The sequence below is a fragment of the Aquila chrysaetos genome, chromosome 16 (genome assembly GCF_900496995.4).
Source record: "Aquila chrysaetos chrysaetos chromosome 16, bAquChr1.4, whole genome shotgun sequence".
NCBI lineage: Eukaryota > Metazoa > Chordata > Aves > Accipitriformes > Accipitridae > Aquila > Aquila chrysaetos.
In genome coordinates, this window is record NC_044019.1 from 23,449,411 (window position 1) to 23,568,619 (window position 119,209).

Consider the following 119,209-nt stretch of genomic DNA (forward strand, 5'->3'; position numbering starts at 1 on the left):
GCAGCCTTTTCAAAAACATTCCTGTCCCATTCAAGGTGAAATTAAACATCCCATGTTTCTTCTGAAATTCACCAATTAACACAATTTCCTTCCCTGAATTATTTCAGTTGTGTACCAAGGGAAATGCGCTTATAGGTGAGAACTGTGCCAGCTTAATTATTGCATTATGACCACTTGCATATGGGAAGTGGTAAATTCTGTCAAATTAGTGTTGGAAAGGAGGTTTTGGTTCTGTATAGAAAACCACACTGTATAATAACACTGTTAATATATAATAATATATTAATATATTACTATGAATATATAATACTACTATACTCTTTTGTAAACAGAGGTTTGCTGTCCTTCAAAACTTAATGATGAAGAGGTTCCTGCAGAGCTGCACTACAGAGCGTATGCTTACTGAATCATACAGTAAGGTGAGTCCGTCCCATCCGTATGAGGCCTTTTATAGATATTGTACATTTTATTAAAAAGAAGCATTTGCAAGATCAAGTATTTTCCTCTGGGAAAAAAAAAAAAAAGCTGATGCATTTAAATATTTCTGAGTATTACTTGTAATTAGCATTTAGATGCATCACTGACTTTCCAGTTCGACTTTGCTTCCTCTGTCAGCCTTGTCATCAGTATTTTCATCTGTAGAAAAGGCTGGGGGTGGGGAGGATAATGACAAGATTTCAAAAAAAAATTAGTTAACAGGCAGGGTTTTCTATATGTCTGCTACGTGCTCCCACATTTGCCAGGAGTGGCTAGAAAAATTCAGAGGCAAATCACATAGTCAAATTTTATGTGGAAAAAAATAATTGGCATGGAGGTTAGGTGGCATATACCAAAACGCTGGATTCTTTCTACATGTTAATCAACCAGTGTGTGAGAGATTAATCAAAATGCATGTTCTGTAACATGTCACAAAGCAAAAATCTCTTGTCATATGAAGACAGAAAAAATTGCTAGTATGTGCATGACCAAAAAGGTACCAAAGTACCTCTTCAATAGGTATAAAATCCTGAACTTTGACAGGGACAATAGCAATCAGTCACAGTGTGTGGCAGACCATGAAACTCACTGTGGACTAGGCCAATGAATCAAAGTATTGCTGAAATTGCAAAAACTAATGCAACTGTCAAAGATTTAAAGTGATTAAATTCAGAGGTATTACAGCAATAAAATTCTACCACATGGTAGTCCTGAGGCAAAGGGATGTCTTAATAATCTAAAAATTGAATTTGCACTCTGCATCATAAATAAAACTCCTATCATGGTTAATTTGGCCTTTCAGGTTTCCCATGCAGACATTATCCTTTGTGGACAGCAGAGATTCTTCTGCAATTTTTATAAGCATACATTGTGTCCTAATACTCACTACTAGCCAAATTTTTTTTTTCTTCACGTTGGTGTACTGTGTTACATGATTGCCATTTCCTCCTTAAACATAACTGGATGCATAGATACCTTCTACAGCAATTAGCCAGGTAATTATTTAAGTAAAAATTCCTTTCAGTTTGGACTGAATATTTGCCTAATAATGTTAAAAGCACTTCGACATCATTCTTGACCATATGCATGTGAAAACACATACATAAATAAATGCTGTGGGTCTGTGATTTGTACTATCTGTGCATTAAAATAATGCACTAATTAGCACTGTTAAACTTCTAATGATGTTATTGGGACGATGAAATTTTAGAAAACTGTGCTCCAATGTTTTCTATAGCATCTAAAGAATCTTATAGTCCCTCCTTGTGGCTAAATTCACGTCAGCTGGATGTGAAGGAAAACACTACCTAGCTACAAGACCACTATGGACTGGTCCTGTTAACAAAAGAACACCTATACACATGTATAGGTCCATACACAGGGAAAGTAACTAAGACATAAGTTTACACACTGATAGAATTGTGCGGAGACAAAGCTAGCCACAATCCATGTGCATTTTCTTATTCTTCTGATGGCTTTTTGGGTTTAGCATGTCCATTCACAAAGTATTTAAGCTAAACCAAATCAAGCTATTCTTGTAAAAAAAAAAAAAAGTAATTCCACCTGAGAGAGGTTCACGAGAATGACTGCTTGCATAGTTGTAAACAGTGTCTCTCTCTCATGAGAAGCTTGAGCCCAAAACTTGCACCTGAGCAGAAGCCCGAAGGAAAGCGAACAAAGTTTCTTGGACCACTCTTCTTCCTGCATTTTGCCTAGCTAATCATAGAGTATATCCTGTCGTATTTGCATTCCCTCCACCTGTGTCTAATGTCTAGAATTAAAGGGCCCCATGTTTGGCTGCCTGGTAAGACACTATCATAAAAATATTAAGATCTTATTAATTAATTTCTAAAGAAAGCTCATCCTCTTACTCAGTTACGGATTAACTTCTCACACCCTAAGACCTCTCACCTAAAACAAACTGCTTGCTTACACTAGAGACCAATTTCCATTTTTTCTTGGACTGGTAATGCAACTATTTTCCAATGAAGACATAGGCTGTATCACTTCATTATTGACAATCCTTCAACAGTAATGCCAGAGTGGCACCGCATACAAAAAAACCTGCAGGACGCGCTTGCTCCCAGAGGTCCTACTGACGTACATATACTACAGCACACAGCACTGATATTTCATGTGGCATTGAAATGCAGCTGGTAACACCTAGGCTAATTCATCAATGAAGATATAAGTAAAGTAACTGTGGTAAAAATGTCACAAGCTTGAGTGACACAGACAAATGGGTCTAAATAAATTAATAATTTCATTATAGCTAGCAAAATACATCAATTGAAGTTTAATGCTTAGATCTTTCATGCTTCTCAACCACTACTGTGCAAATGCATTTACCAAGTCATTCAAAAGGAGCATCTCCCAGGCTTTGGGAATCGCTTCTGGGACCTGTTTTTCCTCCAAATGCTTACCAGGATAGGGATTTCCTGACTAGGATGGCACAGTTTGTCATGTTAATACTGAATCTGTCATATCCACCTATGCTTTGAATTTTTCTTGAGAAAAATATAGCATGCTACAGACTCAGCAGTTCATTCCCATCTAGTGGGACAGGATTAGACTTCTGACTTACTGTGCTGGTTTTGGCTGGGACAGAGTTAATTGTCTTCAAAGTAGCTGGTATGGGGCTATGTTTTGGACTTGTGCTGAAAACAGCGGTGGTAACACAGGGATGTTTTCGTTACTGCTGAGCAGTGCTTGCACAGGGTCGAGGCCTTTTCTGCCTCTCACCCCACCCCACCAGCGAGCAGGCTGGGGGGGCACAAGGAGTTGGGAGGGGACACAGCTGGGACAGCTGACCCCAACTGACCCAAGGGATATTCCAGACCATAGGACGTCATGCTCAGCACATAAAGGGGGGGAAGAAGGAGGAATGGGGGGATGTTCGGAGTGGTGGCGTTTGTCTTCCCAAGTCACCGTTACGCGCGATGGAGCCCTGCTTTCCTGGAGATGGCTGAACACCAGCCTGTCGATGGGAAGTGGTGAATGAATTCCTTGTTTTGCTTTGCTTGCGTGCCCGGCTTTTGCTTTACCTGTTAAACTGTCTTTATCTCAACCCATGAGTTTTCTCGCTTTTACTCTTCCCATTCTCTCCCCCATCCCATCGGGGGGGAGTGAGCAAGCGGCTGCGTGGTGCTTAGTTGCTGGCTGGAGTTAAACCATGACACACAGTGGCTATTTCTTTAATTCAAATACATTTTCTTATTTTTGAAGACAAAAAAATGCACTAAAATACCTCTGCCATAGCAATGCCTGGCTTTGTAACTTAAGACACCACTGCAAAAATCTGGCAGTCCTGCAAAAATACAGCAGTGCACTTAAATGTTACCTCAGAATGGAAAAAGCAAATGCGTACGCGTGCTTTTTCTATATAACCTGTAGCCTTATTTTCCTTCCCTCTGTTGTGGTCCTGCACTGGCATTCCACTTCTTCTTCCACTGGAATATGAAGCCTGTCATTCTTTGGTCCTCCTGGAGGTCACAGAAAAGGTGTATGTGTCACCTTTTAGCTTTTTTATTAAAACAGACAGCAATGTCAAATTTTATACCAAAGTTTTCTTTCTCTCAGATATTTTTCAGCTGGTTGAGTTCCATAGGTGTTAACAAAAAAGCAAACCCCAAACAAAGCAAGTGGTCACTTCGACTGCTTCGTTTCCATTCTGTTGTAAGGTTATAACCCTACTAGTTTGCCTGCTATCCACAGAAATTCTGGTATAAAAAGACCTAGCTTTCTCAAGTCAAAGATAATCAGAGAAAGTAAGTTCCCCTTTGGAAACAAAGAACAAACAAAACGAAGTAACTATTACATTACCAACATTCTTCACAGACCACAAATTAGAAACCCAAACTTTGTTGTCTTTTCTGCAGGTATAAATCAGCACAAATTCTGGGAGCGATATGGTTTAAGCTGGACAGTGCTATGAAGTAGACAGTGGAAGCACTACATAAAATTTGCTCTTTGGATTTTCTTATTCTCATAACGTCGTTGTCCAGGTCACTGGGTCCACAGGAAAGTTAAAGCACCTGCTTTAACTTCTGAATCTTTAGTCTTTACTGAAGTCAGAATAAAGCTACTTTAAAGATAGGTTTAAACATATATTCTTACCACACATCTTTTGGAAAAATCTTAAGATTTATGACATATCGCTAAACACTCATTTTTCTCCATAGGCTCATCTGTCCAAAGTCAGAGCACGCTATTTAAAATTTCAATCACTTGTAACAGAATGGTAGTTCCTGCACCACTGTGATAGAAACATCTGGATTTTATTCCAGAAACATTCTACGGTTCCAGCTGCTAAAACACTTTTTCTCGCTGGAAACTAGTCTGTGAGGATTTAATTTTGTTCACCTGCGAAATTCCATTCCTATGACCTTTGCACTGAAACGCACATGCAGCATCCTTCAAACTGAGAGGAACTGGCATTAAAATGAATCACAGAGAAGAGAGAGTACATCACTGTCACATTAGCAGACACTTTGAGACTTGTTTTGAACTATTGTCTTTCAAAGCAAAAAATACAAAATGCAGACAAAATCAAAGCCAAACATGAAGAGTTCAACCCTTAGAATAAATTAAGAGTATATAAATACATGTCCTGAAGTAATCTCCTCCTCTTTTCCAGAAAAAGCTGACAAAGCATGTCATGCTTAGTACATACTGACATCAATTTAATACAGAAGGCAAATGCACTACATTAGCCCCACACATAGATTAAATTGATGCCTAACAAGAAACGTAAAGCACACGCTTCACGTTTCACACAGGCAGAACAACATTTTCGTATCTATACTCCACCTCCAGGGGCACTCGGGCTGCACAGAAAGATACGCACTCCCTGTGGGGTGTTTTTAGCGTGTGAAGAGTCTTCGGTCACGTTAAGGGGTGGGAAAAAGAAAAAGAGTGGACATTTTCTAGTGAACTTGCCACAGTTCTGGCTGGCAGCTGGGAAGCACACAGCCAGGAGGAACCGCGGCCCTTTGCAGTGAGGGGCGGGCAGGCAGCTGCCAGCCTCCGCAGGGACCCGCTGCTGCTCTGCGCGGCCCACGCTCCTTTGCGCACCCGAGGGGAACACTGCAATGGCTCCTACGCCGCTCGCAAGGCAGCCGCACGCTTCTACCGTGATTAAAGCCGCTGTCGCGACCGCGGCCGCCATGTCGGCCCCGGCACCGCCCGCCCCCACCCCGCGGCCCTTCCGGCAGCGCTGCGTCACTTCCCGTGCGGGCCGCAGCGAGGAGAAGATGGCGGCGCTGGGCGAGCCGGTGCGGCTGGAGCGAGGTGAGGCGCGGCTGCGGCCGAGGGACCGGCGCTCCTCGCCGCTTTCCGCTGCGGGCGAGCTGGGGCGGTGGAGCTGCCGCCCGGGCCCGGCCCTGGGGCGCGTTGCCGGGGGTCTGGCCCGAGCCCTTGGGACGGCTCGTCGTCGTCGTCGTCCCCTCCTCCCCGCCGCCGCCTCCTCCGCGGCCCGAGGCCTCGGGGAGCGGCGGACCGCCGTGGCGCGGCCGCGGAGGGGGCGAGGGCGGGCAGCGATGGCGGTACTGCCCTCTCCGGGCCGCCGCGGGGCACCGGGCGGCTCCTCTCCCCCGGGGACAGCCGGAGAGCAGCCGGGCGGTAGCTGCTTTGAAAGCGTTCTCCGCCGCTTCCGATTCTTTCAGTGCGTGGGTGGGACTCGCTTCTTCGGCTTTCCTTGATGCGAGATTTGTCACGCGTTTCGGTTTGTGGCTGGGTTTCCGTGGATGCGCTCCTTCTGTGGATGCGCCCGCTGTGCCTTTGCTAGGGCCAACGCTTCTGCCAGCTCTTTACTCCACCTGCTAACTCCTTGTTTCTGTTTCTCTCCTGGGAAAACTTGCTCTTGAACACAGCTGAATTCTTAGCTTTAAGTGCAGTCTCTTAGGCTGTGTCTTAGCAATAATAATTTACTTGTTTTTATAGAAGACAACTGACACGTGCAGGGGTCCCTCTGCGCTTGTTTGTGGTTCTGCTCAACTCTATTACCCTCTCACATTTGTGTTTTCGTCCTGATTTTCCAGTTACTGTCTTAATTTATGTTGTTAATACTGTGCAGTGTTACTAGAATTAGTAGGGAAACAGAGAAAATACAAAACCTAGTTGGGTATTTTTTCTGTAGTACATTTGTGTCTTTTATCCAGGGATTTTAAGAAACAATGATATACTTCCTTCAGGATGGTTCTTCAGAACTGTGCAAGGTCCACAGTAGCTCAGTGAACACATGCTTGTATAACAATACATATGATTGGTTTATTATTGCGTATTTAGGAAAATACGGATCAGAAAATGGAATTTAAATGGGAAAAGAATACTGAGAATGAGAAATCCTATTTTTTAAAAAGGAAAGCAATTTAGTGGAGTGTAGGTGACTGGATGAACTGACTGTTTTCACGCTGCTGTTCCCATTGGGACCACCGCCTTTGCTCACAGTGCTAGGTGCTTTTTTGTAGATGTATAATACGCTGTATATACCCACTTTATTGTGTTTGGTACTATCACGTGTTGCCTACCACAGAATTCAGTTTTTTCTATTTGCCTAAGCCTCCTTCCCATTCCACAAGTGAACCACTTGTGTGAGAGAAGGCCTGTAAATAGCAACTTATGTAAGGACTTTGCTTCCCACTCCACAGCTCATCTACCCTCCCTGCTCCAAAGCTTGTTAATTAGGGCAGCTGCTTTGGCAGTGGATTAGTTGCTCTTGGTAGGCCTGCGGAGTTAAACCTTAGGCAGCGTCCTTCTCCACCTCATTACCTTGCCACTATGCTGTATCCATGAAAACAAACAAATCTGCAGAGTTAGTTAGGGTTCAGTGGAACAAAGGAGCTATTTAGTCTTCTGGCATATTGGTCTTTTCAAGAAAAGAAGAAAAAGGGAGCACAGTATAATGGACTTCCAAAAGCAGGAGCTTTATTTACAGAAATAAATAACTTCTGTTAATTGTATGAGGTCGACTGCAGATAACCTGATGATGAATCATCATCACCTTGAAAGTGAACATCACTAATGTTGTCGGCATATAGCATAAGAAAAGAGAGAATAGTGTAGAAAACGAGCTGATGTAAAATGGTTACCATATGCTTACCATCAGGGCAATTGAAAATTCTCCCCGTCTGTTCTCTTCTCCAAGCTGCATTGCAAACACCACCACCCAAATTTGCTGGAGGGCAGGGATGAAACTACATTTAACATTTCGAAGTTGTTATGGTTTGGTGGTGATGTGTGATAACTCTATGTACACCTTAGGAATCCAGACTATTTGAACATAAGCAGTGGAGGTGGTTAATCAGGAGTATCTATGAGGACGCTGCATTTTTCCTCTTTCTGTGTTTTGTTCACACATATGCTTGGAGTGGTGGCATCTTTCTGGCTTTTTTTCCACATTCTTTTAGTTTACATATATCTTTTTTTTCAGGAGTTCGGTCTAGTATCCTGTGATCACAAAAAATGATTTGTGAAGAACAGGCAACTGATGTTAAAAGGATGAAAAGGTTAAAAAAAAATCCCATTTTTTAGTTATGTGTAGATTCCCTTTTACAATGAGTTTTGTGGGTGGTTTTTTTTTTTTTTAATCGCTTCCCTCTGGAGTTATTTCTACATCAATCCTTGTTGAAATCCATCACTGAAACAATTCTGTAGTGTTCACTTCGGTCTCTGGTCCTGAACAGTTGGCTAAACTGTAGTGTTAATATTGTGAGGAAGACAGCTTTCAGCTGATCATGTCCTGAGCAGTGGTTCAGGAGGAAGCAAACTGCAGCAGCAGAGCAGTCAACAATCTTCTCTTGAAAATGAAAGAAGGTGTGTTCTGCCACTTGCTTCTAGCCAAACTAGTTCCTTTCCAGAGCAGTATTGCTGGGTCAGGTTGAATCTTCAGCTTTTGACTAATAGTGCCTAATGCAGTTCTGTAGGAGAAAGTTATGCTCATTTCACTTTCAGACTGGTATAATGGGTTCCTGTCAACAGGGTAAACCAAAACAACTGCTGGGGAAAAAGGGTCCTGGTAATGGGATCCATTGCCTGTATCTGCCTGAGCAAGAGGTGCGGTGTGAGAAACGGAGATCTGTAGAGTGCTGAGGACCCAACTTTCATGCTGTGTGTGTCTGCTTTGGGTTTTTACTTTACAGCAGCAGCTTGGTCCTTTGATCTCAAAGCCCTTTTTTATTAAAGTACATATTCTGCTTTAGTTTCATCTAAAAGGAATCCAGTTCCGTGTATCCCAGTCGCTTTTTGACAAGCTGATTCTGTGCTCTTAGTCTACGCTTTATGAAAGACACAGCTGGTTCCCAAGCTAGCCAATTTTACCTTAGGGTATAAAATGCTACGTAGTTAAACATTTTGTCTGTTAGGAGATCCAGGTAGGAAATATATCTAGTTTATTGATTAAACGTGGAGATCAAAAGAAGAAGAGAAATTAACAAATGGAGTTCTGGAGTCTTCATTTCTGCAGCTACTCTTTGGATCAGTAGATTGCTATCACCCTTTAAAATTTCCTGCAGTGTCCTAGTCAAGCTGTTGGATAACAAGTTCATGCACCTTACAGCTTAACGTGGTTCATGGACCACAGACTCGAGAATGGCTGCGTAGAACTGTACTTTCTATGCGCATGAAATACTTGCAGATGTTTGCAGACAAATGACTGTTTAAATGATAGCTGTATTGTAATTTACATACTTACTAGACTTTTTCATGAATATATGGAGTGTTGCAGGATTGGAAGTGCTGCTATTGCTGTGGTTGATCATTCTACTTCAAGCTGTTCAGTGCGAGACTTCATGAAATTAAGACAATTTGTACTGTTGTTGCTGAACACAATGATTACTAAGAATGTTGGTGATTTTGCATCCTAAAAAGATTGAAAGATTAATAAACAATCACATCTAGAATATCTTTAATTTCACCAACTATTTTGTACGTTAAATACAAAATGCGTGTTAGAAAATTAAAAGCTTTAGAACCATTTTTTTCATGTTGTAATTGTACAAATAGCAAATATGCATGCTGTGGAATGAGGTCTCTGTAGACTTGGAATTAGCGATAGCTAAAATCTAGGTTTTGATATTTCTTTGCTTTAGATAACTGATGCTTGTAAAGCTTGGAAATGCTTGCCAAAAAATGCCAAGTTCTCATGGCACATAGAAACCTTAACTTTCATCTGAGATAATGTGTATCTTGTGGCTGTATTGATAATACTTGGATGTTCTTCCATGAAGGATTTTTTTCCAGTCCATGGGTGACCAGTCTGTGAGGTTAATTTGTACCTTGTTTAATTGATCTCAGTGTAGTAGTTGGTAAGATGTGTCTGACTGATAATTCACTGTGGGTTGTCTCTTGCCAGTGCACTTCACCTTAATTTCAGAACATATACCCCACTGTCTTTTCATCCTGTTAGGTAAATTCTCTCTTCTCACACTTGGCATTTAGGGGAAGTTTGTGGCTGTTGCACATTTTCTGTGCTGACGTGATGCCATTGAGTGGACGTGCGTTCACATGGAAAATGATTGCCTAAAGGTTAATTACAGAAAAAAGGAAGCAACGCATTTGGGATATAGCAGTGTCCCAGGCTTCATCCTTTTCTAAAATAATCTGTTTGTTATTTATATAGTAGATTAATCACTGCTTCTTTGCCTTTGTGATAACGAAGGTAATCCTTTCTATCTCTTTTTCTGAGAGACTGTTCTACTTCTGTTCAAGGACTTCAGTGATTCAGAATCATTACTAATGTAACACTTTGGAAATACAAGTGAGGGATATGAATGTATTCTACTCTTGTAGAGCTGCCAGAAGCATGTCACGTAGCATTTGATGTCACGTTTGATGCCTGTCTTGAGTCGTCTTGTCTGGAATCAAATCCTTCACAGGGAGTTCAGTTTCACAAAGCAGCACCTGCATTTATGAGAATATGGACAACGTGAATTCTTAGGAAAAAAATTCTGGGAACTGGAACAAAGAAGTTTGGGGTTGAGGATTCTAGACTACAGAGATATTCTCTCTCAGCTGAGAATATCAAAAGGAGTTTGGTTGTTTTTCTGAGCACTTTGGGAAAAAAAATAGGCCAGATAGTTCTCAGCCCTGCTGTAGGGAAAGCATTGAGTGTCCTCTTGCTGAACTAATTTTTTCCAATACGAAAGGAATATTAGCATATTTGACAATATTCTACCTGGTTTTAACAAAATGTTATCTGTACAGTAGATAAATTATGAAGTTATGCATATGAAATGTTGATAGTGTATATATCAATGAATATTTCAGCAAGATTTAAATTTCAGGGGAAAATCAGATTGTATTTAAAATACACATATGGCAGTGATACCTCCAGATATGTTACAGGGTTGGATTGCTGTGATTAACTTAAAAATAGTGGGAAAACAAGATGTTTTATTGTAACATTTTGTAGATATGTAGTTTTATAGGAGAAATAAAACTAATATGTAGTTTTAAGGTGTATACAAGTGTGCGCGCACACGCACGCTGCTCCTTTAACTTAATTTAAACCAAAAAAACCCCTAAAACACAAAACAAAAAATAAAAACTGTTGAATTTCCTCAGGCATTCCTCATTACTAGTGCTTTATTTTTCTGTAGACATCTGCAGAGCAATTGAGTTGCTGGAAAAATTACAGAGAAGTGGAGAAGTGCCACCACAAAAGCTACAGGCTTTGCAAAGGGTCCTTCAAAGCGAATTCTGTAATGCTGTAAGGGAGGTAAGTTAACTTGACGTAAGCAGTTACTTTGAGTTAAAAAACGGTATGCTTTACTCTTTCCTTTTTGTATTCAGTGCAAAAATCTGATTTTGTTCTTTCTAAAAGCTGAATTGACTTAACAGAGCTTCATAGAACAAGACTTATTTTTAAAAGTTCAAAAGAAAATAATTTGGGATAGCATAGGTGTATTAAGTAATGGCTCAGGAGCAAGTCACTTTTTAGAGGTTATTTTGAGAGTCTATCCTTTACTGGCAGCTGGCAGGCTGTTATCCTCTTGGAGTGTAAGAACGGACAAAGTACCAATTGCTTCTGTTTCTTTTAAGCCAAATCCATGTCAGCTTGTGCATCACCTTGAGGTGGGGTCTTGCGCCACCTCGTCTTCATTCTAGATGCTCTTTTGGAGATTTTTAGGTGATCAAGTGTGCCCTGCTATTGCTGTTGGTGCTACCACTGACAATAACACCTGGAGTGTTTCAAAAGATCTGTTTGTAGACATAGGTGTCATCTTAATGTTTTCATCCCATCGAGGACAGTGTGTTTATTGCTTAGCAAGTCCAAATGATTGGCAGGTAGATGTGGGGATGTGGGTTAGCTCTCGGTGTAAGCACTTCCTTAGTGTTAGTATTCTTACTGCCTCTGTGTTTTCGATACCCTTTTTTTTTCTTAGGATACTCGGTCAGTTGCATCATTTGAAGGAAAATACGGGGTTTTGCGAGGAGGGCTGGGTTGTTGGGAGAGCTTTGAATAGCTGTCCTGAAGTGATTTTGCATGCATCCTTATTGAAGGGTTCCAGCTTTAATCAAACAAGAGAAGGTAGTTATCCATGTCTCCCGTCAGGTGTGTTGGACTAGCCATAAGCATTTCTAAATTCATGATGAGGTCTTGAAGGTTGGGGAAGGAGGGAAGATTTGAGATGAGACCTAGATATGCGTGGACTAACTAAACAATAAAGATGCTGAGAGAGTTGTTTTTTCATAGTATGGTAGTGTCACTTGACACCTTGTAGTGAATCAGGGAGTAACTTCTTATTCAAGGTGTGTACTTTTTAATTTATACATTTTTGAGTTGCACCTGATATTTTGTTACATTATCTAAGCAGATAAATATCTGTTTTCCCCATACTTAAACTGTTTTGTCTCTAAAGGTATATGAACATGTATACGAAACTGTGGATATCAGCAGTAGCCCAGAAGTTAGAGCTAATGCAACAGCGAAGGTAAAAGCCAAACTATAACTTGTGTAAAGTACAGTAGTTTGTTACTTTGGAAGCAGAAGAAGATTATTTAAAATTCAGAAGGATATTATCTAGATGTCTGATAAAATGGATAAGCTTAATGGGTTATTAAAAGGTATAACACAAGAGTCATTATTTTTAAGTTTCTTCCATCTTAATTTTATTCTTGGAGTTCTAAATTTTTCATGCTAGTGTTGGTATCTAGGGAATTAATCTCATTTGTCTTAATATTTTAAGTACTTTGAGATAAAAATACTTTTTCAGCCTGCTCATTGTGTCTAGCTAAGGGGTCTATATTTAATTTCTTATAAATAGGAAAATCTTGTTTCTTACAGGCCACTGTGGCTGCATTTGCTGCTAGTGAAGGTCATTCCCATCCCAGAGTGGTTGAACTACCCAAAACCGAGGAAGGTCTTGGATTCAACATTATGGGAGGCAAAGAACAAAATTCTCCAATCTATATCTCTCGAATTATCCCTGGCGGTATAGCTGATAGACATGGAGGCCTGAAACGTGGAGACCAGCTGCTTTCCGTAAACGGAGTGGTAGGAATTGGTTTTCACTTTATGTAGCAGTAACTGCTTGTTTCCACGTGGGGGCATACAGAGAATATACATGGCACAAGCTCAATATCATCTTTTAATCTTGGCAAAATAGTTTCTTTTTGTCCTTGCAAGAACAACTTGCTTAGGTTTCTATAGAGTTGTGTGCATTGCAAGTTCTAGGATTATGCTTTGGTTATCTATCTCAACTGGGAACTATTTATGTCAGTATTTCAGATTCTGAGGGGTTGTATAAATTCAGTGAAAGTGTTGTTTTGTGAAATGGTAACTGCCGTTATGGCTTCCTCTTTCATCCAAGTTTCATGATGCAGATTTTAATTAATATAATTTTGTGCACTTTCTAAGGTAAGTAGTAAATTATGCTATGTTGCGTTAGACTGACCAGAACCTCATTATCCCAATAAAAATGCTACTGCGTAATGAAAGCTGTAATAAGATGGAACTACAAGGTGGTGTTATCTTCAGTTACGTGGGGGTTTTTTTTCCTTCCACTTAAGTGTACTGAGCTTCAAAAACTGAGCCTTTTTAGCGTATTTTAAAGGAGTATATGTCTAAAGTGCTGTTGTGGATATTTATTTTTAATAAGTATCCTTCTCTGAAGAGTTACAATACAAAAAGCAAAACACAGGGTGGCTGGAAAGAGGTGGCTATGGACAGGCTTTGACTTAAGGCAGCTGCTAGTCAAATGCATGCGAATATCTCTCAAAACCTTGCTTTTATTCACAGAGAAGCTGTATGCTAGCTTAAAATTAATGTTGTCATCATTACATCTGCAAATGCAATTTTATTTTAAGACTGAGGGTCAAACTAAATCCTGTGCTCTTTAACCCGAGTGGGTTTTTTTGACACATGAAAGGAATAGAGACTTACTGGGTGTCTGTGCTCCTGGAAGTCCCTGCTAGCACAGATCTCTGACATACTTGGCTCCTGACTATTACCTGGGAGTCCAACTGTCCTTTTCAGGAGGTGTAAGAGAAATCATGGCTGTAGTGACACAATTGTCCTCGGCCTAGCCTTCCTGTTATTTTGAAGCGTTGAGGGACAGGTGTAGAACTGTCTTCAGATGAGGCCTTCCTCACCCACAGACCCTCCTAAAGAAAACAAAACCACCACTCCACCCAAAACTGAACCTGATCATCAGATAGTTCGTACAGCTAACAATGACTGCATGTGTGCGCGTGCACATGTATAACTCTATATAGCCATTGTAAGAATACAGCGAGTGCATAAAATACTGCTGAGAATGCTAACATGGTCTCAGAAGAATCGTCATCTTCTGATGTTTACAGATGGAATCCTGTCATCTTAATACATACAACAGGCATTTTCTTGTAACTGTAATTTCTAATTTAATAATTTAAAAAAAAAAAAAATTGCCACTTCCAAGACTGCAGTGAATGTGCCTTAAAACAAGTTTATATTTTTCAGCTGGGAGATTTTGAGTGTACTCCAGAATTTTAGGTGTTTTGATATAATTAAACGTAGAATTTTACAAACCTTTTATTAAAACAGAACAGCCTACACATCCACTTGAATAACAAAAATGAAAACATTCAAATGTATGTGTTGTCTAAGTCTGATAGAAGAGAAATAACTTGGGTTTTTTTAACTGTTGTCTTTCTTTCTGTAAGTAACTTTATAGTAACGGGGAAACCCTCCAATCAACAGGTACATCACCTGCCTTCTAGCTTCTAATAGCACCAGTGGGAGGTAGGCTTGGGGTAGTCCCATCATTGTGTTTAATAAGTTTGGGAGAAATAAGTTTTGCTGATTAAAATGTTTGCTGTCCAGGAATGTATATTTGGATTCAGTTGTTGAGAACTGTTGCTTGACATTTGTAATTAGATGAATCTAATATAACCCTAATAAATTGAGAGTTGTTTTAGGAAAGTATTTTTATTCTGTTCTTACTGAGTTGGATTAGGCTATTCTTAATCGATTTAGCGGAAATTAACTTGAATACCTTGCATTTACTGAGAGACATGTGGAGCACTAAGATAAGCAACACACTGCATGTTAGCTGCTCTATTGCAGGTGCCCAGTATGCACCGTTTTGCCTTGTCGTAACGCAGGGTAACATCAAGAAGGCAGCTATCTTGCAGTTGTCTGTGGCAATTTATTAGGCAAATTGAGGGTGACTACTGAATTTAAAATGCATGCCAAAAGAAGAAAAACGATCTTGAATTTTAAATAAGTATCCTCCTGAAGTTGTTGATTTTGAAGTGTAATTTCCTAATTGCCTAATGTTATCTTTATTTCACTTACCGTATGTAAATACAGAATTTAATTGTTCAGCATAAACCTAACCAAAAGTTTTGCACTAGTCTTTTGTTAATACTAATTAGTATATTTATCATCACCTCTTACTCATTTGCTGAAGAATAAATCCTGAACTTGGGTGACGTTTTCCTTGTGCAGTCTTCAAACTAGAATACTTCAATATTTGATTATATAGAAGTTGTACAAAAAAATGAAAAAAAGTCTGTTTTCAGTGTGTGTCTTTACTAATACTATACTTAATGGTTTATGCTTTGCAGAGTGTCGAAGGTGAACACCATGAAAAAGCAGTAGAACTGCTGAAGGCAGCTCAAGGGAAGGTTAAATTAGTTGTGCGATACACGCCAAAGGTCCTGGAAGAAATGGAGTCGAGATTTGAAAAAATGAGATCGGCAAAACGCAGGCAGCAAAATTAACGTTGTATGCAATAACTTAGAGAAAATATATTTCATTTACATTTTATAGTTTGCTTTGTGACTCAGTTGATCCAATGCCTGGGCTACAAAAGCCCTGTCCTTTTCATAGAATCAGAGAATGATTGAGGTTAGAGGGACTCCTGGAGATCATGTAGTCCAACCCCCCTGCTCAGAGGAGGGTTAGCTAGAGCAGGTTGCTCAGGACTGTGACAGGCTGAGTTTTTAAGCATCTCCAAGGATGGAGACTCCAGAAGGTCCATGGGCAACCTGTTCTAGTATTTTGATCTCCATCACGCTACTAAGGTCTGTTCCTATGTTTAAGTGGAGCTTCCTGTATTTCCATTTGTGCCCGTTGCCTCTTGTCCAGTCACTGGATGCTACTGAGAAGAGTCTGGCTCTTTTTTTTTTTTTTTTACTCTTCCCCATCGGGCATTTAGATGTTGGTAAGATCACCCCTGAGCCTTCTCTTCTCCAGGCTAGACAATCCCAGTTCTGTCAGCTTCTCCGTGTCTGTCAGACGCTCCAATCACCTAATCACCTTTGTGGCCCTTCACTGGACTCACTTTTGTATGCCCGTGTCTGTATTGAACTGGGGAGCCCAAAACTGGACCCAGCACTTGAGTTGTGTCTCGCCAGGGCTGAGCAGAGGGGAAGAAGCACCTCCCTCAGCTTGCTGGCAGTGCTCTTCCTGACGCAGACCAGGAGACTGCTGGGCTGCTTTGCCGCGAGGGCACACGGTGGCTCGCGGTCAGCTTGGTATCGTTCTCTGCAAGGCTGCTTTGCAGTTGGTCAGCCCCCCAGCCTGTACTGGTGCGTGGGGTTATTCCTCCCCAGGTGTAGGACTTTGCACTTTCCTTTGCTGAACTTTGAGATTCTTGTTTGCCTGTTTCTCCAGCCTGCCGAGGTCCCTTTGAATGGCTCGCTGAGACGCTGCTCTGTCCTGTCACCTGGGTCGTTAATTAAAATGTTAAACAGTATAGACCCCAGTACAGACCCCTGGGGTGCATCACTAGCGACTGGCATCCAGCAGGACTTTGTGCCACTGATCACAGCAACCCTCGGCAGTTCAGCCATTTTTAGAATGTTTTCAGTCTCCATGTGTTTCACAGTTTAAGATGAATGTGTACTTTTAAAATGGCCTAAGATACCCTGAAAAAGCGTGTATATTGATATTTCTATTGATTTTTTTTTAATACGTCTTTCATGTCAGACCTTTAAGCATTAAAGTGAATTTACACATTTTTCAAAGGCATTTAATAAGACAGACTCGTACAATTGGCATCCCTTTTTCCCTGTTTTTTTTGGCTTTACTTAACTTAGAATCTGCAGGTTTTTTTGCTGAATGATTTTGGAAAAAAAGATTCTTATGTAGCAGTATTTTGGCACTTTTCTTAAGAATATGTTGTATATCAACTACAAAACCTAATCATGATCTACTGTGTACCTTATAACGATACCAGATTTTGTAATGTTTTGGTGAGTACGTTATTTTTACACTTCTGCTAAATTGTAATTCGTTACTCTGGAAATTGTATTACCTCGCCTGTAAATAATTTACGGTTGGTGTTCTCATGCAATGATTTTGTAATAGCCAACATCTACAAATTTGCAGCAATCATTCTTGTAACTTATATTGTTTTGTACTAATTTTAAAGCAGTTAAGGGGAAACATGTAATTGTGTATGCAGTTCTGGATTGACTCTCTAGATGTATTTTTATATTCAGAAACAGAAGATATATTAATGCAGTGCAAAAGAATTCCAGATGTTTCCCTGACTTTCTGCTGTTTAAAAGAAATACTCATCTTAATTGTCATACCTCTCTTGTGTTTTTAATATGTTCTATTGTAGTCTTATCTACAGACTGACTGTACTGGTCTTGGAATAGTTATTACCTAAATTATTGATTATTACGTTTATAAGAGTAAAATATTCTGAGGCTTATATGCCAGGTTACCGTGACGTGAACTTGTCTGGGGTTTTATTACTGACTGCTTCTGACTTGGAGGATTCTTGTTTATACTACAGAAGTACTACATCACGATTGCTATAAAACTTTGTGGAATGGTGCTGTGGTGGTAATAAGGAAATCTCCAGCTACAAGCGATTAATGTCTTATCTCAAGCATGGTTGATGGTGGCACGGTTTTTGTGTGCCTTTTTGCAGAAAATTTCTGGACAGAGGTCCACTTCTTGGGATCTACCAGGTTTGAGGCTGTACTTGTGTAGTTTAGGTTTTGGGGTTTGTTTTGTTTTGTTTTTAAGCTTCACCTTTTGGTATATATCTAGAATTAACTTGTTTGTCTACTGGGTGTCTGTTCACTTGTATGGCAGCTATGAGTGCATCCTAATTGACTGTTAGTAATTTGATTCTTAGAAGCTTAAACTGAAAAGTGCAGTTCTTACTATGTAGCTAATCCCTGGTCTTCACATGGAGCAGTATGATCCATTGTGAAATAATTCAGTACGTGAAAGAAAGGAAAAGGTTAGCGACCTAAAAATGACAGCACGAAGTTTGTGCTTTGTCAGTTGATCTATTGGAAAAGAAAAAATGTGATTGCTACAGGCAAGTGAGAAATGTGATTGCTTTCTGCATGTTTGTAAGCATGGTAAGCCTGCAAAGAGAAATTTGGATTTTAAAGATACTGATAGTTTGAAAATGCAGTATAAATATTTATCAGTTAGATGACATTGAGCACTGAATTGCATGGTTGATTATGTGTCATAGGCCTCTTTCAAAAGGCCTCGTGTTACTGATACAACCATGTTGAATTGTATATTTTTATGGAACAACTAATGTTTAAAGTATTGAGACCAAAATCACTAGTTAGACCAATTGTGGATGTGTTTTAATTTAATTGTAAAATAGTAGAGATTTGTTTTAGAGCTATATAAAAAAATATATATATTAAAGAAAGGTATGGATACAAGATAGAAATGTGCGTTTTAAAACCTGTATCCCTTGTGTTACTGAACAAAGAGGTGTGTTTTGGTACTCTATGGAAATATTTACTCTAGTGCAGCTAGAGCTGCTAAATGCAGTAGCGTTTTCATTCTGAATTGTAGCATTTGGATACAGTTTGTCCACTACAACAAAATGTGGGGAGGTGTATTTGGGCATATGAACTGTACGTGTAGAATTTAATAAAAAGTTTTTAAATTGCAACAACAACAAAAAAATCCAATAAACAGACAACTCATTAACAGTCATCTTTAATACTATGAAAACCCTATAATATTAAGGAAAGGATGGATTAAAGTATGCCAAGAAACTTGATCTCTGTTACTACTGAGCAGTGCCTGTACTGTGTTAATATGCAGTCCCTACACACTTGGCATACTTGGATATGCAAACAGATTAAGAAGAGGTATCACTTCTGCAGATAACTTCTGCATCTATTGCTGCTGTGAGGGATCTTTGGGTTTTATCAACAGAAAAATAAAAGTTAAATTTCATGTGTGTTGTGTTTGCGCGTTTTCCTTCTGACTCTCCATTCTGAGTGCTGTTTTCAGACTGCTGTAATTGGGTGTTTATAATCTCTAGGACATGACATAAACAACCTGCATGTGTGTGGGCATCCAAGGAGAAAAGCTTTAAATCTATTATTAGTTTGTTCTCCCGATTGCTTACGGATCTTTCTTTCTCTACCCAATGTTTTGTGATTTGTTGGCAAAGAAAATCAGAATCCTGTGAAGTATCTGTAACACCTTGGACCTGCTGCATTTTTGAGACCTCCTTAGTCTCAGCTGCATGAACTCAAATGATGCATATTATTCTGAGTCAGATATTATCTTTTAATTGTTTGAAGCACGTATCTCAAGTAATGAGATGTTGAATTTCTGTAATTCTGTGTTTAAAGACCTTGTAAGGTTGTTAGCTCTTCAGAAAAATGTGCCTGGAGTTAAGAACTGAGATAAAGGTAGGAGAAAATGCCTCAATTCTGAATGTAAAAAGACTTGTTTAGTGTAGGTAGGCTGGACTGTGAATTGAAAATAGATGCGAAAATGTTTATGTGAATATTTTTACTTGATGTAGAGGATTGATAACACATGAACTGGAAACAAAAACACATTTTCAATTTTATTTTAAAATCAAATAAATTCCATGCTCTGGCTTACCGTGGCTATCTCTGTTCTGCTAAATATGGTTCAAATTTATGGAGATCAACTGTGAATTTCAACATAAGGCTTCTAACACTGAACCAAAGACTGATGGAAGTTAATGTAATTTCATAACTTAAAAAGCGCTAGTTTATCTACCTCATGTTTTTCATTGCAATTACAGGCTTAACTGATCTTAAAACAACTGAAAAAGTTCGTGGAACATGCTTTATTTCTGAGTTCTGATTTCAACTGTGATCTAGCAGTCAGTATCCAGACAAGCTGGAAAAGTATTTTGTCCGAGCCAGTATCCCACCATAAACATGCATGGACTGAGCAGAACCAAACTTAAACTAAATAAAAGAAGCAACTTCAGTGTTTTGCAGTAAAAGTAATTTGTTCTCTTCTGATCATTTCTTCTGGAGGCTGGTGCTGGATGCAAAAACATGTTTTCATCTGAATTTAAAACCAAAAATGCTAATTTGAAAAAGCAAACCTTCTATGTATCTGAGGCTGCCTACATATTGGCATAAAGTGATGAAACTTGGGGCTCCTGTCACCCTCTTGTCCTCAACTGTGAGTACTTGCTTGTACTGGCAGTTGCTGGTTTTTGACCGCGTACAGAGCCGTTTCAGTTCAGTGAGCTAGCAGAAAGCAATGAATTGTGTTGTCGGGTTTTTTGAGTCTGTTTCCATTGACGTAAGTGAACTCAAAAAGCAAAGTGCATGGTCAGAGGAATCGCATTGGTGCAAGGAAAGGGCGAGACCATGGTAGGTAGACAAACTGACTGGAATTACAGGGAAGCCCAAGATGCAGCGCAGTCTGGGTTTCTGTGATTCTTTGTCTTGCAAAATCCTGATTAGAAGCTGGTTTTAGAGAACAGCCTGGGTTGCAGTGCTCACTTTATAGGGAAGTTGTCCTTTGCCTGGAGAGTCTGAGGTTAAGACGGCACGCTCAGCAAAAGACATCTGAAATTCAGAAGTGTGCCTCGGGATAAAATTGCTAGCTAGTTCTAATCATAAAAAACCCAAGAAAACTGCAAAAAATGTTCCAGGGAAGTCTTTTTAAATAAGTTAGCATTGAATTTGAAGTCTTGCTGTGCTACTATTTCTTGTTGGTTTAGAGACCCATCTTGGGTCTAGAGTGGCAAAACATGAAAAGTGAAACAAGCACTTTGTATCCCTCACCTTTGTTTGTTGGGGTTTTTGGTTGTTTGGTTTTCTTAAGTAAATTGGGTATTTTGTTGGTAACAAGGGCTTAAAAGGCTTAAAATAGTCTTCTGCTCAGACACATGCTAATCATTTCTTCCCCACTTCTCAAAGAAAAATGAAGGAGCCGTGTCGCACATTGCAAGACTTGGGAAACTGGATCGATTAATTCCAAACTGAACAATCCTCAGATGCCTATATGACCTTTGTATCTGTTTAATTGTATAGTTTGATGTATTGCTAAATCTTGCCTATATAGAAAGGCTTGTGTTAATACAAAAGCTGGAGTGAGATGGATACGTTCCAATATTGCTGGGCATCCACGTTCCGTCTTACAAAACCTTACACTGAAATGATGTGTCCTGTTGAGAAATGGTGATACTTAAACAGTCGTTTTCTCCCTCTAGCGTAAATTTCCAGCCCCCCACTCCCCCCACCCAGCTTTTCACCAGTTTTTTTTAAATAGTATATTTTCCTGGCTGGTTAATCTGATTTGATAGCATAGAAGGCAAACGTGGCTATCTAAGAGTTCCCCAGTATTTTGTATGAAGTTACTGGATTTTTTTTCCATCGTATCATCTGTTCTAGGCACTCAGACGTACGTTCTTCCATGTTTCTTTCTGATTTCTCCTTGACTATCTAGAAAATAGATCTGCAGAGGGGAAAAAAAACCACCCCAAAACACACCACCACCACGAAGTCGTCCTGGACAGCCCAAGACTTCGAGTTGTATACTTCGAAAGGTAAGTAAAACCACCTGTACCTGGTTCTTATCTAATCGCAGCTCCGCTTCTCTGCCGGAGCAGTGCGGTAGCATTGTCTGAATAAAATCTAATCTGTGTTGGAGACTGGATGGCTAACAGCAGGGAAATAAGTCATCAGGCCTTTCACCTACTTCAAGTGGCTGTAAGTAAAAGGCAAAAGTTAGTGATTTATTGTAGCGCTGGCATTGCAGTAGCGCCTAGAAGTCCCGGGTTTGAATCGGGATCCTATTGTGTTTTGCAGCGTACAAACACAGAACAAATAGTTTGGCTCCAGAGAGCCTCAATCTCTTGCTAAGAAATTGCAGGTTTTGTGGCTGGTATTGTAAGATAAATGTTTCTGAGAAGTGGGGGAAAAAAATACAGTAGAAAATGAAATATTACTTTTTTGCAGTTTCCTCTGTAATTTCATTTGGGGCAATTTTTTAATTTTTTTTTTTTTTCTCCTTCTGAGGAGTACAACAGTGAGCCTCCTCAACACGAGCAGATAGCTTGAGATGCAAATACCTACTCTGGTATATGTATTAAAACTTGCTATTTTTTTGGCAGGCTCCTGACTGTCATCTTACTGAAGCCGAGAGCCTGCAGTAGCCATGCTTTTTTTCAGTCATCTCCGTGATAAATGTGGAGTGCCTGAGAAATGTATTTGTTTTGCTGTTTTGTGAAAGTATTAAATGTATATAATGTGTGTGTCTGAGCTGCTGCTGGCGTTAGATGTGGGTCACACTGCAATTTAGCCACGTACAACAGCTGTAGATAAATGTGAGGACATATTCAAATGAAATAGCAAGAGTAATTTGAATTAGAGAAGCAGAATGCAGCTAGGTAAGTAAAAAAAAGTTGGACCATGATGATAATGGATTGCAGTTACTTAGGAAAAGTGATGCTGTGTCTTTGAAGTTTCTGTCATCTGTTAAGCATTGCCAAATAGGTTTGTTGCTTTATCCTAGGTGCCCCCCAAAGTTTTCACGTTAATTTTCATGTCCTGTCTGGCTTGCTAGGCATTAATACCGTGGTGTTAGGCCATTCTTGGTATGGTGGCCGGTGGATGTATGTCCTAAGCAGTGATTCATCAGTGGCTGGTACGTTTGGTCCTCTCCACCAAATGTATCTCTGAAAAGCACCTGGCTCCCTTGGAGAGCATCAGCGTTAGCGCGTGTCAGGTCTTGAATCGGTACCAGCTCCTCCCCGGTGGAAATGCATACTGTCACCTTTAGCCTTGGTTGTGATTTCAAAACTTGAAGAATTTTTCAGCTTTTATATACCCTTCTCAGTATCTAATGACAGAGAAGACATCATAAAAATAGTTCCAAAAATGAGTTGGCTGCCTCCAAACAAACCCATCCCCACGGTGGAGAAACGCTCATGGCTTCTAAAGGATTTATTTGTCTGGATTTTGTTCTGTGGCATACGCCCCATCTGCAAATACCGAAGGCAAGCTTTGGGTTAAGCCCGGCTTGGCGAGGGGTGCAGCCTGGCAGAAGAACCGTAACAACCCGTCTCCTGCGAGTTAAAAGCAGGACCGTTCTCTGGGCGAACCAGCGTGCTCGGGCGTTTGCAGCTTTTCGGTTTGTTTCGCAGGTACAGCCGTTTTCGCATTCACCTCGTGCGTCAGAACAAAACTTGAACCTCTCCGCGTGGCAAGCCAGACAGAAATTACGGGAAGTGACTGAGCAGTGAGCAAAAAAGACAAGGATAAAAAAATTGGCAGGCAGGATAAAATAGCATAACATAGGCCCAAAATGACTAGTGTGGTTATGCCCCAAATTTTGAAGATAGCTTGGCATCTGATAGCTCAACTTGATGATAAATCTTAATTACTTAGCAGTTTGCTTCCCTTCCTCCCCCCGAGATACAAACTACTTAAAATAAGGCTGGGATTCCTCAGTTACTCTGGTAACAAGGACTCTGCCAAAGCCTGTTAAGTCAGTTGCCTTGTAACTCTAAGAGCTTTTCAAAAGGACAATCTAAACTCAGTCCTACAGAAACTAAGGCACCGACAGATTAGTAATGCTTATACTGCTTCAGAACATGAATAAAAATAAAATTTTTGTTCCACTGCAGCGTTTGAGTGAGAGACAAAGAACGATACAGATAAAGCGTTAGATAGCGATGAGGAATCGCATGCTATGACAAAACAAACCCAACGCTTCTATTCACCTTCAAGGCTCCAGGTACAGGAGGAAATCAGTCTTGTGCAGTGACCTAGTCGTTTTAGAGGACATGCCAAAATAAGGTATCCGGCACGTGCGCAACGTGATTTAAATCGATACGTTGCATCCGGGAATGTTATTGGGTTAATTTATACTAATAGAAAATTCAGCTCGAAACCTATGGGGAGTGTATCCCCTTGGTCTTCAGCAGGGATATTCTTGTATCTGTGACTTAAAAAGAAATCATTTGTTAGCACTGCACTGAAAATCCTTCATTACCAAACAATTACGTTATGATTAATTGTTCCCTTATACGATCCCATGTATTTCTCCATGTGTATTTTTTTTTTTCCCCCCAGAGAGTTTGGGTTATTCTGTGGTGATGATAGGTAATGTATCAAACTGAGTTTTTTTTAATAAAGAACTTAAACAAAAGGACTTTATTCAGTCTAACAGAGGAGCTTTAATAATATTTTGCGAAACAGCTTAGGATCGTGGGCATGTTCTGGGAATAATTTATCATCGAAGTTAAGTTTACTCCTTTACATTACTTGGGCTCCACTATAATTCTTCAAAATAGGGTTTAAGTAGGATTTAAAGCTACATAATCCTTAAGCTGGTCCTCTGCAAAGGCAGATTTCACCCTTAAAGCACTGCTTTGTTTAGTTTTTTTAATTCCTAGTATAATGTCTTGCCTTCAATTTTATACCGGTCAGCGCTTCAGTGGCTTATAAAAAAAGTTAAAAATCGGCTGCGTGACTTGAAAAATAAGGTTCTTGTTGTTTCCTCCGGAGGATCGCGGGGAAAGGGCCACCAGGAGGGCAGTAGCTGTTGCCCACGCGGTGGGGCGGGCTGGGCAAGCGCTTGCCCCTGCTAGATGGTGCCGGAGAACGGCGCCGGGGCTCCCTGCCCCTGCCCGCCTTCTCACCTAAAGTGCTCCTCTTGCTACTCCTCGGCTGGCCGCGTGTTGTCAAATACGCCAAAATGCATAAAATAACCTATCGGCGGATATGGACGTTGCCTTTTCAGCAAGTGAATTGGCGGCTACGCTCGGCTTTGAGCTGTCGGGCTTTGTTCTTGCAGGTCGGTTCCCTATTCAGCTCTTAATAACAGCGGCTCTGTCGTCACTGAATTACGTGTGCTTCTCTGCAACCCCTTCCCTGCAAAGTATTCGCTCGTCATATATAAACCATCTGGTCGTGAGCTGATTTCGCTTTGGCTATCATTTGATTTGACTTAAAGTGAAAAGTATTTCGTGCTAGAACGTCTGTAGAAAATCTTGATCGCGCCGTGCTTGTAATGAACATTTTACAGGCGAAAACTAACCTTTAAAATCAGAACCACCTGCATTTTAGCACTAATCCTTCCCATTTCTTTAAAATGAGTGAGGGTCCGTTAGCTCAGTCTAACTCAGGAACTTGCTAATTACCCCGAAGGGCATACAAAGTTAAGCGATGCCCAAATCTAAACCAGCGTATCGGGGAGGAGGCAAGCGGTCCGGCAGAGGAGAGGTGCGCGGCGTCCGCCCCGTCGGCGTGTTCTGCCAAAGGCCTGCGGTTTTGGGGGGGATTCATCCGAAAGCGGGAGAAGCTGGGATCCTGACGGGGAGGTCAGGCTGCCCGCGGAGACGCCAGGTTGGGGAGCGGGCGGGAGGGGAAGGTGCCCGAGGGACGGGTGCTCGAGGCTTCGCGCCCGGCGCCTGCGTTCGTGCGGTAAGGCAGAGACGCGCTGTGCTCTCCGCTTACAGCGGAACACCGTGCCGCCTTCGAAAGAAGATGCACAATATGAATTAAAGCCTGGTCTAGCACCTTCTATTACAAGAACTTTCTAGATGGAATACAGGTTGACGTGAATGCTGGGCTAAACCCTAACCTTACTTCATGGTTATTTTGCCCTAAATTGCTTTTCCGTTCCTGTAGAGTTACCTGTTTTCAGCTGATCGTTGGGTTAGAGCGCTAAGGTAAAATTAATTTGTTATTTTATTATGCTATTACATTACAGTGGGAACTGTTCTCCCTTTTCTTTCAAGGGGAATCCATAGCGCTGGAGAATCTCCAGAGCTACTTCTAGACAGCAGAGGAGCTGGCACTTCTAGGCTAAAAAAGCCCAACCAAACAAAAAAAACCAACAAAACCCCCCACTTCTGTGGGCTGTCCTCTCTTTTGGTTTTGCTCTATCCGATTTACTGAAGGTGTTGGAATAAACTGCCTGGTGTTATTCTCTTGTATTTATGGTGTAACATCCCTTTTCTATGCACAGCCCAGCTCGCTGCATTCTGGAGGCAGCTTTTGGGATAACTGAGCAAGGATAGATTCACCAGGCCAGACTGCAAAATACATTACGCTCTGGACCATCTGGGCAATCCATATACACAAATAAAGTTAGTTGGAGGCACAGTACCACTGGAAGTTATGTATTGTTTACATATAAAGGTAATATTTAATTGTGAGCATTTTTAAAATTAATTTGCTCTCCTGTTTTTATTCAATATTTAAGTTGTATATTTCTTTTCTTTACTCTCCATGTGCTGTTTTTAAACTATGGATCTTAGTGGTCTTGCTTGTCTTCATTAGTTTTTCTTGTGTTACAGAGGTGTAAAGTAGGTATTGATTCTGGGCAAGCTTTTGGCCCTACCAAAATAATTCTCAGTTTTTTTCAATCCAGTCATTTTTCTGAAGGCTTAAATTCTTTCTGTGTTTCTGCTATACCAAGGTTTGGATCTCTACCTTCATTTTCTTAACAAAACTCTGAACTTGGTTTAGCCTCTCTCTTTCGTTTGACACTTGTTTCCTGAAGCGATTTTCAGTTCTACTTCAACTGAGTAAAATTTCAGCCTATTTTCTGGGAAGCAGGATACTTTAATTTTTAAGAGAACCCCTTTGTCAGTGCAGATATGCCAGACTTTGTTCTTTTTCTACTCACAGCAGCTCTATGCGATGTTCTCCAGCATACTGTTAATTTCCTTGCAGCTGGAAGCGTTAATTGAATTTCCTGGCAGCATGGGGCTCAAACAGCATCATCAGCAGGTTTTGCTGATGACACTTGGGTACAGTAGGCTTTGGATAAATCCTTCAGATCCATCTCTAGCCTGTTGGAGGGTAAACCTTACTTTTATCACCAGACAGAGATAAATTAAAATTTAAAGCTGTTCTAAACTGTTTGTGTGTTTACGTATGCACGCTGCACCGGGCCTGGGCAGCCCTCAGGGGGGGGGAAGAGCCCTTCGAGCCCATCCCTCCACATTCGCCTTTCTGAGCGAGGATAATTCGGGCTGCGCGAAACCAGCGGTGATAGCGGGGACGGAGAAGCTCACGATGCAGGACCGACGCACCGACAGCACTTTACCCCAGCGTATAAATGGAAATTTCCACGCAAAGCCCGTTGGTTGGCTTCTCAGGTTAGCTTTGACAGTCAGCATCGGTGCCGACGGTGAGAAAGCTGGTGCTGGTTTTGCCTGCGTCAGGGCACGGACAGGATCGTTTATCCCAAGGGTCGGTGTCAGTCCTTGCCTCTCTCTGCCGGACCTCTCACCCCCTTCAGACCCATAGGAGCATTAACCATTTGCACAATTCCTTCTTAAATCAGCGCTGCTTTCGTGGCATCAATTGGCAACAGCAACGTTGGAGAAGAAAAATCTGGGGGTGATGTTGCTGGTCCAATACTGGTGAGCTACCTGTTTTATAAAGTCTAATCATTTCTTAAAGCAAACCAAAGTTTTTATCGTGACGATGAGCTTTACGTTCTCATTCACTTGCCATCCTCCCATGGCACAGCTCCAGCCACCGGTTCTGCTGCTCCAGTCAAACTTCCAATTGTATTATTTTTGTGTCTGTGCTTCGGGTCTTAATCTGCATGCTCCTTCACATCAAACTCCCATTGAATCCAACTGAATCCGTGTCTTTGATGCAGGATTTTTGTCAGACTTTTGCCAGAAGTGGTTGTGTTGCTAGACGGTTTCGTGGCAATAGCAGAAAAATCTAACGTTCAGACTTTTTGTAATTTTTCCCTATGTCTTTCAAGCTTTCCTAATGCCTTTTCAGCAAATGCCTGACAAAAGTTTCACGAACACCTGCCTATATATCAGGCTCTAAATCCTGAAGATCTTATGCAGCAATAGACCGGTTTATGGTGCTTTCCAGTTTCCCTGAAGAAGAGCAGAGCGTAGTTTCCCCACAGCTCAACCGAAGTGAATCTTTCATTTATTTTTTTGAATTGACGTGGTTGTTGGCTCCTCATCTCCTTCACCTGGTTTAAAGCACACGTTGGGATTTTTCTCTCCTCCGCAGTTTTTTTTTTTAATTAAACAAGCTGATTCCTGCCTTATGCTGTATTTTGGAGGATGCTCCTTGGAATTTGTGGCATTGAGGATTGTTTCAGACTAGATTTTTAAACTATGACAATTTCAAAATCCATGGGTACAATTTTTAGTTAAATAGGTCGTATAATAAAAAGTACCCATTACCTTTTTTCAGCTTGAAATACCTTAGCATGTAGATCTTCATACAAATAAACCAGCTTTGCAATAAACATTAGGGGTTTCCTCATAAAGGAAAATAAAACCAATAAATGCCTGCAAACAGGTGGTTGCATAAGAAGAAAGAGAGAGAGGCGTGGGCTGTTGATGGAGAGCAGAGAGCAGTGCTCTAACAGTGCTGGCAAGGGAGAGGCAGAGGTTGAAAAAATAAGGGAAGTATTGAAGTTAATTTGCCACAACAAGTTATGGGCTAACTGGAAGCAGCAAAGCAGTATCATCTGATTGGAAAGGACAAGTGGATTGCTCCTAGGACAGGAGTTTGGAAGATGGAGACTTGAGATAGATCCACTAAGGAAAGAACGCCTGAAGCGAGGCTGGGAAAAGAACTCGAAAGACTGAAACCAGGCAAGGATTGAGAGGAAAAGCTAAATTATTCCAGCGTTTCAAAGGATGAAAAAAAGTGCTTTGTTATTCTGCTTTTACTGGAAATCTTTTGTCCTTTTTTTCCAGAAGAGAAGTTTTGCGGGTGTTGCAGGTCGCCACTGCTGCAGTACAACGTATGCGCTGTGCTACTATTCGTCTTCCGAACGCCGGGCAGGCACCGAGGGCCATTTCTGCTCCCATTATCTTTGCTTAGTGAAGTGAGACTATTTGCAGAGTGAGTATAAGCACTTTGCTATTTTTCTTTGCCAGTTGGGGGAAAAAAGGTCACTTTTTCTTATCTGCATTGGTTTGGGTCTCTTTGGTAGAGGGTTGTCTAGAAAAGAATTCCTTTTTAATTTTTTTCCCCTGCTATTCTGGTTGCTACTCCTCCATCGCTGCCCCTGAGCGCAGGCACAGAGACCGTGACATGAACGTGCAGTGTCTTTGGACCCGACAGTTGTTAGAACAAGATGGGTTTGACTTGACACGTTTCCCCTGCCAAGATCAACCAGGGAGAAGGACAAGAGATAACCATATGTGTCTATGTATTTACGGCAAAGCTTTATCATACCTCGGTAAATTCAGCTTCGGTGAGAATTTTGTACTGCTCACACGGTATAGGACAAGCACGCAGTGAGTTATTAAAATAACCTTATTTTTGCAGTGATGAATGATGATGTTCGTACAAAATCAGTGCATCAGGAGCAGGATTCCCGATATGGAAGAGAATAATATATTAGGTAAAATAGCGTTAACATTTTTAGAAGGGAATAAACAGTTGAAAAAACGATGAGAAGAAAGGTAGGAGGCAGGCGTGGTGGCTGGAAGATCTGTATTTTTAGGGTCCTCAGTGCGTACTCTACCTTCTTGAGCACAGGTGATTTAAAATCTTCAGGTCTCCACTGTTTTACATGCCTGATTTTTAAATTTCACCAAACGACCGCTTTTAAGCCGACGCTTTTCTTCTTTTCCCCCACCTCAGTCAGCACGAGGAAGGCACGACTGGCCCAGACCTCAGCCCGGTGCGGAGAGCGTCCTCGGCGATGTCCGTGTCGGCGAGGGCAGCCCTCGGTACGGTGAGGTGTAAGGTACGGAATTGTGTAAAGGAGTGAGGTGTAAGGTACGGAATTGTGTAAAGGAGTGAGGTGTAAGGTACGGAATTGTGTAAGGAGTGAGGTGTAAGGTACCCTCGACTCCTCACCCCGCTGCGTGTGCATCGGAGCGTGGGCCAGGGCTGCTGCGAACGCCGCCTCTTCACCGACGGTCTGCTGGCAGCGAGATGCCACGTCCCCGACGCGTTGGACTCGCCGTGCGCGTATTTGGGATTTTTTCGGACGCGCCTGCGGCAACTTGACGTGAAACCCTCGCGTGGTCGCTCCCGCTTTGGACCGAGGGTTCCGTCCCCGTTGCAAATCCGCTCCCAGCTTCGGGGAAGTCGGCGGAGCTCGGTGGCGGGTGGCGTTCGTCCCATTTCGCTGCTACGGCGGAGGCAGCTTGTCAGTCGCTTCCCTGTCTCTGCGCTCCTCCATCGCCTATCCAGGAAAGGAACGGAAGGATACCTGCCTACTTCTGTAGCTGCAGAAGGGCTTAGGAAAGCTTCAGCTCTTCAGCGGGCTCTGTGGATATCTGTGCAGTTTAGGTTGGGCCGTGCAGACACCTGCCCAGGTGTGATCCAGCGTGTTTGGGCAGCGGAGCCGGGCCGGCAGCTCCCCAAGGGGGTTCGGAGCATCCAAACGAGACCCGTAAAATAGATGGTGTTTCCCACCGGGGCAGGCTCGGGTGCCTTCGCAGCGCTCGCTTCAGCCAGGTCTGTGGGCTCGGAGCCCGTTGCGAGGTCCGGACCAGAGGGAGCTCAACGGCGAGAGGTCCCAACTGGTGTCACCCCAGCGCTGCTGGGACATCCCCAGTAAGGTACGGCCATTGCGTGGAGCGTGGGTGAGCTGAGCCGAACTTGCAGCAGGCTCATTCCTGGCGGCGGCTGAGGGTTAGGAGCGTCCAAACGAAAGCATTTAAAAAAGAAAAAAAAAAAAAAAAAAGAAAAATTGGTGGAAGAGCAAAGCAGCACCCCCACGGTGACGGAGCACCCCGCCGGTCCCGCGCTCCCGTCCCGCTAACCGGGTCCCCGGGCGGGAGGGGGCGTGGCGGGAGCGCGGGGCGGTGACGCCCCCCGCCGGCGGGCAGCCCCGCCCCCCGCGCCCCGTTGGCCGCGGCCGAGCTCCGCTTTGCATATTCAGCGGCCCCGCGCCCGCTCCGCGCCAATAGGGGCGCGGGGGCGGACGTTCATTAGCATATGCACCTCGGCGCTGGGCGCAGAGCAGCCGCCGCCGCCGCCGCGGCTCGCAGCGACCGAGGGCCGGCAGCCGAGGGCAGCCCCGCCGCAGGCAGCCGCAGGGGCCGGGGCGCTCCCCGGGGACCGCCACCCGCCGGCAGCGGGGCGGGCGAGCCGGCCATGGCCGCCCCCGCGCGGTACCTGCTGGGCTGAGATGAGCGGCGGCGGCGACGACGACGACGGGCGCTGCGGGCGTTGGATGGGGCGGGCGGGCGGCGGAGGGCTGGCTTCCCGGGCGCGCCGCTGAGGCAGCCCCCAGGGCCGCGCCGCGCCGGCCGGAGGCGCCTTTTTATTTTTGGTGTGGTGGTTTTTTATTTTTCTTCTTTTTTTTTTTTTTTTTTTTTGGGGGGGGGGGGGGGGGGGGGGAAGTGTTGTTGCTGTTATTTTTTTTTTTCGATCTATTTTTCCGCCAGCCGGTGGGGGGGGCTCGGGGCGCGGAGGGCGCCGGCGGAGAGCGGCAGGCCGAGCCGAGCCGAGCCGGGCCGGGCCGGGGGAGGCTGGCCGGCGGTCGGCGGTGGCCGGCGATGCGGTGCCTCGCTCTGCTCGGCCTCGTCGCCTGGGGCCTGGGGAGCTGGGCCGGGCCCAGCGGCGGAGCGTCCCCCCCGCCCTGCCCGGCCTCCTGCAGCTGCGACGGCGACCGCGGCGTGGACTGCTCCGGGCGGGGGCTGGCCGCCGTGCCCCCGGGACTCAGCGCCTTCACGCACGCCCTGTGAGTCGGGGCGGGGGCCGGGAGCGGGGCCGGGGCGGGCAGGCAGGTAGCGGCGGTGGGGCCGGGTGCTTTGTCCCCCCCTCTTATTTCAGGAAAACCCCAATAATCGCCTGTTGATGTATTTGTTGTCGTCGCCGTTGCCCGGTGGGAGGCGGTCGGCCCGGCCCGGCCCGGCCCGCGGGGGGGGCGGCCTGTGGGGCAGCGGCGGGACCGGCCGGGCCGCACCGCACCGCACGCAGGGCCCGGCCCCGCCGGGGCAGGTGAGGGCGGCGGGGGCCTGAGGCGGCACCTGGCCCCGGCCGCCGCCCCGCTCCTCCGAGCGCCGCGCCGGGGGGGCCCGGGCCCCTGGGCTCCGGCAGAGCCCTCCGAAAAAGCCCGAAGGGATCGGCCTCGGGAGATTGAAAAGGCCGGGAGGGTCGGCGGGGGGGGGGGGGGGGGAGCCGCTCGGGGGCTGTGGGGACGAGGGGGGAGGATGGCGGGGGGGGGGTTTGGTGGGGTCCGGCTCAGTCCTGGTGCCGTCCCGAGGCGGGGGGGGGCAACCGCAGCCCGCACATGTGCGTGCCTCTGCGCGATGTCCTCGCACTGAAGGCGCCTTTCTCCTCGGTTCTCTCCAGAAAACAGTCCCCAGGCTAGCCGATGCTCTCCCAAAGTCGAGGCACGTTCAGTCCGCAGCAGGCGTAAATCCGGTTAAATTAGGATGCCTTGGCTTTTACGGAACCTCTCGGTGTGGGACGCGCAGCTGAACCCTGAAAAAAAAACCCCAACGTAAACAAGCCTCGGGAGCTTTGTCGAGTTTTGCTTGCGGACGGAGGAAAAATACAAACTCTTAAAACGCTTTCTCCGGTATCCTGTGGTGATATCGCAAAGCAGGCGCAAACTGGTGGATCTTGCGCTGAGTTTTGGTAACGTTAATAATAAAATTTTAATTGAGGAATGAACACTCCGTTCTGTAGAGACATGACCGAAGAGGGATTTGCAGCTTTCAATATGGTAGTTCTGCTAATCCACAAACCTGTTAAGTTTCACAATAAAACCTGTCAGTCTTGCCCCACTTCTCAGCAAAGATTTCACAGGCTGGAGCGAGGTCTTGTATGGGCCAGTGGTCAGGTCTGCTATTACTAAAGCTTCGCTGCGTTTACAGCATACAATACAGAGCGCGCTACAGCAAATTACGGCGCGTGGTTTCAGATTGGAACTGAACTGCTGCGTTGTCAAAATACAGTAGTGGTGCGTGCCTTCGAAAATGTCACCTTTTTTTCCCCTCTTTGCCTGCGCTTACTTAATATGCAAAGAGAGTCTGATTCTTAGTTACTGGAGGTTTTGTTCACTGAGCAGGTTTCCAATTTCTGCTACCTGTTTGGATTATTTTTTTCTTTCAATTGTTCGAGCTGGGTGGAGAAAGGTTACTGGGCCTTTTGCTTGTGTAGTACTTGATGAATGGCAAAAGTTACAGTTTTCAGTTGTTACCTGCGCTTAAATGTTTTGTTCCTTCTCGTGCTGGTACGGTGTTAGTGGGAGCCGACTTCACGATGGGTTTTCTGTGGCAGAAACGGTGTTTTGTGAGTGTTTCGGGTAGGGAGCCAGGAGCTGCCGTTGTGAAGCCTGGGACTCGCTGGTAAACTGTCTTCTCTTTCCTCCACAGATAAAACAGGGATGTTACCCAATCTCATAGTACTTGAAGCCTGTCTGGTAAAAGCTGCACTTAAGCGCGAGGTTTTATGGCTACCACGTTGTCTGGCTGTCTTGTAAAATGGGCTCGGTACATCCCTGCGTGTCTGCAACATGGCATTCATTGTCTAATGGGTACGAGTCGTCATAGCCAACACCCATTAGAGATAAGGTTGCCAAAGAGTTTCAGTTTGTAAGTTCTTCCTTACTGTGCAGGTAAATTTCCAGAAGCTGACTTAACACTTAGGGCAAAAGCGAGAGGAGATCTGCACGCACTTCAGCGTGTTTTGGGATGACTTTGTGTCGCTGTTGGTTTTGTTTCTTTAAACTCAAGCAGAAACTTTTAGCTCCCTCGTTCTGCAGCAGCGAAGGATACTCTTGGTCCCTGTTTGTGTTTAGCTCCTGTTTCCTTATTTACTGAAGGAAAAAAATGGGTGACTTCTTGGCACTTCTGAGCTTGAATAGTCTCTTGTTGTAGCAAGGCCGCTGGAAGTTTAGGGTATGTAGAAAAGAGTTTCATAGGCAATAGAAGACTCGTTTCTGACCTGCTTGGGCTGGGCAATGTATAGTTTTGCCAGAGAAGCTGAGTTGGCTTGTGTGGAGGAAAAAAAAAGAAAATAAAATCACACCCCGTAGCTGACATGTTTGTGTCATGGCAAAGCATCTTAGCTACGTGAAGAGGAGAAAGGTTTTCTATGCTTCGTGTCAGGCAGCATAACGATGCCAGGAAATCCCCTTAGCATTGCTAGAGGGCTTTTTTTTTTTTTTTTTTTTTTTTTTTGTTTTTTATTATAGCTATAGCAGCAGAGAGTCCGTAGCGTAGAGGTAGCTGAAAGAGCGTTACAAGTGATGTTCTGCAATACTAAAGCAAAGTTGTGCCCACGTTTTGGCTTTGGCCAGGAGAGAGCAACCGAGGAAAAGTTGCTCACCACCCAAGTTGGCAGTGAATGAGTTTCAAGGCAGTTGAGAACCATGGAAGCGGGTTGATATTTAATTTTCATGACTTCTGTTTTCCTGCAGTCTTAACTTCTTTGCATTAATTTTAATAATTTAACTAAACTTCCAAGGTGTATTTTTAAACTACAGCCGTGTTTCTTGGGCTGTCACGAATGGTCAGGCAGCGATTTCTGTAGAGCCTCAAAAGCATATCCTTTCAGATTCCCCTTCTCTTTCCTTATTCCTCTTTCTTCAGCTCTTGACTGATCTGCTGCTCCTTCCTTGCTTGCTGTGGTGGTTAGAAAGCTCCTCCAAACACAGCAGATTATTTTTTTTTTTTCTGTGGAACATGCATTGCGTAGACACTCCGCTGCATTCATACCTGGCTAAATGTATTATAACCGTAGCGCTGGGGTGCAGGGAGGGAAGGACAGGGGTCACACCGGGGGGGTTGTACGGTTACCGAAGTACAGCGTGGTCACGTGAGGGCGGTTGCATCAGACCGAGCAGCTTGGAAAGACAGAGTATCTGCTCATTACTTTTGAGTCATCACTGTGCTTTGAGAGATGGAATTTGAATAAAGAAAGGTGAGTACGTCGTCCCAACCGCAGTCATCTTGGTGAAGAGATTTTGGGGAGATATACAAGTGGTTGGAAAAGAGAGAGGTGGCAGCGCTAGATCCAGGCTCTCTGAGGGGCGGGAGGGGAGGGGATGGGACGGATGGGAAGGAGCGCAGAGGGAGTCAGGAGGACATGACCAGGGATAATTACTTGATACTTTTACTGTAGGCGGCCATTTGTTCTGTATAATTTAGGTAGGTGTTTATGTAACTCTTAATTACCAGCTGCCTGTTTTTCTGTTTATGAAGGTTGTGATTTTGCTTTGTTGCAAAATAACTGTCGTCTAGCAAGTTGAGATGCCTATGCAAGAATGTGAAAATGTTGTTTGTTTGGGTTTTTTGAATCAATGCAGTACACTCCTGATCTTTGCTATGATATTTCACGTGCCATGTGCTAGAAAACATCCATGTTAGTGGAAGAAGGTTTTGGTTTGGGCATACTTGTACTTGCGTTTCTTGTGGTTGTCAGTTTGAGAAGTCAAGTTCCAGTTTCGGGGGTTTAATACTTGTGTGTGAGTCTTGTGCAGGAGACAAAAAGCAGATAATTCTAGATAATGACTTTGGAGCCATCTTACATGGGCCTGGCTGTTTCAGGGGCTTGCCTGACAACCACGAAGAATGTAGTCCCTTCTCAGTGCCTGCAGTTATATTTTGGGCACTTGAAATATGAAAACAGTACAGATAATTTTCCTTCTGGTGCTTCTTGTTTGTATTTTCAGGGAACGGCAGAGTCCTTTGCTTTAATTTTACTTTCTTTGAGTTGTGAAGGGAGGGCTTGTGAGTCCTGGCTGCCCTAGAGGATAGAACTTCAGGATGAAATGATCATCTTGATGTTTTGTTTTTTATTGCGCATTTAACCTAATACTGACTGTCTTTGTGTGCTGTGTAACGCACTAGCTTTGTAAGATCAAGATGTGGTAGTTGAGAGAGATCCTTTTTTTACTTGTTTCATACCACAGGTTGCTTCAGCAATTGCGGAGAGTTGACTGTCTTCTTTTCAGCATGCAGGTTTGTCTGGAAATACCTATACTGTCTCACGCTTGAGTTTGAGTCAGATGTCCTGCTCCGTTTATGTGTAAATGGCAAAATGATACGGTTCTCTTTGGATTCAGCAGAGCTTGCACGTTTTTTTGTCTTTTCATCTGGCGCTTTTATTTTTTGTAGAGTGGCGATGAAACGCACTAGGTAGATGTGAAATGTCATCTTCTAATATGTCCGGTACGAACACGCAGGTATTTAGCATCCCACTATGGTCAGATAAGCACAGTAAGGACCTGGCTGAGGTTTTGTGAATGCTGTCTAGCAGAGTTATTACGGTGAAAAGTAAAGATGTCCAGACATGACCTTGAGTCTGGAAAATGTAGCGTAATTGCAGTCCTCCTGAGATAGAAAGGCCTTATCTAATTAGAGGTTTGAAGGTTTTACAGTTACACCATTTAGTTTTTCATTTGCCTATGCCACATGCTGGTGATGTGATGGCAAGTAATAAAAGGCTTATTCTGTCTTTTTAAAAGCATGCTTTCCATACGTCTTTTGGAAAGACAAGGTCATGTCATTTTAATATGAATATTCCTGTTAGTTGGCAGAAATGCGTTAGATTTGTACAGGCCTGAGAAATCCCATGGGCAGGAAGGCGACTTGAGTTTGCTGGTGCAGCATCCAGTGCCTGGCGACTGGACCAGAGCCCAGGGTCTCCAGTGGCAGTCTCTCCAGCAGATTTTGCCCAAGGATTGGAGTCTTTATGATTCATTTTAAACTGGCTGATTTGTCCGTTGGTCTTGTAAAAAAAAAAAAAAAAAAAAAAAAAAGTAGACACTCTTAGGTAGTGCACAGAAAAGTGAAGTTGTTGTATCAAAGTTTGTTAAATATTTTTACCCTTTTTATGTTCTCTATTGGCAGCAAATTTGGTGTTTTCCTCTTTTGCTTTTATTCCTCCCCCCAAAAACCCCAGTGCCCTGCCATAGCATGTAATTTGTCAGGTATTTGGCAATTATTTTGTACGTTGAGCCCTTTTGTATCAGCAATATGTCATTTCTTGTTTGATGCTTACTGGCAGAGGCTCGTAAAGTGTGATTTTGGGGAATAAATACTCAGATAAGTCTGCAGCATGGAGAAAAGTTGGACTTTAGTGTAAGCAAGTTTATGCTAGTAAATAATTACCTTTTCAGTTCTTGAGAGGAATTTACTAGTAACTATCTGCTTGAGATGGAAAATATGGAAGCTGTAATATAAGGACTGAAAAACAAAACAAAACCCAAAGAAACCTCCTCCGCAAGGATCTTTATTTGTTTTGTATTCTACATCTAAGCCAGCAATTTTTGCAGAACACAAGCTCTTATTTACCCAGAGAAAATTACTGGCCTAGATTTCAGAAGGGCTGAGCACCCATATGTCATTTTAGAGAGCATGGGAGCTGCGGGGCTCCGGGAGCGCCTCTGGATGTCAGAGACCCTCCTCTCTCTTCCCTCCTCTTGGCCACCCTTGTGCTTTTCCTGAAAGCTTGTTCCTAAAGATGGTCCTCTTTTTGGGAATGGGGCAGGAGCTGATGTTGTGTTTATGTTCTGGAGGATTTGCCAACAGCTCAGGTTTGCCTGCTCCTTGTTTTGCAAACAAGCGAGGGAGTGAAATGGATGGGGCTGGTTAGCTTCAGCACGGCCACATGGGACTTCATGGCCAGCAGTTATTCTATTAAGGGATGAATGTGTTTCAGGCAGCAGCTCTGTGCTGCCAAGTTGTGGTTTTGGGGTTCTTTACGGAAGAAGCAGAAAGTCAAAAATAGCTTGGGGAAGAATTAGAGAGATTTGTGTGATCCTAGAAATAGGAGACAAAGGTGGGAGAAGGTGCATAAGAGAGGAGAAGAGGAGAAGAAACCATCCCTATTTGAAGAAACCTGTAAATTGACGCAACAGTGATTTAAAAGTTACAGGGGCTTTGCTAACGGAGGTATGAACAGCATTTCATGGTTTAGAGGTCCCTGGCCATCCTCCCCAGACGGTGGTAGACTCACCATCTGCTGTAGCGGTGACCTAGGATTTTGCTACAGGGAAGTACTCTTCTGCAGTTTTTCATACCTGCCTTTCAGGTACTGCTGCAGTTTTCTGATAAGATGTTCTCAAACGTTGGTCTGAAAAGAGATTTCTGGTCATGTGATGTTGGTTCTTAATGCTTTCCCACCGCCAGCTTGCCCTGCACAACGCATTTGGAAACGTGGAGGTAGCCGTTGGTATTTCCTTTGCTGATAGATGGGCAACCGGTTCGGTTGATGTGGAATTGCATGCAGCGATGGCTGTTACAGCGGCTCAGGGGAGAGGAGCATCTTGGCGTTACTCTATAGATAGCTGTCCTCGCTGTAAACATGTTTGAAAGCCTTTGGTTTTGAATCAGGCCCAGATTTATTCAATTTTGTGTTCCAAATAGAGCTGGTATGTCCAAATCGGAAACATCTAGCACTAGATGCATGAGCGCCTGGAAAGCGTAATTAAATCATGCAGAAACGGCATGTGATCTACCTGGCAAAGCAGTTGACCTTTTTGCTTTTTTTTTTTCTTTAAAGTGCTGAGTTACTGCAGCTGTCAGTGAGTTTCACTGAAGTTGAAAGTTTCCAATAGTTTCAAATCATATGTCATTTATTTTAAAATACATAGTTGAAATAGCAGAATGCATTTTATTGTACTGCTGAATGATTTAACTGTTAGAGGATTGTGACAAGGTCAGAACTTTCCACTTCCCAGAAACACATTACTGTCGCTGAAGGCTTAGGGGAAATCTGTATTTGAGCTTTACCCTGAATTTGAAAGCACATTCTGCATACAGCCAGTCAACTTACATTATTAATGATATACATCTTTTACAAAACAACAGAGAGGACTGTAATGATCTCAAAAATAACAGTTTAAAGTAGGTGTCTGTAAGCTATTGTTGAATTAGAATATATAACAGCTAACTGATGGCATTATGCATAATGTCAGTCAATGTGATAACACGTTTTAAAAAATGTAGATAGCTATTTTTGAACAGGTGATACCGATATATATTCCCTGGTGGACTGGGGTCTGACACCTGCGAGGGATGTGTTTGGTTTTGGGAAGTAAGAATACCCCTTAATGAGTTTTTGTCAGCCTCATTTTCCTGGTGTGGTTTTTTATATTTGCTGTTTATACTTACTGAGTTGTAGGGAAGTCGTATTTTTCTTAGGTGGCCTGTTTCAGTCATACAGTGTGTTTTGGAGTTAGTAAAACTTTGTTGGCTAAGCTTTGGGCATTAATTTTTTTATACCTATTAAAAAGCATATTATTCAATATATCTTGTTTAATCGATGTCTTCTCAAAGGAAGAATGATCTTCATAGCGTGGCAGAAATAAAAATGAATTCCTTAGGCTTCTCCTGTGTGCTTTTTGCATTCTATTTGACGAATACAATTCAGTAAGGAAACCTGTAAAGTAAGGAGCATGTGGAAGATAAGAGCAATATGTTTTTTCACTACTGAAGAAAGTTTCTCGTGTTTCTCAAGTGATAGCAGTTTTAAATGTAGCCGGTTGTTTGTTGGTATAACGTGATAAGTCTAAAACATGTAAGGTCTGTTGCTGAAATTTGATGCTCGGTGTGCATCAGTGTTAGGTTGTTTTGTTGATGTTGTTCAAATCTAATATTGATAAATACACAGGTAATTAAAAAATCTTGTTTTATAACTTTCTTACCTGTAGGTAATTCAGACAATGCTTGGTGATTTTTGACAACTCGATCTCAAGACTTTGGCACAGTGAAGATGTAATTGAAGTAATCTTTGAGTCTGAATTTTTTTTTGGTGTTTTTTGATCTGAAGTTAAGAAAATATTAAAGTTAATTCTTTCCTTTGGGGTAACAAAACTATTACAAAGCGTAAGAACTCTATCACTTTTTAAAAAATACAGTAACTAACTCCTGTAAGCTTTGCATGAAAAATGCAGGAGGAGCCTCAAACCATCAACATGGTCTGGAAGAAGGGATAGAAGTTAAGCAGAAGATGCTGTCTTTGGGGCAGAAAAAAAGACTTTTTTTTTTTTTTTCTCTCTCTCTCCAAGAGAGCAAGTGCTAATTCTTTATCCTGAGGAAAAGATGAAGAAAACTCTGAAGTCAAGTCAAGTTGTTGAGAGCGCTCCTAAGAGCACCCTGAGAAGTCAGGCCCTCAGAGAGTAAACAGCCGTCTTTGCAGCTTTCAGTTGAGCATTTTCTTACTAAAGTATAAAGACTTTTTTTTTTTTTTTAAAGTGGTGTTCCTCCTCCTTTTTTCTCCCCAACCAATCCTGGAGGAATGCTAGGTCTTGCAAGGACTTTCTTTGCCCTAAAATTTTTGAGCAAATGTGTTTGGACTTTTAAATGGTACACAATTAGCAATGAATCATAAATGGATGTGCAATTTCAGAGGTATGCAGGGAAGGCCTAAACCTGTTTAATTTAGCTTAATAATGCTGCAAATGCAGTTGTGTATTTTATAACCTTGTTCTGTGAAAACGTGTTTTTGTTTGGGAGTTTTCCCATTACCTTCTTGACATCTGCATGGTTACAGATGAATAGCCTGACCCAGTGCCCCAGCGGGGAGAGCGGCGTGGCTGTACTTTCAATAGGCATGTCACGGACAAAGGAAACATATGGAATATTTCACTCCCCTCTTTGCAAGCGGTGTACGGGGCTGTAAGGGCAGAGGGCTGGGGGCTTCAGGCTTCATGGTAGATCGGTAAGCTAGCCACAAGGTTTGCTGTGAGCCATCCAAACGCTCTTGCCGAAGACATCGTACTTGGCGTGGTGCCGTGTTTTGCCATGGGACCAGAAACGCAGGTGTAGAGCAAAGCCATTTTGGCATTGCAGTTTTAATAATGCGACCACGCAGTAGAGTTCACCGTGGTCGCATTTCATTCTTCCCAGTACGTGATACTAAGCAATGTTTTTTCTCAACCGTTTGGGCACTGTGGTGGTGGTTGGTATTTGGTGTTCAGGAGGTGCGGAAGATGCGAGCGCAGATGCGAGGGTCCCGTTGGAACGTGCCTTGGGGTCTATCTCCCGCCGTGCCCATTGCTTCCCCTTCCAGAGCACAAAATGGGACCAACTGTTCCCTGTCATCCAAACAGGACACCGCAGTGTGTTAGCTTGTCAAGTGAGAGTTTGTTTTTCCTGCAGGCAGGGCTTTGGGGTTGCGTCAGGAAAGCAGGGGCAGTTTGCTCCTGTTGCAGCACCACCTTGGAGGAGAAGATGGTGCGAGTCAGGAGAAGATGTTTGGGGAAGCTTGCTGCTCTGTGTTTGTCAAAAGGATTTGGTGGTATCCAGCTTCAATCCTTCCTTTGTTGCTAAAATTTCATGTAAGGAGTGTCCTGGCTGTCTTTTTTAAAATTCCTTTTCATAACTCTTGCTTCAGAAGTTTCCTTACTGTTTTTCTAAATGTTGATCTGGAACAGTAGCAGATAGAGTTGGTTCATCTGGAAAAGCGAAGGGACTCTGAAACCTGTGACTTTGGTGTGCAGGCCTCTATTTATGGCAGAGGTTCTTTCTGTGTGGAAACCTGCCTGGTGTTCTTCACTTGGCAGAACTGGTGGATCTGGCCCTCACTCAATTCTTGTACATAAAAGCTGTGAAGAGGCCATCTTCTTTTTCAGGTGCTATGGTTGGAAGCCCTAAAAATGTGTTGGTTTTTTAAATAGGGGAAACCTTGCCCAAACTGAGAAACATGCTTGTGGCTCTCTCAGCAGTTCTCTGAGCTGCTCCTGCAAATTGGGAGCCCTTGAACCTACTGAAGGGAGCCCGTGCTGTTTGGAAGATTGATGCGTTTAGGCCAAGACTTACACGTTCTTTAAGGGAATTTTGCAAAGCTGCCACCAGCAGCAATCTACAACTCCTTGTTCATCTCTTTTAGTTGCAGTTTCACTCAAGTGGCTACCTTCTTGGGGCACTAAATGCTCACCCTGCTCTGTTTCCTCTGGGTGTCTCCTTGGGGTCTTTGTGGTCTTCATGGAATTAGAGGGAGAAAGCTGAGCTGGGGAGAGAGAAGGATATGATCTTTCGTAAGGGGCCCTACTTTGAGAACATAGTTGCTGGTGGTTTGGACTGGGACAGGCCTTTTGGTACTCTTTTACTGCTGTTGGTTTTAACACGTGGGTTTAAAGGAAAAAAAAAAAAAAAGAAAAAAATGTATGTGCTAATATTGACCAAACTGTTAATATTTTACAGAACTAGTGTGAGTCTTGCTAGGTGTAGAAAATCCATGTCTTTTCCAAGGGCAAATCTGCTGGCTCTGTGCTAAGTGTTTAGTGGAGGCATTAAATCTCTTCAATATCCAGGTCAATTAATCATTTATTTAGAATTGACTTGCTCTTGCTTGACATCTCATTTTCAAAAATTTCAACTAGTTTGTTTACATGTTGTTTTTTTTTAAACCTGCTTCCTGCAAAGACAGGTCTCTAGTTTCCAGACCAAAAATGTACAGTATCTTGATGTTTAGGAGTTTTAAGCAGGTTTTGATTTGTTTTGAGGACAATAAATGGCAGTCGTTTATTGCTTCAGCAGAAGCCTCTGCAACTGTGCAGCAAGGCCAATTTTTCCTCCTCACAAGAAAATCTTTTTCAACTCTCCTAAGTGATTGTGCCAGTGAAATAAATCTACAATGTGTTCAAAAGAGAAGGCTATTGTTTAAACAATAACATATCAGAAATCCTGCTTAAGTGTAGGACTGCTTGCAGTGTCATTGTCTCTCCACTCACCTAAGATAATTTTTTTTTGCCGTAATAACTAACTGCATTGATGGGAGAAGTTCTGTAACATACATCAGATAGATGCTTATTTCCAAATACCCTGGATGTTTATCTCGCTAAATATATTCCCCATTTCCTTCAGGCAAAGAGCATCACCTGGGCCCAGTTGATTCAGTGCCATCAGGAATAGAGAATAGTGGAATAATAACATAAAAAAAAATTCATTCTTAATGCCATTTTTCAGTGAGTTGGGCCCAGCGAATTTGGTGTCTGGTCTGATTTATTTTACTGTAAAAGGGCCAGGTTGATTTTGTAGGCCATTTTGCTGTGCAGATTGCTCTGCCCACCAGTTTGTCCTTCAGCATCTTCAATGGGAATAGACATCTTCTTTTTCATCTCTGTCCTGCGAGTGCCTGGCAGGAGACACGGCTTGGGGCTTGCTCCTCGCTCGAGTTTGTATGGAGCTACTGAGGCCCTTTGGGCTTTTCTGTGTAAGGTATTTGGGAGGGCTGGGGGAGCTTTGTACAGTTTGATCCTTGACTGCTTGCTGTCTTAATGTCCGTGCCAGACTAGTACTTTTTGCCTGTGTAAGCTTTGTTACCATAATAAATATAATAGAAACAAATGCTTCAAACCATAAGGAATGTAACGTGCAAGTAATCACCAAGTTGAGAATTTCTGCCGTGCCATGGCAATATGAAATCTTCCTCCATGAACTTCACTTGTGCCAGCGGAGAATACATAGCTATAAACGTGCCACAATATGGAAGGGCAATATTTAGTTCACATGCTTTGTTTCTTGGTGACTGTGGGATGCGTACTTGACCGCTTGGGCCATGCCTGTGCTGTCCGATAGCCTGCTTGGCCAGAATACACATACTGCCATAGGTTCCCGTTGTCCTTCTGGTTTGGGGCTGTTTTTTAGAATACCGTGCAAACTGGCAGACATTTGTGGCTGTCTCTGTTTTGCTATGTCTGCTAAAACCATGTTATGCTCACTGGAGTCCCCCCCATTTGTTGAGAGTACAGCTGGAATTTGATCTTTTTTTCTGCAATATTGGAGTAGTAAATACTTGCCGTGGCAAAAATGGGTGTGGAGCCACCTACGTGGAGCTGGATCTGTTGAGTGGCTAAACAAGCAACAGGTATTCTATTCTGAACTTTAGCTGGCTTTTTAAAATAAGAGCTTCTGCCTTTTTTTCCTGCCCTGTTTGGTACTGCAGCATTCAGGACTGACAGCATCACTGAGGAGTTATCCCTGTTCGAGTACTTTTCTTCAACAGCCACTAGTTGAACACAGGAGTTTCACTGATAGCTCCTGCGCGACCGGTCCCTGCTTGGTTTTTCACATCTTAGAGGTACTGGGGAAACTGAGGGTTCTGTGTGGTGTTTGATATACGTATATTTAAAAAAAACAAAAACAAACCAAACAACCCGCTTCTTTTAAAAGACGATACATTAGTTGCATTGTGCTGTTGCAGAGAAAAAGGACAAGAAGTATGTAGTGCCTACAATCACTCATCCCACGTGCTAAGTAAGTTTTAATTGTTGGTGGCCTTCTTCGACTACTATGTCAAATTGAAAAGTAGCTTCTGATTTTAAGAGAACAGGTGAATCACAGTGTGAATCAACAGTGAAAATGTAGAGGTATTTTTTCGTATGACCATTTTCAGTATTACAAAAGTCCTTTGCATCTCTGATTTAAAGAAGGAAAATCCACTGAGTAGTAGCACCCTGATTCAGGATTTGAGCCCTGCCTGTATGTTTGCAGTGCAGTGCAAGCCTTGTGTATGATAGTGGTTAGGTTCCCTGCCCAGACACCATTCTTTTTAGCTCTGTTGTACATCAATGGAAATCTGATGGTGTGTAGAGATATCCAGCTTTGAAAGTTAATCCAAGGACTTTGCGAAAAGGGTTAAGTGACAAGTTACAAAGTCTTAAAAGTTTGGTAAAGGAAGCAGAACAGTGATAGCAGATGCTTCATTTGAGGCTGATAGCAGATCTCTTAACGATTCATACCTGCAAAATTATTGGGAAAGCCTTAAGGTCTGGCTACGTTACGCATTTTGCTTCTCTCCTTTTGGAGCTCAAACACACAAGCATGGCCTTAAATGAGATTGCTTCTTAACCTGTCATTATGAAGTAGTCTCTTTTTGGTTTAGATCTCCCTGAAGTGCATAGGATGTTAGAAATACGGAGTGTTGTTCCGTAGTTGCTTTATACTTTAAAAGCAGTTAGCATATAGTATATTTTCAGAGAATATATGCAGATCATCCAAGGAGCTTCAGGAAATAACAACCAAGAGTGTGTGCGATTAAAAACACCCATCTTGTCAGCAGCAACAGTGCATTGCTGATGTCTTAGAAAGGCTCTTTTCCCCGGATATGCAACTCAGAAGCTCAGAAGGAGGAGATTCTGTTACAGCTTTTCTTCACCAGCTTTTCAGGGTTGTGCAAATGACTTTCATTAAGTTTTCACACAATAGCCCAAGGCTTTTGAGGAAGGACTAGACTAGAAACTCATCGCACTTATTGCCATATGTTGCATTCATTTAGACAAGGCAGTTTCCAAAACACCGTGGTGGTCGAAGCACAAGAGGCATCTTAAACATTGAAAATCTTGCTCATATTTTAAGCATTTTTAACTGTTGAAAAGATATTATCTGCGGAGAGATTAATGAGCAATAAGTGAACTGTGTTGGATCCAGGCTTGCAGAATGCAGTTTAACTGCTGTAGGTTTCAGCACACTCATTTAATTACTGGGTTACTGAACGTTTTCTCCACTGTGGGGGGGTACGTGTGCGTGTGTGTAGGGGAAACATGTACATTTATACAAAGAACCGTGAATGAAGTTTGGGGATACTGCCTTCATGCTGCCTAAACAATCCCGCTTTAGGTTACCCCCTGCCTTAATTTCTTTTCAAGAAGATTGTAGATAGGTCTTGCTATCGCTTACACTCGATTACTTCAGTGTTCACTTCCCCTATGTGATTTAACATGCACAAGCTTAATTATTCTTTTCTGGCCTAGGGAGAGATTTCCTTCCAATAATTACCTTCACTGCCCTTTACCCTTCTGCACATTAGTTTGTTTGGAGAAACGTAGTTGCTCGGTAAGCAACTCCAAACAAGGCAGTGCCTGGAGCTGTCTTGGAAAGATAATTTATGCCTTTTACATAGCATGATGTTAAGCTTCAGTTTGCTGAAACTCGACTACTAGATGTACCGAATTAGCAAGGTCTAAATGTTTCTCCCTTAACTAAAGGTGGTACGAGTTCAGCAGAAAAGCACCAGTTTACACTGCACTTCGATTCTGTAGTGGGGCGATACAGGTAGAAAGGAAAGGACGTTTAAGTTAGCAAATAACATCCATTAATTCAACCATTTCTTTCTACTAGCATCTCTTGTTTAGTCATACACTATTTAAATGTCAAAAGAGAATGACTCCTTATGAGATGAGTGTGATGCAATGCTGCCAGACTGATTGCTCCTGTGATAGCAAAGAAATACATATTTAATCTTGTGGAAATTTCTCAGGATTATATCCTTAGGATTGCTCTTCATGCTGTCCTTCCTAATACGTGGTATGGAGAAAAGAAAAGAAAACACGAATAGTTAAAGACCAACATGAATAAAGTGCATAAATTCTTTGTTAAAATGTTTTTAATTTTAAGTCAAAAGTAGTTAGAGGAGGTACGACTGATCATTTCGTGGAATGGGTGGTACAGAATTAGTTCTAAAAGCTTTGTCTTCTGCAACTTGTATTAATCTGTATGCTATACAAAATACAATCTGATATGTCAAAGGGATAGGGATGCTTCATTCTCTACCATGTTTACTGTAAATAGTCCTTACATTATTATAACTATTTTGTGGTAAATATAATGAAAAGTAGCAAAAGGTTCCATTTGTCTTGGACCTCTGAATATTTAGTGCTGCTATTAAGATGGAATAATTATTTAACTCTACTATTAATTACACAGTAATAGTATGTAGTAGTAATAGTCTTCATGTATGTATGTGGAAAAAATAAACTTTTGAACATGACAAAGCTATGTATGTTTTTAAATTACACTGCCACCTTCATTATATCCTGATGTTTGCTTGAACACAGGCAAAAAGTGATCATGTTTTGAATGTTTTCTCACTTTTTCTTTTAAGGTAGTCTCTTAAAGCTCTAATCTCTGATCTGTTGCGGGATTACTTGTCCCTCAACTAAAAGTTAAAATAAGTTACTACATCTGCTTTATACTTTCCAGATTTGGTAGCAAATATAAGATGTGTTGGTATTTATTGTGGGATGTGACACCATAATTGCAGAGCATTACTTCATTTCTGGTAGCTTAAATATTGTTGTTAATAGGTGTACTGTTATTAAAAATGAAAAGAGGATATGGTTTGCCAGTTTCAGTAAAAACCTTTTCACCCTCTCAACTTTGTGGGGGTTAATTTTTTTTAATAGTATCTTCACAATTCTGCTGGTGATAGATTGGAAAAATTGATGTGTTGATGGTAGTAAATGATGAAATTGGTAATGGGGAAAACAGGGTGTCAGTAGCACTAAGGTGTCCATATTAGGGGCAGGTTTTGAGCTGCATGGCAAGTTTTACTGGCCCCAGTTTACTGATTCAGTAAAACCCATAGTCTTTCAAGGCAGAAGAAACCGGACTTCTTTGAAACAAGTGAGAACAAGAAAAACCAGATCTTTTTATTAATGGAGCTTGGGAGGGGTATTCTTTGTCCATCTTGCATCCATTAGAGTTGTCTTCACTGCAACATAGGTTTATACATCAAAAAGGAATTTACATTGACTGGTGGCCTTTAGCTAAGAGCTAGAGTGTTTCCTTGCCTATAGGGTAGCTCTGATGAAGTAAAACTATGCCGATGTTTGTGGTGTGGAGATAGCCAAGGAGACAAGGGTTCACGAGCCCAGTTTGCTTCTTGGAGTTTGTCTGTAAAATCCATATTGCCGGAAAGATACATGTGCTATTTCTGTCTACCAGCAGGCTAGAAATATGGGCGGATTACTTGATTGCCTTTTGTGGGTCTCTTGCTTTTCCATCACACATGCATTAGACGTGTTTATGTGTAAAATTGATCCTATGTACATGATTAAACTTGACAAGCCTTAATCTCTGTTGCTGAGAGTGTGGGTTGGATAGTTAATGTGGTAGGTCTTTGTTTTTCATGTAAATACTTGTAATGTTCTGTTTGCATTAAGTATGCTGGTTTTTTCTTGACAGTTTAGTGATTAAAATCTATTCAGTTTTAAATAGGTGTAGTCATGTAAATCCTGAGAACAGAGTTAAACTGAAGAGAGAACTTAACCTTTTCAAGAAAATTACTAGTAAAAAGCGCTTCTTTGACCTCTTATTTATAATGGCGAGCGATGGCTATCATTTTTTTTTTGGCTGAGGGTTTCTGTGAAAGATTTCATTTGCTTGTATACATTTTCCTTAAAAATTAGAAAATATGCTAATTTTTTATTGGTTTATATTCTTGGGTCAGCAATGGTGAGTAGTATTATTTTTATTCATGTGAGGGCAGAATCCAGAAGTCCAGAGCTGTACGACAAAATTTGGTTAGCACAACTATCCAGTTTGGGATGCGATTCCTAACCAGCGAAGTCATGCTGGCTAGCGCCTCTGATGTCTGGACTGTTTTTTGAGGGGGTTGTTTGGTTTTTTTGGTGGTGTTTTTTTTTTGTTTGTTTGTTTGAAGACCATAGCAGTTTAGGTACTGAGATACCCCTGTCCTGGACGCTGAGCCATACAACTAGTAAGAGGCAAGCCTTACCCTTTGTGTGTGCTACTGGGAGCTGTGTCTCGGGCTTTGGGGGCATGGGAGGGGCTAGGTCTTGTTTTTCTTTTTCTCATTATATTGCTGTGGCATATTCTCACGTTATATTGCAGTTTCATCAGATACTCGGAATATGAATTTGGATTGTAGCTGATGCACTTAAGATGACATTTCATGCTCGTTTTCAGAATTCAAATTACTTTTCTTGCTCTTTGCTGCTGGAGAGGAGTCCCTCCTGAACTGCTGTGGTAAATAATCACAGAAATTGTCAATAGTATAACAGAACTTGAGAGCAAACTCCTGCTTGATCGATGTTGAAGCTCTGTCAAGGTCAGAGATACAGCACGTTCTGATAAAGGCTTGTGAACAGGCTTTCCAAAAATGTGTGCTTGGGGTTAGGCCTTCAAAGCCATGTCATGCAGACATTGTCTTTTTGTTTTCTTATCTTTTACTACAGTTACATCGTATTTTCTTGTAGTAGGAGGAAACAGGAACACTGTATAGGGCAGGTGATAGTCATGTATTATTTGCTGGGGCCTTAATTCAGTGGTCTAAGGTAAGACTAGAAGAGATTTTGGTGTATAATACCTAAATAGGGAGTCTGATTTTTGAAAAGCAAAATCACTGTGTACTGCTGCTAGATTACCATTCCTGAAAGGCAAGTTACTTCCTTGACTATGTGAATACAGATACAAGCAGCTAACTCTTTGGTATATTTTTTAAAAAATTAATGAAAAAAGGTCTAAGCAGATTTATACCCAGTTGCATCTTGCCTAGATGCATGCAGTCTTTATAGCAAGCGGTGCTTGTTAGAGAATGCCTGCTGGATACGGAGGTAGCGTGGAGAGGAGGATTTTAAACCATCGCTTTTTGTGTTGGTTCAGATTGGTGGTAGCGATAAAAACGTCTTTGTTCTATTCTTTCTCTTCGTGTTGTGTGGGGTTTCTGTCAGTCATAAAAAGGCCATGCCCGTTTTCTTGCAGGGGGGAGAGCGTTTTGGAGACTACCAGAGCCTCAGCCTGTGGTTCTTTGACGTGAAAAATACCCTCTGCTAATGATTTTGGTAGTTTTGGGCTGCACCTTCTATTGCGGGGCCGGTCTCCTGCGAGGAACCATATGCCGCCTTTCACAGGACAAGGACATTTACAAGACAATGGAGAGAGACAGCAGCACACTGGAGGGGCTGGACCGTCCCTGGCCGGGTGATGGCTTTTTTAGGTGGTGGTCCTACCTGGTGCTCCCCACACACCCCTGCACCCATCGCCCCACGCGCTGGGTGCCCCACAAAAAACCAGCGGCCACGTTAGCCTGCCGCTCAGGCTGGTTTGCGGCGGGAAAGGAGCAGGCGACTAGGTTTCCCCAAACTAGCCTGCACCTCCGAGGGTGATATTTCAATGGTGCTTTCTTAAAACTCTTTTATTTCCTCTTCGTGGCTGGGTCCTTCAAGAAAGGAGCTGCTCAAATGTTGTTTGCTCAAATGGTGCAAGTTTCTATACCGTTTCTGTTAAGCAGAGACCGCCTGTGCTGCTGAAAAGCAGAGGTAGTCCTCAAATGTCCCGTTTAATATACAAGCATCGATATTGCATCAGTTTGGCCGTAAATAACGGAGTGCAGGTTACCTTCACATATATTAAATGCAAGCAGATATTTACTTGTACGCGAGGCCACTAAACCGGCAGGGTCTATACCTTAGCCTTCCCAAGCTCTGATTTTCAGACAATGCCAGTGCGTCATGTGCAGTCTCAACAAATTAGTTCCCTGCGTTACCCGGTCCTTTCTCAGCTGTCTGCTTCGGGATGCCCAGGGATGTTTCATCAACATGCGCTGTTCCGCTTGCCTTCGTTTGGGAGCTGCTGGCTTGCGATGGATTTGGGCGAGCTGTTGTAGTTATGCCAGGTTTACGACCGCCTGTATTTATTTTTTTTCTTGACTTAGCAAGGGATGTACAGCAATGCGCGGGCACAGTAAGCTTGAACTTCCTTTTATTGATGATAATATTTAAAAGCTAAAATGTAACAGTATTTCAGTTGTGAATACATGGAAATTGTGTGTAGTGCTTAATGTGTTTCAGAAATCCCTGTTACTTTTCTTCCTTAAATACAAGAAAACAGGCGTGTAATGCCTCATTGAAAGCAGCCTGTAGGGGTGCTTTGTGAGGGTCTTAATTAAGGGCTTTGAAAGACTAAACAAAAGGAAAAAGAAAATGCTACAGGGTTATTGTTATTCCAGCCCATTGGCTCAGGGAGCTGACCATCCATTGGTGCCTTCTGTCCATTTGGGAGCTGAATGACACTTTTGTTCGTGGTTAACAGAGGTGAAAGAAGCCAATTATTGGCTGTCTTTTCCACAGGGCAGCTGCAGACGGATTTCACTGCAGGCAAATATGGACTTTTCTGCCACAAGGATGGTTGTGATGACAGTTATTTTTGTAGAATTGTATGAAAGAAAACAGATTTTTTTTTATTTTTTTTTTTCCCCCCCCCCCCTCCAGTGACTCGTGTAGATGTTTATTGAAAACTAGTGTGAATATGCTGGCGTGCAATGGGAACGTGTAAAGGGCTGGATTCCCCACACTAACAGCGTACTTGGCTTTTTCTCTGGGCATGTGAGAGAGTGAGGGTTTTGGGGTTTCTTTTTCTCCTCTTATATTCTTTTTCTCTTTGCAGTTGCAGTTAATTTTAACTATAGGGTTTTTCTAATTGGTGTGCAGTGTGCATTAACCCTCTTATGGCTGCCAGCTCAGACTGTGCTGGCTGCTTTGTGTGCTGTAGTGACGGAGGGACAACCTCCACAGGTTAGCAGGGAGCCCTGCAACAGCGAAATAAACGTCTGCATGCCATTAGGGACCTCAGAAAGTGTCTCTGTGCCTGAAACTTGCCACCCCTTCTCCCGCATCTCTATCAGTTGATCCAGTACATTATAAAACCTTTTCCCACAACTCTCGCTTTTATAATTCAACGTTTATTCCTTTCTCCCCAAATTGTCTTTGTTTGAGTCTCTAGTTGTGGTTTAAATCTGTGAAAAGATTCGGTTGATGGAGAACCAGGTTCTCCGACTGTTTTGATTCTGCAGAAGTCTCCTCCAGTTTGGGGCAAATTTTGAGAAAGGCCCCACGTTTCAGCCAGAGTTGTTCCATCTTAGTTTGTTACACTGAAAGACTTCTCGTCTGCTTTTGTGGTGGCCTCTCTGCGTAGCCATCTGAAATCTGCATTTCGGCATAGTTCATAATAGTATTAAAAAAAAAAAAAAAAGGTGGCGTTCCTCATCTTATGTGGCTTTCTGCTGCAGGTGAAAGGACAGTCTGCCTTTTCTCCTCTGACCTTCAGAGGTGGAAGCGCTATGAGGACACTCCTCCTTCATCTCTTGGTGCATAAAGAGGCGGTTTTTGTGCTTTCAGTTGGTTTCTCTGCATCCAGACTGCTCATTTTCCTTTACAGATTTTCTTACTGGATGGCTTGTTACCTGCAGATGTGACTGCCCCTGCCGGTGTCCGCTCTGTTGCCAACCCACATTGACTGAAGTTAGTTGTGCCCCTCGTGAGCTTAGCGTGGGGCAGGCAGCCGTGCCTGAGGCTCTCGATCGGTGGGAGGATGCGGCTCTGCGGGCACGTGTCGCCTGTCACCTCGGCCGGTGCCGGCGGTGGGGCCGTACCTCCGCCAAGTTCCCGGGAACGCGAGATGCGTTCCGCGCGCGGACGCGTCGGCAGGGACGAGGGCGACCGTCTCCGGGGCGCGGGGGCCTGGACCGCCCGCCCGAGGGAGGCGGCAAGCCGCCCGGCTCTCGGGGAAGCGGCGTCCCGCAGTCTGATGTTCCGGCAAAGGGAGGTCTGCAGGTGCGAGACCCTGCTCTCTCTGGTGGGAGGCTGGGGGAGAAGGCTTTGTCTGAGGGTTACTTGCAGAAGTAGAGTTAGTCTGCCCATCTTCCCGAGAGAGGACCAGTTGGTGGCCAAATGTGAAAAGCAATGGAATAATCACTTGTCCTTTTTTTTTTTTTTTTTTTTCCTCCCCCTTCCCCAAATGCTCATAACACTAGCTAGTTTTTTACCGCAGACACTGGGGGAGAAAACCCACCGTTATGTGTATGCACGCATGCTGCTGTCACTGTAGATCCTGACCTTGGAAGCATATTGTGTTGCTTTAAGATGACAGCAAAGGCAGGTTGGGCGGGGGGAGGAATAAAAGCTACGGCGGGGGGAGGAATAAAAGCTACGCAACTTTGACTGCCAAGGAAAGAGTTGTGTTTTTTCACAAGGCAAAGCATACATGAAGTTTTGCTTCTTGAAGTGAAATAATTAGCTCTGTGATAAGTCAGATAAGAACGAGATAATTCCTGACGCTTTCATTATAGAAAAAGAAATAAAATTGGTTTTGAATACTTCCTTGATGCCCCTTGTTCAGTCCTGTACTACTGAAGTAGAAGCTGAACCTGTAGCTCTTCTGTAAGAGTGTCCTGGCAGACATTTCAGGCAGCTTTCATTTCAATTTGTGTCTAAGGTTCACTGGAAGGTAAGGTGGATGCTCAACCCGTGTCTTCATGCGTGTAAGGGACTTGGCCACCCATCTCAAATAAATCAAAAAGAGGAATGTAGCTGAAATCAGTATAACTCGAAAGGTTGGGAAGCTTGTACAAAGCTCGCGAGGCTGTTTGGGTTCTTGTATTTAGCTACACGTCTTGTCAGTAGGCAGCAACCCTCGCCTTACCATTTGTTGAAGGTGCCGTTTCTGGAGTGAAACGCAAGGGTTGTGTGTTAGCACACATGAACGCTGCCACGTGGGAAACTTCAGAAGACTTCGGGCACACTTTAATCCTTCAAATGCATGAAGTGGAAATTACCCTTCTGTTGAAGTACAGTGCAATAGTTGATGGTCAAGAATGTTCCAAAACCTAAGTTTTACATCTTACTAAAACTGCTCGTGCTTCATGAGCTACTTCAAGATGCCTTGAAAATTGCTACATAAAAGCATGTTTGGTTCTATAAAGGCCATTCCAGGTGCTGCCATGAAATCTATTTTGACATGAGAAAGCTGTACTGTGTGCTTTTAGTTTTCCCACAGTGTGTAGATAATTATAGCGCTGTATTGCAGAAAAAGATTTTATTTTTGCCAGAAATAATTTTTAGTTACATGCAAGTTACATGTTATATGTAAGTGAAAAAAATTCTTAAATGCTAAAGCTGTTGTATATAGTTTTGGACTGATTGAAGTGTTTACATTTCATCTTCTGGCTTCATTGGATCAGTAACTGTGTTCATACACCAATTTTGTTTTGCTTTTTTGCTTTTAGCCTTCTAAAAATGTAGGGCTTACCCAGACTTTTGAGGCTCAGGTTGCTTTCTAAACATTGGGTGGGACAGACTAGGAGACCAAAATAAACCAGAAGAAAATGAATAAAATTCAAAGTACTTAGAGTTACTAAAGTTGGCATTTTTATGAAATTGGATTTGTAGCTGTTTGTGCTCTCTTTTTGCAACAGAGCAAAAACACAGAGTGAAAATGCAACAGAAGTTTTTTATACAAATATATGTGTGTAATGATAGCACTGCTTTTCTATTAGTGTAAACAGATTTAAGTGCCGGGCTCTGTCTGGACAGCTCAGAAACATCGGTGGCGTTATCCTCTCCCTTCCTCACAGAGATGCAGAAAAGATTATTCTCCTTTGAACCTGGGGTTTGGGAAGGGGAAGCAACCTGTCCAACCCACAAAATGAGTCTCTGCTGGGGCAAGGAACTGAACCTCAGCAGGTCTGTGTCCGGAGTTGTAACGGGGAGCTTTGGTGTGAAATAAACGTTTGTTGTAGTAAATACTGTGTTGCTAGGTGGAGAGAGACGTGGTGTCCTTGGAGTCCAAAGGGTGAGCGTGTCTCCCCAATGCTCCTGTTGAGGCAGTTTCAGTTTTATGGAATTGCCCTTGAGGCTGTTAAATGGAACAAAACGTGCCTTGTAGGTGTTCGTGGTTATGCAGCAGGGACCTGAGACTGGAGGGGGGGGACACCCAGATCTCATTAAACTGGTTGGATTACATAGTTTGGTGATGTTCCTAGTGTTTCAGCAATGGTCATTCACAGAAGTTTTCAATAAGGAAAAAATGCCTGAGAACTTCCTCAATAGTAACGAACAAAACCTTGGCTTGGTCATGGGTGAAGTGTCTGTGTCGGGGTTTAGCAATATGTGCTTTAAATTAAAACTCCGATATGTGTCTAACCTGGGCTGACTTAACTCATTAAAGAAAAATCAAAGTTAGAGTCATTTAAAAATGACAAAGTTCCCTTGGTGGCTGACGGTTCAATATGACTCTGCGGTGATAAGGACAACTGTTGCAACTGGCAATGCTGCCCTACTTTAACTTGGTTGCAAACACAGTGTTAAACTTTATTTACTTAAAACATGATAAATATCTTTCTGTAAAACTCCTTTAGGGAATCTGGTGTTGATTTCATTGCAGGCATAGCTTCATGTTACATTTTCTTTTAGTGTGGAGTTCCCACTGTCTCCTCCAGTACCCTTCCTCTTTCCTGCTACCATAGGAGTCTGCTGCTCCACAGTTGTGCTGATACAGCTCTCTGAGGCCGTGCTATATAGAAGACAGCTAACCCCATCTGATTAAAAAAAAAAAAGTAGGCCAAAACCCAGAAAGGTTTTTGTTTACATCCAGATTGTTATAACGATCTGATTACAGAATGCAGACTGTAAACAGTTCCACCATGGAGGTGGAAAGTGATGGGAATATAAGCCAATTTCCTTCGTCAGAAAGAAAATACATCGTACGACTACACCCTGGAGGATGTAGGAGGTTGAAGCCTTAAGCACGTAACCTGTTGCTGTGTTGCCCTTTTCCCTTTATATGTAGATACCTGTGGATTACAAAAAAAAAAAAATCCTTCTGCTTACCTTTACTGGCTTTTACAAATAACCTCAAGTCTTGCCAGAAACGATGGTTGTAGTGAATGGTTTGGACGCACGTGGTTTGGGCTAAGATGATCCCAGGTTCAAGCCCCTTACCTGGAGAGTTGTTACTCCAGCCAGTTTACTGGCACTGTTGTTAAATGAGATGAAGGCATGAAAGTATTCCTCATAGTTTCCCATATCTGGAAGACATGTCAGTGAAATGCAAAAGTATCGCTAATAGGAGAACAGCTTTTTGAACGCTTGCACCCAAAGGCTCTACTGCCAGGTTTACAACTTGCCGTGGCTTCGCGTGTAGCCCGAGCCATGCTGTCTGGAGGCAGGAGACAAGCTGGATAAATTGCAGAAGACATGCAGAAGGCATAAAATAATTACATTGCTTAGATTTGATCCCACTCAACAACTGCTGTGCTAGTTGCAGGGCATGATGAGTCTGCCTGGCAAAGATGCTTTGCAGTGGCCCTTCAAAAAATGGTGGTCCTTACTGATTTTAACTGCCTTGCTGCTTTCCTGAAGTCCCCCCCATAGTCTGTGTTACCCTGAGTGGGTGTGAATCTGAGGGGATTATCACCAAATACTTAGAATGACTTTTCCAGCATTTTAATCTGTAGTTACTCTTGGAGTCCTGGATAACCATATTACTTTTTATAAAATGACTTTTAAAAACTTTCAAGTCGGAGGGTAGCTGTGAGAGGTTCCCTACCAGGAGTTTGGGTGGTTTAGTGGGCATGGATGATGGTTGGACTCGGTGATCTTGAAGGTCTTTTCCAACCTAAATGATTCTGTGATTCTATGAGGACTTGCAAGGTTGGTTACAGATTGGGGGTGTGGATGATCTGAGTTGCCACTCGGTTTTGTCCACGGACTTCTTCATGGTTTTGCACATGTTGGTTATTTGCTTTTTGTGATGGATACTCATAGGTATAGGAGGAGTATCTCGGCACAGGCTTGCCCTCAGACTGCTTGACTAATGTGCCTGTCACACTTGTGGCCTGATTTTTTTTTTTTTTTTCTACTCAATTCCCTGGTGTTACTGTACTCCGGAGAATAAATAATTATAAAACCATGAATAATGCATAATTTTACTCTCTTCTATAAATAATCTCCAACTATGTAAGGGAAATACTCTTGTACCGAAAGACATTTGGTTTCCTCCTTCAGCCTGTAATCCGCACCAAACGTGTGGCTCTTAAAAATTAACCGAAGAGCGTGTTAACTTGCGCTGTATTCCTATTCCAGGATATGATCTCTTTCATAATAATGCAGTGGAATTTTTTTCTGGGTTAATTCCCCACCATGTGTCAACATAGGCCATTAACCGTATGTGTGATTGCTTAATGGCTGGCCTGCAGTGACTCAAATACCAGTTCAAAATAGGGCTTTGCATACAAGTATTGTTCTCTCTAAGATCTTGATGATGGCTTGATTGGCACATGAATAGGGTACATTAGAGCTAGTTACTGTGTCTGAAAGAAAGCTAAGACATCATGTTGGAAGAAAAAAAAAACCACAACAGGTTGATGTGACATGGGAAGGAGGAGGCAGGAGAAATAACTTACAAATATGGTAGGGGAAAGAGGGGGACGTTACTTCTCTTGCAGGAACAGACCTGTCTGAATTTTTTCAGCCTTTCTGTGACACTCAGTGAAAATGTTGTAGGTCCTGCTTCAGCAAAATGCTAAAAGCTTACTGGAATCAACAGGATTTATATGCTTTTTTCATGTTTGTACTGAAAAAGGGCTCCGTGTACCCCTATTTCCTAAAACTTCTGAATTATCTCAGTCCCCTCTAATCGCCGGGGTTGGTGGGTAGGCTGAAGTTTGATTGCTTCCATGAAAAAGCAGGTTAAGTGCTTCATCCCCAAGTGAGCGGTCACATGAATGTTCCAGTTAGTTTGAGCCACAGAAAAGTGGATGGAAACACTGCATGTAAGCTGCTTGCGTAGCTGTTAGAGCGTAATTTCTTTTCACCGCTACCAAATGGAGTGAACCTGCACATCTAGCAAATGAGAAACTGTCAGAACAGTCTCCTGTCCTGTTTCCCTGTTACAAACAAACCAAAGGAAAAATTAAGGTAATTCATTTGTTTCGAAAAGGACATGGTGGGTAGTAGCTGGGCATAGCACACGAGAGCAGCATTGGGCAGCTGGAGGGGGCTCCAGGCTCTGCTGGTGACTTTGGGCAGGTTACTTCACCTCTGTGTGCCTCTTTTCCCGTCCACGCTGTTTGTCTTGTCCATTTAAGCAGCAAACTCTTGGTGAGGAGTGTCTCCAGCTGTGTATTTGTACAGCGCCAATCACGTTGACATGTTGAACTAGGGCCCTTAGCTTCTTGATGCAATACAAACAACAGATGATAAGACGCTGTGCTCATTAGAGAGATAGCATGGGTGCTTAGGAAATGGCAAGTGTATTTGCTGGGTGGGAATGTAACCTGTGTCTTATTCAGCCAGTCACAGCAGATGTTGACTAAGGTTTTAATTATTTGGGTATTTCCTTTCTTACAAGAATGTTTCCTAGAAGAAGAGGAAACACGCTCATAAATGAAAAAATGGCATGGCTGATAGGCTTTTTGTGACTGCAAAATGGGCTGTGAATACAGAACAGGTTTCTGTGCTTTTTAAGTGTTGGAGGTCTCTGTGATCATGTCAGAGGCAGTAGGGCCATACTTAAGATTGTTGGGGAGAGATGGAATCGCAAGGAGAGAAATCTACGTTAATGCAAAAAATGGTTTCAAACCTTCCGTTTTGTTTTATCATTAACAACTTTGTTCGTGTTAAAAGGAACGGTAGATGAAGATCAGGAGGAGAAAAACATGATGGGGCACGGCAGTAAGGATTGGAGGATGTGGGATAGTTAATACTGCAGAGTCCTGGCTGTTGGCGTCCCCAGAGGTGCCCTCGAGCTGGGCCCTTCCCGCTGGGAGTTGGGCACTGGCAGTTGTGCAGACCTTGTCAGAAATCGGGAGAATGTAAATTTTAAATAAAATACCAGTCTAATATATTGGGGTATTGGTGTGCTATTACCATGTAAATGTTAGCTAATAGTATAGGCTGAGGTAGCCAAACCTTGCAGTAATAGATATAGGTAGTATATAAAAGGTAAGAAATTAATTACTCAGCATATTACTTTAACTTGTTTTTAAACTCAAACACCAATGCAAGTTTAAACACTTTCCAAGTGTAAGCTCCTCTGTAAACATCATCTTTCCTTTGCCTGATATTTGTTTGCCTCCTGTTCATGATTTCTAGCTGCTGAGGTTGGCATGTCTGCATGTAACACATATCCTTGAATTTTAGCTACGCTCATTGGATTCACAGTGCAGGCAATTACCGTTCAAAGCAGTAGTTGTGAGGTGGTGCTTCTGGAAGAGAATTGTTCGCTTCTTGTGATCAGGAAGATAAAGTAAAACAAACAAGAAAACCCCAAACCCCAAACTTTTTTTCTTTTTAATGGAATGAATTTAATTAGGATTTCCTTGTTGATCCTCTAGGCTTTCCATACTTCCATTACATACCGAATTTGATTAAGACATGGGACAGTATTAATGCAAACTCATTTACTCTGTCCCTTCAGTGGTTTTATGTTAATCCTGAAGAAACTGGCGAAAAGGGGGAGTAAGTCTAAATCAGGGGTGTAATTCAGCTCCTGGTCTCCCCTGGGACTGGCTGCTAAGGTGTGTGATTTGGCTGAAAATTACGTTGGTTTTCATCATGTGAGCGTGTTCCTACAAGGAGTTAGGCACCGAATGTGTTTCTTCAAGACCGTAGCACCACAGTGCAACTTAGATTGGTCTAACCTTGAGTCTCCCTGATTTCTCCTCTTCTGCTCTGCCTCTCCCTTCTGCCACACCAGGCAGTTCTCCTGGTTAATGCAGATGAGACCTGGACCAAATTTGAAGCACTGACCATTGCCATACAGCTACATATAGTTCTGTCTTTTTTTTTTTTTTTTCTCCCCCCTGGATAATCAGCAAATAATTGTTGGTCTGGTATACTAAGAAAAATATCTGCTGCTTTGTCTTGTTGATCTTCACTGACATTAACATAATCGGGACATTATCCACATATCAATGGTCCCAGTGGTAATGGGTGGCTAATTGTTGAGTATTTTCCAGCCTCATGTTGACTTGCATTTGCAATAACCTGGCTTATTTAATGTAGTTTCTAAAAATATTAACAGCTCCAGCTTTGCCTAGTACTACTGAAGCTAGATCAGGGTTACTACCTGGGGAATTTTACATAAGATTAAGACCTTTTACCTAATGGTTTTGTACAGGTAGGTAGGAGGGCTTTATTCAAATATAGATAGCTCTGCCTAAATCATTTTGTAAGTGTTATAATTAAATAACTCAGTGGCAGAGGGCCCAGACCTTGGAAAAGACTGAATGGAGCCTACAGTATTACATGCTATTATCTATCAGCAAACAGGTTAAGCTTGCTCAGAGGGAGTATTTTACAGGATTTTAAAGGTGCCTTGTTGAAACATGATCTTCTTCCCTTCAACAAACACTCCTCCCTCCCTCCCTCTCCCTCTCCCTCTCTCTCATATTCTCTCTTCCCCTTCCCTTCTAAACTTCACAAAAGATAGAGGTTAGGTGGAGAGCCAAAAAGCAGTTAGCTATTAATGAAGTGCAGGGGAGCACAGGGGAGTATTTTGATTTTATTTTTAAAGCAGTCAATCTCGATTGGGTTTGGCTGAGATCTGATTTTCCTTTTCCGTAGCTAGATATTTCATGTTTTTCCAGCTTAGGATCTTTTTTACGAAGTGGAGTATTTTAAGTCGTTAGCATGCCTTCAGATGCAGTGCATGAATGTGGTGGGAAGGGGCGCGTGCCCCCAGTTCAGTGCAGATCCATGTGTTGATAGCCGAGGCTGCAATGCAGGATAGAAAGCGTAGGACCGGCATCTCCTAAGAGTTTTAGGAGACAGGCCGGCACACCAGAGCTGGGTAGCGAGGAAGGTTTCTTTGCCTAAAATGTGCAAACCTTTTGGCTGGGGAGATGCAGTGGAGAACGGTAGGTATTGTCAAAAAAAAAAAAAAAAAAAAAAGGCTGTTGCAGCTAAATGTCCCTCAGTTCAGAGAGACTGGCATCATTTTCCTTTTCAATGCCCATCAGTTATTGTAGGCTGTTAGCTTTCATTCTCTGCCTATATCTTGGGCTAATTTATTTATCATTTTTGCCTGTCCTTTCTGTAGCCCTCTACAGGAAGCCTGTGTTTCCCATTTTGTGGTCCCTCTTTGTTGTTGCAGCTTTTCTTCTCGTGCAAGAATTATCGTCCCCCTCCTCCGATTCCATTGTCTCTAGTCAGCTGGCCTTTCTAGCCAGAATCCCGCTCTGGCAATCGATAAGAAAGACGTTTAGGATAAATCTAACAAGGGTCAGGCTACTTTATGGTAGAGGCAGTACTTGAAAATGAGAGAGAAAGCTATCTGTGCCCTGCAGGAGACGCTGTGACATGCTGTGCATTTTAGCTAATTCTCTTTTGCATGGTACCACTGATAAAAGCTGTGACTGAATCCACTTTCTAAAGATAATGAAGAGTTTCTGTTTTTTTAAAATGAGAGAGAATTAGCGAGTTGCCATTCAAGATATGAAGTATTTCTGCTCATCCTGAAGTCTGGGGAAGTTTGACTCTGGTTAGTGGTAGAATAAAGAATCCTTAAAACAAAAAAACGTCCAAAATGTTCCATCAGGAACTGAAATTCTTGCACAGAAGGAGTATAATAAAAAAGTTTAAGTGCATTACATTGCCTAATTCACGTTTCTGAAATCTCCACTGCTGGTTGCTTTGAGAGTAGTTTAAATCGCCTGCTTTATGCAGAGAGGAGATGCGGTGCTTTGTGTTTTTTACTGTGTCCAACAAAGGTGCTTTCCTCTTCCAAGTTAATTTATCTCACTTGATGCCTATTTTCAACAGAGGGAGGTTTTCATAGCTCTTGGCATCCTTGCTGGTTAGTATATGTACAAGTATTTTTAAAGACTTTAAAGTGTTTCTGTGTTAGGTGAAAGCAGGGGACTTTGCTAAACTAAGCTGGAAATAAAGATTAAAGCAGTTGTCAGCATATCCTGAAGGGATCTACTGAAGCAGGCTGAAGACAGCAAATGACTGCTGGAGTACCATGGCCTGATTTTTCACCTTTGGCCTGTAAAAATTAGTCTCTGCAGTACCTGGCGTGGTGAAATAACATTTTCAGTAAGTTTCTTCAAGCTACTTGTTTTAGTTGTTTGCGGGTTTTTTTTTGGTGGGGGATTTTTGTTTTTGTTTTGTTGTTGTTGTTGTTTTTCTTTTCTGTAGTACCTTCCTGGAAGAAGGACAAAACTTCTGACCGAGTGTGGGAGCCTTACTTATTGTTCAAAACTGCAGCCACGGCACCAATAGCACTGTAGGAGGGAGCATGGTTGTGTTTATATTCTGGCGTTAAATCTCTTCTACCTGAAATGGCGAAACTAATTGTAACTGTAAGGCTGTGATTCATGTTATCCCCGAGATGCAGCCTCTTCTTGCTAAAGAGGTTACCACCTTTGGCTGCTCATCATTTTAGTTTCGATGCCAGCTCCTTGCCTGATCACGCCCTGACGTGCCTCGGTTAAAGTTGGTTAGCGAGTGAAGATTTACCCTGGCTGCTTAGTACAGATAAGCCCGGTTAATGGCTGACTGCTGAAAGGTGCGGGTCTGCCCCGGCTTCTCCTTCGTTTTCCTGACAGATCCACGGGCAGGAATCTTTTCCCTCTTAAAGCTGTTGTGTCCGTTTTGCACATCCCAGGGAAGACACCGCAAATAGAAGCATGGGGCTGAGTTTAGTTTCAGGACAGAGCTGTAGGTTGCTGGGGCTGACAGATGATACCGTGAAGTGACGAAAGAACAAGAAATTTAAGATAAGCCTTTCAGACACAGAGTGTGAACTTCAGCATGCCAGTAAAGTTTAGGGCAAGCGTGGAGGTTTTCTGGTGTTCTGCTTTGTTTGTTGTTGTTCTGTTTTGTTTGGTGGCAATTGAGAGGTTTGTAGGTGTTGTGCTGTTTTTCGGGGACCTATGTCTGGATGTAATAACCCAAACCAGAATGGGTCCTTCAGCGTAGTCCTGCTGAAATGGGGCATTAGGCAGCTGCTGACGTGATCCTTCTGTTGTGCGATAGCATCGTTCCCGTGGACGCTAGCTAGAGGTTGGGAAAGTACTCTTAGGTATTCGTTTTGTTCATTCTTAGAACTTTATTTTATATATTAGGACCTGAAAAGAGCTCTGGGCTCGTAGGCCCGAGGCCTTTCTAGTAAAGGTGGAGGAACGGGTGGAGTAGGGCAGCTTCTCAGTGGAAATTTCTTTGACGTATCCGAGGCCTGTACTAATATTTTATCTTTATTACATGGACAGCTTCCTTGATTCTGCATAGACTAACTTGTTTTTTGAAAGTTTAGGAATAGTAAAATGAATGTTTTCTAAAATACGAGCTATTTTTGGTTTGGGCAGTGGTTTTGGGGGGAATATTTGCCATTATTTTGTCATAATATATGGTGCTAGTCTGTTTTTGTTGTAATTCTTCTAGAAAGCATGTGTGATTTAAAAGTATCTTCCAAATTAACTGGGAAAAAGTCTTAGAGAGCAGTTACTAAGTCATCTAATTTTAGTGATATGGGTGTTTGCTAATATTGTTTGTAAATTCTTGCGTTGAAGCTTGTGAACTACTTAATATTTTATTACCAGCAAATAGTTCCCATGAACTGATTCTTTGAGGATATTCTGTAGAGTGAAATGAAAAGAAAATTAAAACCCAAGTGTCTGATGTTGGCTTCTACAATTCCTTGTGGTTTTTCCCTTCTATATTGGTTGCTTTTTTGCTGATAGCGCAGTTCAGGTAAGATTAGTGTGTTTTCACCTTCTCATCTCCTACGTTGAAACTTAATTTTTTTCTAGCAGTTTTTCAAACTGTGATTTACCCAAGTCTGTTGATTGGTGAGGCACTGGCAATCAGTTTGTGATTTCTGCAGCAAAACTGCTTTTACATGATGTTTTTAATTAAACAAAAATTGATTTAAAACTTAAACTTTGAAAGTTGGTGGCTTGATGTTCACCAAAGTCTGCGAATCAGTGCTATAAAGATTGGCTTATTTACTGAGTAGGAGTTATTATCCCATGTAATGAAGGCAAATACAGAAACTTTGTAATAATTGCAGCTTTTTAACAAGGTGTCATGATAAGCAGTCCCTGAAGGTTCACATGATAATGCTGAAGACAGAATTGTATTGTGTCTTTTTGCCTGTTTTAGTTATAAATGCAGTTTTGCTGAAAATAAATTTCAGTAGAATTTGTGGATATTGATGATGCTTCTCAAATCTTCATTACTAAGGTGTTCTGTTTTGTGCTTACATCCGAAGAGTCTACTCCCCATATTAAAATTGTAGATGCCAACGCTTGGAGCTACAGGCAAAAAACATTCTTTGCTAATTTCAGATCCCAGAGAAAGCTGGAATTACGTAGAATTTGGATGTCAGCCATACTGTATGTCTACATGGTTTCCATTGACTTCGTGTAGGATTGCCTATGACACTTCTGAAAATCAGGCTTTATAGGTCTGGAAACTTCCAAGAGCATTGCTTTCAGATGGATGTGATTTCTTACTGCTTCTGTCCTAAGGAGCTATCACGTAGTGCAACAAATGTGGTTGCAGTCAAAATCCTTGACCAAGTGATGTATGGCCATTCATAAAGTGCTTTCTGATGATATGTACTGTTGACTTATTTTTACTACCACCGTTTAATACGGTATATACGATAATAGGGTTTTATATTACCTGGACAGTCTTTTGAGAGAGTTGTGAGTTTCTTGCATGGGTTACTATTTCTTAGGACTCATGTAGGGTCTCCACTCCCTTCTTACCCTTCTGCCCTATTCATAAACGCTTCCCAGTTGATACTGGAAGGGGACGTGTAGTCGTCTGGAAAGGACTAGCCTGGATGTGTGAAATGCATGTATTCATGACAACTTGAAAAATGTATATGGGGGGTAGGGAGAATAAAAGTTGCAGTCTCCCGTGGAGCAGACAGCTGATGATTCATGTATCTGATACTTTTATTTACTTTCCTGCACAAGAAGAAAAATGTCCCCTGCAGCAACTGCAGCATCTCACGGTACCCAAGCTGCTGCTGAGACACAAAGCACCTCTTAAAGCACGCCGGCTGTAGAGTTCAGAAATAAATCATCTCCAGTTCAGCTCCTTCTGGAGCTTAGTGAAGGAGTCTGTTGTGCCATAGTGGATTTTCTTGGTCTTCTGTCACAATTGGGTTTGTTTTGTATGTGCTGAACCTTATTCTGATCTCCATTGCTCTTGAGTTACGTTAGTATACTCTTAACAGCTGCTGAGGAATAACTCTTGGTTTACACTGGGATATGAGGAATGAAGTTTTGGCCTGCTATTTAATAAACACTTAGTGTAAAGGAACAATTGCATCTAGATTTAATGTAAGAGCGTAGTGTTCATGTCAGTGGTGGCTGGGGGGCTGTGCTGCTCAGTCAGGGGCAGCAGACCAGTTGCCAGTTACTTGTTAATGTCAACATAAATTCACTGACATCAGTTGACATTGTCAACTGCTGTGGGGAAAAAAATTTTATTTTTTTTTTTCCCCGGTAAGTATGGGGTTTTTTTATGTAGTGCATTCTGTTGTCAGTATAAATAAGGAAACTTTTTAAAATGAGCTATGTTAGACATTATGATGTGGCAACTGGAGGAATAACATGGGCAGTCTTTTTGCAAAAAGTGGTGTAATTAGGTGCTGCAACATTTTTGGTAGGTTGTATGGTACTGACATGGCATTCGGTTCGTCACAGCATGAAAGAAGGCACAAATGTCCCAAGACACCATTTCCTCAGGAGGAGCACCAACCCCTCCGCATGCTCCTTGCTCCCCTTAGGGGTCTGTCCCTGAACCTCCTAAGGTCAGCACTGAGTGCTGTCATGGGTGGGAGCCATGGAAGATATCCTGAACGTGAAACTTTATAACTTCTCAATGGGGTGGTTTTTGCTGCTACAAAATAGTTCTTCAGGGATTTGTCCCTTCCAGTATAACAAGAAGAGTCTAAATTGACCTTTCTCTTCCTCATCAGAAGAAGCGATAATTCCAGTTGAGGCAGATGTTTGAAAACCAGTGGTGGCTATGGATGGGCTAAGAACGTCTGCCCGAGCAGTAGGCAAGGGCTGGTACTTTACACTGAGGTCGAGCTTTTTAGGTGGCAAACAAAATTTGTTGCCCTGCATACGGTCACCAGACCTTCAGATCTTCATGCAGGAGCTTCAGCAGTACTTGTTGACTACCAGTGAAATGGAAGGGGTGGTTTGGTTTTGTTTGCTTTTTACCCGAAATATGCGGGGAGGTGGCACATAGATGCTAGAGAACAATGTGTGGAAGACAGCAAGCAGAAGGAAGTTGAGAGGGCTGTACTAACGAGTCTCATTGAATTGCTTGTTAAACTACGTATTTAAAAAAAAAAAAAAAAGGGCAGTAACCAAGTGGAAAGTAAGAACTTGGGTTATGTCATGAATTGTTAGGCAGTTACTAGTTTAATTGTCAAACTGAATTGTTTTTGTGCTACTTTTACTCGTATTGAGTAATAACTTGCTTTAGGACTGGATTATCTGTGATGGTTATGTAGGTGTGAACTGAGGTGATGGCACCAAGTTTGCCACTTACTGCTCCTTTGGAAAGAAAAAAGCTGAACAGGTCTGCATACCTATCATGTAAGCACTTGCTGCTGGCCTGTCTCTGTTCATGGACTGAGAATGAAATCTGCTTAAAACTATTACCTCGAGGACTTCTATAGGTTTTGTAGGAAAAAAATGACTGTGGTAGAGCTAGGACATGTTTCTGCTATTCTTGTCAGTTGTTCCAGAAGCTGTGTTTGCCAGAAGCTCTTTATTAAGTCCCAATGCATGTATTCTTTTTTTTTTTAAAGACATTATGGGATGAAAATTTACGTGGTGGGTGGTCACAATTTTTTTTTTTATTTTTTCATATGCTGTGGTTTTAGAGCAGTCTTAATCGTCTGTGTTAAAATTGTATGCATGTGTAAGTTGGTAAAAATTAGTACTGAGGTTAACAGTACCATAGAGCCTCTTCCATACAGGCATACTCTGTAGTTTCACTGTAATTTTTTTGCTTGGAGGTGTCAGAAAACATTTTATCAACTTTCCATGATAGAGTTCTTTGCTGCATCTGGATTCTCAAACTACTCTGCTTTGAAAGTTTAGCATGCAAATTTCTAGGAAGAGATATTACTGTGTGATGCTAGAATACTTTTTTTTCTGCTCTCATACCATCTGATTGGGCTTTCTTTTTATCCTCCTTTTCCTAGAGTGTAAAAATCCCTTGCTGTTTATTGATAAATCTCTATTTCTTCTTCTCCAGGGATATCAGCATGAATAACATCACAAGGCTCCCAGAAGATGCGTTCAAGAACTTTCCCTACTTGGAAGAGCTGTAAGTATTTCACATACGTTAAAGTTTTGCTACAACATCAGATGGCTGCGTAAAGTAGAAGGTGGGTGGGGAGATAGTGTTGAGTAGAGCTGCAAACAGAGAAAGCAATTACACTTAAAAAAAAAATCCTGTACATGTTTGGAAACCGGAACAGTAAATGCTACTTACAAGGGACTTTTTACGGTAATTATTTTAATCATGGCTAGAGTGATGACACATACTAATTACAGTGTTATCCAAAGATAACATGAGAGGTGTGTAATTACCATTGTTTCCAAAGGAGCTACAGTATAGCAGTTGCATAAGTTCCATAAAATATATGTTGTTTCATTTACTGAGCAGCTTGCTTCCATTGCCCCTGTAGGCTGCAAATGCAGTGCTCAAAAGCCCATCCTGACTTGCATCAGAAATTCAAGTTCTGTGGTACAGGGCTTCTTGTTCTTAGTTTCTCTGGCGGAAATTCTCTAGTTCCCATCTCCCTCTTGTCCCACTCTCTTTTAAGCTTTTTTTTTTTTTTTTTTTTTTTAGCTTTTACTTATGTAATACTTGCACTTCTGAATCCTTGAGCTGCACTAAGGCTCATGTGCCTAGTGTTTTGCTGAACTGAAGTCTTAACTGACATGCCTTTGCAAAGTAAAGCACCCTTTCACAGCATAGCCCTAAATTAGATTGGATTTCAGAGTCAATAAACAGGGAGAAGGCTTTGACTTTCAATTACTACTTCAGTAAGTACTATTATGTGACAAGTGACTTCTGTGTGCCTTAGTTTCCTTATCTATGAAGAGAGGGTAATGGTTCAACCTTTGCCAGAGAGCGTTGAGAACTTCCAGTAATAAGCAATAGATAAGACAAAACCACTGCAATTTGCTTTGCTTCTCTTGCATTTTCAATGTCAAAGTAGCATTTCTTATATCAAAGAGCATTTAAAATACAAAGTAAGGCTGTCCTAATTTGTGACTTGGACTAGACTGGAACTATGAATGCTGCGTTGAGAGATTTTTCAATAAATGCACTTTAGGGAAAGAACAGCTCATTTCCCCAAAGAGACAAACCCTTATGAAGTAGGGAAGCATTCTTCCGACTTTATGGATGAGGAAACTGAAGCAAAGGAAGCAAGCCATTTGTGGAGGGCAACAGGATAAATTAACCCCATAGCAAAACTGCAGATAAAGCCCAGAACCTTTTGACTCTGGTTATCTGCTATAACCAATACAACCGCTGCACCTCACTGGAACAAAGTTACTGAGAAATTGATAAGAGTTGGATCACTTGCTCCTGAAGAAAGGCTTGTGTTCCTGAAAGCTTCTCTGGATTTTCCTCCTTGCACTCCAGCTACGCTGGTTGGTCCAATAAGGTGTTCTACCTCTCCTTACAATTTTGGTGTCTCTCATATCCTGATGATGTAGCAGCTGCCGTTGCTAATACACTTAAATAACTCCATCTTCCCTGGTTCTTAAGTAGTTTTGACTCAGGTCAGTACAATTATGAAGTGCAGTTGAACTTATTTATGTCAGATGAATTGTGTGTGATATCTTATTTCATGCTTAACAGGTTCTGTTGATTCCCTCTGACTTTAGGTATTGCTTAAATTTGCGATATAGTTGAGAATACCTTGTGAAGGAAAGTAGATTTACCAGGACTTCAGATGGTGCATGTGTGTAATTGACACAATTTAAGAAGGGCTCTGTGGCATGAGTAGTCAATTTAAAACAAACAAACAAAAAAATTAGAGGCCTGGGAAGGCTTGCTTGGCTCAGAGTATATACTAGCCAACATTCCCTTTGTGCTTTATAATATGTGCTGCTGTATGTCTGTATGCTTTGTTAGACTATATTAGTAGTCCATTTTTTTCCAAATTCTTTATAGTCATATTTCACACCAAAAGTTGGGAAAAAAAAAAAAAAGAACAATTCAGTTTTCCCAGCTTCGGATGACTGTGGGAGACTTCATTTTTTCCCTATAAGTAATTAAGCAATAAAACCTAACTGGTGGGTGTGCATATTGTGTAACTTCCTTAAACCCTGGGGTGTGTCAGGAGGTAAAGAGAAAAGGCAGAGCCTTCAGCCATCATCTATTGTGCTTATTGCCTAAGAGCCATTTGCTTATGTGTACCTCATTGTCCCCCTAAATTCCAGCATTTCAGATTGCAAAAAAACAGGCTAGCATTAAGCTCAGAATTATATGTGAACACCCAGAAGCTTTAAATCATTCCTAGCACGCTTAGTTGATATGTTAAAGCAACTTCTGGGGAAAAAAAAAAAAAACCAAAACCAACCCAAACCCCAACAACTTTACAGTAAAAATGATACTTGCTGAATGTTTGAACATAGTCAAATCAATCGTAATTCCTTAGTACAATATAAGAAACCCCCATAACTTTAATTTCATGTTCAAGTTACCTCCTATAGCTGCAGAGGTAGGACAATCTCCAGAAAGATTAAAAAGAAAAACTCCAATTCACCAGCTGTCACAGATGCAGAAAGACAGGAGATCGACCGTGAGAGCAGAGCCATAAGTAGACAGTACCTGTATACAGTACTTCTCAGTTGAAAACCATTAACTGAGACTTGGAAGTTGTTAGTAATGTTCTGCAGCAGCAGCCTGCTTTGAATTTGCAGCAGAGGCTCTGGCCATGCCCACCAGCAGTGAAATGAGGAAGGTTTCTTCCTTTTCTTTAGAGACCTGGGTATGGTCATCCATGCACAAGTCAAATCCAGGTTCCCTTGCTTCAGTTCATGTTCTTCCTAGAGGGAATACAGTAAAGTAGATTCAAACAAAAGCAGCTTCTGTCCTTAATAGAAATGACCAGCACCAGACATGATGCATTTTTAATTCTGCCCATTCCTTCTTTTTGGGACAGGGTACAGAATTTTTTTGGTCTTTATTTTTGCTGGTAATGGACAGAAAAAACGAAACTGTCGTACTTGCCACTGTACAACCACAATTTTCCCTCTCCACTCTAAGATGATTTTCAAACTTTCTTCCTGGCTTTTATTTATAGTTGAACAGATGCAAATTCTGACTGCCAGGCACTAGCAAAGCTGCCTTTTCAGCACAGAAACCTGGGTGTGAGTCTCCACGCCAAAGAAAGAGAGACAGAGTTAAAGCAAAGTGGTGTTGAAATCTGTGCTAGAAGTGACTTTTACATCTAGAACTTTTCCCGAGAACTACACATCTAAAGCAAAGGAAAATCCCACAAACTAATGGCAATGCAGTAAGTACCCACACCATCATGGACTCTAGTAGCTCTTTGTCCAGAAGACAGCCCCAGACACCTTTCTCTTTATACCGTGCTTTAGCCCTGCCATTTGTCAAATTCTCTGGGCGATTAGCCCCTGACACAGTTAATTAATATTGCAAAATAGTATCACAGAATTTAATTGAATGTAAATGGGAGGCAATTAGATGTATTGTGTAGGCAACTGAGTCTTACGCAGTGCACTTACGGAGAGGATGGGATTAAAAGATGCAGTAGGAGCCATTTAAAATGGGGGTTGTCGTTTCCTTAATGCAGTGAGTTATTTGGGAGTCTGGAGAGACTTCAGAGGATCATTTTCCGAATCCTAAAATGAACGCTAGCAAATAAAAGCGAAAGAAGCAGCGTACCAAACTTGTAAAAGCTGGCTGCTCGATTAAAAGGTGCCTTCTACGTCACCCAAGGGGGAGCAACCTGGGTGCTTCGATGTAGGCATCCCATGCCATTTTTAGATGTGCTGGGTTATCCGAGACACCCGTACAAGGCTGGCAGATCGGATGCAGATGGGAGACGGATGGCTGCCTGGAATGGCAGTTGGGGCCAGGTGGATGAGGACATCTGAAATGGCACTAAATGGCCGTGTTCAGGGGACTGACTCCCCTGCGAAGTATCAAATTTGCAGGTACGGTCTGAGTTTTTGTACCTTTGAGATAGTGTTTTACCTATTACTCAGAGGTACAAGCAAAGGAGTTCCAGCTTGTCCGTGGGCAGAATCTGCACGTTGGGTTATGTGCTCCACGTGCCCCGGTTCACAGCCTCATCGTACGTGTCGCTGCATAGCGCGCTTATCATATGTCTGTAGGATTCTTGCACTATTTATAAATGTTATAAAAATTCTCTATCTCTGTGTAACCGATACCCATCTGGAAGTAATTTGCAAATGATTGAAACGGCAATGGTCAGAGTCAGCGAGGAGCAGACCACCAAGGGTTTTGCCACAGCAGTTAATGAAGTGTATTCTCCAGAAAATGTTAATGTAAATACGCTGCAGCCCTGAACTCGATATGGAAACTAAAAATCCTTGAAGAACTTGGCCACAGTTTTCCAACCACACCTTAAAGTATTTATAGAAAGCTAGAAGAGGGAAATATAGTTAGATAATGCAGTGTTTTTAGAAAGCAGAAACCATTTTCCAGTGTGGATTTTTAACTGGAAGAGCCAGGCTGTGTTATGTTTTGATGCTCTTCTGAATGGTTGCAGTTCCTTCTAATATTTAAAGTTCTCTAAAGTAGTCTGGAAGATTTTAACTATGTGATTTCCATTCACTATATTTGTGAATGATCTGCTGGATTAATTAAAAGGGCACTCTCTCATCCAGGAAGGCAAATCAAAATTATTTTTATTCTTGGCCAGTTTTCTAGTCTGGCTTCAGAAACTTGAACCGCTTGACTAAAACAAGTCTCCTTGACTTAATGACTTTTTAACCTTGTTTTGATTTCCACTCTTAACCCTTTAAAATGCTGTCGTCTTATTTGCCCTGCACTGGCGGGTAAGGTTTAGAAGGTAAGGTTTTGACTGACTGGCTGCTGGTCCGTGTGAGAGGCAGCAGGCAGGCAGAGGACAGCAAGCTGTCCTGCTGTCTGTCCGTAGGTTGCCTGTTACACGAGCACACGGTTATCTGAACGGGAGCACCGGTCACCTCCCAGCCAGTCAGCCTCGGGGCAGGGCTCTGACCTCCAGCAAGGGTTAGGGAAGGACGCTCTCTGACTTTCGTGGTTTTGAAGACCATATCGTGCCCAGTAATGCTGCAAGGAAAACAGTCCCTCCTGAAAGCACCAAGAGACAGCAGTGCTTGATTACCTTCCAGATGTGTGCTGATGCCAAGGTCTGTTGTCAAGGTCTGTTGTGTTTCTGGTTTTTGTTCATACATGATATGAAACGGTCTCTCTTCTGTGACACTACCTTCAGATTTTTTTTTTTTATCAGTCAAGGGCAAAACTTTATTAAGGTTTTTATTTAATGGCTGGTGAAAATGGTTAGGGAAATAAAGTGATAAAAGGAAGGTTTAGATCAATAAAAGTTTTCTCTTTTCTGAAAGACAATGCTAATCTGCTTTTTGAGAGATGAATAAACAGCGAGTGAGAGACAGCACATGTGCAACTAATTTTTCAGGAAAAGAAATAGTACAACTGAGAATTTGCTTGACTGTTTAATTATATCGATGCTGATTACAGCACTAAGAGGTCTTGCTTAAACATCTCAAACCCCTCTCCCCCCCTCAGCCAGAGTCTCTGAACATGGCTTTTAATTGACAAAGTATATCTTAAGAACATAAGGATTAATTAAAATGCATACTGGCAGTGAAAATGAGGTGTTTTTGCCATAAGGTTGTAATCAGGAAGTATCTGCAAGGGAAACGTCTAGAGTTATTTTTCCTCTTGACTGCAGCTGAAGATGACCACCTGGCTGAAATGTCACAGCTGCTTGCTTTTGTAGTATCTATTTCAGTGTGTAATTTAGATGGTCCCCTTCCTTCTAATTTCTGCATCAGCACCAAGTTGTATTATCCCTGGGGAGGGAGGGGGTGTGTCTATCTTTTTTATTACTTCGGTTTTATGAATAAGGCATGTCTTGGAGTTCTGCCAAGGCCACCAGGGCTGAGCTGCTAGTTTGGGATGCAGCGTCTTTCCTCACCTGGTTGTGGAACATTTGGTGGGAGGATGTTTTTTGTCCTTCAGTGCTAGGTCTTTTAAAGTAGTATTTTCAAGGTAGCGTGCAAATTTTGACGAGATGGCGCAATTCCTCTCCCTTTCATAAATGTGAGTAGTCCCAGGATTTGTAGCGGGAAGCTGGAGACGAAGGGCTTGTTTCGAGTAGAAAAGGTAAGGGTGAATCTTCATGAGAAAAGCTCTCCCGATGCCTTGCGTTAGCAGACATGTGGTAACTGAAGCTGTGGTTAAACATCCTCTTGTGAAACTCGCTGGTACAATTGGAGACGTTACCACCCCATATCTGTCCATTCAGCCCCACCGGCAGAGACGGAGGAACGAGCCGAGAGCTCTCTTCAGCTGCTTTGTTATAAAGGCAGCCAGTGTAGACGTCCTCTGTTGGTATTTCAAAAATAGCCAGCTGACGTTGGCTTGGAAGCCGATGAGTGCTCTTCATCCATCTGCCAGCTCCGAATATTTGAACAGCTGGAGGAGGTAATTTCCTCAGTTGCTTCAGCTTGAATTCCAAGAGGTAAAGCTCTAATGAAGAAAATGCAAGGTGTAGGTTTCACGTGTGGTAGCAAGTTAAGAGCCTAAGCTTCGACTTGATCAGCTAGCATACATTAGATACGTTTGCTGCCTTATGTGCGCCGGAGCTTTAGAAAATGCGTCGGCATGTTGTAACTTGCACCTTCAAATTCTAGTCAAGACAAACCTTTAGGCAAAGACTCCCAAGTAGAATTAACCACAGTCAGCTAAGATATTTTTAAACATCACCTACTTGGTCTGCACTAGATGCTAAATGATGTTTAAAAACACGTTGGCCAACCTGTGTTTAATTAATGTTTTCTTATCTATGCGAGTCCTAAATCAGTTTGATTCTGGATGAGTTTCAATCCTGCTGATACAAGAATAATATTTCTGTAGCTTAGAAGGTTCTTGCCGTGCTTAACAGTTGCATATTTTTCCCGTTTGTGGGGACAGATGCTAGTAGGTTGAGTAAATTCCATTGTTTTCAGAAGATGAGGAAGTTTCTTTCCAGTTTCTGTTTCTACATGTTAATTTCAAAAGTTGGCATGGTTGTGTATAAGGATCCCAAGACTGGTTATTCTGCTGCAAGTACTTTTAGAGGGAAACGCAACTTTTTCCATATCTGTTGTCTTAGAGTCTCAGTGTTCAGCATTATTTTCACATGCGCACGCACACAGAAGCTGGCTTAGCTAAATGGCCTGGAGGCTGAACTTTGCGGTGTTACGCTTCAAGACCCGTCTTACGAGCCTGAATTTATTACGCTGCCTGAGCTGCCGGGTTGGGGCTGTCTGAACATATAAACCAGATAAGAAACTTCTGGAGGCCGAGCAGTGGCCTCGGAAGCTCTCAGGCTGGGTCTCTCCAGGTAGAGTCCCCCAGACAGCGCTCGTTCCCTGCAGTCCACCTCCTCCTTTTGGTTTCAGGAGTTGGAGCGTGGACAAAAGACGTACATGTGCGAGTGAGCAGGTAGCCAGTTCCAGGCTCAAGCCTCCAGAAGAGTCACATGTAGCTCTGCAACTTCGATAGTCAGACAGAAAAGCAGAAAAAACAAATCCTATACGTTGGAGGTAAATGTGTTTTCCCCGTACTCTTGAGAAAGTAATTGAGTGCATTCTGTCATCGTAGTGTCGTGGTATGACATTGTATGTTACCATAAGAAGACACGGTGAGGAATTAAGTCATTCTTTTACCTCCTTTCCTCCCCTGCTCTTGGGTGGTTGTATTTTGGTATATTTTTTGTGAGTACTGAGGTGCTCTTACCTAATTAGCATTGGCAGATCTTATCTTGGCACAGAAGTAGTAACCAGTACTCATGTGAAGTTCTTTTCCTGCCCTTCCTATATAAAAGTAAAATTCTAGATGATTCTGATAAAATATTTGCTTTTTTTTCAGCTGGTAGAAAGTTAACAGTTGACCTAAATCTGAAACAAAGAATCATATTGAAAATTACTCCCACTTCTCTAAGGTCATTCATTGTGGAGGTGTCTACAAAACCTGGGTCTTATATTTACCCAGTATGTATCTGAAGTGGTTAGAAAACGGGTAACAAAATTTTAATTGCCAAATATATGTAGATTTAATCCACTTCCACGTTTTGCAGTGTCACTTGCCAGATGCATAGGCATTCATAAGATCTCATGCCTGGAAAGACAATAATTGCCAGGGCAAGAGACAGGCTGTATGGACAGATCGAAGCAACTTTGAGGATTTACTGTCTCAACAGTCATTTTTTCGCCCTCTCGCGTCTAACCATTAACGTATTTCATGATCCTGGAAACCTTCAGAGCACCCAAATAGCACTATCTGCTAAAAGCACGAATCTGTAGTTGATTCAGTTGTTGCATCCCTGTTGATCAAAACCAGGCTTGGTTACTTCCATCTCTGTGTCTCTGCTTTACAGACTAGGTAAGTGAAATGTATTTATAGCTAGGAAGGAGTGTGTTGATGCCGCAAGAGCTCCTGTCAGTTCAGCGTAGCAGCCCATCTGCTGATCCGCGCGGGCAGCGGAGAGCCTGTCTCCCTCCTGTGCCGCTGTCTGTGCTGGCCCATGATGAAGTCGGTATCAAATCCACAGATCCCTCTCAGAGTGTCGGAGTCCTCTGAACTGGAGCTGTCAACCACAAATCCCCCCCTGCTTTCTCAGCAGCCGGTCCGCTGCTGTGGAAGTCATTCTTATAGCACAGCTAAGTGCCTCCGATCTCTCAGCATCCACGGTGAAAAGGAGAAGTTAAAATTAGATGTGGCTTTTTGAGGGGAGAGCAAAAAGAAATAAAATCCTGAAAGCCACCCACCTCCCCCCTACTCTGCCACTGAAGTATTTTAAGTTTGGGCATCATGGTGGAGGAACATGGAATATCTGTCTCGGGTAGCTCCTTGAGTAAACACAGTGGCATCTGTAATGATTGCTGTTTGTGCAGTGAGAAGTTAGAGGGAAATAGAAATCCAGAGTGGCAGAACCTGGATCAGCATATGCAGACTCACCCGAGTGCCTTCAAGGCAAAGGTCTGCCTGGCCTATGGTAGAGCAAAGGAGAGTTATCACGACACAGTGCAAGATGTGCAAAGGCAATTAGGGAGAAGGTGCATTTTATAAAATGTATTCTGCTTTCTGCTTTAGAGGTGAGAGGAATCAAAGTTGCTTACTGCAACAACTTGTCACTACTGCTGTAGACTAGGTGTTAGCAATTTTCAAGACAATGGGATGTAGATGCTTATTTCTAAGACATGTCTGTGATAGAAAATTTGTGCAAACTTCTGGTTTTTGCTGGAGAATACTATTTGGGACTCCAAAGACAGCTTGCTTCAACAGCTCGTGTTGTGTAACGGTTGTTTTAGGTCATACGTGTTTCCTTCAGTGCATGTATGTTGTAGCCTGTGCGCTCTACTTCAAGGAGGTCTTGCCCAAGTACAGATATTGCTTGCAAATTGAATGATAGAGCATATTTTGCGTGGATGGGAATGCTTGCTTTTTTCAAAATCCATCATAATTTATTTTCCAGTTAACAAGAAAAAAATATAATTATAAATATTTTTTTGACAGTCCATGAAACGCAGTATCATAGAGCCATGTTTTGTCTTGCAGAGGGTGATGGTGACTCTTGCTGACGATGTAACAGTAGAACATATGGACAGGCTTTGACTTCTTTTAATCAAATCAGTTTAGTTTACTTAGACATTTTAAATTTTTAGACCAGGAATGCATTTTGAAAACAAGCTATTACCTTGAAGTTCAGTATAATTTTGAGAAGGCTGTAAAAGCTAGAAAGAGAAGGTTCAGGATGAGAAGTGCCTACTCATCTGGATGGGGTGGGTGCAGTTTCAGTGATGGTTGTAGTTACAGGCTTCCTTTTTCAGTCCTGAAGTGTCTTGGCTTACATACTCACGATTTTATAAATAGCGGTTGAGGCTGTATAATGCTGAAACTGCTGCAAGAAAAGGAGAAGGGGACAAATGCGTTTTCCATTAGCAGCAGCGGAATAAAGTATCCATTTAGTTATGCTAAATTGGCGTGGAAGAATTGGGAGCAATCTGTAGGTTATTGATTGGCTTCACAGCAGTGCAGCAGGCTGCAGCTGACAAAAGTCCCAAAGGGGCTGTTTGCTAATCACAGATAAGCAAAGCGATGTTTAGTCCGGCAATATAGCTTCCATTTACCAGTCCGTCCGCTTCTGCAGCTGCGCGGCTTGGGTAGGAGCTGTCTGTACAGGTGTGTGCCCTCGCCAGGCAGGGGATCTCTGCACAGGGGGAGCAGCGAGCCCCTGGTATTTTGCTGCAGATGTCTGTGCCTCTTGTGTGAAGCTTCAAGCCTCGATGAATAGGTTGTAGCACATAACTATGCATCATCTGTTAAGAAAACTGGATTCTATTCCAAAATGGCTGCTTTTCTGGAATAAGTGGAACCTGAAGCTCTTTTCTTAAGTTTGAGAAAATTTAATCCATGATACCCAGCAAGTGTGTCTATAAGGCACTTTCAAAGATTACTTCTTTTGCAGGAGAACCTGAAGTAAAATTCAAGTTTGCGTGGGAAGCATGAAGAACCCTGAAAAAGTTGATGTTAGGCACAGGCATGTAAGGATGGCAGAATAGTTTGATGTAAGACAGCAAAAAAGTAAAGAAATTGCAGAAGTGCAAGTGGGGAAGCAGCGGAATATTTTCAAATGGGATGAAAATAGGTAGATAAAAGTTGGAGAGCTAAAATAAGATGTTGAGTGGGTGGAGGGGCAGTGATGGACCATCTGTAAGGGACGCAGAAGGTTCAGCCTTGACTGGATCTTGAAATAGGAGTCTTGGGTCTACCAGAAAGCAGGTAGTGTAGAAATAAAAATAATGAATCAGGTGATTTATTATGACATGTCAGGATTGCTGTCTGTGTCAGTATTTGAATTTTCAGTGAGGAAGTAAGGTTACAGTTGATCCATGGAAGAAGTAGTAGCCAATGTATTGTTATCACAGACAAGACGGACAGATAAGGTTAGGAAGATCCCAGAATACCACCAAAGGAAAAAAAGCCACAGCAAAACCACTTTGTGTATGTGCAGGAGATCTTCAGAAGGACAGGAGGAGACCTAATTCTTTGCTTAAGTAACCTGAGGTTCACCACCATCTGGGATGCAAGGCAAGCAGAGAGGTTTCCAAGAAGTTTGTATTGCATCCTGTCAAAATGAGAGTGATGGTTTTAATTGTTACAGACAAAAATGTATCCCTGGGACATCCTCCCTGATTTTGGAGTGACACTAGTGATTAACTTGGCTTGGTTAACATGCAGCCGGGTTGCCAGACTCATAATTGCAGAAGTTTTAATTTCCCAAAAGAGAGAAAACAGTCTTTGCTTTCAGAAGAGTTTCAGTGCAGGAAGCTATGCTTGCTGTATGCTCTGGGAATGAGATACCATGGAAGATTATTCCCTAGCCAGATTGTATCCTGATTTCTGTAATAACAACAAGGTGTCCTCTACGTCTGGAGATCATTTATTCTGTCCCTTAAAATAATGACTAGAGGGTGTTGCTCACCTACATATGACAGGATAGCAGAAGTATTTTGTACTCCATATGTCCTACTCTATTATCCTGCTATGCTGAAATTGATTTTGTCTATTTGAATTTGCAGAAATTTTGTCCCACTGAAACACTCTTTATTTTTATTTTTAAGTAAAAATAGAGGCCTACAATTTTTGATACCAAGCAATTACAAGGAGAGATTGGCAACCTAGAAGAAAGATACTGGTGTGGTCACACATTACAACTGTGATTCCACTGCAGAAGCCTCCAAGGTGTAACTCGGCTGGGCTAATTCAGGATACCTGCAGTCCTGGGCAGAGTTTCCAAACAAGGGGAGTCATGATCAAGTTAGCAGGAAAACTCTTGGTCAGTGTGATACGCGTTTACACCCTGCTTCAGATGATGCCTGCTGCTGTGCCTGTGTACCTTGAGAAGTAAAAGACAGCAAATTGAGTTTTTGCGGCCTATAGCATAGCAGGGCACTTAGAGTCATCTATTAAATTGAGTCTTTGCTGTCTTTGTGGATTAATCTGTTTTACAGTCCTCTGCCTTTCGGAAGAAGAGCTCTAACGGTGATGTGCCTTGACTCACTAACTGTAGAAGGACTTTCAGCCCAGGTCTCTGAGACTCTTTCCGCTCAAAATGAAGGGAAGGATGGGTACTCAGCTCTCGACAGCATTAATGTCGGGCTGCCTTCGGGTAGCTTCGTAGCTGTGTGGAGTTGTCCCACCATGGGCTGGTCCCAAGCAGGTCGGTGAGTCTTGTTGCAAGGAGATGAAGCTTCCTTCTTTTCTGTTGTGCTGGAGTTTGGGGCTTGGTAAAGCTGTGATTTTCCTTAGCCCATTTACCATGTGTGCGGGCGAGACAGAAAGAGAGAAACGGAGGTGCTTTTTAAGTATCTAATTGTTTTAAACGTTGTATTTGAAAATCTGGATGTGACTGTTTTTGAGCATGCTGAAAGGAGGTAACGTGGAAAACCTGACTGGACGATTTCGGTCACATCTTAATTTATATGCTGTACATGCACTATATTATATGCTATTAATTTTTCATTTCTCTCTTTAAAATGAGCCTGGTTATGTAAAGAGAAATCTTTCCATCCTCCCAGCTCCTGCATGCTGCAGCAGAGGGAAGCATGTTGAGAGCGGCGTACGATACGTTGGTCTTTGCCTGCTGGAGAGCTGCAGTTGAAACCTCTGAATGAGCAGCCACGTTCCCCAAGGCTAGGACATGAATGATAAATGTATATTTGGCAATCTGATTAGTAAAGCCTTTGCACACTTGGCTAGTTGTATCCTGTTTCCTGGAAGGCTGCCAGATGGAGGAGAAACGGAAATGTAATGGATTGCAAGGCTTTTTTCTGTTGGTTGGTTGCAAAAAAGGCTGAATAAACAGGAGTTGCCTTGAGGTAGGCGAAGTCTTGCTATTTGAAGTCACGCAAGCCTTGCTCTGGCTCAGCTGTATTTTGTTTCCAGTGCTCTGTAGGTTGTGTTAGTGACACTCAGTGAGGTTGGGGGAGGCTATTGCAACTGGATTTAGTTTAGCTTTTTTAAAACAAATCATAATCCCCAGCCTCTTTGGGCGGAGGGAGAAGTTCCAGCAGATGCCTGACGAGCCGCACACCAGCCCGTTTAATGGGGATCCTCGGCAGAGCTGCAGCCAGAGCTGCCTGACACACATGTACCAGGGCTGCCGCTTCTTGAAGCGTGCGGTAGGTAATCAACATCAACTAGTAGTGTTTGAGTGCCAAAATAATTCGGTGCTACAGACTCAGTTGAATTTCGATTGATTTAAGGATTTCTATTTTGATGTTTTGAACACTTTTTTAAAAAAACACATGTGTTCTGCAGATCACTGGCTCTCTGGTATAGAGACCCAGCATGTTTCATCAACATTTTTTTCTGTTTACAGTGAACTTCTTAGGAAATTTTTAAAAAGAAAGCCGTGAAATATTGCAAACCTCCCTCCATGTCCCCCCAGATAAAGTTAAAGCAGTTGATTTGGGTAGCTACTGACAACAAAATGAATTTTACGGGAGTGTTTAGTTGCCATCTGGAATTTTGCATTCATGTTAAAAATTCAAAGTATTTGAAAAATCATGTCACAGCTCTGAAATCCTGAGGTTGTTTGCAGACAGGAGATTTCAAGAATAAGTATACGTTGATTCTTTTGATTTTTCTTCTGGTCTCAGAGCCGTTTGGTTATACACAAGACACGCAGACAAACTTTTCTCAGCAGTCAGAAGTCTTTTTTTTTTTTTTTTGAAGACAGAAGAAGCTGAGATTTAAGCATGCTTGTAATGATGTCAGAGCCATAGCTATGGCGATTGCGGTGTGCATGAGAATACAAGGACTAAATACCAAGATCTACTTTAATGAACGATAGTAACACAGTTTTCTAAAATCGAGTAGTATCCGCTGCTGCTGTCACCTTCCTGTTCACGAGAAGCCGTCCTCTTCTCCCTTCGTTTATAAATAAAACCATCTACCTTTGACAAATGGATTTGATAAACATAACTAGCCTTCTCTCTATCAGGCAGCATTTTATTAAGTCATTAATTCTGTTGCAAGCAGATTTATGTAGGCATCAAATGCTTTGGGTAATCTCTTTTATGTAGTTAGAAGTAGAGACCAAGATAAAAAAGTAATAACTTTGCTATGTTCTGGCAAGCTGATACTTCAGATGATGCTCTTGTTATTTCCTTCGTTTGCCTCTGAAATAATATTTTCCCCTTAGTGTGTCTGGCTTGCTTCACAGTGCCCTGTAACAGCAGAGGTGGGTTTTGATATCTTGTAACCTTTGTTAAAGCCCATTGACTATTTTTTAATTATTAACACTTACAGCATTGTACATAGTATTTCCACTGGATGATTTCATTGTACAGCCTTCTCCAATGTTGCCTTTGCTTAGCTTGGATATGAAACCAAGTCTGAAAGCGAATACTTTGGCTGAAATGATGGCATCTTTTGGCAGCTGTGGATTACCAGGTGTTCCGCATTATTGTCTTTTACCCTTAATAAAATACCTTGTGTCACAACTATTAGCAGCTCAACAAAGGTTGGACCACACAGGGTCTGCTGGTCAGGATAGAGGTAAAAAGGTTGAAGAAAAAAAGGAGTGGGGGAAGGGGGAATGAGCTATGTGGAAGCAGCTGTTTTGGCTGCTGTTTCTGCTTTCCTGCTTTGTGTTCTGCAGTGTCTCCTGTATTTATTACTTTCAATATCATGGTGGTTTTCACAATTTACTTTGTGTTAGTGTCTAGCAGTCCAAGTTTGAAACTGGCCACATCTTGAGAGAGAGTGAGTATGGCTGAGGATCCTGTTCCCTTTCTCCCTCCCCCAAAACAGTTTTCTTTCCTGAAAAGTTTGTCCAAATAGCTGACCAAAAAGATGAAATATTACCAAGATTACGTCTTGGTAATGTCAGCAGGCGTCCTGTCAATTGTCAGCACTGTGAATGTACCGCCTGCTTGCGAGTATCGTCTTCACATTTGGGATTCTCATAGAAACTTTTCCCTGCCTTGTGCTAGCATCCAGCTATTTTTACTTAACTGCATAGTTTCTTTAGAAACTGCTGTATAGATTAAAAACACATGGGTACCAGAGCATGGTTCAGCAGAGCAATGCTGAAAGCCAGAGGATTGTGTTAATGGTTGGTAAATGCACATTTCAAATGCAGTACCGTAAGAAGATTCTTTATCATTCTGGGGTGTGTTTTTTCTGGCATGTTTGCAAAAGTATATCCACGAAGCCGAGTAGCGCATTCTCGCCGTTAAAAATGTGCAATGACTAAAATAACTGTTGCAGACTTCGAAGGTCGTGAATATGGCTTAATCAAATGCAAAATGCATAATTGCTTGCAAAATTTGATGTATCGGTGATTTTCCTTGTTAGATGGTTGTAGAAGTACTGTATTTTGTGACTGAAATTATTATTGCAATTTTTTTCCAGGCGACTGGCTGGCAATGACCTTTCTTTTATCCATCCAAAGGCCTTGTCTGGGTTGAAAGAACTCAAAGTTCTGTAAGTAATCGGGTTTTAGAGCTTCATAGCTAGCTGCATGCTTTCTTAGTGCACGGCCAGCCTGTTTACTGGTAGGCTGGAGGAAATTTTTTTGTCCCCCTCCCCAGTTATAGCTCTCTTGCCTTTTTTCTTTTTTTTTTTTTTTTTTTTTAACAAAGCCTGCTATAAGTGGTGATGATGAGCAGTGAACTTGACTAAACTCTAATTACTGTGTTTAATTAGAACACTTAGTTGCTTCTGAAGTATATTTTGTAGCAGAAGAATCCTAAGAAAAGGAAAAATCCTAAAAAGGACATGTAAAGCTTTTTGTCGTTCTCTACTTTCTCAGTTTACTCCATCAGGTGCCCCAACATTATCAGGTAGTACTAGTATTTACAAAGATTTAAAATACTGTTGACCTTTCAATTGTCCGCTACCAGTGATAGAAATAATTTCTATAGTTTGATGCTTTTATAGGTGAAAATGATTTACTATTAGAAAAAAAAGTTTTAATTAAAAAAAAAAATTAGAATTGTGGGCCCCGTTTCCCATACCCTGTTTTCCTTTTCTGAGATAAGAATAGCCATTTCAAATGTTTTTCCATAGCGAAGGATAAAAAGAGCTTTCTGTTGTTAGGGGTTTTAAAAACCTGTACCCAGAAATTGTAGCATTTATGCTGATGTAAATATTTCCAATTGCTAGTAGGGTAATAGTTAATTAAACAGATATTTAAAATGAATAGTGGGAAAGGACCTTGAGGTTGTAAAGAAAGAAGCATGAACAGACAGCACAAGCAGGGTACAGGTTAGGAAACTGCCCATCTGCAATACTACTTAATATGATGTTTTGTAAATTGAACGCAGGGTGTCAAAGCTCTTGAATGTATCTCCGTCAGGATCCTCAACACCGGAGGTGCCTGAAATTCTAGCAGTTCTTGAAAACTTTGGGACTTCAATGTTAATTAACAGTTAACTTGTGCACTCACATTTTACGCCAGTATGCACCAAAATCCAATAAGATTTTATAATGTGTGAGATCTCAGTTATTTACATTCTCTGTATAAAAGAACTCATCATGCAATAATATGTTGTCCCAGAAGAGAAGTTCTTAAAAAAACCCCAGTATAACTTAATTCAGCTTGGCTCTAGTTTCATTCTGTGTCTTTTTAATGTTGTGCCCAGAGGTGTTTTGTTGTGAACACACTTTGTAAATTAGATTGCTAATGCATTGTGTATTGATGCGGCTTTAAGAAAAATTAGAGGTTTGTGTATTTTGTAGCATGTATAGGATGATTTCACAAGAAAATAATAAAATATCACTCACTGTAGCAAATTTGTACTAGTGTTAAGTTGTTCAACCTCTTCAGTGAGTTCCCAGGGGAATTTCAGCATATTATGTTAGAGGCTTGTTCTCTGCAAATTAATGCAGTTAATTAATGAGTTGTAAATAAAACTGAAATAGACCATTTTCTTGTTTCATTGTTGCCTTTGGGTGTCTGGTCTTGATAATTCTACATGCTTTCATGTACACTAGAAATCTGTGAAATCGTAACAGGACCATGGGCTCTTCTGTCACCTCTACTGTCCATAAAGATTATTGTCAAATTCTACTTTACTAACGCAATGGATTTTTACAGAACCCTACAGAACAATCAGCTGAAGACTGTACCTAATGAGGCCATCAGAGGATTAAGTGGTTTACAGTCCTTGTAAGTTTTCTTACTTTGCTTTTGTTCTTGTATTGTTCTCCAGGTTCTACTTTCAGTCACTTTGTATGCATCTGCTTTATTCTATAGAGTCTTGAAGTATAATCATGTATGTGTAATAATGTACCTGGACTTTCTCATATTGCAATTTCAACTGGAGCAAAGTTTCCCAAGTTAAGTTCATAAGGAATTTTGTCATCTTTGGCGGGGTGACCCAAATCCAAACTCTTTCAAAACCCAAACGCAGGTGCAAGATTGCTGTATAAACGCAGTAATGGTGGAGTTAAATATTTATCATCTTTCTTGCATGTCCTAAGGTGTTTAAGCAATTTTAAAATGTTGTGCAAAAATGAATCATGCGCAAGTCTTTTGTATCCGGAGGAGGAAAAGGGGTTTCTGGGAAGGAGTATTGTTTGAGACATGCATAGTATTGGTTTTACTGGAAGGTGTTGAAATCACACAGACAGTTATGAAGACCTCGGCCATTATTGCTGGTTGCTCATAAGATATTTCATATGTGCTTATGCTATCTCATGGCTTATTATGTTTTTATAAAGCATCTTAATCAGACTTTAATAGTTAGTTACAGCTCTCTAGGTGGTAGATGCTTATCACTGGTGAGGAGGCGGAGGGGGGAAGGGCTTCACAATTTTTCCTGCTTTCTGCTTAGCTACAGAGAGAGAGGGCAGATTATGTATTCCCTCTGTGCCAAAATTCAGGTTTCTGGCCTAAGATCCTGTTTCTTTCAGTGTTGCATCAGATTATGGAATAGTTTTGCAAAAAAAAAAAAAAAAAAGCTTTGCAAAGTTGCTTTGCAAACTATTGCACAACTTTTGCAAAGGTGCTTTCTGCATTCCCTAAACTTGGATCTCGGCCACTACCTTTTCATAGTTGCTCGGGTATTCCCGCCTTTTCCATCCGAAGAAAGCAGCACGGGCCAAATAAGATTGGCCGCCGGTGGGTGCGGGGACGTGCCACCTCTCGGTGCGGCCACAGACCTGCTTCTGCTGGGCTGCTGGCCAGCGAGGATCTCCCGCGCGCGCCGGCGAGCGTGGGCAGCGCGCTCCTCGCGGGAGGGGAGGGCAGCGAGTTTTGGTGCCGTGAGTTGGCCCGGACTTTGCCAGGGTTTTGGATCCAAGAGTAGGACAAGATGCAGGTTTCCGTCTGCAGCCGTTTTGCGAATTTAATATCCGCTTTTCCCTCTTGTTTTAGTGTGCGTGTGTGTGTAGAGGAGAGAATACCTTGGTCTGAGGGCTACAGTCTGCTTTGTGCAAATACTATGCGTTGCAATAAAAATCCTTCAAATTACGTGATGTGAATAACCCTTTAGTAATTATTTAAAAAAACCAAAACAATACTCCTTCCTGGCTTCCAGCATTTCTGTGATGCCAAAAAAAGAAACTACTTTACTAAATACTTTTGTTGTCTACAAATCATCCGTTTCGTTTTCTCTACTTTTTTCTCTTTTTCTCTACTTATTTACAGTAATGTTTGTTCTCTAATTACAGTTTAAAACTATTAAATCTCCAGTTGCTGGTTTCATGATAGTTTCATGTGCAAAAGGGAAGGGACAAAATCAAGGGGAAAAAAAAATGAATGTATAAATGAAGCCAGCATCTCTCTTTTTTTTTTTTTTTTTTAAATCCATGTATTTTTAATATGATTGGAAAGAAGATGATGTTAGAGCTATTTAAAAAAAGCAGACATTTTAATTGTTGGAAAAAATAATGGAATGATTATGTACTATTGTATAATGTAACCAGTATAATCGCTTGACATAACATCATTGTAATTAAAATATAACAGTAACAATTTGAAGTGTGGTGAGGTTTCCCTTTCTGGGAGCTTCATTGTTCATAGGCAAATGACAAACTGTATCAATTTTAGGAAGGTGAAAAAGGAAATTGGGTTAATAAGTGGCAAGCTACTTGTTACTTCTTTTTCTGAGGAAAACAAAATTGAGATTTCAGAGTAGCTGTTAGAAATATGGTGGGCAAATGCAGTCTGGAAGTCATCAGTGTCAGAAGCTCAGAAAGGTGGGGCGTTTTTTTGTTGTTTGGTTTTTTTTCTTCCACTGATGTGGATCAGGCTTTGGGTTGTCCCCCTCTTTGTTCCTGAGAAGGATATCTGTCTGCATTGCAAGATCACCATAATTTGTTAGAATTGGCAGCAGTTTGAGAATAAATAAGTTTTTGAGACAAGCGTAGTGAGAAATGTAAAGCATTTTTCTTAAGCAATTTGTTTACTTCACCAGAATGTATTTCTGCAACTTTAATGAATTTCAGGAAAACTTTCAGCTTCTTGCATCACTCATAAAATTACAGTGTAATTATGCATATCCCATACTAATGTAGGGAGCACCTTCTGGCAATGGAATGTAAGACTGGTCCTCTGAATTTTGTGTGTAGGCATGGAAACATAAGTGTCAGCATGCTGCTTTATTAATTTTTTAAAAAGGGGGAAAAAAGGGGGTGTGTGTGATTTATTTCGCACACCCCGCCCCCCTCCCCCAGGAATTTGTGTCAAAAATGGATTTAAAGCTCCTGAGCTGCTGTGACCTTCTTCTAGCAGAATATATGTTAGAAAACCTGCTTCTAACTTTTTAATATATAATCTCCATCCAAAACCCTGCAAGTTTAAACATCACTTAACTGACTCTGTTTTGGCAGTTTCCCAGTTTGCTCTGAAGTAGGCTTTAGGGGGATTTTTTTTCCTGGTGAAGACACAAATTACTTGCTCATAAAACTTTATAGTATATTGATAATCATTTGGTTTGCAACTCCTGTAGAACTATCCAGTTTCTCTCTTAATGTGCTCCAATTTCTAGCTGCGTAGGAAGACGGTTGCCACACTGTATGTATTAACAAGCCCAGTAAACATACCTGGGTGGAAATAAAGGAGATGGTTACAGGAGCTTCATGATCTCTAATGTTTATATTATAGCTGGCGAGTAGCCAGCCTGGTTCAGAATGCTAAACGACAGCTCTTTATTTTCTGTTTACGTTGGATATTTTCCCAGCTTTGGCCTCCGAAAGAGAGTTAGAATAGAGTCCTTATTTATGGAGGTGAAATTTAGCAAAATGAAAGAGTTTTGCTGAGTGGAAACTCACTGCCTAGCACCCCAGAAAAGTTTAGCTGGTGGGATGTATTCTCGCATCGCAAGATGCTGTGCTGTCTGGGACCGTGGGACTGCACTGCCGAGACAGAAGGCACTGCTAGTTGTCCAGCTTGTGCCCACAGCTTTTGGCAGCAGAAAAAGCTGACAAGTAAGGAGCTTCACAAATGTAAACAATAGTCTTGATGCATTTCAATAACTGCAAAACATCAGCAGTGTATTTTTGTTATAACAAGGTAATAAAGCGGGATACTTTGTACTTGAAGTCTGGAAATGGTGTCGGTGAGGTTTATTGGCGATCCAAGGGTCATAGGGAGAGCCAGAGGTGGTTAAAGCGGCGTGCTGCTCCAGCAGCGTGCGCAGAGCCTGAAAGGACCGGGAAGCCATTTCGGAGGGTCACTTCTTTAAGTGCCTTAGCATATTTGACGACGATGACTTAATTTGGTAACGCTACTTATTCCAAGCTTTGACCCAGACTGCGGGGATTTGTCAGATGGTTCTGTAAACTACAGCAACTTCTAGGGTTGCTCTAACTTGCCCCAGAAACCCAGCTACACAGAATTTTAAGTCAGAGCACAGAATATTCTAGTACAATCCTCAGGGTGTAACGAATACTGGAACTACGTTATTTAAATAAAGACTTTCAGATGCTTTGGAAAGGGGAACTGTGTTCCATTTAAACTCAAAACAACCTAATTGCTGCTAATTTTAGTGGGTATTTGCCATCAAATCCAGGAATCATTTCTGAAAGCTTGTCAATAGCTGCCAATGTATTGGAGACGATTTATTATAATTGTAGTTCAGGAATCACCGAGTTACTGTCCCTGCACATGTGCAGACATGCCCACATGCAGGGAATATTAGAGCGTTCTGCAGCAATAGTTCAAAGCGCTGCAGCTACGCTGTTATGCCAGATTCCCAAATTGTGGGTATTGGGGTTGTGCCAGTGTGGTACTCAACTGTGATAGCTCCTGCCTTTCTCTTTGTGTGGGTGTTCACCTGAGCTGCAGGGTAAGTGTCTTCATGCATGTGGTCAGCAGTAATTTTCTGCGGTACCCGGTAGCAGTTCTGGCTCCCCAGCCTGGTCTGCTTGCAGTCTCCGCTGCGGGATCATAACCAGTTTTGCAGTCTGCCTCCCTATCTCAGAAGGCTGGAGCAGGCTTGAGGCAGGATGAGGCAGGAAGCATGAATGTGCTGAACTGGGATATGATTATATTTTCTGGGAGAGGGAATCAGCTTGGCCCAGGCAGGAAAGACTGGGATCCTGGTGTGGGATTGAAAGAAACGAGAGCAGGATCTTGCTTTGCAGGGTGAAGATGCACGGCGAAAGGGTGGTGACAGAGGATGGAGGTGTATTTCAGTCAGTCAGGACACATTTAAAATACGTGCTGTAACAGGTATCAGCTACAGCCTGGCATTTCTAGCTTTTTCTGATTTTAGGAAGGATTCCTTACATAGATGAGGTTACATCTGTATTTATAAAAAAAACCCAAAACCCAAATCAAATCTAGAAACGTTCTGCTGGTACCATAATGAAACAGCACAGCTTTAAGCGGTAGTTCACGCAATTTTAGTAACGTAAACCATAAGCACGTTGAAAGGTGTCAGAAGGGAAGATCTCTGAATTTGGAGAGGACAATGCAAACAATGTCTTGTATCAAAAAATACAGTTCTGTTCTAATTCTGCTAATTTTTTCTTAAAGAGTGTTTTACGGCTTCTGTTGATAGTTTTGTGATTCTGGATTATAGAGTTTTGAAGGACAGGGTATGTGTAAGGATAGTCTTGTCTGGGAGGCTGTGGAAGATGTTCATTAACAGCAATGACTAGATGACGTTAAGAAGCATTATGTGGTCTTATATGTAGTATGCACCTTTTAACAGTGGCAGGTGGTTTTTCAACTAATCAAATTTTAATGGGTTGTCTTCAGCTGTTTTTTAGTTTCCTGCTTTGCTGTTATTAAAGGGTTAAAGGGGACCAGCCCTCAAGTGAGCCTGTGTTAAGCTATAGGATTAAACTATCACTACCAGAATGGGGAAGGAAGAAATTCACATGCATTTTCTTTTTAACCTGCAGAAACAGTACAAACTTAAATACGCTGAATATGCTGTTCTCCCTTGCATTTTTTTAGAGTAAAGAATGTATAAGAGCTGTCCTGTGCATGGTTGATTGTGCTGACAAATCTTTAAATATGCAGCAGTTTAATATACTGCTTCGTGAACTTTACATACTTGCTGAATGACAAGGGTCTCATTTTTATATGTTCACCTTTAGAAGCTGTTCTGGTTTTCTTGAAAGTGAGATATGGGTACTTCTTGTGAGCTTTAGGAATCTCTGGGATTTTTGTAGCCTTTTTTTTTTTTTTTTTTTTAACTGTCTGGGCTTGCTTAAGGAATTGCTAATGTTTAAATAAAAGCCTGGAAATAATTTAGAAACAGAATGATCAGAAACTTAACCAGGATGGTGGAAGTTACACAGCATGTACATAAAAATCAGCTGAATTCTCTAAGGGCAATGTAGCAAACTTGGCATGATCTCTGACTGGTACCATCTTAAACATTTGGAAGAAATAGATGTGCTGGCACATCAGTACCGGTGGCTGAAATATGGCATGTATCATTAGTTTCTGAGAGCTGCTGTAAATTTGTCTTTGAATAAAGCAAATCCTTGTATTGATGTTCTCAACATAAAGGTACAGAGAGCCGCCGCTTGATACGGTGAGCAAACGCGCTGAGTATTTTAAAGTACCTCTATTAACATGGTGGGTTTATTGCCCTGCATTGTAGCAGAATTTCCTAGGTACCAGGCTTATCAGTACTCAACTTCAAAACCTAAAAATCTACTCCAGTGTTATTTGAATGATTTCTTTGTGGTTTTTGAAGGAGCACTTTAAAGAGCAAAGTTCTTTAACAATTGCCATTGAGCAGAAGTGGTTTAACATGAGCTGGGAGTGATTTTCCTTTTGTTAACATCAACGTTAAACTCCTGCTATTAGTACAAGGCTGTTAAAATTTCCCAGTTGCTGAAGGCTGGAAGGCTGAGTGTGGTCACAGCTGAGAGCTAGCTGGTAGGTAGTGCATTCGTGATGAATATTATTTCTAAGATGATGTTTATGAGATGTATCTTGCACGTGCAACACCCCGGTGGGCTTTGTGGCAAGGAGCCCGGCCGGCTCCTTGGGGCGCATCTACAGCGATGGACACCGGCATGCTGTTTGTGGTTTGTCCCAGCAGAGCAAGAGTTGACCATAACATGCCTGGAGAGACTACAGGGTGGGAGCAGAACATGTTTTTTTTTTTCCTCCCCCTACTGAGCTTTGTGCCCAGCTCTCCCCCTCGCGTTCCTGATCCCCCCAGACCGGCTGGGATCACACAGAGCTGCGGATTTCGCCGCCTGGCTGCAGCACGACCCTACCTGCGTGGCCGAGGGATGCTCTGCCTTGCCTTCCCCTGGTCCGGCGGGAAGGCACCCTCACTGCCTAGCACCTGGCATCTCTCGGAGGATGGGAGAAGAATAAACCAGAGGAGCAGCCCTGGAGGGACCGGGCAGCCGGAGGAGACGTGCTAGCGTGGTTCTGGAGGACTCCCCGGCGCTATCCACAAGGGATGCAGGCTGTAGGGTGCCTGCCCTAAGCAGTGCTGCTGGCCATCCCAAACGGGGCCATGAATATCCTTTCCTCCACGGTGACCTGACCTCTTAGCCTTTTTAACCCTGTAAGTAGGTGCCGTGCCCAGTAACAGCGCTGCTGTGCCCGCTTCATTGGCAAGGACCCGCTTTTGTGTGAGTGTCTGGCACAGGAGCTTCTGCTGCGGTTTGGTGTGGTACAGAGCTGCTTCTGAGACCAGGGGAGGAGGGAGCTTGGCTGGCTCCTGGGAGATCCCAGGGAAACACTGAGGAGATCTGGTGATTTTTTTTTCTTAAGCTCCCAACGCTCCAGAAACGAATAAATTTAGTTTTTTTCCTGCCTTCTTTTCCCCCCTCCTCCCCGCTGTAATATATTAGAAAAGCTGGCTGCCATGCTGTACCACCTCCCAGGTATCGGCTCTCCATATACTAGTGTACTCCTGGCAGGCGTGGCCTAAGATTTGTAGTGAAAAGCTTTATGAAAATTTGAAATACACTGGAGTCAGAATGGTGGGTTTGTGTGTGTTTATATTACTGTATAAATATAAAAAATTCATATATATGTGTGTTAGACTTTGGAACTTTTATTCATTTGAATCGAGGTAGGAGTTCATATTAGTTTACAGTTTCCTTAAAACTGAGTTAATTGCTTGAAGACCTTTAAGTTGCTATGTTCTCTACCTGTTTTAACAATATGTCAAAAACTGATATAAGAGCTGCTGAATGTATAGGTTCTATCATCCTCCTGCTCTTTCTTCTTGTGGAGTTGGAGTTTGTGTGAGGAGGGAACCTGACAGGTAATGAAAGTGAAGCTGACAGCTCCGCAAGTAAACTCTGAATTTATAGACTAAAATGTAAAGGTCTCTCACAAGCCAATGCCTATAGGGAAGCTGGAATTGGAGTAGCTTCTGAAAGATTAAGGAATTTAAGTACAAGCTGCAAGCTCTAATTTAAAGAACGTAGTCTTATCTTTAACACTTTAATGGAAAAGGACAGTCTTTGAAAAAGTTCAGTCCAAGAGAAGAATATTACTTGTACTTTGCTAGTCATTGGAGCTAGTGAATACTCCCTTATCCCATCTTAAAGAGGTGTGGTCCTTAGTTGTAATATTTGGTGGAAGTTGTCAAATGTTTCAGGTTTGCTTTTCAGTTGTTTCACAAGGTACTCCATTATGTGCATTTCATGCTAAATAGAAGCGTTTCAGCTGTGTTTTGTTCATTCAATATAATGTGGATAAGCTTTGACTGTTTGGAAGAGAAAAAAAAAGAAAAAAATAACTGTGGCACATCAGGCTTACGCTAAGAGGCATGAAGGAACACAAAAAATGCGGATGAGACAGAAATGGCCAAATTAGTTAAAAATAAGTCTTGAGGTATGACAATTAGTAACAGAAATCCAGGACCAATAAATATTTTTTGTGTAATCATAATAATACCCACTTTGGTTCTTTTGATGCTGTGCTTGTTGCTATAACATTTGTAAATCACAGGTTTTCCCTTTAAAACTGTAAATGAAGGTCAATGAAAACTCTGGGCAAACCACCCGTTTTCAACTATTTTATTGATATATCTGTTGGCCTCTGGGAAAACCTTGGGCTAGCACAGTGATCTTCAGACGCAGGGATCGGGAAGTCGCTATGTAAATGGAGAGTGGGAGACACGCAAATAATCACAGCAGGATGCCCTGTCTTTCTTCTTGACTTTGGCTTTATGATTTAGCATCGCTAATTACTTTCAGCCCTATTCAGACATCGTGTTTGTTAAGACGGTGCCAAAAGTTTGTAAAGAAGTGACAGAAGAGCCAGAAAAACGCCCTCTTTCACCTTCCAAACCTCCCTGCTCAATGCCAACGGCGGGTGGTGTTCTCCTTTCCCCTCCTCGGTTTTATTGCTATGGGCAGGAGAGGATGAACACAACAGACCGGATGGCTGTGGAGAGCCATCAGTGTAAGATGCAGAGTTACTTCGGTACTTGATCCACCTGCGCTGGGGGACAGAGGTTTTGGCAAAGCAAGCTAGGGATGAAGCGTCCGTCATCTTCTCCGTGACCCTCTTTGTTCTCCCTGGCTGCGAGTTCGACTCCCTCGTTACGCGTGTCCATCCCTCCTCTGGTCATCTTCTGCTTCAACGGTGGGAGTGGAGGAGCAGGGCTTGGGGCTTCATTGTGTGTTTTTGTTTTCTGAAGTCTGCTAGAGTAAATGGAATTTAGCAAGGAGCACAGTGAAAGTACAAACAAGGCGTAGACAAGTAGTCACAAGGACTGAGGCCTGCCTCTCGAGTCTCTCTCAAAAAAAAACAAAACAAAAAAAAAAAAAAAAAAGAAGGGGGTGTCAGGGAGAAATTAGTTGGAGAAGACTCGGATATGTTTATTCCACTGGAAAATAATTCTTTTGATCTTCAGGGAGGTGTGTGAATTTAGGAGAGAGAAGAAAGACAGGTAATTTCTAGTTTTGTTTTTTTTTCTGAAGCAGAGCCGCAGGCTTTTTTCCTCTTCCCCCCCCTCCATTTTTTTCTTTATTATTATCAGACATTTAATTTCTCTGAAACGTTCCATTCTCGGTGCAGCCTAAAAGCATTCAAACAGAATAGTGTACACACCTGTCAGACCATGGGGCAAATGATAAGGGGATGCCAGTTATATGAACCATAGGAATTAGCTCTTTGATGTATAGCTTTAGAGCTAATGGCACCTCACTCATCTAAGGAGAGAGCCTTTGACTGCAGACAGTTTTGTAAGTTCCCACTTGTATTGGTGTATTTGTTGCTTAATTTGATGTATTTCTTGACTTTATTACATGGAAATTCAGCTGCTGACTTTTTTTCCTAATAATTTGAAATATGTAAACGATTGTACATCACAACAACAAAACTCTTTTACGGAAATAGATTAAGTGCATTAATTCTTGATCAAGCTTGTCTTCTCCCTTTGAATTCAGCACGTCCTTTAAGTGTTGAGGTCCAGAAGCACTTTCACTACTATTGAAGCTGTCGCGACTGTGCCCCGGGGACAAATGCAGCACAGTCACTTGGTCCACTCTGCCAGCCCAGAGAGGGACGGGATGAATGGCTGGAGGCAATGACTTCTTAAACTAACCCAGCTAGACTTTCAAGAGCATGTCTGATCATGGCTTTAGAAACACAGTGAATGCTTAATGTAACTCAAAACCTGTGCCGATTTGTGTCGTAATGAACATCGATGCTAATGGAGGAGGGTATACGTGTTTTGTCTCCCCGGACAGCAGCATACATACCATGGCTGGTACAGCAGTCATTTCAGAGCGGTTATGCAAGGTGTTTTGTTCCACGTTTGCAGCAAAGTCACCACGGTTCAGCTGAGTGCTGACCTAGAGAAGACAGCCTGTAGGTCAGAGGACAGTCAAACATTGCCTGTTGCTCTCAGCCCCACGCTGGCTCGGATGGGTTACAATCCCATTTTTTTCATCTCGTGGGCTATCGCTGCTGACCTTTCCCCTCATCCCCATATGAAGAATAGTGCTTTATTAATGTTTTGCTTCCTCCTGGCTCGTCCCTTGCCGGTGCCCGTTCCTGGGGCTTCCATCTGTGTAAATCCAAGCTTAAGCTTTTAGTATGGGTGATCTTCCGCTTCTGTCGCTGACACATCTGGTTACGTGGCATAGTGTGGACGAACCTGAACCAGTCCCCGTCTGTGTCTTTTGCCTGCCCTGGTTGCCATTGATGCTATCCAAGTAACTACACTGCTAGTGTAGGAAGATAAAAAAAACCAACTTGGTTCAGAGTGTATTGCATGAGGAAAAAGCACACGTCATTTTGCACGAGAGCTTCTGTTGTCACTGCCAAAGCCATCGGACAAGGAGTTGCACTATCAGGTTTGTCAGTTGTCGTGGATCAGGATTCTGGCCGAGACTCTGACAGTAACACCTGCACGTCCCGTTGTGAGGGCTTCACATCTGGAGCTGGAGCTGAGGATGTGCATTTTAGCCTCCTAGGTTTCCAGGTGTGGAGTGTTGTGTGCTTTTTTTTTTTGGTTTTTTTTTTTTGATGCTTTGAAACCTGAAGAAGCAGTGAAACCCCATAGCGTAGGTGAGCTGGTAACTGTAGCAGAACCAATTGTCACACGTGGTTTGGCTTCCTGTGTGAAAGACAGTTAAGTCACTTTCTACATGTGTTACTACTACTAACGTTTGCGATTGGAGTTCATTTGGGGAAAAAAGCGTGATGGCAAATCCAGTAACGTATGTACAATAGTCAACAGTGCATATGTGCTGTTTTGCATTTTGTTGTGGAGCATGTTAGAAAGGATCAGGTGCAAGAGTGAAAGAAATTTCTCAGTTTTGGTTGATGATATAATGTTTTATTTGTCAGGATAATTCATAACTGACTTTGTTCAAGAACTGCTTTTAATAATCTTGTTCTCTAAAGTAGTCGCTGAAGGTGTACAGCAGTACCACAAAACAAAGCACGTAACAGTATATGATGCTATCGACAATGTAGCTGTAGGGATAATCAGTTCAAATGAGTAAATGCCTCTGCAATCTTTGATACACTATCAAGCTACCATTTTGAAGACTTGTTCCAGTATTAGCAGCTGGGGCTTTTGTGGGGGCGAGATGTCTATTGAGTTACCAATTCAATTTGTTAAGCTGATTATAAGCGTATGAATTTGTTAAAATGTTTTATTAAAAATGTCTGAGAAGAAGTTTTTTATGAAGCTTTCTTTTATGGGCTCTTCATTTGCCTTATGGGGTATTCACGCATCATTCAGTAAACCTTTGAACTTTCCAATATTAAATTATTTCAGTAAAGCACATTTAAGCTTAAAAAAAAAATTCAGGAGTAATAGGACTTGAATTGCTTTTTTTTACTTATCTGTAGTTTGTGAGTTAACTATGTGAATTCTTTGTGTTTTAATGTAGGCGTTTAGATGCTAACCATATTACTGCCATACCAGAAGACAGTTTTGAGGGTCTGGTGCAGTTGCGTCACCTTTGGTTGGATGACAACAGTTTGACAGAAGTTCCCATCTATCCGCTCAGCAATCTCCCCTCTCTGCAGGCGTTAACGCTGGCTCTCAACAAAATAACACACATTCCTGACTATGCATTTACAAACCTTTCAAGTCTTGTTGTTCTGTGAGTATTTGTAAATGTATTTCATAGGTCACTTTGATTCTCTCCTCAGTTACAGTTTTGATTAATCTAGGATGGCACTGAAAATGGTATTTTGCTATGTTTTAGCTCAGTTGTCTAGTAACAATCTATACCACCAACACGAGATGACACCATGTATACTAGACAACCCGCTGAAGGTTTGCTAAAGGCTTTCTCCTAAACAGAAAGTCAAATGGGCTATGGGTAGTGAGGTTGATGTATATATTTTCCTGACATCTCATTTTAGTAATGAATATTTCAAACCAGTGGTTGTCAGAGAAAGCTTTCAGAGATATTAAAAGAAGAAAATATTATCTGCCACAGACCTGTTTCTGTGTAGTCTTAAATATCTCCAAGGATGAATATGAAAAATTAGTTTGATTTATATGTTTAAATCATATTTTTATCACGCTTCTGGGGAGTGAGTAAAGGTTTAAAATAGGTTGTCTTGACTGCAGGCAATCTATTCTGTTCCCATATGAGGATGAAATATTTCTGTCTGGAAGTAAAAGACATTCTTCTGCATAATCCACCCCGTGCAATGTTTTTTCTAAACCATTTAGCTGTCTTGATTTCATAGAAATATCTGCTAATTTGTTAACCTATATGAAATCATTCACTTGTTTTCATGCTTGTTTTGTTTTTGCTTTGTAGGCATCTTCATAATAATAAAATAAAAACTATAGGAAAACACTGTTTTGATGGATTAGACAACCTTGAAACCTTGTAAGTATGTTTCTTAAAGTAATTTGTAATTCAGTGTTTGTCTCATTCCCAGCTTAATCAAGGTTAACTTACTGGTATGGTGAAGATTTTGCAAATAAGGCATGTGTGCACCACGCAACACATACCACCGACATTTAGGTCCAGCTCAGGTTTTGGAACTGAAGGCTAGTATCAGTGCAGTGCTCCACCAAAACTAATTAACTATGTTGAGAAGCAGGTAAATATTAGCCTGGGTGAAATGTCACCCGGGCCATGATGTGGCTCTAGTGTTCCTAGCCCTGACCTAGCTGGTATATCTTTGTATAGCACTCCACTGAGTCAGGTGGGTATATCAGAAGTGTTTGAGTGGCCCTGTGGGTGATAAGGGACAAATATTTGTTTCTCAGATTTAGTGTAGGATTAAACATATTTGAGATACGCTGCCAAAACTGTTGTGTGATGATAGGAGGTTTCTCAGAGGGCCGCAGCGGGCTGTTCACCACTGCTCCTCCGTTACTGGATGGGCACCAGTGCCTGCCAAGGAGACTGCTGCTCATGCGTCCCCGCAGCTCCTGAACTGATCCTGTGCAGGCGGGTAGAAGACAGCCCAGCTGCCGGCTCCCAGGCTCTCGTACAAGAGATTCACCTGAGTTCACTTAAAATACTGGCAAATACTAAGATTATGGACTGGTTTATCGGAAGCAGTGAGCCTTATGTTCCTTCGGACAGGAACAGGGAATGGGGACGGGAAGCATCACCTTCCCCTCGCCCCGTGTCTGCTGTCCCCGCTGACAATTCATACTGCCCCCCAGAACTGGGAGTCTGTAGTGGCCGGATCCCAGCTCCGCAGTACTCCTCAACCTCCTTGGCGAGGAATGGTTTTCAGCCACTTGGGTCACAATCTCCATTTCCCTTCAGCTCACTCGGTGAATGTGTAATAAGTGGTGTCTCCTTCAGTGGTGCATTTCGTTATGCTTAGGAGAATGCTAAATAAATAAAACAAATGAAGGAGGGCAAGGGCAAGCCAGTGACAACTTCTGTTAACCTGAGGAGTTGGAGGAGTCCAGGAATGTTGCTTACTCCAGATCTTGTCATTCTCTTAGAGTCTATATAGAGTCCTAGAAGGGTTTGGGTTGGAAGGGACCTTAAAGATCATCCAGTTCCAACCCCCCTGCCATGGGCAGGGACACTTTCTACTAGACCAGGTTGCTCAAAGCCCCATCCAACCTGGCCTTGAACACTTCCAGGGATGGGGCATCCACAGCTTCTCTGGGCAACCTGTTCCAGCGCCTCACCACCCTCACAGTAAAGAATTTTTTTCTAGTGTCTAAAATGTATCTGCCCTCTTTCAGTTTAAAGCCATTACCCCTTGTCCTATCACTACAGGCCCTTGTAAAAAGTCCCTCTCCAGCTTTCTTGTAGGCCCCTTGAGGTACTGAAAGGCTGCTGTAAGGTCTCCCCGGAGCCTTCTCCAGGCTGAACAACCCCAACTCTCTCAGCCTGTCTTCACAGGAGAGGTGCTTCAGCCCCCGATCATCTTCACGGCCCTCCTCTGGACTCGCTTCAACAGGTCCATGCCCTCCTTATGTTGGGGGGCCCAGAGCTGAATGCAGTACTGAATGCACTCACGAGAGCAGAGTAGAGGGGGAGAATCACCTCCCTTGACCTGCTGGTCGCGCTTCTTCTGATGCAGCCCAGGATACAGTTGGCTTTCTGGGCTGCAAACACGCATTGCCAGGTCATGCTGAGCTTCTTGTCAACCAGCACCCCCAAGTCCTTCTCCTTAGGGCTGCTCTCAATCCATTCTTTGCCCAGCCTGTATTTGTGCTTGGGATTGCCCTGACCTATGTGCAGGACCTTGCACTTGGCCTTGTCGAACTTCATGAGGTTCACATGGGCCTGCCTTTCAAGCTTGTCAAGGTCCCTCTGGATGTCATCCCTTCCCTCCAGCGCGTTGACCGCACCACACAGCTCGGTGTCATCAGCAAACTTGCTGAGGGTGCACTCAGTCCCACTGTCCGTGTAGCCAGCAAAGGTGTTAAACGGCGCTGGTCCCAATACCAACCCCTGAGGAACGCTGCTCGTCACTGGTCTCCACTTGGACATCGAGCCATTGACTGCAACTCTATGAGTGCGACCATCCAGCCAATTCCTTAGCCACCAAGTGGTGCGTCAGTCAAATCCATGTCTCTCCAATTTAGAGACAAGGATGTCATGCAGGACAGCGTCAAATGCTTTGCACAAGTCCAGGTAGATGACATCAGTTGCTCTTCCCTTATCCACCAGTGCTGTAACCCTGTCACAGAAGGCCACCAAATTTGTCAGGCACAATTTGCCCTTAGTGAAGCCATGTTGGCTGTCACCAGTCACCTCCTTATTTTCCATATGCCTTAGCATAGTTTGCAGGAGGATCTGCTCCATGATCTTGCTGGGCACAGAGGTGAGACTGACTGGCCTGTAGTTCCCTGGCTCTTCCTTTTTGCCCTTTTTAAAAATGGGGGTTATGTTTCCCCTTTTCCAGTCAGTGGGAACTTCCCTGGACTGCCATGACTTCTCAAATAGGATGGATAATGGTTTAGTCACTTCCTCCGCTAGTTCCCTCAGGACCCGCAGATGCACCTCATCAGGTCCCATGGACTTGTGCACCTTCAGGTTCCTTAGATGGGCTCGAACCTGATTTTCTCCTACAGTGGACAGTTCTTCATTGTCCCAGTCTCTGCCTTTGCCTTCTGCAACTTGGGCGGTGTGGCTGGAGCACTTGCTGGTGAAGACTGAGGCAAAAAAGTTGTTGAGTACCTCAGCCTTCTCCATGTCCTCGGTAACCAGGTCTCCCGTTTGCTTGCAGAGAGGGCCCACATTTTCCCTAGTCTTCCTTTTATCAACGACGTACCTATAGAAGCTTTTCTTGTTGCCCTTGACGTTCCTGGCCAGATTTAATTCTAGCAGGGCTTTAGCTTTCCTAACTTGAGCCCTGGCTGCTGAGGCAATTTCTCTGTACTCCTCTCAGGCTACCTGTCCTTGTTTCCACCCTCTGTAGGCGTCCTTTTTGTGTTTGAGTTTGCCCAGGAGCATCTTGTTCATCCATGCAGGCCTCCTGGTGTTTTTGCGTGACTTCTTCTTTGTTGGGATGCATGGCTCCTGAGCTTGGAAGAGGTGATCCTTGAATATTAACCAGCTTGCTTGGGCCCCTCTTCCCTCCAGGGCTGTATCCCATGGTGCTCTACCAAGCAGATCCCTGAAGAGGCCAAAGTCTGCTCTCCTGAAGGCCAGGGTAGGGAGCTGGCTGTGCGCCCTCCTCGTTGCCCTCAGGGTCTTGAACTCCACCATTTCACGGTCACTGCAGCCAAGGCTGCCCTTGAGCTTCACATTCCCCACCAGCCCCTCCTTGTCGGTGAGAACAAGGTCCAGCGTAGCACCTCTCCTCGTTGACTCCTCCATCGCCTGGAGAAGGAAGTCGTCATCAACGCATTCCAGGAACCTCCTGGACTGCTTATGCCCTGCTGTGTTGTCCCTCCAACAGATACTGGGGTGGCTGAAGTCCCCCATGAGGACCAGGGCTTGTGAACGTGAGGCTGCTCCTCTCTGTCTATAGAGGACCTCATCCGCTCGGTCTTCCTGGTCGGGTGGCCTGTAGCAGACCCCCACTATAATGTCGCCTCTGTCTGCCCTCCCTTTAATCCTGACCCATAAGCTCTTTGTGGGCTCCTCATCCATCAGTTAAGAAGTAATGAAGTAATAATTAGATGCTATGTAAATATGCACAGCTGATGTAAGGCTCTCAAAATGTTTTTGCTGCTCATAAGGAGTCCTTTTTGCAGAAAAATGACTGTGGCAGGTCCTGACATTACTGCTAGAATGATGACAAGTTAACTGAGATTTCAACTGATCCCTATCACCAATGTGCACTGATTCAGTGTGATGAGATTTTCCTCTGCTTCTGTTCAGTATTTATAAGTGTTTTTGCTACAAGGTCTGCTATTACTTAATGGCTTATTTACTGTTTGTTTTATAAAACCTGAAAAAAAAAGGTTTCTTACTAAGCTAATAAGGAGTAGTTGTTTGTATCTGCTGGTTTGTTTTTTTTTTAACTTTGAAATCTTAGTTCATTTCTATGTAAATTCTGTTGAAGAAAAGTCTGTGAGGTGTTGAAAAATACTGAGCTTCACTGTAAGGAAATGTCATTTGACTTAATATGAATAATCCTCTGGATAATATTAAATATCTTACCTAAGTTATTAGCTGGTTATAAAGCATGTAAAACATCAGAAGACTAAATCTAAGTTAAGTTATTCTATGGCCTAGTTTACTTTCATTGAATTGTCTTAAACAAAAATTATTTTGACAATTCATGATCACCACTAAGAATTTTACAATTTTACAAAATTTGTTTTTTCTAGGGATTTAAATTATAATAACATGGTAGAGTTCCCTGAAGCCATAAAAGCACTCCCAAGTCTAAAGGAGTTGTGAGTATTACTTATTCTCCCTTTTTACCAGTTTTCTTTCTCCTTTCCATAAATAACAAGAGAAAAGCAATTCCTGGATTTAAGAATGCTTGTCTCATTATGCAGCAACCTAAATCAGATTAAGGTATGCTAAGTGAAGCTATAATTAAAGGAAAATGCAATCATCAGCTAGAGAGGGAACCTATTGAAAATGATTTTGGAGTTATATAAGCAAGCAATTATTCAGGAGAACCATTAGCATAGATCTTAATCATGAGCTGGTTTTGGCCTCCAGTAGCAGAATGAAGTATTCACTGATCACACGTTTCCTTGTCCCCTCCTTGAGAGAGGAGGAAGAAGAGAGAAAGCACAGGATCGTGTTTTGTAGAGAATAGTTTAATGAAATATTTTCAGTTTAGCTGATGTGCACTAGACAGAAATCATACCTTCAAAGTTATTCCTACAGTTTGACTTACTCCTGTTTAACTACGATCCTATTTTTGGCAGGAATGGGAATTGAGTAGGTGTGAAGAAAATTACTATTGGTTGAATTTACTGGCAGTATATTTTTAAATTTTGGGTTTCTTCTTTGCTAATATCTTTAGGGGATTTCACAGTAACTACATTTCCATAATTCCTGATGGTGCATTTGCAGGAAACCCCCTTCTAAGAACGATGTAAGTAATTTTCATGCATCTATTTTTAGTCTTTAGCAGACAATGATTGTAAGAACAATGATTGAAACATGTTCTTCTTTTTCCAGACATCTGTATGATAATCCTTTGTCTTTTGTGGGGAACTCAGCATTTCAGAATCTGTCAGATCTGCATTCCCTGTAAGTATCCTCTCAACTACATAGTACAATAAATGGATGAGAAATGTTATGGCTAAGAACACAAAATAACTAAATTTTCTGACTGCCTCCTACCTTATAATTTTTTTGCAGTAAGCTTTAATAAACATTGTTATTGTTGGGAATATGCAGTTTCTTAAGAAGCTCTAGTAAATATGCTTTACAACCTTTTTATTTTTTTTATTTTTTTTTAAATCTTCATTATCTTGCATAAGACACATAACCTCAGGCCAAATGCTCAGGTTCTTACTTAAACAAACTGCAGTATGTCCTAGGTGGTTTTTGAACAGAGATGTACATTGTGAGAATGTTTTGCAGGTTAGTGCATGTATGCTCTCAAAACGTGTCAGTTCTGGGGGTGACAAGTAAGCAAAATGGAGTGAGACTTCAAACTTTGAACTGCAAACTACCTATGAGTTTATGCCCTTTTCATATGTGTATTGATAGGACTCTTCCCAGCTTGATGAATTCCAGTTGTTTGCTAATGGAGGAGTAATTTATTAAGCAAATTGCTAGTATAAGCAGCAGTGAAAAAACTTAGCTTTTACACACTATTTGTGTGTAAAATTGAAACAAAAAGCAGTAAGAATGTTAGAATGTCTCCTCAGTGAAAATATCTACCTGATAGCAGGATTGAATGTAACAATTCATTTGCATAATAGTTTACAGCTAATTTTTGTGGGGAATTTTTTAGGGTCATTCGGGGTGCCAGCATGGTGCAGTGGTTTCCTAATTTGACAGGAACCGTTAATCTGGAGAGCTTGTAAGTATCTTCTACAGAAATAATTTCCAATAATTTCTTGGGTTTGCCTTTTGTGAAGTGATTAAATATGATTAGTGGATCTGGAGAGCAGCTGGATATATGTTCTCTTCCCTGTCAATAAATGTAATTATATAGCTTTCCTTACTGTGATACCTGGGTGCCTCTTAATTATTATTTTTTTAATAGGGTAAGCTGACAACAGCCTATGAAAAGGCCATTGATACTAACCCCCTCTCACAGAACTGAAAAACAGAAAAGTTGGCCTCTTCCAAAAAACCAGCCCCCAAAAAATTTTGGTGGGTGAATCTAGCACCCTGAGAGCTGAGACACCATCCTTATTCTGCTCTTCCATACGCTTGTTATGCCATCTACCATCAACAATGCAAACATATTTATATGGGTTGTTTTTTTTTTTCCCTCAGAACTCTAACAGGGACCAAGATAAACAGTATTCCTGTTAATTTATGCCAAGAGCAAAAGGTGCTACGAACTTTGTAAGTATATATATTGTGCTCCTATTTTCATCTGCATCAAAATGTTTTAAAAGAAACTTAAATCTAATTTAAAGCAAAAGTATTGCTTAGAATCGCTCATCCTAGTAGTTCTATGAAAGTTGGAAATCTCTTTCTGGTTTCTTGATTCTTCAAATCAGGATTCATGGCAGAGTTGATGTAATGATTTGTATTCCTGAAACAGGGTCCCCTTTATAGGGGTGCACTGTATTTGTTTCATATGTTATAAAAGGTATGGTGCTGCAGAACAGTCTTCGCATCTTCAAATTCACTCAGCCACCATTCGTTCTTAACGCAACAGTAGTCATCTACATTCAGAGGTTAAGGAAGAGTTTAGTTATAGTGCTTTGACTTTTTGTGTTTGGGAACACAGAAGAGAGCATCAGGAACCAAGAGAAATGCAGATGAGGATTAGGAAGAGGATAGGAATACAAAGGCAAGACCGAAAAAGCAGTAAGGATGTGTTAAAATAAATGCAAAAAACCCCAAACTGGTAAATGAAACCACTGGGAGGGTAGAGGCAAAGACATGTTTACAAAGGATACACGTGGGAAAATTTGGAACAAAAGAAAGTGCTGAAAAATGTGTTCTGTATTATGGAAATAAAACTGGAGAAAAGGAATGATGAGGTAGGATTTATTTTCAAATGGCAGTTTATATTTTGAACAGAAATTTGAAGATTGTTTGCAAGTCTCTCGTCTCCTTTTTTGCTGCATAGTTTAACAGAAAATTCTGAACTTCCCTAGCTCTGCTTAGGGAGGTACCAGCATACTAAATCAAAATTTGCACAAAATTGCTGCATTGCATACCATCATCCAGTTTGTTCTAAAAAAGCAGGTTATCAGTAAACCTTTTTAGATTACAAGTCGCAGAATTCAGGGAATTTGTACAGTATGGTTTTGGGGTATGTGAATATCCATAGGCAGAGCTGAAAGTAGTGAAATAGAATATAGAATATAAATAGAAATAGAATATAGAATCAAAAATACTGGTTGGGAGGGATCTCATGAACTGTTGAAGCCACTACAAAGGCACAGCCTGTTTCTCCATTACTTTTCAATTACAGGGCACTAGTGTCAGTTGTTAAAGTTTGTCATATAGAGAGTTTTGGGATGAAATTTTTTTAATGCTTGCTTGCTTTACATCGCTGGTTGAATATTTCAGGAAAGTAAAAAAATAAAATTGTTCACTGAATTCAGAGGCAAAAAGGGGGAGAGAGAAATGTAGCTTTTGAAAAGGTTACACAAATAGAGTGAATGTAAGGCGATGAATCAACGTTTTACAGTTATATAGACAGCCTTATTTCTGCTATTTACTGACTGTTGCAAGCTTGACATAGCAGTTATGTCTTTCTACGTCTTCGGGTGTGTATATGTATAATCAAAGTGCATAGTGGGGCTATTTAGGACAACTGTGGAGAGATCACATGTGTGATTCCCTTCATGATTTTCTTTAAACTGCCCTTAGTTTTTTCACAGCATGTTACTAACAGGAAGATTTTTCTGCCAATCCATTTAATGGTTTGTCGTTGTTTAACCTGGCAGGCAGCTAAACACTACACAGCTGTTCTCTCACTCCCCCTGCCCACCCACAGTGGGAAGGGGGGGATGATCAGAAAAAAAAAAAAGTAAAATTTGTGGGTTGAGATAAAGACAGTTTAATAGGACAGAAAAGAAAGGGAAAATAATAATGATAAAAGAATTAGAATATACAAACCAAGTGATGCACAATGCAATTGCTCACCACCTGCCAACCGATGCCCAGCCAGTTCCCGAGCAGCAGCCCCCGGCCAGCTTTCCCTCCAGTTTATGTACTCAGCATGACGTTATATGGTATGGAACATCCCTTTGGTCAGTTGGGGTCAGCTGTCCTGGCTGTTTCTCCTACCAACTCCTTGTGCCCCCCAAGCCTACTCACTGGCAGGGCAGTATGAGAAGCCTGAAGAGTCCTTGACCACTGCGTAGCAATAACTAAAACATCAATGTGTTATCAACATTATTCTCATCATAAATCCAAAACACAGCACTATACCAACTATTGGGAAGAAAATTGACTATATCCCGGCAGAAACCAGGACATGGTTACAAGTGATGAGATGTTTCAGGCAGAAAAGAGTTGAGCTAAGCACCTTTCTCCCATTTTCTGTTTTGAAGGGATTTGTCTTATAACAATATAAAGGACCTCCCAAGTTTTAAGGGCTGCCACTCCTTGGAAGAAATGTAAGTAGAAATACATGTTATTTATCTTTATTACCTCCTTAGTATGCTGAGTCTCTAGAAACTTTTCTTGCTTCATGTTTGATCATAAGTTTCTAAGATTCAGGACGGAGAGAGATAATATGACCGTCTCATGTGAGGAGTGTGCTGGACAGAAAATTCAACCGCTTGTGTTTTCCTCAATTAGCTAAGGTTTAATTGTTCCTCTGATGCAAAAAAGAACGAAGGGCACCTTAATCCTGCATTTCATAGTAGTACTGCTATACGCATAAATGGAATGAGCATTTATGTGTTTTCCTTCCTGCCTCTTATCTCTTCCACTCTTCAGTTCCCTCCAACCATCAGCCTGTGCTTGTGTAAAATGTTTTTTCCTCTAGCCCCTGTAAGACACATTCAAAACCCATCTTTGTTTTTCCTTACTTCACTGCTTTAAAGCTTCTTAAGCTTAATTTCCAGACCCTACACAATTTTTCTGCCTGCATATGTTCCTACTTCTCCTTCTACCTCTGCTGCACTCAAGCTTCTTTCCCCTTCACCAGAGTGGGGCTAATAGACTTCTCACAGGCCTTTGCTGTTACACTCTTGACATCTTCAGGCTTGTTGTACACATGGTTCATTGTAAAGGCAGCTAGTGAACTGGAAGTATAATTTGCCCGTTAGATCCTGAGGCGTTACTCAACATTTTCCTTTGATAAATCTGTATTTTGAGAAATGAAAGTTCACTCAGGGTTAGAATATGCCTGAAGACTCCCTGCAGAATGAAGTAGATTTGGTTTAGATTTCAGTGTGACCCCTCGAAGTTCACAAAGTGTTACTTTTAGCTTGGAAATAATTCAGTCCACACTTAACAGTCTCTTCTAAATTGAGTGACTTGTGAATTGGGATTGGGCAGAGGTGCCATGAAAGAGCTTTGTGGTTGTATTAACATGGCTAATGCGAAATACTTAAACAGTTTGCCTACAAGGGGAAACAAGAAAAATCTTGTCATTGGTAAGGCTAAATCTATGTATTAGCAGGCACGAAGCTACCCCTTGATTTGAAGTCAGCCCAGTTAGCCAATAAAGTTCTGTTTCTACTTCTCCACTTTGCAGTTCCTTACAGCATAATCAAATCCATGAAATCACAGAGGATACCTTTCAAGGACTGTCCTCCCTTCGTATCCTGTAAGTGCACATAGCTGCATGCTGAGTAAAGCAAGATAATGTTTTTGATTCCCCTGTAAACTGATGTCAGGGTTTGGTGTTACAAATCTGGTTGATGGCAAAAGGCCAGGTATGCTGGATCCTAAGGTGAAGCGAACCATGTACAAGAGGTACTAGCAGCAGCCAGTTTCAGTCCCGTTCTTTCTATTCTCCATTTTGTTTTTCTAGCCTATATTTTTTTAATACAGACATACATATATATATATATATATATGTATGGAGAGAAAAAAAGGAGGGGGGTTTTTTTGGTAGTCTACTATTTTGCATTATATTTTTACTGTATTATCCCATTATATAGTATTTATTGGAGAGATCCTGTCTGTTTTCCTCATGAGGAGCAGGCAAGTAAACAAAATTATCCCTTCCCCTTACATCTCTAGCTCTATGAAAATGATGTAGGAACACTGAAATTATCAGAAAAAAAATCCACAAATTGACAGGTGTTTTAAAAGAAAAGTCATAATACAAGTCATGGTGGTCCAGTGGGAGCTGGATCTGGAATCTGAAATCCAGCAAAGCAGCTGGCCTTCTGCTTGTTCTCTTGTTGTCTTCCCCCACTGCTGCCGACGTGCCGCGCCACAGATGCGGTTGTCGCCGGAGGGATCGTCCTGGCACCTTCAGCCTGGCCATGGGTGGTGGCAGAGCCAGGCTCTACCTCGGGAGCGCAGGCTGAGCTGCTAGCGCCAGGAAGGAAGGGAAAGGGGGCAGGAATGGGAGATGGATTCTGCTTTGGGGATGAGGTGAAGCAGGATACAGCTGCCTTACCGAGGGATTTGGCTGCTACTGCACCTGGCTGACTGGGGAGAGAGGGGAAATGGGAGGGTTGTTCAGCTTTGCTGACAAAGGCATAATTTATTTGTCACCTTGGCTTTTTTCTCAGTACGGTGGCTGTTAAAAAGTTTTGATGAAACTGCTAAAATAATCTCATTTGGCATTCATTGCAGCGACCTCAGTAGAAATCGAATCCATCAGATCCACAAGGAAGCTTTCACCACTGTTGGAGCTATCGTTAACCTGTAAGTAGGCTATTCTATGCAGTGACCGCCTCTCTCTATCATGAAACTTCTGAAATAGTAAATATTTTTAGCTTAAAATTAATACGTGCCCATCGTGTTTCATCTCTGTGAATCACGAAACCTCTCGCTAGCTGAACACATGCAGGGCACGCTTCTTTAAAGTGCCTGCTGCGCTGACAGGCATTTGCCAGACCACAACCTCAATATGACACTTTAAAAAGCCTTCCTACTTCAATGAAATGTATGCTATAGGATCTGCAAACGTACTTTGTTGTAACACTGTCTTAATATTCACATTTCAGAGACCTAAGTTTCAATGAACTCACTTCAGTTCCAACTGAAGGATTGAACGGACTGAACCAGCTTAAACTTGCAGGCAATTCTGAGTTGAAAGAAGCTTTGGCAGCAAAGAACTTTGCAAAGCTCCGGTACGTTGGTAAATAACACCAGAGAGTGCCTCGCTTATTTTGACAGTAACAAGCAATGTGACAATAAATGAAGCCAGTTTAGATAATACTCATGACAAATGGTCAGGCCGTTTGCCGAGTCCTGTAGTGCCTTAACGTTGGTATGTATATGAAAGGGCATCTGACTCTTCTGAAGCCATCTGAATGGCTTCTTCTGGTATAGAAGCCATTTGCAGACAATTTTCTTGGAACCTTTTGTATTTTTCCTCCACCGCTTTTCAGGAAGTTATCATATGACTTTGGAGTAGTGGTTTGGGTGGATTCCATTTGTTAGTGAACTGAGCACATCTGTCATTCAGAGTGTGGAAAACGGGAGCAGATGCGCAGGTGTCTGATTCCATAATCACCATGCTTTATACATACACTGTTTATTCTTGGAGGCAAATAATAAAGAGTAACAGTAATCATTCAAATGGAAACCTCGTGCTGATTTCAGTGGGAGGTGGATCAAACATTGATTAATTGCTTTGCATTTTCAAAGATCCTTCTGCACCTCAAGAAGAAGCAGTTAAAAATTGTTTCCCATAGTGTCCGATGGAAAAAATGGAGATGAAGATACTGTTAATTTGTTGTAAGGCCAGCAAATGAATCCATGTCACTTTTAGAATCAGGCTTCAGCAGTCCTGTGGAGCCAGCAGATCCGTTTTTAGGTTTTGATCTGTGTTTGAGAACTAATGCATTGTGGGATCCTTTAGACTGATGTTCCTCCCAAATGTTTACCAGAACAGAATTCAGGAACAATACTGCAGATAGTTGATATTGTAGCCTTGAGTCAGAAAAATTAGCTTCTGGTCTGCTGTTTTCTCATTGTTTATGTGAACTTTTAAAAACTCTCTATGAAGCTGTATTTCTTCTCTACCAGGATTAATGGTATGTACCGTTTCTGTCAAACACACACAAAAAAATAGGAAAAAAAAATAATCTCATTTCAGGGCCACAAAATGAAGTGAGAAGAAAAGATGTAATTTTTAACATTGTGGTCATCTGGGTATTAACCTTCTTAAAAAACAATTACTCTTTAATTAACTTGCTTCATTAGCTTTTAGTTTAATTTGTACAGCAACACCACAAACACTGATCAGAATTTGATTTGTATGTGGAGTAGAATGAGGAGTAGAGGGCTAAACATCACAGAATTTTCTTTGTACCCGTTGCAGCAGATGAGACTTGGATCCATCACCTATTCTTTATCTCATTGCAAAAGTTCATCAGAAATGGTTACAACTGATACAATTTGAAATAGTTTACTATTAACAACCATGACCAAAAGAAGCTTCAGTTTTAGCACTGAAGTGTGCCACTGAAATATTTTTAATAGATGGTAATCTTAACTTCGGTTACAATGGGTAACGCTCTTTGTTGTTCTGCCTCTATTTCAGGTCACTCTCTGTACCATATGCTTACCAGTGCTGTGCGTTTTGGGGTTGTGATTCTTATTTAAACTCTAATGCTGAAGATTCCAGTCACCAAGATCAAGGTGCCTTGATGGATCGCGAGAAGGGTAAGTGTTTCATTGTACTAAACTGGCAGTATTATTTTGGGCCAGACTAGACCGAATAACGGTGTATGTTGTCTTTGAATAAGGAAATTTGGAAAAATGTAAATCTTTATAGGGATACAAAAGCTGTCTCTGAAAGTGCTTAGCAGTTGCTTACAGATCAGCAGTGCCATGTTCCTTCTAAATGCGTGAAATGGATTTATCTGAGAGTGTAAGATTTGCCTGTTTTTTAATAATAAAAAAATAATAATCCATATTTTAAAAAATTCTAAACTGCCAGTATTGTTTCTGTCATTTTCTGCTCTGGCAGAAATGGTTCTCAGTATTTCAGCCTTCCTGTTCAGAAAGGGCTTATCCTTCCACTGTCTACTTCAAGGCCCATAGATCTTTCCCTGGTGATGAAAGATGTTGCTGCTTTGTTAGAAAGCATTCTGAGTAGCTGGGACAGGCAGTAGTAATTCAAACTGCTGCAGCGATTTCCGCACTGAGCGTTTGACCTTACATAGCAAACTGGAACAGCTCCACTTGTTAAAGCTTGAATGTTGGTGAAGTGTTAGGTCTTTGATCTTTCAAAGGACTATTTCCATCCTAGGCAGCTTCACTGCATTTCACTTTTTTTTTCTTTCCTACAACTAACCTGTTTTTCATTTTTACTTGGATACAGCTGATGCAGATGTTCTAAGAAATGAGGAAAATGAGGAACTGGGACAGACTATTATTCACTGTACACCAGCAACAGGTAAATCTTATAATGTGCTTTAGCCACATTGTGAACTTCAGGCACGGTGTTATGCAAATAGCTGTCTGCGGAATTACATGTTTCATTCCTCGTAGTCATTCTGTACACAGAAGATTAAATTCTACAATGCCTGGGTGAAACTTCATTTGATGTCAGTGTTGTTTTGGATGAGCAATCACAAAGATTTGGCTCAGCTTTAGACACATAGCACCATATCGGAGAACTATGCTAGGAGAAAAACAGAAGTTTTGTTCCATAAGCAGAACGCTCAAGACTGTAATACTTACATTTGGAGCCTGCTGTGTTTAATGCACTGCCCCCTAATTCTGCATTACTCTTGCCAAAGAGATGTCTGTGGAGCAGACTGTATGAATGCTCATCTGTTTCAGTGAGAAGTCAGCCTGTGCTTTAAAAGCTTAACTCAAACTGCTGTCATTGGTGGTTTTAACTAAGCTTGATGTCTTTGCAGAAGAGAGGATGAGGAACGCTTATGTGATCTGTTCCCCAGCCCTGCTATAGCTGCATTAACTGACAGCAGAGGGCTGTTACAAGTAGCTGGAGCAGGCAGTAGCATCTTAAACTGCTACAGATATTTGCGCAATGAGTAGTCTTATTGGCACACCAGAACTGCTCCAATTCGGGCTTGAACAGTCCAGGAGTGCTGAAAGTCTTTGATCTTTCAAACGAATATTTTCATTCTAGGCAGCTTCGTTGCTGCCCTTCTGCTTATCTTCCTCGAACTGCAAATTTCCACACGTGGTTCCACTCAGCTCCTAAAGCGCTTGCTGTGGTGCCTCCTGCTTCCTTGCCTTTGCCATGGGCTCTCCAGAGGATTCCTTCTATATGTCTTGTACCCTCCTGTTTGCGTAAACAGGAATACATAGATGGGGGGAACTGTATGCTTCCAGTGAAGTTACTTCTGGATGAGCAGGGGTTTTCCAAGTCTTGTTTCATTCTCTTCTCCTAAACTGGTATTTTACATCCATTATGAAAATCTGTTCGGTCTTTGTCTTTCGGGCTAGCTCCAGCTTTAGTATACAGAATATCACAAGGATTTCTTGATCACAGCCAAAAAAAAATTGTGGTCAGAAAGTCAAATACATTATTAATGTAACCGTACGTGATCTGAGAATTAATTTGACCGAGGCTACTTATTTGCTTTTGATCTCCTGTTCACAGAATGAGAATTCAGATGGTGTGTTACATGGGTTAAATCTTGAAAGCCTTTAGCTCTCTTTTTTTTTTCCCCATGCCAGAGATGCTGTAGCTCTAAAAGGGAAGGAAGAGCTTGTTTTACAAGTTCACAATTTGCCTTGTTTTTCACCAGTCCCTCCCATACTAACGACTTGTTTTCTATGCCATGCTGTTGTCTGGTCATAAGTAGGACACTCCACCCACGGTGTAAGTTGTGAATCATTGCTCATCTCGTAGATCCACTTTCCGCTTTGCCTAATGGCAGGAGTGGATTGCTGAACAGTGGCACTCAAGTAACGTGGCACTGAAAGCCGTGAAACTCATCCTTCCGAGCATGAACTTCCCCCGGTGGGCTGGGAATATTAGCGAGAGAGGAGGGTAACTTTTAGCTCTAAGGATAGTTAGACCTTGGGAGAAAGACAAGGGAGGAAAGTGTGGTGGAGTTTGTTTGTCTGAAGATACCTCACTGTACAGCTACTAGAAAACAGACTTCAAATTGATTTTTGTTTGTCTGAAGATACCTCACTGTACAGCTAGTAGAAAACAGACTTCAAATTGATTTTGGAAGCACAGCATCGGCATTTTTAAATTTCCTAAATAGGAAGTTGTTTTTATTTTTAAGTAGACTCAGTTTAGCAGCTATTGTTGCGTCATGTGAATGTACTGCAAAAATAGTTATTTTGGCGAGAATGTCTTACTCAGGAATACCTGCAAAAAAAAGGGATTTTACTGCTGATTTTACTGGTCTGATAATCCAGATAGCACCGTTATTCCCTGCCCAGAAATGAAGCTTGCTCGTTTAAACAAAAAGATTCTTTTTTGACTTGTCAGTTCAGTAATTTCTGGAAGTTGCTTTAGGCCTTGGGAGACTTTTGCACTGACATTTAATCGTTCTCCGCCGTTGCTGCAGCCCACGTTAGTGATGGGTTGTACTTACCTTTCACCTGCCTGAAGGGAAGGCACGAGCTGCGCAGAGCCAGGAGTCGCCGGCTGAATCCGGCGCGGAAGCTCCGGCCCAAGGTTGCAGCACAGTTTGGCATTTTTCTGCTCTGCCTCCAGCTCCCAGTGTGCCCGACTGGAGGGAGAGATCCCCAGCTATTGTGCTTTGGACAATTAGCTGTGCTTAATGGGGATGTAGGAGAGGTTAAACTCTTCTAATTGTTACTTAAAATCAGTAGGATTTCCCTATGGAATAAATAGCAATTAGAAGGATTAGAAGGGTAAGCAGTAGTAGTGACCTTTTTTCCTTGTCTCGCCTCGTATTATTTTGCTTGTTGGAAGTTTTTTATTATTTAAGCTTTTTTAAGTGGCAAAAGAAGAAGAAAAAAATCATTTTCCCTATATGACTTTCCAAGCTCACAGTGCCTTTCAGTGATGGGGGGCGGGGAGGCGGGGGGGGGGCTTGTGGTGAATTCCTGTCCCTATTAAAGCTGATTAAATTGAATTTGTCGGCTGTTTTACAGATATTTCCTTGTGACCAAAAGTTACTCCAGGAGGCATGGTTGTGAATCATTTTTTGAGAGAACACGTTGCTTCTAAAAAATTCTTTCCCCCACTTGCTTTTATTTTGTTACCAATTTTTTTTATGAAGTATGAAATCTAAAGAAAATAAAAAGTATTTAGGTGGCACTAATAAAAGCTATTTTGAGTAGCTAAAAGGTAATTAAGTTTGTTTAGCTAGCTTGTTTATACAAAGCATTCTCAAGTGACCATTCATCGCAGTAATTATTATTTCAGGCATAATTAATTAGTAAATAGCTTCAGCAGAATAGTTTACTTTTAACTGACCTATTTAGCAATTCAGCTGTGTACTCTATTCATGAATTAATGAGTTCTCTTGTAATACCTTTTGAAAATCTTGCTTATTCAGGCACGATTTTTTTTCCTAAATTGGTTGTCCTTATGTTTTTGTTTCTTGTTTTTTGTTTGTTTTTTTTTTCTTCTAGGTGCTTTTAAGCCTTGTGAATATTTATTGGGCAGCTGGATGATTCGACTTACTGTCTGGTTTATTTTTTTGGTTGCTTTGTTCTTCAACCTGCTTGTCATGTTAACAATATTTGCATCCTGTACTCCATTGCCGTCTTCCAAACTGTTTATAGGCCTGATTTCTGTCTCTAACTTATTTATGGGAGTCTATACTGGTATTTTAACTTTCTTGGATGCTGTCTCTTGGGGAAGATTTGCTGAATTTGGCATATGGTGGGAGACTGGCAGTGGTTGCAGAGTTGCTGGGTTTCTTGCAGTCTTTTCGTCAGAAAGTGCCATTTTTTTCCTGATGTTGGCAGCTGTTGAACGGAGCTTCTCTGCGAAGGAGATCATTAAAAAGGGGAAAAGCAATCGCCAAAAACAATTTCAAATTGCGGCAGTTTTTGCTTTCCTGTGTGCTGTGGTAGCGGGATGCTTACCACTTTTTTATAAAGCGGAGTACTCGGCATCACCCCTTTGCTTGCCCTTCCCCACTGGAGAAACACCTTCGTTAGGTTTCACAGTAACTTTAGTGCTCCTGAATTCATTAGCATTTTTGCTAATGGCCGTTATCTACACTAAACTGTATTGCAACTTGGAAAAAGAGGACCTCTCCGAAAACTCGCAGTCCAGCATGATTAAGCATGTCGCTTGGCTAATCTTCACGAACTGCATCTTTTTCTGCCCTGTTGCGTTTTTCTCATTTGCACCGTTGATCACTGCGATCTCTATCAGCCCTGAAATCATGAAGTCCGTTACTTTGATATTTTTCCCATTACCCGCCTGCCTGAATCCAGTTCTGTACGTGTTCTTCAACCCAAAGTTCAAGGAAGACTGGAAGTCGCTCAGGCGCCACTTGACCAGGAAGAACGGAGCGGTAGCAATCGCCGTCAACGCTCAAGGGGGCTGCGTGGCGCAGGATTTTTACTACGACTGTGGCATGTACACCCATTTGCAGGGTAACATCGCCGTGTGCGAATGTTGCGAATCGCTCCTTTTATCCAAGCCCGTGCCCTGTAAACATTTAATAAAATCACACAGCTGCCCCGCGCTGGCGGTGGTGCCTTGTCAAAGGCCGGACGGCTACTGGTCGGACTGCGGCACCCAGTCAGCCCACTCCGACTACGCCGACGAGGACGACTCCTTCGTGTCGGACAGCTCAGACCAAGTGCAGGCCTGCGGCCGCGCGTGTTTCTACCAAAGCCGAGGGTTCCCTTTGGTTCGTTACGCCTACAACATACCGAGGATTAAAGACTGAAAAGGCTTTGTGCCGTCAGCTGTTCCAATAAAGAGGTATAAAGCTTCGTAGACTGTTGCCTGGTTTGACCTTTCGAGCAGGAAGCACTTTTGTAATCATCGTTTAGTGTCGTTTGTAAAGAAGGGAAGCGGGCAGTAACTTCTTGAGCCATACATTTAAAAATAATTAAACAAATAAATCAATTGCCCTGACTGTAAATAATTGGTAAACCAAATTTGTTACCCAATATTTTTATTCTTTCCACGCAGTAGTGGTTTCTTTTATACGGTTTTTTACATGCTAGTGGCGTGTTTCCACGTTGTACTCCAGTTGTACTTTACTTCTGCTGTTGGCAAGGTAAGTTCTGTTGATTTTTTTTTTTCTTTATTTTTTCTGCCAAAGCACAATATAAAGGACAGCTGTTTAATATTAAAGAAATTATTTTTAAATGTGACTTTTCTATAATTAAGCAAAAAAACTCTCTTGCTAGCTTTGTATAGTGTATTCAGCATTGAATCTCAGGATGAATTTTACTGCAGGGCCAAAAAAGGGATTAATTCTCCCATACATAACTGTGACAGCAATATAGGAATACCATGTTTGTTTTGTATTTCAAGCCAACGTTCAATTTTAAAAAAAAGGTCATGTTACAATAAAGCACTAGTAATCTACACTATCTGTAGACTATGAAATAGGCGTAGTAAGAGCTGTCAGGAATAATAGGGCTGAACACATTCTTCCAGTGATGATGCATTACTTCAGGTGAACCACAGCAGCTTTCTTCAGTATTATGCAGTCGGGTCACGCTGTTGGAAGGAGTGTCGATGCATCGGTGGGTGTTAGCTTGGCTGTCGATGTATACAGCTCGTGTCTTTGCAGAAAGACTGGGGAATACTCTGCAGCCTGTTGAATGTTACAGCACCCCAATAATATCTACGAATAGACTTGAGATTTTAGCAAATAGAGGGAAAACAGAAAGCAATTTTGCAATAAAAGAAAAGCATTTTTGCCAATTATTTTGCTGAGAGTGAAGTACACTGTGCAAAGTCACTGATTTTCATGTAAATCAGTGCACTATTTTAAAACCATTCAAGTCCTGCGACCCAAATTATTTAAGTACAATCAGTGATCCATTTATCTACATTTAGTTTGAAATCTGATCGATATAAAGTTAGGAATGCATGATTAAGTAATTACATATGTTTCTTGAACGAAGCACTAAATCGAGAGCAAATCCACTGCCATCCTAGTTACTCTGGAGACATTCTCATTAAGATTTAAAGCTAGATTGCTGTTTTAAGAATTAAACTGTATATACTGTTCATACAATGAATTTTTATCTTTGTATTGTAAATTATTTGATAGAACACATGATGGGAAATGTGGCTTCAGTTCATTTTGTTAATTAAAGCTACCTCCTAAACAATAGTGGCTGCCAGTAGCAGAATGTTTAAAATGTGGTTTATATACTTTTTGCATTGTAAATAGACATGGTTGTATATTGTCACTGTAATAAAAACAGAATCCTTGTATATCAAAATCATGTAGTTTGTACAAAGTATGGGAGGATTATTTACTGTATGCTGTTAATTTTGTAAGCCGAAATATTCACATGTAAAAACAAAAGAGAAGAAAACCAACCCAGAGTTGTTAATTCTTATATTTACACTCATGAATATTACATCTGCAATTAGCATGGAATGTTACATTGAAAGCAAATAAAGGGTACATGACTATTGATTGTTATTTATCTCTGTTTTTCAAAAGTTAAGGCTGAAAATGGTGCACATGTGAAATTATTGAGCGTAAATAACGTGTCATTTGCTCTCCACTGCGTGTGGTGAGAGTTTCAGGAAAGAATTGCCAGCGAAGTAAGAAAGTTGCCAATTTGCAAGTGGATTTATGATCTCGGACTAATGCTGACTCTTGGCATGCAAAAGGTTAAAACCTTCAGAGAAGTGTTTGCCCTTTTAGAAAGCAATCTCTTTAATAAAGGCATTACTACATATTGTATTTGAGTTGAAATGGTTTTAGTATGGCTTGGAAAAATCATACAGATGATGATTTTGGTTTTGATACTATTTCCATGCTGAGACTTGGGGGGGGGGGGGGGGGGGGCGGTTAGCCATAGTCTTGTAAGAGTCCCAGTCTGTTCCACACTCTCTATGTTGGCCAACCAGTCACAGGTAACGAGCATACTTCTAACAAGAATACTTCTCGAAAAGGACAAGAAATGTCAGATGCCGTTTCATAATCGGTAGGGAAGGAAATCCAACTGTCAATTTCAAACAATGTTTTTGAGTATGGATTTATTTCTTCTTCTGTTTTACAAATGAGTTTTCACTGAAATGCTATTAAAATGGTCAGATGCGATCCATTTGGAGTTACAGTGTTTAATTTATACATCAATATGGTTTTGATTTAATGGAGTCGGCCCAGCGTCTTCCAACACACGCAGGTTTTATCTGCTGGTACAGGCGAAAGAATACAGGCACTGGCTACTAAAATCAGCCCGTCAAGAAGCAGTGCTGCAAAACTTGCCTGTCCCAACATCGCCACGTGCCCAGCCCCTTTGGACGATCGCGTGGGGAGAACCCGGAGAAACCAGGTACTCAATGCCTCTTTGTCGTGTCTTTGATGGACGAGCTGGTCTCGGTAGCAGGGCACAATGTTCGGATGTTCACAGCCGCAATAGGAAAGGGATCCGCTGGGAGCTCGCTCCCTCTCCTCCCCGCTCCAAAAGCGGTTTCGTGAATGTGGGGACAGCTTGCCTTAAAGCTGTGCTGTGTTAGCAATGCGTGCCGTTTTTCAGTTACCTCTGTACAAGCGGCTTTCAGAGCTGTCACCCAGGCAGCCATCTCCTTAGTGAGGCAAAGCTTCCTAATTTCAGTTTTGATACTCAAATGACTGAAGCTTCACAAGTTACGCTCTTCTGGGGTGTCTGCAGGAAAGAAATCCTGTGATTTCCTAGAGTCTAAAGCTAGCCGAAACTGTTCTTAAGTGACAATGTCACATACCTTGCTTCTAAACCCTTCTGAACAGCAGTTGTTCTGAGCCCAGCGCTGGATTTAGCAGACAAAAAGAATTTGCTCTTGGCTTTAAATAAAGGAAAACTTAGGGCAAGGAGAACGTTTGTTTGTTTGTTTGTTTTCCTTCCTCATCTTCTGCTGTTGTGAGGAAGGAGCTTTCTACAGGGAGACAGCCGCAAATAAGATTGCCAAAGTTGTTGCTAAGGTATTCCCTACCTTTCCCCCCCATTGAGAGTAATTTCTTACGGACAGCTATTAGCCTGCTCTGTGGCACTATGCTGATGAGATCTCTTAATTTGAAACGGAGCCTTTTTATTCTCTTAGAAAAATAATGCATCTACTTAAGCAACTTTTTGGTCTAGATCCCTTTTACCCCTTTTCATTTCTTTCCAGTAGCATTTCCTATTTTTAATCATAAATGTACTCAGAAATTTCAAAGTTATACAAAGATACTTTTCTTTAATAATTCTTTTGACCTTGATTACTATTTTTAAGCCTTCAGTTTTAATTTACAGGGTAATATTTTTAATTAAAAGCACAATGCAGAGTTTGTTTCCTATGTACTCTCAATAATTTTTAATTACATAGATGCTTTTGATCTTTTGCTGCCAGCATAGGTTTATTTTTAGCAAGAGATTTTTTTAATATTACCTTTCACGTATCGTACAGTAGCATCTGACTGATTTACACTTAGCACTAGAGTTCAGCTGAAGTTAATTCAGTAAATAAGGAAATGAATTAAATCTGAAATGGGGTAATACATCACAAATTACTGTTTTCTTTACTGTTGCATACTATAAGAACTTGGAGGGTGAATGGACACATTTCATATGTTGTGTTCATGGCACTATGCTACTATATAATGTCATCATTTAGGTTTTACCTAAGAAATACTAGTTAATGGTTGCTGTGGCATTTACTGTAAGGAAATTATTTAGATTTGAGGGTAACAAAATACAAAGTGTCTCACTGGTTTCCGGTAACAAAAGTATAACCTGTAAGTGTCTTTCGAAAACTTCAGCCCAAAAATGAGCAACTAAATCTGTTAATAACTGCGGCTTTAAAAGAGATAAAGACTTTGTGCACAAGCATAAACTAGCTGAACAAGCAGAGGCTGTTCAAAAGCAGCAGGGCTGTGATCTCCAACTAACGTAAAACAACTGAGTTGAGGAGATCCTGCTATTGGTTCAAAAAGATGGGATTTGAATATAAATGTGTTTCGTAGACTTCTTGCACATTCCCCTAACCAAGAGAGAAATTCTCACCTTCTCGAGGCAGCGCTCCTTGAACGCAGATGGCTCCACGTCTGGGGTCAACAGAATCTGGACTGGGACCAGCAGTGGGTACGGTGTATTGCACGGACGAGAATACACCGTACCGTGAAGGAAACCTGAAGCAATCCAAGATCTCTCAGATTTCACAGC

At 41.9% G+C, this 119,209-nt stretch overlaps 2 protein-coding genes across 2 annotated transcripts; both read left to right on the forward strand.

Annotated features, from left to right (window-relative positions):
- The first annotated feature begins 5,671 nt into the window (after positions 1-5,671).
- Positions 5,672-19,135, forward strand: LIN7C (lin-7 homolog C, crumbs cell polarity complex component). The gene is made up of 5 exons (XM_030039198.2): positions 5,672-5,766; positions 11,073-11,191; positions 12,336-12,407; positions 12,761-12,970; positions 15,526-19,135. Exons 1-5 carry the CDS (start codon positions 5,730-5,732, stop codon positions 15,679-15,681), a joined length of 594 nt encoding a protein of 197 aa, XP_029895058.1. The 5' UTR covers positions 5,672-5,729; the 3' UTR covers positions 15,682-19,135.
- Positions 19,136-31,534: 12,399 nt separating this feature from the next.
- On the forward strand, positions 31,535-116,769 carry LGR4 (leucine rich repeat containing G protein-coupled receptor 4). The gene is made up of 18 exons (XM_030039349.2): positions 31,535-31,837; positions 66,872-66,943; positions 82,325-82,396; positions 84,012-84,083; positions 95,711-95,926; positions 96,599-96,670; positions 101,047-101,115; positions 101,700-101,771; positions 101,858-101,929; positions 102,642-102,710; positions 103,133-103,204; positions 105,376-105,441; positions 106,530-106,601; positions 107,585-107,656; positions 107,959-108,084; positions 109,503-109,624; positions 110,286-110,360; positions 113,501-116,769. Exons 1-18 carry the CDS (start codon positions 31,653-31,655, stop codon positions 114,775-114,777), a joined length of 2,853 nt encoding a protein of 950 aa, XP_029895209.1. The 5' UTR covers positions 31,535-31,652; the 3' UTR covers positions 114,778-116,769.
- Positions 116,770-119,209: the final 2,440 nt, after the last annotated feature.

Bases quoted from the DNA above. Each gene is read 5' to 3' on its own strand.
- LIN7C (XM_030039198.2), top strand. From the start codon at position 5,730: ATGGCGGCGCTGGGCGAGCCGGTGCGGCTGGAGCGAG. The intron at 12,408-12,760 runs GTAAAAGCCAAA...TGTTTCTTACAG, and splicing joins GAGCTAATGCAACAGCGAAG to GCCACTGTGGCTGCATTTGC. The intron at 12,971-15,525 runs GTAGGAATTGGT...TATGCTTTGCAG, and splicing joins TGCTTTCCGTAAACGGAGTG to AGTGTCGAAGGTGAACACCA.
- LGR4 (XM_030039349.2), top strand. From the start codon at position 31,653: ATGCGGTGCCTCGCTCTGCTCGGCCTCGTCGCCTGGGGCCTGGGGAGC. The intron at 31,838-66,871 runs GTGAGTCGGGGC...CTTCTTCTCCAG, and splicing joins AGCGCCTTCACGCACGCCCT to GGATATCAGCATGAATAACA. The intron at 109,625-110,285 runs GTAAGTGTTTCA...ACTTGGATACAG, and splicing joins CTTGATGGATCGCGAGAAGG to CTGATGCAGATGTTCTAAGA.